This window comes from Musa acuminata, chromosome BXJ1-2, assembly GCF_036884655.1.
Source record: "Musa acuminata AAA Group cultivar baxijiao chromosome BXJ1-2, Cavendish_Baxijiao_AAA, whole genome shotgun sequence".
NCBI lineage: Eukaryota > Viridiplantae > Streptophyta > Magnoliopsida > Zingiberales > Musaceae > Musa > Musa acuminata.
In genome coordinates this window covers 17,069,670-17,200,504 of record NC_088328.1, presented here as the reverse complement: position 1 = coordinate 17,200,504, position 130,835 = coordinate 17,069,670, and the positions used below count along the sequence as shown (strand labels likewise).

The window sequence follows — 130,835 nt, the reverse complement described above, 5'->3', positions numbered from 1 at the left end:
AAAAATCTTAATATAAACCATTGATCTTTTATGTCTAAACTGCTATACTTGAAAATCTGCATTATAAAATTCCAACCGCATAGCACAGATTATTTGATCTTGCTACTATGTTTTCTCTATCCAAACCTCTACCAAATTTTTATGACAGCTTTAACACTTCTTAACAACAGATTTCCCTTTGGTTTTGTCAAATTTTTTTAATATAATCCATTGATCTTTTACGTCTAATCTGCTATACTTGAAAATCTGCACTGTAAAATTCTAGCAGCATAGCACAGTTTATTTGATCTTGCTACTACGTTTTTTTCTATCCAAATCTCTATAAAATTTTTATGATAGCTTTGACACTTCCTAACAGTAGATTTTCCTTTGGTTTTGTTGAAAAATTCTTAATATAAACTACTGATCTTTTACGTCCAATCTGCTACACTTGAAAATCTGTGATGCAGAAAATTTCAGTCGCATATTGTTGCCTTAACCCATCTATTTGTAATCTTTATTGAATGAAATTTCTTATATACTTCATAGATCATCTTGGTTTCCATCTAAGATTGATCTATTATGGAATTCATCTCTAAAAATAATTTTTTGTTGCTGCAAATTTTTGTCCCAAACCGCTAAAATTTTTCGACGAGAATTCTTCTATCGCAGATTGCACCGATTTCCTTGTTGTTATACTACCAAAAATTTCTTGATTAAATTAGACATTCTTGCTGCTATATAAACTATGATTTTTCTGTCAATTCCCTCCTCAAATCTCTCAAGTTTTTGGTGGAAATTTCGTCGAGAAACCGCTGTTTCTTCGACGACAATTCTGCTCTTACAAGACAGCACATACTTGCTGTAATTTTCACTAATTTCTATCAAACCTTTACTGCCATCTACCACAGATCCAAAACTTTCATCCACAATCCTAAAACTCCACCAAACCACACCCTCAAACTGCACCCAAAACAACCACAAAACAAGCCTAAACTGCAGCCTACATCCACCAATCCAGCAACCCTTTCGACCATCACCTCTTTTAACCTATACATGCCTTTAACCCGACAACAAAAGAGAGATCTTAATATCACAGATTTTGCGGCATATACTATGGCATCTAAGGAGGTAATCAATGCTAAATTCAAAGCCTTCGAGGCACGATGGAGGATAAGATTCGGACGCACTTTACCGAACTCAGATTGGGCCGACCACTAAGCCCGAAGAAATCACATCAAGGAGAGAGCTTTAGCGAATTGCACCAAGCCCAAAGGGATGAATTCCAAGGGAGGGGAGGCTCTATGATCGATCCCAACTATCCACGCATGAGGGTGGACTTCCCTAGATGGGAAGATGGAGACCTGATTGGTTAGATCTTGCGCGCGGAGCGATATTTTCGGTACCACAAAACCGCTGACGCATCTATGGTCAAAATTACGGCTATACATCTTGAAGAGGATACCATACAATGGTTTGATTGGTTTGAATATACTCATGGAATCCTCTCATGGCGACAATTCAAAGAAGGACTACTGATCCGCTTCGGACCAACCGATTACGAGAACATTGATGGACAACTAGCAAAGATCTGACAAACCTCCACCATTCAGAAGTACCAAATCAGGTTTGAAAGGTTATCTAATCAAACTCATGATTGGTCTTAAAAATAGCTATTGGGGACCTTCATTGAGGGCTTGAAGCCGAAGATCCAGGGAGAAGTTAAAGCGCGACAATTGTACACGCTTATGGCAGCCATCTCTTTCGCACGACATTAAGAGGAGCGATTGAACCATGAAGCTCGGAAGACTAAGATCACTCCTTGACTTGCAATATTGAAGCCCTCAACGCCCCCTACTATCGACCAAATCCCAGCACCAAAGAGGTTGACAAGAGAAGAGCTTTGGGAGTAATATGCGAAGGGGTTATGTTGGCATTACGACGAGCCATGGAGACGTGAGCATCGTTATAGTAAAGGGAGCCTTTTTTATGATTATACCAGTAGAAGAAGAGGTCATTAAACATCCAAAAGAGAGCCTTGAATATGAAGAAGAAGATGTAGAAGAAGAGCCACAACCGACTGAAGTTATGGTACATGCACTAGCCGGCTACTCAAACCCACAAACAATGAAAGTTGGAGGCCTTCTCAAACAACAACCGATCACTGTTCTCATCGACACAAGCAGTACTAATAACTTTCTAAATAGTAAGGTTGCTATCTGGATGGCCTTACCTATCGAAAATTGCAGCAGGTTTGACGTTAAGGTCGCATACGTATGGATTTTGAAGTATGATCGTAGGCGCCCGCGAGTGAAACTGTTACTACAGGACCAAGAGATAATTGCATATTTCTTCCTCCTCCCTCTTGATGATCATGAGGCCATGCTTAAAATTTAATGGTTGATGACATTAGGTGATATTTTCTGGAATTTTATGAAACTAATTATGAAATTTTACAGTAAGGGGAAACAAGTGATACTGCACGGGAAACGTGGGGGCGATGTAACGATGATTTACACATAACAAATAGAGAAGGTTTTGCATAAAGCATGCAGCGGCTTTTTGGTATAACTTGAGCAGCAAACTAAGGGAGAGTCAATAGAATTTGAAGATCCAAACCTACTTCCTTTACTTGCTGAATTTTCAGATATATTTAACGAACCGCACAACCTACCTCTTACCCATCGGCATAATCATTATATAACGATTCTTCTAGGAAAACCTCCAGCAAATACTTAGTCATATCAGTATCTACATCTCCAGAATGATGAAATAGAAAGGATTATAAAAGAGATGCTCGAAACAGGAGTTATTCAGCCAAGTTGCAGCCTCTACTCTTCACCGGTGCTACTTGTACGCAAGAAGGACGGAACATGGCGAATATGCATTGATTACCGAGCTCTCAATGGCATAACCATCAAGTATAAATACCCTATTCCAGTAGTAGATGAATTGCTAGATGAAAGGGAGCATAAATCTTCACAAAGTTGGACCTTCAATCCGGGTATCATCAAATACAAGTGTGCGAAGAAGACATACCGAAAACCGCCTTTCGAACACACAACGACCACTACAAATTTTTGCTTTCTTCAACAAAAGGTAGAATATCTTAGGCATATCATATCAGAGGAAGTGTGATGGTGGATCCCTCCAAAATAGAAGCAATGTAGAATTGGCCAACCCCGATGAACATAAAATTGCTACGTGGCTTTCTCGGTTTAACAAGCTACAACCGTAAGTTCATGAAAAACTATGGAAAGATCAGTGTACCACTCACTTCTCTACTGAAAAATGATACCTTCCAATAGTCAGACAAAGTCTCCACTGCCTTCGACATACTTAAGGCAGCCATGACGATGATGTTAGTGCTAGCGCTGCCAGATTTCAACTGACCCTTCATCATTGAGGCCGATACATCTGGAGTCAGAATTGAAGATATTTTCATGCAAGATGATCGATCACTCACATATAATAGCAAGGCATTGTCTCCCTCCTATCAAAACATGTTAACATATGATAAGGAGATGCTCGCCATTGTGCACGTAGCAACGATGTGGAGATTGTACTTGATCAGACGATGCTTTCAAATCAAGACCGACCATAAAAGCCTAAAATATCTCTTGGAGTAGAAGATATCTTCCCCCGAGTAGCAAAAATAGGTAACAAAGCTTCTTGGATATGATTATGAAATAACTTACAAAAAGGGGAAAGAGAATATTGTTGCAGATGCGCTTTTACAACTACCTAAGCAAGCTGAATTTTTTATCATTTCACTTTCAACTAGTGACTTCCTTGAGGATATTAAGATGGAATGACAGGAAGATTTGAAGACCAGTAAGATCATTAAAAAATTAGAGGAAGCACAAAGCTCCGTGGCTCATTACAATTGAGACTCAAAAGAATTACGCTATAAGGGACGCATTGTGCTTGTAACAAATTCTACTTGCATCTTCACGAGCAGATTTTGGACAAAGTTATTCCAGATGCAGGGTACTAAATTGAAAAGGAGTATGACATATCACCTACAAACCAATGGCTAGATGGAAGTTGTAAATAGGTGCTTGGCGACAGCCCAAAGCCACCCACCAAATATTACTACCCAAGGAGAACTCCAGACCCAGCCAAGTGCCATTATTGATCGACGGATCGTGACTCGACGATGACGACCCACTACTGAAGTGCTAATACAGTGGGCGAACCTACCAACAGAAGATGCCACTTGGGAGAACTATGACGACTTGAAGATCAAATTCCCAGAATTCATGAATCGTCAGCCTCGAGGACAAGGTTGATTTGAAGAGGGCGGGTCTATTAGGACTCTAGTTAGGAGAGTTTTAATTGAGAGAGACATTCAGGTAAAACCTACCTAAGCCGACCCCTATTAAAGAGGTGAAGATGCCAGCTAGGGTTAGGAGGTTGTTTCTTAGAGAAGAATTAGGAGTTGTAAAAGAATAGGAGTCTTGAGTAGGAGTCCTATTAGGAGTTGGTTCGAAGTAGGAGTCTTAAGTAAGAATCCTATTAGGAGTTAGGGTTTAGAAGCCCTATAAATAATCATGTATTCCTTCTCTTTTGCTAAGCAATATATGAACCTTTTCTACAGCCTATGAGCAGCAACTTGGAGGGAGGAACCCCTATAGAGTTCCAAGGAGGCCGATCCCCTAAAGAGATCAACCCCAAGTTTAGAATCTGCAAGGGTTCTAACAGAAACCTAGACTTACTAGACTTATTTAGCATAGTGTATGCCTTAAAATTCATAGTTAGCACATAATTGGATTAGAATTGGGCCAACTCAATTAGGAGCCAATTGGGCCCAAGTTTAGGCTGTGTTGGGCCAAGTGAAAAAGGCTCAAACAATGACCCAACAGGTGAAACCGTCGTGATGTAGTCTCGGAGACTGTGTCAAGCGGTGGTACCGCTAATCTGGGCGGTGGTACCGCCTATACATGATCTTCTAGGTGGTGATACTACTAGACTAGGCGATGGTACCGCCCAATGCAGGCGATGGTATCGCCCGTACCCCGAAATCTCGAGAATTTGAATTTTGACTCCAAGTTTTGAAGCTATTTGGGGTCTATAAATACCCCAGCTATTCCTACATAGAGCAGGAATAAAGGTGAATAAAAACTCTATATTTCTAAAGTTGAAAACCCTTATAAAGTGTAGAGTCCCTCCTCATAAAATTTAGAGACCATTCTAAGGGAGAGTGTGAGGGAAGCTTTGTAAAAAGGGGTTGTAAAGGTTCTCTCCTGAACCTGTCAAAAGGAGAATCGAGTTATAAGGGTAGTTGATTTTTTTCCCATTGAAGGAAGATCGTTAATGGATACTGGTAGCCTCGATGGAAGGGGAATCAATGGAGTGGATGTAGCTCACAACGACCGAACCACTATAAAAATCTGGTTTGCATTTCTTTTGTGCAATTTATCTTTACTGTAAACAACTTTACTTTCACTATGCTTCCATACACTTTCAAGTTAAACATATTACCTATATGGGTTTTGTCGGATATCGGATTTAATCGAAATAAAATTTCTAAATCGACGTTTTTACCGCTGCACTAATTCACCCCCCTCTTAGTGTCGACTTGATCCTAACATTTATTTGATTTCAATCTTGGCATAAAAGTTTTTTTGCATTACAGATAGCATGATTATAGATTTTATGCTAACAATTAGTATCAGAGCTTAGGTTCTTGAGATCAAATATATTATATTTATTATTTTTGTTTATGATGCATGAATGATTCGTTGGATATTATTGATATGTTTTACTCTATCGCTAATTGTGAACATTGAAAGCCGTTGAAGGGTCGTGTACCACCCCACAGCCGTGCATTACGGCAACTGCACACTGGTAGAGGCAGCGCTGTGGCGTGGCAGCCGTGCACTGGTGGCAGTCGCGCGCAGGTAGGCGGCGGCCACGCGCGGCAGGAACCGCCACAACGATCGCATGCTGGTAGAGGAAGCCCCATGCAGGTAGCGCCGCAACCCTAGTGGCCACGCGAGAGCAGAAGTAGCCCCGTGCCGACCATGCACTAGCAGCAACGTTTGTGTGTGCGGCACTACAGATCAATTTTTAGGCAAAATTATAGTTTTGCCCTAGTGTCACGGACAAACTTCTAAACAAGATGTTTGATGTGATGCTTATGTATGTCCGTGTCTTTTGGCATGTTCATGCCTTGTACAGCATGTAGAGGGATGGCCGAAGGCTTAATAGTCCTATTTTAGTTGGGTTGGTGGCCTCTTTAGGCTTGTAAATAAAGGTTGTGTCATGTGGACACGAGCGAGAGATTCTCGGTCTGTAATGGACCATTTTTCCCTTTGTTGTGCAACTGTTCAGAGCTTGTAAAGTATGTTTATAATTTGCATTGTCTATGAAGTGTTTTTCAAAGATGTTTGCTTGTGGATCCCGATTGAGGCGTTCTCTCTAACCCGTTCTCTCTTTTGTTGGTCCTAAGGGACAATGAGAGGCTTCGGGGAGGCTGACCTTTGCGGATGGACACGCAAGGGCACGACTTAGGCAAAACCAGCTAAGTCCATGACTAATAGTATCAGAGCGGGACAAACACTCATAGAAACACTTAGCATGCAAACATGGGGGACCTAGCGGGGCTGCGTTGAGGGCAATCACCACACGCGCGACCGTTTGGGGGAAAACGGGCATGGAGATGTAGGGAAAAGGAGTCGCACGGAGGAGCGGGCATCTGACATTGGCATTCAGAGGAATGGCCAACCTTTCGCGCAAGAGGCACCACGAGAACAGGCAAGCTTGGAAGAATGCATAGAGCACAAAGGTTGGGATGGCTGAGTTTGAGCTACGGCTCAACGTTGACAACCATACTTGATGGTGCTCAAGACAAGCGAGGCGCTTGGTAAAGAATGAGACCATGCAAGGTGGAATGAGTTGCTCAATGACCAAAAGAGTTATGCAAAGCTCACAGAGGTGAGGGGAATTGTTAACTCGAAGAATTTGGTACTCATGCATGGGCTTGTATGCGGACGATGGAATGTTCGTGGCCATCCCAAGGCGACCGAAACTCAGCGCCATGGAGCATTGAAACTTTCTCTTCGGCATGTGAATGATACGTCCATAGGAGGCTGAAGTGTGCAATGAGTTCAGCATGTTGCTAGGCCTTGAGTGGTGCAGCGGGGGCTGTATTGACGTGGAGTCGCAATCTAGCAAGTGCGTTTGCAGGAGGCAGAACAATGCACAGTTTGTTCAGCAGATCGGAGTAGTCCAAGGGGATGGTGGTCTCCAAAACGAAGAGAGATATTGCTCCAATGGGACAGTTATCAAGGAGGGATAAGTCCCAGCTCTCCAGAGGAAGAATCATGTAGGACGGACCTCACATGTTGAGGAGGAGTACCTCAACAAACAACGGCTCCACGAAGCTCAATAGACTGAGCAAGCGGCGAGGAGTCGTCGCATGATCTCGCTTGAGAGAATGCATTAGTGGATGCATTGCGAGATCAAGTGGGGGAGCGACCCAAAGCAACTTAAATGAAGGCACACTTGGAGTCGATGTGGAGATCGGACTCAAGGGAGGGCTGACCCGTGGAATGGTGGGCGCGAGGGCCACCATCGACTCAATGCAAAAACGAGGAGCGGAGCAACTTGGGTGTAACTTGGCGAAGTACCCAAGCCGCATGAAAGGAGCTAGCATAGAAGTTGGAACATGGAGCGGAGGCACAGTTCTTTCCTTAGACAGAGGTCAAGGATATGAACTCTTGTAGAGGCAAGAGTAGAATCATGTTGTTCCATGGGTTCTTCATTCTGACGGAGCGGACACATCTTGCATGGTGCCAAAGACGAAAGGAGCTTCTGGGCATATGCACCTTATCTCGGAGAAGCATTTGATGGAGGAACTAAGGCGACTCAATTTGCGGAGGCGAAATTAGGTTCATAAGGCCTTAGCACGGGGCAAGAGGACTCAGAGGTGGGTACTCTTGAAGAATATGCCATAGTGTTGCCATTCAAGTTGCCATGAAGGAAGCGGTGCGCAGCGGAGATTGTGCTGATAGGGGCAGAGGCCCAGGATCCAGACAATGGTGCACAAATTACAGTGAAGTCGGTGGACTTCGGGAGCTACTAGGCGACGGACTGCCCTAGAGCGGTGCTTCATCTAGGTGTGACCCAAGAGTGGGTGGATGAAGGTTGATTACCAAAGGAGCGAACAAAATCGAAGGTGGAAGAGACCTTGCGATGTATTGGCAGAGGCCACACATGGAGGGTTCACAATTCGAGTTTATTCCACAAGGATCAGAATGTAATGGAGATGTCACCAGGAGGCGACATGGTGCAATGAATCATGGTGGAACAGTTCGTGGCAATGCGATACACATGACATAGTCCCGTAAGGGACTAGATCATATGGAGGTATGATCAGGAGCTACTGGAAGCTCCACTTCGGTGAACAATATGACGGCAAGAAGGGCTATGGATTCAAGGAGTGAAGGCCATGGTACCGCAGAGACGGGTCTTCCGTGCGTACATCGAATTTTGTATCGGATGAAAGCCTTGGTCATCAGCATATGGGGGCTGGGTTCCACTGAGGGAAAAGTTTGAATGCAAGTACCAATGAGTCCCATGGGAGGGACTTGATCATGCAGAGGTATGATTAAAGCAGCTGGAGAGTTGGACTGCTCCAGAGCTCATATTCGCTTAAGGGGGCCCGACAAGTCAGAGGACTAGGTCGAGTAAGCGAACGTTGCTGCCAAGGAAGCTAAGGAGAACAGAATCGGTGCAAACCCTATAATGCGATGGCAGAGGCCATGCATGGGAGTTGCAGTTTGTCTTTCCATCGACCAAAGGAGAGCTGCTTGGAGAACACAGAGGTGTTGAAGCAAGGGGTCGAAAGGGGCAAGGAAGCAATGACGAGTCCAAAGGGACTTAGCTACCCAAAATTAAGCATCAGTTAGAATGGAGGTGGACTCGGAGGAGTTCCACAAAGCATATCTGCTGATTGTGAAGAAAAGGGATGCAGATGCGAGGCGACAGATAGTAGGGCCATGGGCATGGCAGCGCCATGGTACCGCAGAGGCGGGACTTCCATGAAAGTCATTGATCCCTTGCTCTCATGGAGGGAGAGCGCTTGGTCGTGAAAGGGGCTGAGGAGGTGGAGAATGCAGAGGCAATCTCCAAGTACCGAGACAAGGCTGAAGGGCAGAGGCTGAAGAACTTCGTAAGACCGGTGTCAATGAGCTTCTCATCAAGATAGCCGAAAGTGAAGGACTTCGGGTCATGCAAGAGTGTATAACCAAGGAACGAAGCAAGCAGTACGCGGTGCTGTACCTTTGCTACTCAGTGGAGTAGGCGGCAGGGTTGATGGAGAAGATGGTACAATCCCAGAGGCGATCAAACCTATGAGAGAATTACTCTAAGTTGGGGTGAAAACTTCTTGCATTCTAGAAGTTCGATGGCATTGAGAAGGTGAATCACAGTAACTAACTCAACGCAAGGAGTGCAAACACTTCAAGTGCTTCAGAAGTGTGAGCAAAGAGCAGGCGAAGGCTAGTAACCAGCTCGATGCATGGAGTACAACCTCGAGGAGGCGGGCGAAGTCAAGTAACCTTTGCCTTCTCAACCCTTAAGAGAATGGGCGAAACCGAGTACCCCAATTCTCTTATCTATCCAGCAGAGGAGCTCTGCACAAGTTCAAAGACCCTTCGAAGATAATAGAAGATAATAGTTGTCAAATCCTCACCAACGGTGATCAGTGCTACTGAGAGTAGATTGTCCACTTCATTTCCCAACGAAATGTCAATCGAAAGCGGAAGTGATGCGAACCTACTTGGATGTGACAACTAAGTGAAAGAAGAGTCAATGAGCAAATGTTGTGGAGGAAGGACCCAAAACTTCAGAAGTTTGCGAGACGATGCTCGTTAAAGCTCCGACAAGCATCCACCCAGTTCAAGCAGCATGAGGCATTTGAGAGACTGGCGCAGTAAGGATGGTCTTTTCCTTCATCTGGGGGATCCGCAGGAATCAACAATGATCAACACAACTCAGCCAACCCCACACCAGAGTCAGAGTCATTGGTGAGTTGAAGCAGCATGGCGGATCAAAGGTTCGACTACTCAAAAATAGTAGCGGAGAGCAGCTAGGAGCCAAGAGGTGCATTGTAGCCGGAGCAGAAGATTGAAGACTCAGCAAAGGCGAGGAGTTGCAGTGTCGACAAAGGCTTCAACGAGGACGTCGAAGGAATAAGTGGGGGAAAATGTCACGGACAAACTTCTAAACAAGATGTTTGATGTAATGCTTATGTATGTCCGTATCTTTTGACATGTTCATGCCTTGTACAACATGTAGAGGGGCAGCCGAAGGCTTAATAGTCCTATTTTAGTTGGGTTGGTGGCCTCTTTAGACTTGTAAATAAAGGTTGTGTCATGTTGACACGTGCGAGAGATTCTCGGTCTGTAATGGACCATTTTACCCTTTATTGTGCAACTGTTCAGAGCTTGTAAAGTCTGTTTGTAATTTGCATTGTCTATGAAGTGTTTTTTAGAGATGTTTGCTTGTGGATCCCAATTGAGGCGTTCTCTCTAACCCGTTCTCTCTTTTGTTGGTTCTAAGGGATAATGGGAGGCTTCGGGGAGGCTGACCTTTGCGGACAGACACGCAAGGGTGCCGCATGACTTAGGCAAAACCAGCTAAGTCCGTGACACTAGGGTTGCCCTTTGGTCAAATTATAACTTTGCCCTTCTGGATTTTATTAATATTCTTTAATTTTTTCGATATATTTATAGTTTTGTCGTTATAATTTGCCAAATTATAGTTCTACCCTTTATAAGTTTCAGAATTCTAATTTATGTCCTATCAACATATTTATAGTTTTACCTTTATGAAATTGAGAATTATAATTTATATTATCAATTATAAAATTGATAAATATGATTTATTATAATTGTGATTGAATTTGATTATCATTATATTTTTGGTTGTTTGTTTAGATTTAATTTTTTGATTAATAAAACTATAAATTACGGTTTACTTTTATAGTTTTCTCATATGACTTATTGATTATATCTTTACATGTGATAAATAAAATCTAATTATTATTCTTGGATATTCATTTAGTTATTCACATGTATATATTTTTAAAATTATGAAATAATATTTATTTTTCACATGAATGCATGATTTATATGTTATCATGATTATCATAGGAGTTTTTTTTTGTTGACTAATGTTCAATAATTATTATGATTGTTATTCTATTATTGAACTCCTTTAGTATGAATTAAGATAAAAAAATTTATGAATATTATTTATAATTTATCTCTATAAGTTTTATTTGACTGATAGTTGTCAAAGTAGCTTGGGATGATAGACTTATGAGATATGAATTATAATAAAGACCTTATCATTTATAAGATATTTTAAACTATATACATATATATATATATATATATATATATATATATGCTATGTTGGAACTAAGTCGATACTAAAAGGGAGGGGTGAATTAATGTTTTCGTTAAAAATATCAGTTTGAAAATTTTCGTTCGATAAAGCCTGTATCAGAAATATGCTTGACAAGCATTAAAGAAATGCAAACCAAGTTTTATAGTAGTTCAATTGTCGTGACGTATATTTACTCCGATTCCTCTTTACTCGAGGTCATCGATTTCCACTACCGATCTTCTTTTAATGGGTGAATATCAATTACCTTTCTATACTCTTTCTCCTTTTCATAGATTTAGGAAAGAACATTTACGTCTCTCTTTTAGACCTCACTTCCCCCTTATAAAACTTCTAACTCTAGGAGGAAGAGACTCTAAATCGTAAGAGTTTCTAATTTTTCTCAAGTATTATTTTGCCCATTTCAACTCAATTTCATGTTTTGCCAAGCAGAAATATTTGGGGTATTTATAAACCCAAAAATAGAGCCAATAAAGGTCTCATCCCAAGTTTTTTGAGTCTTGGTGGTACCATCGCCTATATTGAGCGGTACTACCGCTTGCAACACTAACACTAAGTGGTACCATCGCCTAGTCTGGTGGTACCACTACCACTCTCTAACATTAGGCAATACCATTGCTTGACATACTGACAATAGGAGGTACCATTGCCCAGTCTGGCGGTACCACCGCCTAGTCTGGATGGTACCACCACCAGACCCTACTACAGGACATTGAATAGGTTAAACAATAGGCCTAGTTCAGTTCTGATTCAAGCCCAATTGGCCCCTAATTGAGTTAGCATTGTTTCACCCCTACCAACTCAATTAGACCTAAACTAACTCGATATGGACAAATTATCACAAAGTACAAATCATATGTTGTCTAACATGTCATTGGTTCTTCCAGTGCTTCGTTTGATCCTTCGGTGCATTGTCCTCTTCAACGTATTGACATGTTGACTCCCGCAACTTCCGATCTCCTTGGCGCAATATTCGATCTTTTGGCCCAATGCCCGAACTCATGACACAAAGTCCTTTTACCGACACGTCGATCAATCCTCTGGCCCGACGTCTAATCTTCTAACATGTTCAACTTTGACCCAACATTTGATTCATCCTACTACAATGAATTTGCCTCTCCTTGATCGAGCTAGTCTTTCATTACTCAAAATGCAAATTAGATCATAAACTCATCAATTGATTTCATCATCAAAATTTGAGATTCAATAATCTCTCCCTTTTTGGTGATGACAACCAATTGATGATAGAGTTTAACTAAACTCCCACAATCAATATGCTATATTAATAGAACCTCAACATGTCATATTAATCATATGCAACAAGTCATTACATTCATCATTGCATACATCATTTGAAATGACGAGTATTGCATGCATAATACCAATTTATCATATATATTTTCAAAATCATCATTACATACATGATTCCAAATCATCATATATAATTTCAAATCATCATTTTAGGCATAATATGCATGATTAACATCATACCTTCTCCCCTTTTATCATCAACAAAAATGAGAAGTGCAACTAGTAAGATTTTAGATATGCAAGCTAGTAAAATAGTAAGTTTTGAATATGCAAGCTAGCAAGTTTTTTACATATGAAAGTTAGTAAAATTTTATATCTTTTAAGATATGCAAGATAGCCTATTTTTGCATCTTTTTAAAATATGTAAGCTAGCAAACTTTGCTTCTCTTTTGAGAAGAGCAAGTTAGCAATTTTAGCAAGTTTTACATTATGTAAGCTAGCAAATTTTATATCATTTTATAACATGTAAGCTAATAAATTTCACATCATTTTAGAACATGCAAACTAGCAAGTTTTCTTCTCTTTTAAATATGCAAGCTAACAATACTTTCTCTTCCTTTGTTATTGTCAAAAAAGAGGAGAAGAATACAAAGGAATTATACATAATGAAACTCAAGTCATAAAGCTTAAAAACTCAAGTGACATATCATGGTTAATTTGGATAAATATTCTCTTTAGTAAATAACAAAAGAATTGTAGGAGAACAAATAATAAATGATCTCGATTCATGCATAAGAATTCTCAAGTCATCAAGGTCATGTTTCATAAAATAAATTCTCAAGTTAAGATTCCAAGAAATCAAGAAAAATCATGATTCATATAGATAATTCTCCTCTTTAATAAATGGCAAAAAAAAAATATGGGAGAATAGAATGGTAGAATATCTTGATTCATGCATAAGAAATCTCATTATTCATATAGATAAAATATAAGAATCATATGAGAATAAAGAGTAAGAGATCTTGATTTATAAAAAAAATCTTAAGTATCAAATATCTTGATTTATAAAACTCATTCAAATTTAAATCATCAAAATCACTTTCAAGATATTCAAAATGACATAAATAGATTTATCAATTTCTTATTGAAAAATCGATAAGATAAAGATAGAGAAATTTTCAAAATGTATTCCTTTTTTAGTTGTTTCAATTTATATGATTTATTTCATACAAGCATGCCTTTGTCTTTTATGTCGAAAGAGCAAGATTTATTACAAAAATCATCAAGATCAAAAGTATAACATATAATTCCAAAACATAAGATTTCAAATCATCATTACTTCAAATTCTCATGCAAAATATAAAATTATCAAGCATGATTTCATTGAATATAAAGCATCTTCAATTAAAATTATTTGTTACTAATAGTTCTAATTCTAATGATCTTTCCTTTGTTGTTTTGGCTAGTGAGCTTTACAAAGTATTTTGGATCTCCGGTCATAAACTTTGAGCATCTACTATAAAAATATTATTTTTGCTCCTAGCTTTTGATTTTAGAGAACTTTATAAGAAGGGTAGGTTTGTTCTAGGTACCCATTTAGCTTTGGGTCCCTTATAGTTTGATCTATCATTCTTAGCTTGACATTAAGTCATTCATGGTTCCTTTAGGAACCCAAACTAACTTATATGAGCTATACTTTTTTAATGGACATTTATATGCAAAATGACCACATCTACCATAAAAATTACACTTAATCTTAGGGGTAAATGCAATATGGGTCCTTTAATAAAAGTAGTTGACTTTTGTTGAGTGTAATTACTTACAAAGCTGATTCCTTCTTTTGTATGAACATGTCTCTTATTGGTAAGAATCATATTTAAAGATTTGCTATAAATTTTAAATTTATTTAACGTTTGTTGTAAAAATAAAATTTTCTTTTCAAGTGAGTCTCACTCTTTATGCTTAATACAAGGAGTTAAAATATAATTATCATGCTTATTTTTAATTTTTAAATTCACTAGCAAGAGAAGCATGATCCTTTTTTAACAACTTATATTTTTTACTAACTAGCTTATATTCATCAAATAAATCATGGAAAGTATTTAGTAATTCATCGTAAGGTAAAGACATTTCAGTTGAGTTATTACCTCATTGTCGAGAGCCATCAAAGTGAAGTTCGCCACTTCGTCTTCATCGGTTTGCTTCTCGTCTTCGGATGCACTCGTTTCGTCCTAAGTCACATTGAGTGTTTTCTTATTCTTTGACAGCTTTTCTTTTTAAGTTTATTTTTATTCTTTAATTTTTATTTTAAGAACTTTTTAAGCTTTATTGTTAAGAGTTCAAAATCATCATCATTTGAGCTTTTGTTCGAGTGGTCTTCATTTGTTCTAAGTGTCAAATCCTTCCTGTTCTTTGGAAGGTTGTTCTCAAGTTTGTCTTATGTAATACATGTTATTTTATAGGTCATCAAAGACCCGATAATTTCTTCAAGTAGAAAGTTATTTAGGTCTTTTGCTTTTTGTATTGTCATAACTTTAGGATCCCAACTTTTTGGAAGGTATATTAATATCTTGTTAACAAGTTCAAAATTAGAAAAACATTTATCAAGTGCTTTTAGACCATTGATGACATCTGTAAAACAGGTGTACATGTCTCCAATGGTCTCACTTGGTTTCATACGAAACAATTTAAAATCATACATCAAAAGATTAACTTTCGAATTTTTAACCCTATTTATACCTTCATGTGTGACTTCAAGAGTGTGTCAAATGTCATGTACAGTTTTACAAGTCGAAATACGATTAAACTCATTTTTATCCAAAGTGTAAAATAAAGCATTCAAAGCTTTCGCATTTAAAGAAAATAAATTTTTCTCAAAGATATTCCATTTATTCATAGGTTGAGGGGGGGTTTGAAAACTAAGTTCAATGATATTCCATAAATCAAAGTTCAAAGAAAGTAAGAAAACTCTCATATGAGTTTTCCAATAAGTGTAGTCCGTCCCAATGAACATAGGAGGATGAGTGATAGAAAGACCCTCTTGAAAGCTAAAAAAAGATATCTTTCTTAAGTGTTAATCTAAATAGAGAGAAACGTGGCTCTGATAACAATTGTTAGGACCAATTTGGCGTTGGTGGGGTGAATTAGTGCTTTAGATAAAAACGTTGATTTGAAAACTTTTGTTCGATAAAGCCCGTATTAGAAAGATACTTGACTTGAAAGTATGTTTGTAAGCATAGTGAAAGTAATAAGCAAGTAAATCAATTTACAATATAAATGAAACGCATGAAAGAAATACAAATTAAGTTTTATAGTGGTTCGATCGTCGTGATCTACATCCACTCCCAATTCCTCTTTACTCGAGGCTATCGACTTCCACTACTAATCTTCTTTCAATGAGCGAATATCAACTATCATTTTATACTCTTTTTCCTTTTCACAAACTCAGGAGAGAACCTTTACACCTCTCTTTTAGACCTCACTTTTTCCTTAGAAAACTTCTAACTCTAGGAGGAAGAGATTCTAAATCCTAAGAGAGTTTCCAATTTTTCTCCAATATTTTTTCCCCCTTTTCTACTTAATTTCATGCTTTGCCAAGCAAAAATATCTTGTGTATTTATAGACCCTAAATGACTTCAAAAATGGAACTAAAAAAGGTCTTATCTTGGGTTTCCCAGGTCCTGTCGGTACCACCACTTGTGTTGGGTGGTACTACTACCTGCAGCACTAACACTGGGCGATACCACTTCCTAGTCTGACGATACCACCGCCAATACCCTCTAACACTAGGAGGTACCACCGCTTGACACAATTTGGGAGATTGTGTCTGGCGGTACCATTGCCCAGTCTAGCGGTACCACCACTTGACACAGTCTTGAAGATTGTGTCTGGGCGGTACCACTGGTAAACCCTACTATAGGGCACTGAATGAGCTAAACAAAAGGCCCAATTCAGCCATGATTCAAGCCCAATTGGCTCCTAATTGAGTATTGTTTCACCTCAATACCGACTCAGTTAGACCTAAACTAACTCGATCTAGACAAATTATTACAAAGCACGAATCATATGTTATCTGACATGTCATTGGTTCTTCAGGCACTTAGTTCGATCCTTCGGTGCATCGTCCTCTTTGGCGTATTTCCCAATTGGCATGTTGACTCCCATAACTTCTGATCTCCTTAGTGCAATGTTCGATCCTTTGACCCGATACCTGAACTCATAGCACGAAGTTCTTCTGCGAGCATGTCGACCGATCCTTCGGCCCGACATCTAATCTCTTAACATGTTCAACTCCAGCCCAACGTCTGATTCATCATGCTTCAATGAATTTACCTCTCCTTGATTGAAGATAGTCACGTGTTACTAAAAATGTAGATTAGATCACAAACTCATCAAATCAAAATATGAGATTCAACATGCTCTCTCACAATAAACTCCATTATCAATGTTGGTCGACTAGTTCGATTAAACTGAATCCAAAACTAACTTGACTATCATAGGGATATTTGTTGAGAATGCCCCCAACTTAGTTTTGTAGCTTCAATACACTATAAATAGTGACTTGAATTGAGGCTATAGATTTCAGTTGGATCCAAATCACTATCTCGACTTGGATAACCAAAATCTGCACTAACAAATTGGTGCTAGAAGGAGGGCCACCAAAATATCTTAGGAAAATTCAAAGATCGTCTAAGCTAAACCTTGAGGAGTCCAATGGGATGAATGGATGGGGGGGGGGGGGGGATCCAAGCCTGATTGTGTTGAATGCCTCATTGCCCAACCCATCAATCTCAATTCCCCCAAGGTTGGTTTAGCCCAGACCTTCAGTTGTACTTGCTCCCCCACCTAATGGCAAAGTCATATCCCCTTGTGGCCTATCTACCTCAAGAAAATAATTCTCTAATTCACCTCCCTCACAGTTTGCTCAACAATCCTTCTCAATAAGTAGAGGGACTAAAGGAGTCAATCTCTCAATCGATTGAGTTCCTCCTAATGTATAAGTCTAGCTCTAACTTTTCGAGATTGACTAATGGATATATGATATAAAAAAAAGAGATAAGAGAAGGAAAGTAGTCTGAAATTGATTCCTACCTAAGGTCTCCCCTCATTTAAGAGCATTATAGAGGGACAAATCCGAGAGGGATTTAGAATGCCAACCCTAGAGCTTTATGAAGGGAGCTCTAACCCTACTAAGCATATAGTCACTATTACCTTCCAGATGACATTATTCGAGATAATAGATTCCCTCATATGTCATACATTCTTGACAATTCTTAAAGGGGCAATAAAGGAATGATTCTCCAAACTACCTCTAGAATTAGTTCCTCCTTCAAACAACTTGCCAAGGAGTTTAAGTTGACAACCTCTCTTTCGGCCATAAGACAAATGGAGAATGAGTTCACTGATTGATCCACTTATGAAATGCTGGATGGTTGATAATGTCTTATTGTCAGATAACGATTCCGTAGTTCTAGTGGTGTATCTGGTCCTTAGACTTGAGACACCAAGGATGTCCTATATGAGTACTCCATTCTTTGATACTAAACTTATAAGTTTGGAGGTTCCAATTTAATACAACTGGTTATCGGGAGTGGTAGCCAACCTTACAAGGACTATTGAGTGTCGATAGAGGATCATCCACTCTTGGTGTCATGAGAGGAATATCCCATGTGTTCTTGCTTAGATAAATCCTTGGTCATGGTCATTTGGATTAAGAGAGAAAGAGTTCTCCTGGAGAATCCGATTAGAGCGAGACAGAGTCATTCGGATTGAGAGAGAGAGAGTTCTCTTGGAGAATCCGATTAGAGCGAGGCTCGAGTAGAAACCATATGGGTCTGACAACACTATGCCCGATATATGGTCTCTGAAATATTAGATGGATGAGGGACTATAATTACATGGTAACTAAGGACAGACAAGTCCAATGGATTGGATTCCTCTATATCATCTGGGGACTACGACATAGTGGCCTAATACGTCCGTAGTCGATGAGTCGAATGAATTATTATGGAGATAATAATTCACTGAGTCAGACGGGGTTCTGACAGGTATGACTCAAGGCTAACTCGATATTGGGCCTAGAGGGTCACACATATATGGTAGACATTGCGATGAGTAGAGGTTCGGATATGAGATATCCGCCGAATCCCCTATCTTATTGTATATCTAATAAACCCTTGAATTATTAGATCCTATAGATAAGATCCAATAAGAGCCCATGAGAGATTATTGGATATAGATCCACTAATCTAAGAGGCTTGGGTAGTTGGATGGAGATCCAATTCCCAATAGGGCAGGATCCATTATGGTTAAGTTGACAGGGGACCTCTATTAATAGGAGGGAATCCGTGGTTCATAGGCTAAAGCCTTTTTGGTTTGCCTCTCATATTCTCCTCCCCTTCTCCTCCTTAGAGCAGGCCTGAAGTTTTGAGGAGCATCATCGCAGCTCTACTATGTGAATCACCGTTAGAGACGAGGGCACTTGACCTCTTTCACCCTTTCCAAGAGATCTGTAGGGATTCAAGGATATACGATCTCTTTAGGTAACACAATCTATCTTATACACAGTTTTAAGTTTTGCTAATTTTTGCGCACCAATCTTCGCACGACGACAAACACATATTTGAGAATTTGGGAATTTTATTTTTTTTGTTCTTCCACTATGCATGTGATGCTGCCCCCAAGATTTTTCTACAATAGTATCAAAGCCAAGTTGTTCTTGCGAAAGATTGGTTTTGAACTACATGTGTTGTGTTTTGGAAAATCCTTTGACATCAAAATCATTGACACAAAAGGCGAGAGAGGGCAGCAACTGTTGCCGCCCTCACAGGTTCTCTTGCAGCCTTTTGCCACCTGCAACAGGCCACCTACATGTAGGTCTCGGCCTCCTATGTGCAGGGGCCGTAGGCGGCCGGCGGCGGCGGCCGTCCGCCCGTAGACAGGCCATCTGCGGGCGCTGGGCCCATAAGCGAGCCACCCATAGAGGCGTCGCAGGGCAACAACGCTTACGGCCGTTGCGCCTGCGTGTAGCGGCGCTTGCGACCGCTGCTCCCACGGGCTGAGGTGACATAGGGTAGCGGCACCTACGTGTGCTGCACCCGCGGGGGTGCCCACCTGCAAGGGCAGCGCCCCCGGGGGTGCCCACCTGCAAGGGCGGTGCCCCCGTCTCCCACCGTAGAGGGCCACCGCCGGCAGGGTAGCGACGACCGCAGCAAGCAAGGGGAGAAAGAGGGGGTTTTTTTAGGGCAAAAGATTGTTTTGCTGTTCAAAATTTTAAAAATTCCAATTTCTATCCTTTGTCCAAATTATAAAAATATCCCTCATAATTCAAAAAATTCTTTGCATGTCCCTAATTTCAGAAAATATTAATTAATTAAAATATTTAATTGATTATTATTTCTATTATTATCTATTAGTCCTACATGATGATGATTTATACATGTGATATATGATGTGTAGATGGATGATCATGGACTGTGTGGATGGATGATTATGGACTATGTGATGTGTGTACTTGTGATTATTATTATTGGGACCTGCGAGCCTCTATTTTATTTCTCGTTCATTGGCGGGCCTACGTGCCTATGATTAAGTTATAATCACATGAGGAGGCGCAGTAGGATCGTGGATGCGATAGCGAGACCTACGAGATGGACGATCGCGATGCATGGAGATACATCGAGATGTCGACGAAACCGACGAGGACGAGATAGACGATCACAGGGCATGAAAATGCACCACTGCACACATAGATCTTGTTACGAGTGATTAGGCCCATTAGCTCAGGCCTGATCACATTAGACTATAGTCCATGATCATTTGATATAATTGCTTATGTGATGTGTGATTGCTTATACACCTACTAGATATGTATATATTTACATGTGATGTAGATATATATTAAATATGTATGTATGTGACACGTTACATTAGGAGACCAAATCAAAATCCCCTCTCTCGATAATATTAAGTCGGTAAACATGAGACAATTATATTAACCTACGTGGCCTTCCATCGTTATAGGTAGGGACCAATTCTCAGTGTAGGTTGAGTTAGTTGAGTCCCTTGAGGCTCACCTATATCACGATTTGCTATCTTGCCTGTGACATAGAGATGTCACCGGTGATATGAGGACCTGATATACTTATTCGAGTCCCTCGAGGGTATATCATCGAATCAGACTCATCTTGTAACAATGGTGTTGACTTAACCGAACATCATAGTTGGTCGAGTCCCTCGAGACCATGGTGATTCGGAGGTCAAACAAGATGAAAATCATAAGGAGTTATGATCAGCAAGAGTTACCTACTTTTTGGGCTTAGTGTGATTGGTCTAGTCACTTGAGGTTACACTAAGATGCTGATTGGATCCCGATCCCCACTAGAAGTCTGCTAAAGACTTCCATTTCACGTGCTGAGGGTGTCACGTGACTCGCCAGTAAAATAGTGGGAGCATATTAAGATAGAAGTACGTATCTTGATTATTTATTTTTATAAAATCTGCATGTTATTTATTTCTGCTATATCTTTATTTTCAGAAAATATCGTTATCAAATCTCTTATATGGCATACTTGATGTCAACCACATCATTGGTCCAAATTATACGAATTGGCTCTATAACTTGAGAATTATTCTCACGGTGGTGAAGATCATATACGTCCTTGATACAATAATGCCTATACCCGAGGAAAGGGCAAGCGAGAATGAGATTGCTCGCTACATGAAGTACATAGATGACTCCACTCTTACTCAATGTTACATGTTAGACTCCATGACTCCGAAGTTACAGAGATAACATGAAATGATGGATGCCAGATCCATTCTTCTACATGTCCATAAACTGTTTGAGAAATAGGGAAAGACTCAACGATATGAGATATCCAAGAGCCTCTTTTATGCTAGGATGACTGAGGGGACACCAGTTTAGAACCATGTCCTAAAGATGATTGAGTGGATAGAGAAACTCATAGGTCTAGGAATGGTCCTAGAGGATAACATGTGTGTGGATATTATGCTTCAGTCTCTACTAGATTTATTTTCATAGTTCATAATGAATTTTAATATAAACAAGCTTGAGGTGACCCTCGCTAAGCTCCTCAGTATGTTGAGGGAGGTAAAGAACACTATCAATAAAGATAAGCCATTTCTCTACACTGGAGAGACTAGAAAGAAAAGGAAAGCAGAAAAAGTCCCTTAAGAAGGGCAAGGGCAAGGGCAAATTAAGTAAAGTAAAGGTTGCTAAGAAAGATCCGACAAAGGACAAAGTCCAATGCTTCCACTACGGCAAAGATGGACATTGGAAGAGGAACTGCAAAGAGTACCTTATAGGTAAAATAGAAGGTTGGAGAAGCTTCAAGTACATTCATTATTAGTCTCCATTTGTCAAACTCCTATGATAACACATGGGTATTAGATACCGATAGTGCTTATCATATTTTCAATTCATTATAGATTCTAACAAGACAAATGAGATTGGTGAGAGGCAAGATGGATCTCAAGATGAGCAATGGAGTAAAAGTTATTGCAATAGTTGTTGGTGAGGTCGCCCTACATTTGCATGGTAGAGCTATTATTGCATTAGATGCATGCTATTTTGTTCCTTCTATTATCAAAAATATTATTTTTATTTTATATTTGATAGTTAATGGATATAAATTAGTTTTTTAGAATAATGATTGTTCAATATTATTAGATAATGATAGATCATCATGAGAGAAACATTGCATAATGCTTTGTTTATGCTAGACACTACTCCACATATCATGAATATAAGTATGTCTAAGAGAAGATGAGATGAGGTGAATAGTGCATACCTGTGGCATTGTAGGCTAAGTCACATCCCACGAACTTATTTCCTTGGGGTATCCCACGAACTTGCACCACTCCATCCTCGATTCCAACTTATTAGGGTTGTGTCTTTTAGCGAGGGCAGGGTGACCTCAAATCTTAACAATCTTAAAATCGAGCTTCTTCCCTTTTCATATCTCATATGGTGTAGACACTATTAACTTAGTTAGAACTCTATTCAGAAGTAAGCTGTGGTCTCTAGGGCATATCCCAAAATGAGATTGGTAGGTCAGCGAAACTCATCATGGATCGCACCATATCTAACAGTATACGATTCTTCCTTTCATATATACCATTAAGTTGAGGTATATAATGAGGTGTCCATTGGGATAGAATCTCATGGTCCTTGAGGAACTAGGTAAACTCTGTACTCAAGTACTCACTCCTCGATCTGATCGAAGAGTCTTAATACTCTTTCCAATCTGATTCTCCACTTGATTCTTATAATCTCTAAATTTCTCAAAGGCATCAGATTTGTACTTCATTAAGTACACAAGTCCATACCTTGAGAAATCATTAGTAAAGATAATGAAGTAGGAGTAACCACCAATGACATGAGTTGACATGGGTCTATATACATCACTATGAATGAGTTTTAGTAGCTTAGTGGCTCTCTCTACAATTCAATTAAATGGAGAGTTGGTCAGTTTCCCACGAAGGTATAGCTCACAAGGTGCATATGACTCATAGTTGTGGGATACCCCAAGTTTTGTTAAAATTTTTTTTGACAAAACTAAAGGAAAATCCGTTGTTAGGAAGAATCAAAGCTGTTGTAAAAATTTTGTAGAGATTTGGATAGAAAAAACATAGTAGCAAGATGAAATAAATTGTGTTATACAGTTGAAATTCTATAGTGCATCTAGCAGTTTGGACGTAAAAGATCAGCAGTTTATATTGGGAATTTTTTTATGAAACCAAAGGAAAATCCATTGTTAGGAAATATCAAAGCTATCATAAAAAATTCGTAGAGATTTGAATAGAAAAAAATACAATAGCAAGATCAAACAAACTGTGGTATGCGACTGAAATTTTGTAGTGCATCTTTCGTCGTAGAGATAAAAACTCTGCGATGAAAGGTTTATGCAGCAATATAGGAACAATTTTTTTAGATTTTTGAATAAGGATAACTAAATTGTAGCAGCAGTAAGGTAGGAAACCGGAACCTATTGCAATTCACGGGGAGATCAAAGGATGATCCGTGATGGTGGAGATGATGGTGGAATTCAACGATGATTTTTTAAGCAATTATGGAAATTGCTTTAGGCGGCTATGGAGGGTTGATGGATGACTGGACTTTTAAATAAGGATAACTAAATTATAGCAGTAGTAAGGTAGGAAACCAGAACCTATTGCAATTCATGGGGAGATCAAAGTATAATCCGCGATGGTGGAGATGATAGTGGAATTCGACGACGACCTTTTAAGTAACTGTTGGAATTGCTTTAGGCTGTTGTGGAGGGCTGATAGATGGTTATGGAAGGGTAGCAAGATACCAAGAATGCTGCTCTGATACTAAGTGTTAGAACCCTAGTGGATTCTAAGCTTGGGGATGATCGCTTTGAGGGATCGGCCTCCTTAGAACTCTATAGGGTTCCATCCTCCAAGTTGTTGCTCAAAGGCTGCTAAGAGATTCATCTATTACTTATCAAAAAAGGATAAATACATGACTATTTATAGAGCTTCTAAATCCTAACTCCTAATATGACTCCTACTCAAGACTCATACTTCTAACCAACTCCTAATAAGACTCGTACTCTAAGAAGCAACCTCCAAACTAACCCTAATCCTAGCCAATCTATTCACCTCTTTAATAGGGGTTGGCTAGGTAAGTTTTACATGAATGCCCCTTTCAATAAAATTCAATTAGGACTCTCCTAGCTAGAGTCCTAACAGCTTATTGGATATCCAATAAGATAGGGACTCCAACGGATATCTCATATCTGAACCTTTACTCGTCGCAATACCTATAATATGTATATGACCCTCTATGCCTAATATCGAGCTGGGCATGAGTCATGCCTGTTAGAACTCTTTTTCGCTAAGTGAATTATTATCTACATAATAATTCGCTCAATTCATTGACTACGAACGTACTAAGCCACTACGCCGCAGCCCTCAAATGATAAAGGGAAATCTAATCTATTGGACCTATTTGTCCTCAGTTATCGTATATCTATAGTTCCTCATCCATCTACTACCCTAGAGACCGTATACCGGGCATAGTGCTATCAGACTCATATGGTTTCTATTCGAGTATCGCTTTGATAGGATTCTCACGAAGAACTCTTTCTCTCTCAATCTGAATAACCATAGCTAGGGATTTGTTTGAGCAAGAATATATAGGATATTCCTTTTATGATACTGAGAGTGGATGATCCTCTATCGACACTCAATAGCCCTCGTAAGGTTGGCTACCACTCCCGATGACCGGTTGTGTTAGATCTAAAACTTCTAGATCTATAAGCATGATATCAAAGAGTGGAATACTCATACAAGATATCCTTGGTGTCTCAAGTCTAAGGACTAAACACACTACTAAGATGATGGAATCGCTATCTAACAATAAGGTATCATCAATCATCTAGTATTCCATGAGCAGATCAATCAGTGAACTCATTCTCTAATGAGCATATGCACTGTATCTCTAGTGTCCCCATATGAGCAACTATGAGATTAGCCGCCTCTATCATATGGAGGGATATATAGTATACTAGTCTGTCCGGTTATCTCGATATCCTTTTCGAATAATCTATGATTGAGATTATTTAGGACTTGTGTTTAAAGGTGAATCAGTCTCATTTTTATGAACTCATCATGATCCGATTCTCATTACATAGATCCACGAACATCACAATATATCTATACAACAAGCAATATAAAGTAAAAAATTACTATAATAATAATAAGCAAAAACACTATATGTTATGTCACACGTATCATCACTCACGTGATTGGCTTGTAGGACACATATGACTAGCTGGCTATATAAACCATATGCAACATATGATGATTAGATTAGGCAACACGTAACCACCACAAGTGATATATGACTAAATGACCAACCATCCAATCCCTTAATTGGCGTTAGCTAACGTGGGTGTTGGGTTCAGTAGATGTCATACCATGCCTCCACCAGAAACACCTTATGTTCCCTTCCTGCTATCGGTTATTTTGAGCATAACCATCTTAAAAGTTACCTATAAAGGGGACTTCCCAAGAATGCTCTCTCGTAGAAAACTTCATTATTAATGTTGATCGACTAGTTTGATCGGACCGAATCCAAAACTAACTTGATTGTCAAAAAGATATTTATTAAAAATGCCTTTAACTAAATTTTGTAGGTTCGATATTTTGTGAATAGTTACTTGGACCGAGACTAACTTAGAACGAACTTCGATGGGATCCAAATCATTATCTCATATTAGATAACTAGAATATGCACTAACATATTTAAATTTAAAGAAATAAATATAAAACCATATATATATATATATATATATATATATATATAATGTTAACGATAAAAAAGAACTGGACCAAATCAATTCACTTGTCTATACACGAAGCCTTTAGTAAACGCATAGGAAATTGTATGCAACGTCCGCCAGTTGGCGGACACGGACACATATAAATACGTGTGTACGTTGGTTTAGGATCCCTGGAGAAGGCGATATATATTGCCTCAGGGTCTCGATTCGTTTTCGAGGAGAGTGGAGAGGAGAAGGGAGGGGAAAGCGGAGGGTGGAAGAAGGAAGAGAACGAGGAAATTGTGTCGGCCATGACAATTCCAAGATCTTCTCCTCCTCTTCCTCTCCTCCATTTTGCCCTCGTTTTCCTATTCGCCTCCTCTCATCTCAAGGGTTTCGCCGCCGGTGATGCGTCGCAGGGCGGGGAATCCGCCTCCACGTCCCCTGGCTGCAATGTCACCTCCCAAGATGTAAATATTCGTCCCCCCCCATTAGCTTTTTGATGTTTCGTTTCTATGTCTCTGACAATCTGGTGTGAGGATTTGGCAAAACGATGAATCGGTGCCATGTCCAGATCGACGCTTGATGAGTTATTCTAGAATGTGCATTCGTCTTGCTCTTCTCACAACAATCTCGTTGGGAAGTGATGGGTATTGGTTAACTTGTTGATGTTGCCGGGATGCTCTAGCTTAAGCATCATTCAGTCTTTTGATTATGAGGAAAAACACATCATTTTTCTGCATTTGGAATCATAGTGCTTTGTGTCTTGTCTTATAAAGCCCTACAAAATTGCAGCTGACAAGAACAAATATGAAATGCATAGAATATGGTTTAGGGTTTGAAATGCTGCTTAAGGAAAGTCACAGGATGTCCTTACTAATCCATGAATAACTCATTGGCAACTTAGGTACCAAGAATGAGCAATTTCCTTCTTGAAAACTGTCCTTAGTTGTTCATGGCGTGTACAGGAATTTTAACTGAATTCCTGTACACAGTTGGAGGATGATGATGAGGAAAACAGTTAGAAGAGAAGTGGAACAAAGAAAGAAAATAAGTTTTATTTAAATAGTTTAATTTTTTATTATTTATTTTGCATTGCCAACCCTCCAATTTCAATATCTTGATTCATCTGATCTAGTCCAATTTCAGTGCCTATCAGTGTGGTCAATCTTGACCCCATCATATTATCTTAAAGTTCCTATTATCCTCTTATGTATGTATCCTCATAAATAAGTAACTAGAAATAGTAAAAAAAAGAAAACAAAAAAATATATGTTTCCTAAAAAATATTTGGCTGGTAAAAAAAATGAGTTTCAGGAGAATTCAATTAGATGTGAGAATACAAATGCGATATTTGTGGCTTCAATTGGGCCCAATTGCAACCTGTGAAAGAGTTATTGTAAGCTGAAATGTTTTAGATGATATGTCAGAGTGGTTTGCTTTTAGTTTTACCTAGACTTTATTATACTGGTTGACAAGTGCCACAAACCAATATCCATATTTGATTGATCATATCCAGTTGGATTCTTCTGGTAATGAGTTCAACTAATATGTGTTTTAAAGTGGAACTTTCTTGCTCTCAAGCCTTTTATGAGTTTTTTTAATATCCTATATTCTTATAAGATAGAATATCATGTGACGTGTTCTGACATGACTCATTACTTTAGTATCCTTCTAACTTTCCTGTATTTTCTATTGTCGAAATACATCTGAATTTGACTCTTATAGCCATATTCGCATCTGGGGTTAAGGTATCAGTGCATATAATATGTCATGTGCTTGCTGCGCTAGTGTTTTCTGAGTGAAACAATGACAATTGCATAGAGTCAAGACATTTGTATGCGGTTTTCTTGCATGTCACCATAAAGAATGGGAGAAAAGCAAAGTTGAAGAAAGAAGGTGAACAGAAAGAGAGGAAAGGGCACACAAGAAAGTGAAATTGACAGGGGAAGCTTGTTGTAAGCAACTGTAACATATGTCTTGTATGCAGCTCTCTTGGTTAACATAATTGGGAGCTTTAAAATGATGAGTACAATTCCTGATTTTATGAGAAGGGGATAATAGCACACATTTTCATCTATTTATATCATCACCCTCCTAACTCAAAAATGCATCTATTTTGATTTATTAGTGTTGAAAGATTCTACTCTTTACTGCATCTCATGCATGCTAAATATTTTCACTAGAATAAATAATGGCTTCTCTTTGAATCTGAAGAAGCTCTATTAAGTTTTAGAAGCTGAATGTTATTGTAACAAGTTTACAACTAGATGGAATTATACGTATGTATATGTGCATATTCTCTCTAAGCATTTTCAAGCATGTTGTTTAATGGTTATCTGCTACAAGATACAAACTCTTATGTGTAGCAGACCTATATTTTTGTGTTTTCAGGTTAAAATAAAGAATTGGGTGAATGGTGATGAAAGTGCAAGCTTAGATGGACTTAGTGCCAGATTTGGTGCCTCGTTGCCGACCAGTGTTTCTAAAGCATTAAGACTCCCTGCTATTCTTGCAAATCCATTTAACTCCTGCAACAAATTATCTTCCAAGGTCAACATCCTAATTTTATATGCTGATCTTATAATATGTGCTCTAGATGTTTGTTGGATCTTTTTTTCTATTTGAAGCTGCTATGCAAAAAGCAATTGGCATGTTATTTGCAGTAGCATATAGGTTTCTTGTCTGTTGATCTCATTCTGAAATGGCCTCTCCATTTCTTTGAGTTGGTGCTTAATAGGATAAAGATGTAGAGTTTTTGAAGTCAATATCTTGTACAAAATTCCTTTGCTTCATTTTGATGTCAAGCATGATGATTATTATCACAATTCTTGAAAAATTGCTAGTCAGATCTTGCAGTGAGTATTTAAGTTCTTCATTCTTGTTTTTTTCATAATTCTTCATTGCATTTCCAGTTCATTTGCTAAGTCGGTTAATTGAATGCTTCACTATACTATTATTATTTACCATAAGATGCACTGGACTACACACCTTAGACTCTTAGAGTAATAGTCAGATCAAGTAAGAATGATTTTTTGTGGAGGAATTGCTGGCCTCCTGCGTTTTGCAATGCTTTTTGCCCTGTTCACAGTGTCTTTTGCTCTGATGAATAGTGCAGTGGCTGTATCAGACTTCTTGATTGATAGATAGTCTGTTCTGTTTGGAAAAAAAAAAAGATGCACTCGACTATTAGAAGAATAACCAACCATCACCTTGCATCTATTGAACATGATATTTAAGATAGAAGGGAGGCTGCCAATAGGAGAAGCTACTATCTTTCTCAGTATCATATAGGCTATGTCTCATATCCTCTTATGAATCAATAATTAGAGCTTTTTCCTTTCCTTTCTTGCCATAAACAAGCTATGTAGATCATCATGCTCTGTGTTCTGTACCTTGGGTGGCATGACTAAAATATTGTTCTTCGATCCACGCACCATCCATCTATGTCTGAGTAGCAGGAACATAAGATTGGCCGCTCTGACCACCATCATCAGTTGAACCACAATATATTTGTGGACCTTAAGATCAAGCAATCATGAAGCCAAGCCTTTCCCTTGTTGTGATTACCAGATGCATGCACTTGCTGTCTACTATCATAACTCCTAGATGATCGACTACCAGAAGTCTGGCCATGTGTTTCCACCAGGCATTATGCTTCCTCTCCTTGATCCTTTGACCTATGTCATCCCTTTTCCTTTTGCACGACCTCAATATCAAATTGAGAATGATGTGGGGGTCTTCTACCTCATCCAGTCTTTATCATCCTGACAGAGCTATCAGTCTTGGGTTCCTCTATTTCCTTATCAATGTCAACACAGCGAAGCAGACTCAGTGTATGCTGTGATGGATGTAGACTGGCTTCCCCAAGCGTCTATATGCGAGCTGGTTGAGAAGCCTCTAAATTAAGTCTTTAAACAAAGATTAAACTTCAGATTTACCTAATTGAACTTCTTCAGGAATTGAACTTCTTCGACAAATTGAATAGATTTAATAGGAGGAAGGATGTTTGGGAAAAGAGCTGATGGAGGAAGGGTAGAGAAAGAGAAGAGGTTTATGAATGTATTATGCTTGGAGCCTGAAAGCTCAAGAAGCTCAACTGAGCTTCTTATAGAGATCAGCTAACGATCTTTTGAGCTATTTACATAGCATCGGTTGCCTTTATTGCTTTGTTGCTGAAGTTGGTATAGCCAATTGTATAAAGCGAGCAACAACTTTGATTCAGTGGTCATTATATATTGACACACAATATATTATCAATGCACTATAGCATGGTAAAAGGCTGGTTCTGGTCCTTTGGATTGCCACATTTAGTATGTACTAGCATACTGACATTGGTGATATACTTTCTTCGTTCAATCAAAACATAGAAATAAAATTGAATTAGTTTCAGTCTAGAAGACACCAAATATTACACTGAAACATATACGGAATAAGGTTCTTGTCTTGACAATTGGACACTTCTCATATTGATCCACATCCTTTGACCCTTATAATTCCTCTTCTTTGACTTCTTCTGAAATGAAACGAGATGGACATGGAGGATTTCTTGCCTTATCTAGTAGTGGATCCCCTAAGCTCTTTGCTGTTCGAACCCATCAAACATCATATTCGAGTCATCATTATAGAAGTGTGGTGTAATCAATCAAGCATCACATGGTGTCATCTATCAAGCTGCAGATGCAATGTTACCAATGCCTTTTATCATCAAGTTGAAACAGCAGGTCATACACGGTGTCCAAACTTAAAGCTTCCTATAATCCATCAACTGCTCACATATATGACATTATTAATCATATCTTAAAGACATAAGATGATAAGAAGAAGTTCTAAACATGTACAATTAGATATATACAACATCAACTTATTTGAATACAAACAAGTTCAATCATATAGATGAAATAAGATTATAAGCTTTGATAATCACAAGCTAACCACATACAAAATACATGCCTTGCTAAGAACCTATGAAACATTATATGTGTTCAAAGCCTAGGAATGATATTTCTCGTAGGTTCCCTTGTCATATGTTGTTGGTAGCAGAGAAGTCATTGATGGTGGGCTGGTGGGTGATTTCAACTGGATGTGGCCCAAGTGTGCCCAAGACCTTTCTCCGTGCGGCTCAGGACCATGCCTCAATTGATCCTAGTTTGATCATACTATATGAGAATGATATTGGTCAGATCGAACCAGATGACACACATCACTCAACCTTCCCCCTCCCTCACACGCGAGACCGACCCTGATATAAACCTAGGGTGGAGAGCTTCCTTCTTCCACCATGGCAAAGGCAACACTCACATGGTGGCCCTCCGGTAGTGTGTTTTTCTTCTGCTGTTGTCGCCGACTGCTGGGCCTCCTTGATAGCCCCTGCCGAGCCTCCTTAGATCTCCTCCTACCTTATTCCATCTCCCTCTTCTCCTCTCTGCTTCTTCTCTCTCTCCTTCCCCCTCGCTATCCCTCCCTCTTTTTCCTCCTTTATTATCGCCCCTCGATAGTTCCCTTCCAACCAACAACCCCCTCTCCCTCCTCATCCTCTTTCTCCTCTTGCCTGATTCCTTTTCCTTCCTCTTTCTCTTCCTACCTAATTCCTTTTCCTCTAACTGTCCCCTGTCTCTTTTTCCTTCTCCGTCATTGCCCTCATTTCCCCCTCACCCTCCCACCATCACCACCTCCTCTTGGGTATCTCCCCTCACAACTGACAGTTGCCAAGCCTCCTCGGACCTTGACAGTCCCCCTCTCTTTCCTTCTCCTCCTCCTCCCTCTTCTCCTTAATTATATATTTTTTAAAATTTTAATATTTGCGATCGTTTAGTTTCTTGCCTAGGCGAATGCCTAGCACCTTGTGCATTTTGGTACCTTGAGGCATTCTAGTGCCTAGTGCCTTTGACTACACTGGTTGTTAGACATGGTTTGGTCCTGATATTGTGCTCCACCAAATGTGAGATGAAGGTTTAACGGTGCTACAAAACCGGTACTATTACTATGCTGTTCTGGTGGACAGTAAGATCCATCTGATTTTACATGCTGAGATCAATTGTCAAAATTTTACCTTGACCCATGAAATTGATTCTGCAACAGTCGCAAACATCTGAAGCCTAGTTTTTTCATAGATCTAGGTTAGATATGCATATATCCAGCCTCAGTTAACTTTAATCATGAGCTGCTTATTAAAAGTTTGATGTGTAAATGACAACAATTGAAATGAAGCAAGAGAAGTAATACATACAAATGAAGATTAATGAAAAAATTAAGATGTCTATCATCTTGGAGAGTTCTTCCCTTGCTTGAGATCCGAAGCTTGATTGGGGAGAAGAGTAAAAGATGGCAGACAACAGCTTGAATGGTTTTGTTTCTGAAATTTCAGCCCCAGATCTGCTTTGAGTGTTGGGAGGAGAAATGATTTGCATTAGACTTACCACGTTGTACAAATTTATATGGTTCAAACTTCATATACTTGAGTGGTAAGTGCAGTAGTTGCTATGTACCAGACTGTGATCTTGGGTCAAACCAGTGCTGTCCAGTACCTCAGTTTGCGCACAGATAAATAGTTGAACCTGTAAATTCTGGGCAGCTTGTATTGGTTTGACAGGCATTAAATCCTTGATTAGCACAAAATAGATGTTCTTATAAGTTAATCAATTGACGACTCCCTGTCAATCAAGAACATCCCAAATTAAGGGGATTTGTTCAGAAAATTTCTAATGATGAAACTCCATTGTGGGACATGATAATCAAATTTAGTTTATTTCACTATTGCTCCTTTCATCTCTTACTGTCTCCACATAGATATTAAGATACTAAGTATGTCCTTGTTTTATAGATATATTTGTTCCTTTCCCTTTTTTATTTTGGCCTTCCTAAGGTGCTCCTTCTGTTGCAGTTATCAAACTCTTTTGTTGTTGCCGAGCGTGGAAATTGCACTTATGCAACCAAGGCAGAAATTGCAGAGTCCAGTGGTGCAGCAGGTTTGATGGTGATAAATGATGATGAAGGTAATATTTCTCCTCTTTTCCCTTCAAAGTATGTTTCTCCAGTTACAAATTCTTATAGAAACAATCCGTTTCTTGTCATCTAACAATTTATCTGCTACATCTCAGATCTTACTGAAATGGTGTGCACTAAAAATGAAACTCATCTGAGTATTACAATTCCTGTTGTTATGATACCAAAGTCAGCAGGGGACTATCTAAGAAGATCTATGTCTAGTGGTGGCAAGGGTGAGTTTTAAATGTACAAGTGAACTTTCACTTTATATTATGTGTGAGGATTTAGTTGTATGGTTCTGATTTTGATATTTCTTCTTCAAAGGCAGATTAACATCTGCACTAAGTCTGATGGTGTCTGGATATGGATATGGATATGGATTTGGATCGAAAAAAAATGAATACTGATGCAGATGTAAAAACAAGTACATGTTTGCATTCTTTTTCAAGCCATAATTTATCCTAAATGTCTGAGATGGATTAAAGTATTTATTTCTACAAATACATGCCAACCAATTTAAGGAAATATCAAAATCAATCTACAGTAACAACAACAAACCTTTATAAGGCCAATTATTCAATATAAATTATGCTTCTCATGAGTTAAACATGTTACATTTTATTGCCTGTGATATAATAAAATTTCTTATCTTTTTTTAAGTGGCTTCTCGTCAAATACTTGTATTCTAATATTATCAAGGAATATATATATATATTTATCTCCATAAAACAATTATGTACCTTTTGCAATATTTGGTTAAGTCAGATTTCTATCAAGTATCAAAACCAGTTTTAGCAATATTTGGTTTTGTTTTCGTATTTCTCGAAATCTAACATGTATCCATGTCCATGACTCCATAATGTACCCAACACGTTCATATTCATTTTGAACGAAACACACTTAAAATTGAGCACCTTTTAGGCTTTTACTATCCTGATCCTCCATCCTCCTCCCTTGCTGGTTGTCATGTAAGAAACCTACAGAATTGATCCAAACAGCTGATCTTATTTGCATTTTGCAGTATCTTCAAAGTTATGTTTACTTGTTTAGCACAGTTACATGCCCCATATATCAGGCAGTCACAAACAGCAAAATAACAAATAAAGCAAATAAGAATTATATAACCCACTAAATTCAGTTCTCAACCAATACATATTTGAGGAAATTATGTAGCTGGCTCCTTTTTATGCAAAAAGAGCTTGAATAATAATAGTGCCTTATATATGTATATATATAGATCGGAGTCACCAGACAATATTTATTTGTCTTGAATTTCTGTAGGTTGGTTACCATTTGTTTCTTGTTGACCATCAAACAGATAAGGTTGTCTTATCACTTATGATATGTGATTATGTGCAATGTTTTATTATATATTATTTTAAAATGCTTGTAAACGTGGGAATTAAATCCTTATATACATACTGCTTTCCATAATAATTTAGCGATTAGCTGAAACAACTCAAATAAGTGTATGCCTGTAGATGTTCTCTGGATCCTCTTAAATGATCATCTTTTCTTTTGATGAAGGTTATGAATAATTGATATTTTAGGTGGTTGGTCTGGTAATTATTATGATGCTGATACTGACCATAAGTTGAATTATAATCTAAAAGTTTTATTGATAGTTCCTTTTATTTTTTTAATTTTCTTTTCTTTGTGTAGTTTTACGGCATTATTTTATTTGATGATTAAATTCTTTATTTGATTTGGCTGCTTGTTTTTGCCATAATAATTTTTAAAAAATTTAAACTAAGTACATAAAGATAAAAGTTTATGTCATCTGTAGTATTATAGTGTGCATCTTAATTTCTTAAGGAATAATTATTGCTGTACCTAGGTGAAAATGTCCTTCTACAAGAATCCACTATGGATGTGTACTTTATGTATCTATCTAGTATGTTTTGTTGAGTAATTCAACTTTTGCTTTGGCAATATTCTTCCATAATGAGATGGCTTCTCTTCCTTGCAAATCTTCTACAATCATCATATCTGGTAATCATATAGTTATATACAAAGACTTGTTTTCTCAAAGTAATTCAGCAGCAAATTTTCTCCATGTTATTAAAAAATTTCCACCTGGTGGAGATGCAGTTACTGCCTAAAATGCATGGTCGATACCTGATAGCATCTCTTGAATCTTAATGCTTCTGACTGGTTTTTGATTTTTTTGCTTGTTTGGTGTTTGACTACTTTGAGCAAAGACCATTATTTAAATTTAATTTAAACCTTGTTTACCATACATGTTTAATTTTGTTCTTCAGCATTCTCTTACCAAAGGCTATTTTTAAATATCACAGTGGACATCCTACTATACTCACCAACTCGGCCTATTCTGGATATCTCAGTGGTCTTTTTGGTATTAATGGCTGTTGGAACCATTGTCAGTGCCTCTTTTTGGGATGAATTCACAGCACATGAGCAGGTTGGTGAGCATTATAATCAATCCAGATGGAAGTTCTTTCTACTTGCAAATTTTTAATTTTCAAAATGCTAAACTTATTATTTTAGTGTCCTCTTGACTTGTAAGTAGAAATAATTGAGTAAGGACTATTCCTAGTTTTAACTTAAACTCAATTATTTTCTGCTTTTGAAGGAGCATCAAATGGTGATCCTTTGTTTATTGTAATGAAGCTTCTGATAAACTATAAGTTTTCTGCTCTAAAGTTTTTCAAAACATGAGAAAAAAATTATAAGTTGTGGCTAAATCAAGATTTTTGTTCTCCAATTTATTTGTACTTATTTTTATCTGATATGATCTACAATTCTACATATTGTAGCTTGGTTTTCTATGTTCTAGTTTAGTTTGCTACTCTGACATATCTGGTCTTTAGTTACTCATGCTGACTTGTATGAACTTTTTGATTTACTTGACATTCTTTTGCAAATGATAATTTGTCACTTATCTAGCAGCTGGAGGTTATATATGTGTTTGCTCATATGTGCCTAAAAAATGTAAAGGTTGCATATGTATGTGTGCATTAACAAGCTTTGGAGGTTAAGTCAATTTTAAGTTCAACTATGAAAATGGCTCTCAATAATACTGCACATATACCAAACAAGGATTTGTACTTTCCATGATTTAAATCTGTGAATGTGGCCTAGATTAAAACATATTTTGTTGACATCGAAATGAAATTACCTGGAAAATTAAAGAAAGAGACAAGAATCTTGCCAGGACACTAAAATGCTCTCCAGGAGAACTATTGTTACTAATGCACATGTATGAAATACTTCATAAGGACCTGCATTGGCTTGTGTTTTTATCAGAGTATTTTTTATTGAACAACATTTTATGTTAACTAGGCGTAGCAGGTATGTAATTACAGGTCTTCATGGAAGATTACTGATTGGTGCACTAGTAGGCACTACAAGCTCAAAGCAGACCACTATTTTAAAAAATTATGACTTGTATTATCAAAATGAATTAAATTATGTTTTTTTAACAAAGATCTTAAGACCATATGTTGATATAAACAGCACCACACATGATTCATGTAGAGTAGATGCCATGCAATAATACAAACATCAAAATGCCAAATCACGACATGATCAAGGATTTAAATATTGGTTCAATACCAACACGGATTTCATATCAGATGGGTATGGTACCAAGAAGGAGGAAGAAGAGGAGAAGAGGTGAGTGTTGTACGCAAGAAGAGGGCTCGCATTCATGAGCCCTAATTTGTTTTTTTTTTCTTTTCTAATGCTGAGTTGGATGGGACCCACCACTTTTTCTTTTTTTAATATTTTTAACTGGGCTGCTTGAAACGGGGGTGGTCTATGTACCGGCCCATACCATACCATTTCGGGTGGTACAATAGTCCTTGTGTTGAACTACTTGTACCATTAGTGGTTCCTGGTCAGATCGAAAAATTCCTACTGGTTATTACTGGTCCAACCAGTGTTATAAACCATGAACATGATTGTTGATAAGATGTACAATGTAGAAACAAGATATCAAATATAATGTGTGATCAATATACTGAAACATTATCAAACAAGTAAGATATAGTATACTAGAGATTGTTATACATGGAGAGAACACAAAAGTTGAAAAATGAGAATCAATTCGTCGAACAACGATGATACTATTAGGTAGAATCTTTTGAGGATGGGAAAACAAATTAGTCACTGTTTTTTGAGGATGGGGTAATCTGTCTTCTTTTTTTTGCTTTATTGTTTTTATTCAAGTTAAAAACAAACTTTAAAATTCTTTCATATAAACTGCATTGCTAGCCTTGGAGTTAAACCTGATAGCTAAAGGGCTTCATTTTTCTTTAGCATTCTGTGACCAATATCTGTGGATCTTGTTACTAAAATGTGTAATGGACTTGAGTTGGCCACTATTGGCCTATAGCATAGAGGCCTTTACAGCAGCCAATGCCTTGCTACAACTGGCTTAATGCTGTCATATACATATATCTAGCTCCCCAAACGACTATGTAAGGCCATTGTGGCTAGTGACTACTTTCTAGAACTCACTGGGAACTGCAGGTTTTACTATATATAGAAGGTTTGACTACATCTACAAAATACAATATTCAATCACAATTATGTGGGTAAAGTTGCAATATTAGAATGGTCTTGGCTTTGTTCTTTCGTTTTTAGCTAGTTCTTCTGAAGGGATGCATGAGCATGATGCCCAATATTAAGGGCTTTGAAATAATGCCTAGGCACTGAAATAGTTTGCTTACATTTAGGTCTATGTTTGTTAGCTTCACTTTTGCCTGTTGACAAGTAAGCAATGGATATATGCAGTATGCTCAGTGCCAATTATATATGATTTCTTTTTTCATATTGTCAACATGTAGTGCTTGTAAGTGTACAGTTAATTGATAGCTCTACTTTAATGGACAGAATCAACCTAGTGCTGAAACAAATCAAGAAGATTCTGAGAAGAATACTTTAAAAATTAAAGCCGTGGGAGCTATAGCTTTTGTAATAGTAGCATCAGCTTTCTTGGTGGTGCTCTTTTTCTTTATGTCTTCTTCATTTGTCTTTGCACTGAACGTGATATTCTCCTTAGCGGGTTCACAGGTACTGAATACATTGAAGACCTGTCCCTGTAAGAAGTCCATAATTTTATCAATAACAAATATTATATTTTGGATTTGTTAGCCATTTTGTTTGTCTTCTGATGTTTCTTTTGAAGTGTCTTTATATCAGGGAATGCATTTCTGCATAGTATCACTTATTTCAAGGTATGTTTGCATGAACCAGCACTTTAGTTAGTTGCGCACAATTTTTTTAACTTGTTTTCATGATGGTAACTTTTCCTTTTACTTTTTATTAATTTTCCTATTCAATTCTATTATCCAGAGCTTCCAAACGCTGCAGACAAATGAAAATAAACATTCCCATTTTAGGGAAGGTTTCAGTTATTGCCATTGTGGTTCTACCTTTTTGCATTGCATTTTCCATTATTTGGGTTGGAAATCGACATTCACCACATGCATGGATTGGCCAAGATATCCTCGTAAGTTAGTTCAAACTGGTGTTTTACATGTTTCTGTTACTCTGTCATCATCTTGAATCTTTTATGCAGAATTATTCCATTGTTCACAGTTTGGTTGGTTAATATTCAGGATCAAGTACCACAAACTTGCAGTGATTGGCTTAAAGTTATTAGGTTTATTGATTCATAAAACTATAAATACTTAACCAGTTCATATAACATATTCTCATAACAACTTGACATTTTTACAAACATAAAGCAATGACATTCAATCCTAATGTCATGTTTAGGTGACCTCACCTATAATACTTGTGTATAGCTAACTAAACTATTAAAAGCACCAAGTAGCAAGTTTTGAAATCTTAGTTTGGTACCGATACGAGTCATCGACCAAAACCAACAGGTTGTTGAATGCAATTGATAAGGTGTCAAATCGCTCGACTTGATTCTTTCCAACGGTGTGATTGATGTTATTGTCTTCCCCTTTACCTTTGCATGCTAAAATTGTTCAAACGATCAAATTGACCGTTTAAAATAGAGCAATCTGAGCCCTTAATCGGTAACGGTCGGTCGGTATAGACCCTGTATCGCTCAATATGGGGTCATGTAATGGGTACTGCCCGGTAGAGGGTGGTCTGTGTACCAATCTTCTATCGGACCGGTATGTACCACCCATACCGAGTGGTATAGCGAACCCTGATCTCAAATTGGTTTGGACCATAAAGCTCCTACTAGGCCCCCTTTTTTTTGTTTCTTCGCTTCACTAATAAATTGGAACGTGTTTCTAAGACCAATTACAAATTATATATAAAAAAACACATGCATAAAAACTTTTAGAAACACTGAAATTATCACATGATATATGACTTTTGACAGCATACCTACTACATTTAACGGTTCATATGTAATTATTTATCTGTGATTATGTACAGAAATAAAATTTCATTCTTCCAACATTTGGCCAAGAATATGCGCCACATGTTTGAAATTGAATGTAAAAAAGGACCTTTTTTTTCTTCTCATAGAAGATTTTGCATACCTTTCATTCTATGTGCTTCAAGATGGGGCATGCCCATTTTTTCAGGATTAATTTTTTTCTTACTGGAACTGTTCTTTATAATTTATTCAGGGCATCACTTTAATGATAACGGTGTTGCAAGTGCTTGAGTTACCAAATATAAAGGTAATATGAAGAACAAGATCTATGTTGTGATGAGCTGACAAAATTTTATTTATCTAATATTTGCATATATTCAGGTGGCTTCAATTCTTCTTTGCTGCGCATTTTTCTACGACATATTCTGGGTTTTCCTCTCACCCCTTATATTTCATCAAAGCGTCATGATTGCTGTAAGTTCATATCTTTTTTCCCTGGACCTTTTATTATAATTTTTTATGTATGAATGTTCTTATATGTTATTTGATGTCATAGGTGGACACCTTGTAATTGCAAGGAGTATAGCAAAACTGTTTAAGATTCCAGCATTCAGTTTTTGAAATAAATGTCATTTAAATGCTTTTTCTTATCTTGTGACCTTGCTTCACAAACAATCTTTCTGAACTCTTAATGTTTGAACTTTGAAGTATCTGAATGACTGAACCTTCTATGTTATTGGTTTCTTGCATGAACTAACTTAATGATTGTTTTAATGGTGATTTGTTTATTTTTAATCAAGAATCCATTTACACTTACAAGACCTCAATGATTGCTTGTCTACAAACTAACCTGACTTTCCACCTAGATATGGTTGGTATCAAAGTCTTTTGTTTTGCAAATATAATATTATATAATACTTAAAAAAAAAAGTACACATGCGACCCAAAAATGTGGAGTTTAACAGCATACTATGCTCTGATGGCTAAGAAACTGTCCAACAAGACTGACATTTTTCAACCAAAAGAAAATATTTCTGCTTGCATTAACAATGGACAATGGACAATGGAGGAGCATAGGTCCTGTTTAAAATGTTCGCTAACTAACACTTGGGAGTCAGACCCAAACTATGATATACGGAATTCTTTCTTCGTGCACCATCTCGAGCCCTTCTAGAGTTGCAGCAGCTTCACGCTAAAGGCAACTTCTGTTTGTCAGTTATCTGCAACCAGAAAGCAAGCAATTAGGATCCTCATTGAGAATTGAGACCCAATTCTCCCATTTAGATTTGTGGTAGAGGCATCCTCATTGAGAATCTGCAACCAGTTATCCTCCTCTCTTCCTTGTCAAATTCTGACCATGTCCTTTACTTGCTGTTTGATTTGTGGTAGAGGCATCTTTTTATATGTGGCTTGGAATGATTATCAAGGAGATGTTTTTCTAATGTAATTCGAATATCGTTTTGTTTTTTCAATTTTCTTTTTATGGACAACATATTAACTAAATCAAAGATATTTCTTTGTTACAACTCAGGTTAATTTGAGCTCATGGTTAGATAAGTCTCTGTTATAGTGATTAACAACGGGTGCAGGATGTGATTACAGAGGAAAAAACAAGGTGTTGTTTATATTGAAAAACAATAAGGAATGGTATCAAGATAACATATGGGTGAGATTGTCTATAGAACAGGTGAACCATCTTTGGTATCTGAATACCAAAATTCTGAGTAATGATGGAATATCAGAAGATTTCTGATATAAAGGAAATGTATGATATCTGTGATAATAAAGTCATGTGAAATGAGCTCTTTCTCTTTATGTAATTGCCTTTGGTACTATCATTTTGCCTGAAATGCTTGCCCTATCTGCTATAACTAGACCAACTTCCACAGTCTTAAAAGATTCAGTTTCTGGTGTGTGTCCAATCCATGAGATAACGATAAAATTATGTAACAGAGAAATTTTCCTTGGTTTGTAGGTTGCTACTGGTCACAAAGCAGGTGGAGAGTCCATTCCCATGCTTCTGAAAATACCTAGATTTTTTGATCCTTGGGGAGGCTATCAAATGATTGGATTTGGAGACATTATTTTACCTGGCTTGCTTACTGTTTTCAGTCACAGGTACTCTAATAAGTTGTAAATGTTACATCTTTTCAGTGCTTAACTTGCATGATTTTGACTGCTATTTTAGTATTTATCTGGTGCATTTTATTAGTATCAAAATTCAGAATTAGGCATCAGATATCAATGTGGAAGAAGTCTAATCATGGTCTGATTTTCTGCTAGGCAACAGTTAATTATCAGCTTTGGAAGTTTAGAATCTTTAGAGAACTTGAAAATACAGATACTTTAACTGTATGTTAATTAGCTGTGACCTGTGTAAGTTTGTCCATAATTTCCTCATGTGATCTGCCTTGCTTTTCTTAAATAGTAAAACAAAAAGTCATGCTTTGTGATTTATGGTGATGCTTATTTTCTATATTTTGGGCATAATGATAATCGTTTCTCTCAAGAAATGCAACAAGGAAGAAAAAAATAAAAATATTTATTTTTTAAAAACAGATTTAATAAATTGAATTTACATCTCCTTTGAAATGGTCTCTCCTTAATTGTCAAGAAAGGAACCTCTGAATTTCTAGGCTTCTAAGAAAATGGAACACTAAATATTACGTGATATGGAATGGTGTTTTTCTGCAAACTGAATACATTACAACAAAAAGAACCAATTCAAATTATAGGGCAATATCCAAGGAAGATGGAAGTTGACTTTGCCAAGTAGGCTTGGTAATGCTCAAATGTCTAAGGTAGCATACCAAGGCCCATGAAAGCTGTTAAGAGTTTTCTAAAGATCAAGTCATGAAGTTAAACTTGTCAAGGATGAATTCTGAAAAATATCTTGAGTAGGCACACTATTTTGTAGTTATGCTCACTATTTAACAGAAGTTTGATCTTCGAAATTGCTTGAGTGTATTTCCACATGAACCAATTTGTTCCATATGCATCAATATTAATAGGGCTTTTTAGTGGTTCATAAGTTTAGACTTCTCTACATGATTAGGTAAAATTTGGCTATTTGAATGTAAATTTGATTGTTGGACTTGGATGTAGGGTTGCCAATTATGCCAGGACCATGGCATACCTAGTGGTATTTATTGGTTAGGTTTGAACTATGATGCAGACCAGGGCTTTTTGCCCAGTTTGGTCTGGTTTTCTTGAACAAAGCACAGGGACTTAGATAAAAACACGTTCTCATCCTTGCATGCATTTTGCTTGGTGTGCCCCACGCTGCTGTTTGTCCTTCGCCCACTGACCACTGGCCTTGGTTGCTGGCTGCCCAATCTTGTGGTCCTCGTCCTCCTCCTCCTTCCCCTCCCTTCTATTGGTACCGTGTAGCACCTGCTGGCATACCATGTGTATGTATGCTGGTGCAAACCAAATTTGTACAGTTTGGCTGGAGACTGTATGGGTTCGATATTTGAATTTTTGATCCTTGGTTGATCAAAGAGGCTAAAACTATATGATATCTATTTTTAAACATATACTCAGTTTTTTTTGTCTTTGGAATGGTATGCACCGCATGTTATCTTGTAATTGTATAGCATAATGCGTTGCTAGCATAAGATAGAACATCTCTGATGATCTGCTGCGTGGATTTGAGGGATTGATTAGCATAAAAAGAATTAAATGAAAGATTAAAAAACTTAAATCTAGTGGGTCCCAGATCCACCCAGAAATAAAAGGTATGGCATGACCTAGAAACACTTTCTCACAGTTGTACCATGTTCTGATATAAGGAAGGAGTGAGGCAGGCTTGACTGAGACGGGAAGCTGACTGATATACAACAGTAATCACGGTATATGTTAATTCTGATGCTTGACTGATATATGGTACAGACTTGTATGTAAATCCTTGGTGTCCTTTGCTTATCTTGAATGAGATGGGAAGCTGGTGGAATTGACCAAAACATACAGACATGGATGATGCATGCTCTATAAAGCTAAAACTGTCAAAGTCTTGCTTTTATGATTTTAGATCTACTAGATGACAATTTGACTAAATATAGAGCTTCTTATTGCAACACGATTAATGCTGTCTTAAGCTCATCTATGAAATTAATAACACGAAGACAGGCTTGATTCTACAAATCTGTTTGTTTCTTTGTTTCTTATAAAAAATATTCCTACTGTCATTTTCTGATTCTTCTAAAGACAAGGATGTCTTCTAAAGCTTTGCACAATTATAAGGCAAGGATTTTCTGATTCTTCTTGCATCATGCCCTTATGCTAGCTACCATCTGGCTGACTGGTGCAATGTATTGTTGGCATTACATGACATGCATTTGGATTGTATGAGTTTGTGAGGTCATTTGCTTTTGATTCTTTACACCTATCCTTCATCAATTTTCAACTGCATTTTGCTTCTGTAACTATATATGTTTGACAGCTGTTGATGGTTGAATTCTCATATTCTACAGTGAGTAGATCTATCTAATCTCAAAATTGGTTTTGTCCAATAGTTCAAACATTAGTTTAGTGGGGCTTTAAATGCATTCTACCTCTATTTTTGTTATGGTCTAGCTATTCTGATACCAACTGTTATAGCTCAGCTTGATAGAGCTCCTAAGCCAGGAACTTGGAGGACTAGAATTACATGACTCAATAATATTTAAGTCCAATTACATTATTTTAATAGAATTTAGGGAGAATTATTGGTGTGTTACCGATCTCATGAACTTTTAAGATAAGTATTTTCTAGGAAAAGCAAATTCGTTGTCATAATACATATACTTCAATGCTCCTCTGTATCATCACATGCCTACGCATTGTAGCAATGAGTGCTGTGTGGATGGAACCTCAAAATGCGTCTTAATTTCTCATGCAAGGAAGGCATCAATGTGTACCATACTGAGCCACAGGAAAGATGATGACATAGGATCAGGGCAAATTTTTTGGCCTATGCCAACTATCATAGAAATAACAATCCTTGCATTCTGGATGTCTTGGTATGGTGCTATATGACATATGGACCATGTAACACTAAAAGATCATTACCCTTTATTTTGGTTAAACATCATGATTACTTTGTGAACTTGAAGTTTGGTTGGTGAGTTTGTTCCAAACATGCGTTCCATGGTTGCAATCTTAGTACTTCTACTGGCAATGAGAATGTTGTAAATCTTGTCTGCTATGAAAAGTCCAAGTCTGTAGTGATATGTTCACAGTTCACACAGTGAAATCAGTATGGTTTAAGTAGGGACGATAATCTAGTGTGTTGTAATCATCGAATGCTGTTAACGATAATAGAAAAAAAAGATGTAATATCTTCTATGCTTTATGTATCAAAATGTTGAGTGATTATGAAAAAAAACAATATCTAAAATAGTGTCATTGAGCTGAGAATGTTGAGATAAATGTATGGAATTATTAGAAAAAGAATAGAATATTATCTTTTTTCATTTGGTCGAAGATGGAGATATTATTTTTATAATTTATTCAATAAATATTTTATACAGGATTTAGATCTAATGATAAATAATAGTGATAGATTTAATAATCATAGATTTGTTCGTAAAATTAGAACCAGTGAAGTAAAAGATGCATTAAAGAACTTGAAAATATATAAGAGTCTGGGACTTGATTGTATCCTTATTGTGAGGTTTGGAAAAGTTTAGGGGATAAGGGAGTAACTTAGTTAACTTGTTTATTTAACAAAATTATGAGATTCAGAAAGATGCTTGATGAATAGAAAAAGAGTTTTTTAGTGTCAATTTGCAAGAATAAGATAGACATTCAAATTTTTTTAAATTATAGAAGAATTAAAATCATGAGCCATATGTGAAACTTTGGGTAAGAGTTATCGGAAATAGGATAAGGCTTGAAACAAATATCTTTGAAAATCAACTTGGTTTTATGCTCGAAAGAACAACTATAGAAGTTATTTATTTATTAAGACAATTAATAGAAAAGTATAGGGAGAAAAAGAAAGATTTACATATGGTTTTTATTGACTTAGAGGAAGCCTATGATAGGATTCCTAGAGATTTATTATGGTGGATTTTAGAAAAGAAAGTTGTATCCATTAATTATATTGATGTTATTAAAGATGTGTATGATAATGTAGCTACTAGTATTAGAATTATAGGGAGCGTGTCTAGTAAGTTTCCTATTAATATAAGATGCATCAGGGATTCACATTAAGTCTCTATCTTTTCACATTAATAATGAATGAACTTACTAGTCATTTACATGTAGACCTCCCTAATATCTGTTATTTGCTAATAATATTATCTTAGTTGATGAGAGCCTAAGTGGAACTAATTATAAGCTTGAGTTATGGAAGCAATCCTTATAAGCTAAAGGTTTTAGATTAAGTAAGACTAAGCTTAAATATATGAGATACAATTTTAGTAATTCTAGAAATAGAGAGGATAATATAATTAAGTTGAATGAATAAGAGATTCCTTTAAGTAAAAGCTTTAGGTATCTTGGATCAATTATTCAACAAGATGAAGAGATTAATGATGATGTTTTTCATAGAAGAAAAATAGAATGATTAAAATGGAGAGGGGCATCAAGAGTCATGTGTGATCAGTGGATATCTTTGAGATTAAAAGAAAATTTTCATAAGACAATTATGAGACCAACAGTACTTTATGGATCTGAGTGTTGGGCAGCTAAGAAACAACATATACAAAAAGTTTGTGCTGTTGAGATGAATGTGTTGAGTTACTAGGAAAGATAGGAAAAGAAATACCGTTATTCATGAGTAACTAGGTATCACTTCGATAGAGTATAAGAAGAGAAAAAATTGTTTAAGATGGTATGAACATATGCTTAAGAGACCTCTAAGAGAAGTCAAATAATTAATGTTAGTGGTACAAGAAGAGGTAGAGAAAGACCTAAAAAAATTTTAATAGAAACTATAAATAAAGATTTAAGTATTCTAAATTTAACTAAATATATGACTTTTTACATATTTCAATGGTACCAAAAGATCCAGGTAGCCGACCCCAAATAGTTGGGACTTTCAATTTTGTTGTTGATGTTAAACATTCTAGGTGAATCAACTAGGAAAAATCTTAAAATTAGTCTGGGCATGCCTAATCAAGGTCTATTTGTTCAAATTAGTGGTGCAAGGAAGATTAAAAAAATATAGTAAAAACAATTATATGGGTTTTGATGGTGCACTGCTTAGTTTGGTGAATGATGTTTGTGTCAATAAAATTCAATAACTAGAGCGGATCATGCAGTAAAATTCAAATAGTTGGACTTATCACTTAATGTTTCATAGGTATAGTTAAGAAAAAGGATTCAAGTTCCAACATTGTGCTAGCTGATCGTTGGGATGGGATATGGGGCTTGTTAAGTATTCCCCCAACCACCAAGCCATGACTCCAGCATGCTGGCAGCATGGCAAAAAATAAAATGCCATCTAAATGTAGGAAGAGATAAATATCCAAAAAGATGCATTGAAGTTTTTAACAGGTAGATTTAATCTATGTGCATTCCTTCTCAAGGATTCTGAGAGTAAGAAAAAAATCATTAGTTGTTGAGTTAAATTTTATTAACAAACAACTTACCTATTCTGGCAGCAGCTTGTCCCAAGTACCACTTCAGGACACCTTTTATGACAGCAGTCGAAGTTATTGGTCCCCATCTCAGTCTCACCAGAGCTTGGAAATTAAATAACAGGAAACAATAATCTTAATGCAGAACAGGTAATTACGATATAATCTTTCTTTTTCTCTATCATATTTTCTAAACAAACCACCATAAAAGTAACATAATTAATGTATCAATCAAGATAAAAGATACATGTATCAGAAGATATTGTGCCCACATATACCCACATCCTAAATTGAGTATATTTTTAGTCGTGCTTGTATCAACATTATGGCAGATATTCTAACTTAATTCATTTAGTTAGAATATCTGCTTAGATTTAGTGGGTGAACGATGACTAATTTTTCATAACAACTTTCTACAATATTCTTAAAACTTAAAAGTCATATGATATGTTGACATGATATTTTGTTTGTTATGCACTTATTACTATATCTCTGAATGTAGGATAAGGCTTGAAACAAATATCTCCGAAAGTCAATTTGATTTTATGACTAGAAGATCAACCATATAAGCTATTTATATATTAAGATAATTAATCGAAAAGTATAAGGAGAAAAAAAGGATTTGTATATGAATTTTATTAACTTAGAAGAAAGCCTATGACAAGGTTCCTAGAGATTAATTATAGTGGGTTTTAGAAAAGAAAGATGTATTCACAAATTATATTGATATTATTAAAGATATGTATGATAATGTAGCTACTAGTATTAGAACTATAGGGAGTGTGTTTAGTGAGTTTCCTATCAGCATAGAATTATATCAGGGATTCGCATTAAGTCCTTATCCTTTCATATTGATAATGGATGGACTTACTAGTCATTTACATGATAGCCCTCTTTGATGTATATTATTTGCTGATGATATTATCTTAGTTGATGAAAGTTTGAGTAAAATTAATTATAAACTTGAGCTATAGAAACAATCTTTAGAAACTAAATGTTTTAGATTAAGTAGGATTAAGATGAAATATAAGAGATACAATTTTAGTAATTTTGGAAATATATAGGAGAATATATTTAAGTTGGATGGATAAGAGATTCCTTTAAGTAAAAGCCTTAGGTATTTTAAATTAATTTTTCAATAAGATGGAGAGATTGATGAAGATATTATTCATAGAATAAAAATAGGATAGTTAAAATGATGAGGGGCGTCAGGAGTCTTGTGTGATCATCGGATACCTTTGAGATTAAATGAATTTTTTTATAAAATTATAATGAGACTAACAATGCTTTATGGATTTGAGTGTTGGGCAGCTAAGAAATAACATATGCAAAAAGTTTGTATTGCTGAGATAGAAATGTTGAGATGAATATGTAGAGTTATTAGGAAAATAGGAAAAAAAATATTTTTATTCATGAATAACTTGGTATCACTTCGATAGAGGATAAAATGTGATAAAATCATTTAAGATGATATGAACATATGCTTAGGAGATCTCTAGATACGGTAGTCAAAAGAGGTGAAATAATTAATGTTAATGGTGTGAGGAGAGATAGAGGAAAACCTAAAAAGATTTTAATAGAAACTATCAGTGATTGCAAAAGGCGCTCGGGCGAGGCGAGGCGAGGCCCGAGCGCCTCGCTAATGTCCCAGGCGGCGCGCTTCAAACAGGCGCCGCCTGGGCGCTCGCCCGAGCCCAGGCACTGGGCGCTTCGGGCGAGCGCCTGGGTAAACCAAGGCGACCGAACCATAATTTTAGGTCTGGTTTGGTCCTGGTTCGGTTGTTAGTTGGTTCAATCGAACCAACTAAACCGATATAACCCCAACCCTAACCCTAACCCTAACCCAACACTAACCTGCTACCGCTGTCGCTCTCGATCCCGATCCCGATCCCGATCGCGATCTCGTCGCTCGCTGCCGCTGCTCCCGTTACCGCTGTCGCTGCTCGCGCCTCCCGCGAGCCCTCCCGCTGCTCGCGCCTCCCGCGAGCCCTCTCGTTGCTCGCGTCTCCTGCGAGCCCTCCCGCGAGCCTTCCCGCTGCTCGCGCCTCCCTCGAGCCCTCTCGCTGCTCACGCCTCCCGCGAGCCCTCCCGCTGCTCACACCTCCCGCGAGCCCTCTCGCCTCCTGCGAGCCCTCCCGCGAGCCTTCCCGCTGCTCACGCCTCCCTCGAGGCCTCCCGCTGCTCGCGCCTTCCGCTCCCTTTCCCTTTCCCGCTGCCGCTGCCGCTGCCGCCGCTGCTGCCGTCGCTCGCCGCTGCTTCCTCGTTTCTCCATCAGGCTCAGTATACTCTTAATATTAAGTTTATTTGAATTTTGAAATGATTAATTTTCTGTTAATAGATTAATAATATATTATTTTGATTTTAATGTTGTTAATTTTTATTTATTTGAAATTATTGTTATAATTATATTATATATTTTTATAATTTAGATAATTTTAAATAATTATATTATATATTTTTATAATTATATTATATATTTTTATAATTATATTATATATTTTTATAATTTAGCGCCTCGCTTCGCTCGGGCGAGCGCCGAGCGCTTTTTAAATCACTGGAAACTATAAATAAAGACTTAAGTATTCTAAACTTAACTAAACATATGGTTTTTTACATATTCTAATGGCGGTAAAAGATTTATGTAGTTGACTCCAAACAGTTAGGACTCATAGCTTTGTTGTTGTGTTGCATCCATTTATGACCATACAAGATAGTGAGCTTTTGGCACCACAATAAGGTTGATCTTTGTGACCTAGATGGTTATGGTTCAAGTCATGAAAACAGTCTTTCTACTTGCAAGAGTAGGAGATGTACACCTGACTTCAAATCGTAAAGGTACATCTTGAGTTGATACAAATTAATCCTTGCCAGATCCCCATTGTTGTGAGCTTCGTTCATTAGTCCATCCTTTTTTATTACTATATAAAGTGGGCACATGTTTTCGAGACATTTTTCTGTATGCCAATAACACTTGTGACATGATAAGCACTGCTTTTGATTTCTCCATTGTAACTGTCTAGAATGGATATTTTTCATTTTTTTCAGTTAAACAAAAAATGATTCTACTTTATGGTAGAAGTTGAATCAGTGTATATTAGTTCTGTAGCCAAACATCATTACTTAAATTGAAATTTTATTTGGACAAAAATGAGGTTGTTGTTATGTATTTCTTGTATCAGCTTCAATTAGGAGCCATATTGTTATTGACCTTTTCTTTTATCTGCACAGGTTTGATAAATTAACTAAAAAGGGCATCTCAAATGGTTATTTTCTTTGGCTAATATTTGGCTACACTTTTGGTAGGTCCTTTTTCCTTGGATATAATTTTGTTTGTTATTTTTCATTTCAACCTTGATTTTAGATAACAAGATATTTCTGTTTTCTAAATGTTTATATTTCTTTTAACTTTTATATATGTTTCAATTTTTAGTAAAGAACTTACTAGAGGAATGGATTTTCTTTCACTGAGTTGGTTATCAACTAGATTTTAATGTGTTGAATTTTCTGGTAGTTTAGAGTCCCCTGTTGTTGATCAAGTATAGCTGTGAAGGATATATAGTTTAAAAAAATATGCAATTTTGTATATGAATGAGATCCTATTAACTGATGAAAAAAATATATAATAGTTTTATTGAATAATTGATAAATAAATGAAAAGGGAGAAAGAAAAGAGGAGAAAAAATATAAGGGCAGCGACACATACAAGCAAGTATTGTATTCACTTTCTGCCAAGGATTATGTGCATGGACAGAGGGAAGGTGACCAGGTCTCTGCAACCAACACACAATCGGTAACATCTAAGTGGGACCCTCATGTTTATCCAACCAGTGACTACTAGACTCTCATGCTGGTTGCAAAGGATGCATACGCATAGGCCTTTGTATGTAGGCCTTTGCACACTCAAGGGCTAAATTTGTTGAATCTAGATATTGGTGATGATGGACCTAATTGTTGATTGTGCTAATATCTTATCAAGGCTCATATATGGAATAATTACCGAAATTCATATGTGCTTGTCATAGGTTAAAGTATGAGATGATCTGCAACCAGGCCGTAAAGTATGAAAGCTACAATTGAACTAATCACTAACATCCTACAAATATGAATTAGTTCAAGAGCTCAAATCAAGACTGCTCAAGTCATGTAAATCCTTAAATTCAATACGTTAAAACTCAAGAGAGACTGTGTTTTATCTGAAGTGGAGTTGTAAACAGAGCTCCAATGATTCAGTAAAAAATGAATCAATCATTTCTGCCTGCAACTTCATGAGCTCTGATTTGTTTTGCAAATAATAGTTCCATAATTACTACAAGTTGGAGAAATGACCAAGTCTTTGTGCTAAAGCTAATTCCAGTTATGTCAAGGACTGAATTAACAGAAGCTAAAACTAACACATGCATGCCACCGCCATGAGACCTAAAGAACCCTGAACAATCAAATTTTCTTTGACTACACAAAAATCTTTTGAAGATTTTTTACCAACAAATCAAATTTACACAGTCGTGATATGACAGATGTCAGGATAAGTTAGAGAAAAAACTAGAATTTTAAATGATATTTAATAGACTATCTTATTTGCTTTTGATCTCTATAAACAGAGATCACCTGCAAACTTTGAAAATCCATCTCATTGAGCCAAACCTACCACAACTATAAGAGAAAGGAGAGAAACAAAAAGAGAACTTTGCCTGCAAATTCTTGAGAATGCTGCAACTTCCATTTGCAAATTTTTTTGAGCTAAAAGAGTTGTGTTCTTGAGCTAAGGATTTTGCCTCCTCCCACAAATTAGCTTCATACTTGTGAGGTTTGGGTTCCTACTAGGTTCCTTGCTTGTTCAACCCTGTACTTATGGGTGTCACTGTAGTTGAGTGAAACTTTCTTTGTTGGGAAAGGTTAGTCCTTGGGTTGCAACAAAATCTTCCTTGTTATCATGTAGACATGGAATAGGCTCACAAGTTTGGTTGAACTTCTCTTGGGCTCAGAAAGGCACACTAATAGACCCAGATCATCGTGATCATTTTTTTTTTAACAGAAATTGAAGAAAGGAACCTGATGCGAATTGAACCCTAACATCTATGTAGATAAAAAGCATTAACACTTTGCAAGTTTTGTGAGCACACTGGTTTCAAATAGTGTTTTTTTCTCTTAAACTAATCTCTCGTGTCAATCTTTTTATTTCAAACACATAATGAAAGAAAGATCCATATAATCTTGTATATGAAACTTGTGATGATACCATTAGAGTTGTTACAAGCTAATACAAGCCTTTGTTGCCTTTTATTAAGTACTATGCCCCTCTGAATTGAAACATGGGCTATTCCTCTGATTGTATGTACTGTTCTCTTGTTGTCCTATGCCTTGCATTAAATATATTACAACAAACTTAAGGTCACAAGCATCTTGTGACCACAAACAAGGGTTTTGTGGTCACAAGCATCTACATACATACAGAAGGTCAATCTTAAGCTTGTTGATTGATCTCTAATAACTGAAGGTTATGTTTGGCATATTTGTTCTTGGAAACTTCCATTTTGTGGGCAAATGTTAATGTCGCTTTTCTCTCTTTCCTGGGTAAAGCAGAAGTTGAGTCAAATGAGCTTCTTTTCATTTATAAAATTCTGATTTATTCACTCGGTTTATAAATACTTTTACATTTTTAACAAGAATGGCTTTGCAAATAACAGATAAGTTTCATGATTTCTAAATTTTGCCAGAGCTTAACTTACTATCTTTCATGCCAATATATATTTCGTCAGTTCCTTTGTGAAACTTCAAAAAAATTATTGATGCTTTTGCCTTCTCTTTTTTGCTTTTAGCAGATTGATTTTCCTTCAGGTCTATGACTTTTATTTTTAATGCGTACTACAGGTTTTTCTTCAAATGCAGTTATTTATGCTTATTAGATATTGGCAAACTCATGAGGCTAACAACTCATTTGCGAATAGGAATTCATTTATCGCATTGTGTATAGTCACAATTGGAATTTATGCAACTGATTCTATGCTTCAGATCAACACTTTCTTGTCTTGACATGCCTACATTTGATTACCTTGTTGGTGCCGATTATGGCATCACATGCACTTTGGTGCTAGGGCAGCATAGGTGAGCCCACACCTATAATTCTGGGGCATACCCTTGGGCACATAAGGATGTCAAAGAAAGTTATGCTTCATGGAACGAGATAACATACATCACTTGTTTATTAGAAGTAATCTTCAACATAAAATGCAAACACTTGACAATGATGAAGGAAAAAGATGAGAAAAGAGATTATTCTTATCGGTGACAGTGGAGCTTCGCCAGAGAAAAGTTGCATTATGATTCTTCTTATAGGCAGTCTGTGGAATATGGCTAGAGAACTAATCTTGGATAATCTTGGATTATGGCTAGAGAAAAGTTGCCAATTTGTGTGCTGTTGCAAAGGAGTGTAATACAGAGAAATGCCGTTGGCATTAAGTTGGTTTTTTATCTTTCTGAAAACTGCTTACTTCTTTTTGCATTTGGCTTTTAATAATTGATTCCACCATGTTGTTAATTACTGAGTGGTTGGTACTGGTTCCTTGTTTTTGGTCTGACGTATTCTCTATCATTATGTGAGCCTAAGCTCCCAACTGATACGAGGTCCAAAAATCCTAGGAGTTCTCCAGCAGTTCCAAGAGGGGATTTGATTTATAATGGATATCCTAATGTTGCATTAGAATTTTTAAATTCCAACTCCTGGTTCTCCAAATTTCAGGATAGTATTTCATGTTTTTATGCTTGGTTGGTATGGGTATTTATCTTATCCTGGGATTTCCAAGGACCCAAATCTCTGGGCTTCCAATTTACCCCAGAGATATGAATTTTCATAGATTTAGTGGACCTTAATCACAAAACTGTTCAATTCTAACGAGACATGAGAGTGTTTGTATCAAACCTTGATATATCAAGAGAAATCCCCAACCCGATTACGGCCTCAGTCCTTTTGTGTTATTGTTGCATATTCTCATGGTATGAATCCATGCACAAATGTTTTTTGCCATTCTTGTTGTTCCTAAAAAAATGACTCTTTTGCAGGTTTGTCTGTCACATATCTTGTTTTTTACCTGATGAATGGACATGGACAACCTGCTCTGCTCTACTTGGTTCCGTGCACCTTAGGTGATGATTTGGATGTGTTCGACTTTCAATTCATCAGTATTAATCTTCTTGCTAATGTAGAGGAAATTGTGGTTCAAAAAATGCTAATTTTCTGCACTTATCAGGTCTTACTGTTGTACTGGGTGGACTTAGAGGAGAAATTGGAGACCTATGGAACTACGGAGAAACACCATCCAAAGTTGTTCCTGGTGGAGAAACTTAAGCAGTCATTTGCAGAATCTCATTCGAGCCAATGAACCCAGTGCCTGCTCTTTTACCTATCTGGCACATTTGAGATGAGAATGCTTCCCGGGAATATGAACTAACCATCCATTCTTAATATGCGTCCTAATCGATGTAAATCGGCATTCTCTTGTATTGGCGTATCATTGTGCTCTGCCACAGCATCATCCCAGCCTTTGTGAATATCAATGTTTTGCCGCAAAATGGTTATTCATTTTACTCTGCCATTTCCATGAAGAGATGATTGGAACTCTAATCGGTGAAACATGGGGAAGATCCCTTTTTTTGGAATGATTTGAAGGGTATAAATTAGATGAATCCCATCAAATATTCATATCATCAAACCATTTTCTCCTAACCGATAGAGGAAATTATTATAAAAGCCTCATATCATCAAACTCTTTTGTGGAATCCTGATACAGTTTTACAAGAAATTCCAGGACTGTATTGAGTTTCAACGCCAAGGCTAGTGACAAGCTTGGACGTTGCACTTAAATTAACTCTGGATCTCCTTTCGTGTTTCGGTAACCAGAATATGCTTTGACAACAGATGAATTGTTGGAACTCATTTGTAATATGTAAATTGGTCTGATCTATGAATGTAACGCTATTCAAAGATAAATTTGATTGAAACATAGATCACTTCTAAAAGTCCATTGTCTTTGTAAGGTGTAAGGAAGGGGAAAGGAAAGGGAGAAGGCGATGGGCAAGGAAAGGTAGGTAGAGAGGGATAGGTGATGAGAGGAACGATGGGGTAGAGGAAGAAAGGATATTTATAAAATTACAAAAAATAAAGAGTATTATTAAAAGAATAAAAATAAGGGGAACCATTTGAAATAAAAAATAAAAAATATATTTTTTAAATAAATCACTTACAAAAGTGCTATCTTGCCTATCTCAAGAAGCAAAACTTACAACTTGCACATTGCAAAAAGAAGTAAGAATTGCTAGCTTACACTATCTAAAATGATGAATTTTTTTTTAGCTAGCTTGTATGTTGTAGAAAATGCTATCTTAATATCTAAAACTTGATAGCTTGCATGATGTAGCACTTGCTAAATTTGCTAGCTTGTATGATGATAAAACTTGATATTATATTTATAATGCAATAATTTGAATTGTAATATGTCCTAAACACTTGATAGTTGAACTTCTCCTTTTTGTTGATGACAAAGGGGGAGAAGTATGATGATGTTATGCATAAGTTTATAATAACATGTTGCTTAGATTTTTGAATCCAAGAGTTCTATCAATATGACATATTGATGAGGGAGTTTGTTTAAACTCCGTCGTCAATTTGTTGTCATCATCAAAAAGGAAAAGATTGTTAAATCTCATATTTTGATGATGAAACCAATTAATAGTCTTTAATAATTCAATCTACTTTTTGAGTGATGCAGGATGCTTCGATCAGGGAAAGACAATTAAACCAGGAAGAATCATGTTGAGCCGGAGAAAAACATGTCAAAAGATTGGATGTCGCACAGGAGGATCAGTCGACGTATCGACTGAAGGCTACAGGCCATGGTTTTGGGCATCGGGCTAAGAAGAGCAGATTTTGTGTCAAGGTTATTAAAGTTGTGTAGGTCAACTAGCTAATTAGACAATAGGCCGCAAGAGAGGACAATGCGCCGAAGAATTATACGAAGTGTCGTCGATGGACCAATGATATGCCGGACAACATGATTCATGCTTAGTAATAATTGTCTAGATCGAATTATGTTTTATGTCTATAGGATTAATTACGATAGCAAGGCATAAAGTAAAATGAAGTCTTGGAGTCAAAAACGATAATTCGTTGGGAGTTCAAGAGTTTGTCGAAAGTCCGGACGTTCGTCGGAAGTTTTGTCGGAACTAACAAAGAAGTCTAGGAGCTTGCCAAAGAAGTTCGTTGGAACTCGCCAAGAAGATCATCATGAAGTCCAGTAGCTTGCCAGGAGTATGCTGGAACATTGCTGAGAGATCGTCGGTGTTAGGATCAAGAGCGGCACTAAGAGGGGGGGGTGAATTAGTGCATCGAAAAATTCTTCGATTTTCGTATAAAATATTTTGTTCGTTCAATGAAAACCAAATCAGAAGGATAGCAATTTGAAATATATGAGAGCATAAGCAAGATGAGGAGGAGAAACAGTTTGCTATGAAATGATTTGCAGTTAAAGTAAATTGCATTAATGAAAAGCAAACCAGAATTTAGAGTGGTTCGGTCAACATAACCTACATCCACTTTCGGATTCCTCCCTCGATGAGGTCTCCGGCGTCCACTAAAGGCCTTCCTTCAATAGGTGAAGACCAACCACCTTTTACAGTGTTTTCTCCTTTTCATGGGTTTAGGAGAGAACCCTTACAAGTCTCTCACCTCTCTTGAATGATCTCAAAACTTAGAAATGCTAGTCATAGGTGCCCAGCAAGCCAATCACGTGAGTGATGGCATGTGTGACTTGATACAGAATCTTTTTGCTTATTATATTTTGGCATATATCACTTTATAACTATTACATATATGCATATATATATTGTGATGTCCTTGGATTTGTGTAATAGGAATCAGATCGTGATGAGATCACGAAAATGAGATCGATTCACCTTTAAACACATATCCTAAATAATCTCAGTCATAGGTTACTTGAGAGGGACATCGTAATAACTGGACCGACTGGTGTGTTGTATACCCGTCCATATGATGGATGCAACAGGTCTCATAATTGCTCGTGTAGGGACACTAGGGATACAGTGCAGGTGCTCATTGGAGAATGAGTTCACTCATTGATCTCCTTACGGAATGCTGGATGGTTGATGATGCCTTATTATCAGACAGCGATTCTATAGTCCTAGTGGTATATCTGGTCCTTAGACTTGAGACACCAAGGATATCCTATATGAGTGCTCCACTATTTGATACAAGACTTATAGGTTTGGCTGTCCCAGATCTAGTACAGTTGGTCATTGGGAGTGGTAGACGACCTTACGAGGGCTATTGAGTGTCAATAGAGGATCATCCACTCTCGGTGTCATGAGAGGAATATCCCATGTGTTCTTGCTCAAACAAATCCTTGGCCAGGGTCATTCGGGTTGAGAGAGAAAGAGTTCTCCGGGAGAATCCGATCAGAGCGAGGCTCGAGTAGAAACCGTATGGGTCTGACAGCACCATGCTCGATATACAGTCTCTGGGATATTAGATGGATGAGGGACTATAGGTACACAGTAACTGAGGACAGACAGGTCCAATGGATTGGATTCCCCTGTATCGTCTGGGGACTACGGCGTAATGGCCTAGTACGTCCGTAGTCGATGAGTCAAGTGAATTATTACAAAGATAATAATTCACTGAGTTAGAAGGAGTTATGACAAGTATGACTCACGACCAGCTCGATATTGGGCCTAGAGGGTCACACATATATGGTAGGCATTGCAATGAGTAGAGGTTCAGATATGAGATATCCGACGGAGCCCTTGTCTTATTGGATATCCAATAAGCCCCTGAATTATTGGATATCCAATAAGCCCCTGAATTATTGGATATCCAATAAGTTCCTAAATTATTGGATCTCATGAACGAGATCCAATAAGAGCCAATGAGAGATTATTGGATAGAGATCCACTGATCTAAACGGCTTGGGTTATTGGATGCAGATCCAATACCCACTAGGTGAGGATCCATTAGGGTTTGACAGGGGACCTTTATAAATAGAAGGGATTCAGAGCCTTATAGGCTAGAGCCTTTGCTTGCCTCTCCTATTCTCCTTCCCCTCTCCACCTCAGAGCAAGCCTGGAGTTTTGAGGAGCATCGTCGTAGCCCTGTTGTGTGGATCACCGCTAAAGAGGAGGATGCTTATCCTCTTTCACCCTCTCCTAAGGATCTGCAAGGAAACAAGGATATACGATCTCCCTAGGTAACACAATCTATTATATATGCAGTTTTTTCAGTTTCACGGATTTTGCGTACCAATCTTCGTACGATGACGAACATCTCTTTGGGAATCGGGGATTTTGTTTTCTTGTTCTTCCGTTGTGCATGTGATATCGCCCCCAAAGATTTTCCCAACAAGAAAGGGAGGAGGAGGACTCTAGCACTTGTTTACAACACTTTTACACCCCAACAACTCAAGATTATCTCAATGCTTTCGTGCCCTTTCATGCAGAAAAGGATAAGATTTTTATAGGCCCCAATGGCTTAAAAAATGGAGCCAAAAAGTATCTAATCCCGGGTTCCAAGGTCCTGGCGGTACCACCACCATTATTGGACGATACCACCACTTGACACCTAACACTAGGCGGTACTATCGCTCAATCTTGGCGGTACCACCACCTGACAGAGCTCGGAGACCGAGCTCTGGCGGTACCACCGCCTAACAGGGATAGTACCACCATTGGCAGTAATAACTGTTGACGGTTCCACTGCCTAGTCTGGGCAATACCACCACCCAATCTAGGCGGTACCACCGCCTAAACCACCTGGGAGACTAGGTCTTCTGGACGGTGCCACTACCGGCCTTGGCGGTACCACCGTTGGCCATGTTTTCAAGGGCTAATTGGGCTATTCAATCCGGCCCAAATCAGCCCTGTTAAGGGTCCAGTTGTCCCCTAATTAAGTTAGTGGGATTACCTCCCAATCCTAACTTAATTTATACTCTAACTATGATAATTAAGACATGTTTACTACACTTCTTATTTCGGTGCGTCAATTGCTCTTCCGGCAAGCTTCCAACGAACATCCGACGAACTCTCGGCAATGCTCTAGCGGACTTTATGACAATCTTCTTGGCAAGTTCCGACGAGTTTCTTTGGCAAGCTCCTGGACTTCTCGGTTGGTTCTAGTAGAACTTCTGACGAACGTCCGGACTTCCGACGAACTCTCGAACTCCCAACGTGTTCTCGATCTTGACTCTGACATAGCACTTGCTTTATGTCTTACTGCTATCATAGTTAATCCTGCACACTTTTCTCAACATATAGATTAGATCAAACAAATTATAATTGACTTCATCATCAAAATTCGAGATTCAACAATCTCTCCCTTTTTGATGATGATAATCAATTGATGACGGAGTTAACCTTAACTCCCCCTATTTATATGCCATACTTGAGAAAAGACACTCTTGAATTCTAGGCCTTTGAATTCAAGAAACAAATTAATAAGTTAAGTTTATTTAAACTTATCAATATACACATCATGATTCCTATCATGATCTAACATTCTCAAAATGATGTCAAGGCATGACATCCATTTTCAAGTATGATATTTCAAATATGAAAATGATAAAGATAGCAATTCATCATTCTATTGCAAGATATCAATTGTAAAATAGCAAGTTAAGCTCTAGATATCTTATCATAATGAAGAAAAATTATCAAGCAAATATTTCAAGTATATATGATGAAATACATTACATACATTTGTCATCAATTTATCACATTTTGGTATTATTTCTCCCCCTTTGTCATCGACAAAAAGGAGAACGATTCAACAATGCAAGTGTGGTAAAAATTCATGCCATATTTCAACATGTAAAAATTTATACCAATTATATTTCAAGCATTCATGGTATCATTCAAAAGTTCTCAACATTTAAAAGTTATAAACATTTAAAGAGATGGCTTCCATCACCTTCTCCCTTTTTATTTTTCATCAAAACTTCACATGAAGAAGGAAAGTAGGGAGGAAAATACATTGAGAACCAACTTTATGAAATGATTTGAATAAGTCAAAAATGATAAAAGAGTTTCATTAAATCATTGCTTCAATTTTCATAAGGATCAAGATATTTATGTGAAATCAAATCCTCACTCTAGCAAGTGTTATCTCATACTAAAAAATTCATAAAAATTCTTCCTTCATTAAGAAAGAATTCATGTGAAAGAATCATCATATGAGAGGAGCATCATATCAAATTCATTTCTCATTAAAATTTCACAAGAGATAAATCCATGAGAGATGCATTTGTCAATGAAATCCATGGGGTGATTGAGTGTATAAAAAATCATTAAGTGATGGAGTAAGGGTATAAAATAAACTTGATACCAAGGAAGATAAAAATAAAATAAGTTCATGAAAGCTCCATTTATGAGATACAAAAAGATAGTCCGGAAAAGATATACATCAAATTTATGCATTCAGACAAATTAACATTCCTAACTCTACAAATGATCATAATACATCAAATCATAGATACCAACAGTTAAATGTATCAAGGAATTTATCCATTCAAAAGATATATCAAGTCTAATTCTTAGAGTGATATATTCATTAAAGTAAGCTCAGAATTTAGCCATCAAGGTAGTTAGCACAGAATTTTACTATCAAAGTAAGTAGCATTTTAGGCATCAAAGTATAGTATTACGATCATCAAAGTAAGTAGCATTTTAAGTTTACAACATTAAGGTAAACAACATATGATTACAATATAACAAAGAGGAATTGTGTTTACTTCTCCTCAAATACATACACAGCTTATTCAGGTGGTGGAAAGTTCAAATGTCTAAATAAAGTATTAAAATGTTGATGAATTTGCTGCAACTCAATTAAGATTTGATCTTAGCATTATTCAAGTTGATATTGTCGTTATTTAAAATGATCCATCCGAGTCCTTATGTCGTCGATAGATGAGGGAGGTGCTTGCTCTACTAGAGGTGATTCCTCAAAGGGACCAGTTAGAGGAGATAGATTACCCCTAAAAATTGGTATTTCAGGTTCTGGTTTAGGTTGAAGGGGATTAGTCCTTCTAGGCAGTCTAGTCTATATACCATTTCTGAATATATATCTCATCCATCGAAGTAGATTTTTATTTATGATACTAAATCTGTCTAATTTTATAACTTCTTCATCGGATGGAATGACAATATCATAAGCATGGAGTAGTCTTGTGATTAAGCCACCATATGGAAGCAACATGTTCTTTTTTGATATTTCAATCATGTTTTGTTGGATTAGGTAACCAAAACAATTGTTGTGTCCCTTCATAATCTAATACATAGTGCCTAGTTCTATTTGACTTACTTCATTATGATGATATTACTTTGGGAGAATGATATTTATCAAGATGTGATGAAGTATTTTGATGCTTAAAGGTAGTAAATGTTCACGGTTTTTTGGAAGAATCATTAAGTTAGGATTGCCAAAAATTATTCCTAAAGCATCAACGTAAGTAGTCCCAACTATTTCATCAACTCATTACCCTCTAAAATAACACCCTCTTTCTTTTACCGGAATTCCTATGATGTTACAAATGGTTCTATCCGTAATGGATATATGATGTCCTAATAGATAGGTAGATACCCTTTCATCTTCATCTACATGTAAATTATTGTAAAATAGCCTAACAAGTCTAGGGTAGATAGGTTCACTCATTTGAAGGATTGGGAGAATGTCTAGATTAGCAAGCTATTGAATATGTTCCAAATCACTTAATTCGTCTAAATCAATATATTTTCCCTTATGAATATGTCTAGACTCTATGGATGAAAATTTTAGGGCATATTGATTAGAATCGAAAAGTATGGAGTCATAATTTTCATCTAATCTCCTCTTCCATTTGTCTCTAGAGAATCTTCTAGAACCCATTAAGACTACAATAATGAAGGCAAATAAGGAGCAAGAACAAGTAATACAAAGGAAAATCAATTTGGTGTGGAGATTACCTTAGTAGTTCTCCTTTCTAGTGATCTTTAAAAGAATGTCGGAGATTGATCCTTGATCTAGTGGGAAGTGAGGATTTTTGGGTTGCTAGAGGGAGAGCAATGGGTTTGGAGCTGTTTAGAGGAGTGCAAAATGAGTTGGGGTTGGTTCTACCACCAGCCCTAACTTGGGGTTTATAAGGGGCAGGTTGCGGGTGGTGCTATCGCTTGCCACCTGTGACAACTAGCGGTGCCTCCGCCTATAGGCAGTGAGCACTGCTCACATAGTTGTGTGGGGGAAGGGGGGTGACATCAACCTTATCATGCAGTGAGCACTACTTACATGTAACCACACAACCTTATCATGAAAGATTTTTATTGTTATAAACCACACAACCTTATCATGTGAAATTCGTATTATAAGAAAAGAAAATTCGTATTGAAGACTCTATGTTTATGATTCATCATATAAAATGCACACCATGCTCAAACGTTATATTGAACTCGTATTATAAAATGGCTACCATAAGGTCATGATTCATCATTTGCAAACATCGTAAAAACTCGTATAGAAAAAAAAATGCATATGGCTCATTACGCACACTATAAGATCATGATTCATGTGAGTGATCAAGAAGGTCCAAAAATAAAAATTTAACAAATTCATGATCTTGTTAGATAGAATTCGATCCGAAAAAATTTTGGGAGGGAATGTATCCTAGAAATTTAGAATTATGGAAGAAGTTAGAAAGGAAACTTGTGCATAAGAATTTTCAGGTTTGAGAGATCAAGATCAAGTGTTTATCACACAAGATTTCAAATAATTATTGCATCATGATCTTATAAGTATCATTTTGAAACTAACAGTTTTAATTCTTATGATCCCCTTTTTATTATTTTGGCTAGAGAGCTTTATGGGTTATTTTGGATCTTTGGTCATAAGCCTTGAGCATCCAAAATCAAAGTATCATCTCTTGCTTTTAGCTTGTGATGGTACATTTTTTACAAAAAGAGATGATTTTTAGGTATCCATTTGACCTTTAGTGCTTAAAAAATCGATCTACATAGTTTATCATATTGCATTGAGTCATTTGAGGTTCTTTTAGGAACCCAAATTAATTTATGTGGACATATTTCTTAAATAGACAATGATAAGCTACAAGCCCAAATTTGTAATAAAAGTTGTTTCGGGATGAAACATGCAAAGTAGGGTTTTTAACAAAGGTGGTTGGATTTTGGTGAGAGCTACTCACAAATCTAATTCCACATTTTTTATGAATGTGACCCTTCTTGGCAAGGATCATATTCAAGGACTTGCTATCAATCTCAAATTTTCTTAAGGTTTCCTTTAGTAGCAAGTTTTCTTTTTGAAGTATTTCTAGTTCATCACATTTCGTACGTGGAGTTAAACTATCATTGTGCTTAATTTTTAATCTATCGAAATTACTAACAAGAGAAGCATGCTCCTTTTCTAATAATTTATATTTTTTACTAATTAATTTGCATTCATCAAAAAGATCATTAAAAGTATTTAATAGTTCATTAAATGATAAATTTACGTCAAATGAACTTGTTATCTCATCTCCAATGGCCATTAGTGCATAGTGAGCAACTTTCTCGGTGATGGTAAGCTCCTCTTCTTCAGATGCACTTGAGTCGTCCCACGTAGCTTTGAGAGTCTTCTTCTTTGGTTGCCTTCTCTTTGCTTAAGGACATTCACTCTTGAAGTGTCTTGACTTCTTGCATTCGTTCAAATTTATTTTTAGTATTATTTTTTAATTTATTTCTTTTTATGAATCTTTTGAATTTCTTTGTTAAGAGTGACACGTCATCATCAAAGTCCTCATCACTTGAGTTTTCTTTCAAGTGATCTTCTTGTATTCTCAGTGGTATATCCTTTCTGTTCTTTGGAAGGGTGTCCTCAAGCTCTTCATGAGCTTTACATGTCATTTCATAGGTCATTAGTGACCCAATTAGTTCTTCAAGAGAAAAATTATTTAGATCTTTGGCCTCTTGAATGATCGTTACTTTAGGGTCCCAACCCTTTGGAAGGGATCTTAAAATTTTATTAACAAGTTCAAAATCCGAGAAACCTTTACCAAGTCCTTTTAGACCATTGACGACATCTGTAAATCGAGTGTATATGTCTCCAATGGTCTCACTCGGTTTCATTCGAAACAACTCATAAGAAAGCACTAAAAGATTAATTTTTCACTCCTTCACTCTACTAATGCCTTCATGAGTCACTTCGAGTGTGTGCCAAATGTCAAAAGCCATTTCACAAATCGATACTCGATTAAACTCATTTTTATCTAATGCACAAAATAAGGCATCCATAGCCTTAGCATTGAAAGTAAAAGTCTTCTTCTCCAACTCATTCCAATCGTTCATTAGAAGAGAAGACTTTTGAAAACTATTTTTGATAACGTTCCAAAGCTCAAAATTCATTGAAATTAGGAAGATCCTCATTTTAGTCTTCCAATATGTGTAATCCGTCTCATTGAACATAGGCGGATGTGTAATTGAATGACCCTCTTGGTTGCCAATAAATATCATCTCTTTTGGGTTTTAAACCAAACGAGAGTGAACCTTGCTCTGATACCAATTGTTAGGATCAAGAGCGGCAATAAGAGTGAGGGGGGGGGGTGGTGGTGAATTAGTGCAGAAGAAATTTTTTTAATTTTCATATAAAATATTTCGTACGTTCAATGAAAACCGAATCGGAAGGATAACAACTTGAAACATATGAGAGTGTAAGCAAGATGAGGAGAAGCAGTTTGCTATGAAATGATTTACAGTTAAAGTAAATTACACTAATGAAAAGCAAACCATAATTTAGAGTGGTTCGGTCAACGTGACCTACATCCACTTTCGGATTCCTCCTCCAACAAGGTCTCCGGCATCTACTAAAGGCCTTCCTTCAATAGGTGAAGACCAACCATCTTTTACAACACTTTCTCCTTTTCACGGGTTTAGGAGAGAACCCTTACAAGTCTCACACCTCTCTTGAATGATCTCAAAACTTAGAAAGAGAGGAGGATGACTCTAGCACTTGTTTACAACACTTTTACACCCCAACAACTCGAGATTATCTTAATGCTTTCATGCCCTTTCATGCAAAAAAGAGTGGGGTTTTTATAGGCTCCAATGACTTCAAAAATGGAGCCAAAAAGTGTATAATCCCAAGTTTCCGAGTCTTGGTGGTACTATTGCCATTACTGGGCGGTACCACCACCTGACACTAGGCGATACTATCGCTCAGTCTGGGTGGTACCACCTTCTAATAGAGCTCGGAGACCGAGCTTTGATGGTATCACCGTTGGCAGCAATAACTGCCGATGGTTCCACCACCCAATTTGGGTGGTACCACCACCTAGACCACCTGGGAGACTGGGTCTTCTAGGCGGTGCCATCGCCGACCATGTTTTTAGTGGTTGATTGGGCCGTTTAATCCGGCTCAAATCAGCCCTGTTAAGGGCCCAATTGGCCCCTAATTAAGTTAGTAGGATTACTCCCAATCCTAACTTAATTTACTCTCTAACTAAGATAATTAAGACATGTTTACTGCACTTCTTGTTCCAGTGTGTCAATTGCTCTTCCGGCGAGCTTTCGGCATACTTCCGGCGAACATCCGACGAACTCTCGGCAATACTCCGGTGGACTCCCGGCAAGCTCCTGGACTTTACGACAATCTTCTTGGCAAGTTTCGACGAACTTTTTTGGCAAGCTCCTAGACTTCTCGGTTAGTTCCGGCAGAACTTCCGACGAACATCCGGACTTCCGTCGAACTCTCGAACTCCCAACGTAATCTCGATCTTGACCTTGGCACAACACCTGCTTTATGTTTTACTACTATCGTAGTTAATCCTGTACATTTTTCTCAACATATAGATTAGATCAAACAAATTATAATTGACTTCATCATCAAAATCTGAGATTCAACAATCAGAAATTCGTCGGAAGATCGCTGGAAGCTCACCGGAAGAAACCTTGACTCGTCAGACTTATTTAGCTTAGTGTATGCATTAGAATTCATAGTTAGCACATAATTGGGATTGAAATTGGGCCAACCCAATTAGGGGCCAGTTAGGCCCATATAAGGACTGTGTTGGGCCAAGTGAAAAGGTCCAAATAGTAATCCAATTGGGCCCATGTAAGGACTGTGTTGGGTCAAGTGAAAAGATCCAAATAGTAACCTAGTTGGGCCCATGTAAGGACTGTGTTGGGCCAAGTGAAAAGGTCCAAATAGTAACCCAGTTGGGCCCATGTAAGAACTGTGTTGGGCCCATGTAAAGATCCAAATAGTAACCCAGTTGGGCCCATGTAAAAATCTAAATAGTAACCCAATTGGGCCCATGTAAGGACTATGTTGGGCTAAGTGAAAAGGTCCAAATAGTAACCCAGTTGGGCCTATATAAGGACTGTGTTGGGCCAAGTGAAAAGGTCCAAATAGTAACCCAAGAGGTGCAATCGTCATGACACTGTCTCCGAGACTATGTTAAGAGGTTATACCGCCCAGACACAACCTTCGAGAGGATATTAGGTGGTGGTACCGCCAGTCTAGACAGTGGTATCGCCCAGTGTCAGGTATCAGGCGATGATACCGCCAGACTAGGCGGTGGTACCACCCAATGCAGTGTCAGTGTTAGACTGACACTATCGGTGGTACCGCCCAACACAGGCGATGGTACTACCCATACCCAGGAAACCCGGGATGAGACATTTTTAGGCTCCAAGTTTGAATCAACTTGAGGCCTATAAATACTCATCTCATCCCTGGTTAAAAGATGCAAGCACAAAGAGTTTTAAAATGAGAAAACACTATTGCAATCACTGAGAAATCCTCCCTTCTAGATCTAACTTTAGAATTTTGTTTATAGAAGAGTGAGTGCTTGTAAAGGTTGTCTCATAAACCTATGCAAAAGGAGAAAAGGGGTGTAAGAAGGAGGTTGATCTTTGCTTATTAAAGAAAGATCGTTAGTGGATGTGATATTAAGTTTATACTAAAAGTTAGTACAATTTTATGTAAAACAAGTTTAACTCATATTTCCTTTAACAAAATGACATAATGCCCTCCCTATATATTCCAACATGTATTTCACATCTATTTCTTATTTTGGATATGCTTCTTCTTAAAGTATGCAAGCTAGCAAAATTTGCTCCCCCTATGTCATTGTCAAATGGAAGGGAAGAATACAATGTTGTAATTCTTTTCCCTTTTTATCAATCTTCACATCATGATATAGGTAAATTTGTTTTGATACCAACTGTTAGGAATGAGTCGGCACTAGGGGGGGGATGAATTAGTGCAGCGGTAAAAATTATGTCAGTTCAAAATTTCTCATTCGATTAAAGCCGATTTCGGAAAGATACTTAAAATTGAAAGTGTATGGAAGAGCGTAGTGGATATAAAGCAAGTAAGTTTATAGTAAAGGTAAATTGCACAAATAGAAATGCAAACCGAGTTTATAGTGGTTCGGTTGTTGTGACCTACATCCACTCCACCGATTTATCTTCAATCGAGGCCACCGGCATCCACTAACGATCTTCTTTTAATAGACAAAGATCAACCTCCTTCTTACACCTCTCTTCTCCTTTTCTCAGGTTTAGGAGACAACCTTTACAAGCACTCACTCCTCTCAAAATAGAATTCTAAAGTTATCTAGAGGAGGGGATTTCTCAAGTAATTGCAACAGCGTTTTCTTATTTTAAAACTCTCTGTGCTTGTATCTTTTAACTAGGGATGAGAGGGGTATTTATAGGCCTCAAGTTGATTCAAACTTTGAGCATAAAAATGTCTCATCTCGAGTTTCCTAGGTACAGGCGGTACCACCACTTGTGTCAGTATGACACTAACACTGCACTAGGTGGTACCACCGCCTAGTCTAGCAGTACCACTGCTTGATACTTGACACTAGGTAGTACCACCGCCCATACTGGCAGTACCACTGCCCAAACTAGCGGTACCATCACCTAACAGCCTATCAGAGGCTGTGTTTGGGCGGTACCGTTACCCAAACCGACGGTACTATTGCTTGACACAGTCTCGGAGACTATGCCACGACGGTGCCACCTCTTGGGTCACTGTTTGAGCCTTTTCACTTGGCCCAACATAGTCCTTATATTGGCCCAACTAGCCCCTAATTGGGTTAGCCCAATTCCAATCCTAATTATGTGCTAACTATGAATTCTTAGGCATACACTAAGCTAAATAAGTCTGATGAGTCAAGGTTTCTTCCGGTGATCATCCGATGAACTTCTGACGATCTCTCAGCAATGTTCCAGCGGACTCCTAGTAAGCTCTTGAACTTCACGACGATCTTCTTAGCGAGTTCTGACAAGCTTCTTTGGCAAGCTCTTGGACTTCTCGATTGGTTCCGGTAAAACTTCCGATGAACGTTCGGACTTCCGACAAACTCTCGAACTCCCAACGAAATCTCGTTCTCGACTCCGAGACTTCATTTTGCTTTATGCCTTGCTATCGTAGTTAATCCTGCATATATAAAACACACTTCGATCTAGACAATTATTACTAAGCATGATTCATGTTGTCCGGCATGTCATTGGTCCATCGACGCTTCGTCCGATTCTTCGGCGCATCGTCCTCTCTTATGGCCTATTGCTCAATTGGTCATTTGACCTCCGCAACTCCGATATCCTTGGCGCAATATCTACTCTTCTTGGCCCGATGCCCGAAACCATGGCCTGAAGACTTCTGTCAATACGTCGACCGATCCTCCGGCACGACGTCTAATCTTCTGACATGTTTTTCTCCGGCCCAATATGATTCTTCCTGCTTTAATTGTCTCTCACTGATCGAAGCATCTTGCGTCACTCAAAACACAGATTAAATTATTAAATACTATTAATTGGTTTCATCATCAAAATCCGAGATTCAACAGTACGATGCTGGTAAGGTAAAAGTATTATGCTTTCGATATGCCATCTATATAGAAACTAAGGTCGAGAGAGACTTTCTGACCATATCCCTTCGATGCTTAATCCGAGATATGTAAATATGAGTTCGAGTAATTTCAAAAAGGAAAGAAGTAGTCTTTTTTTTTTCTATTTAGGATATATTTTTATAAAAATAGGAAGAAAATTTATAATTATTTTTTTTTCATAAAGAAAAAGAAAGAGTTTTGGATTGTCTTTTCTGCCACATAGGAAGTGGAGAAAATTTATGATTGCTATAAAGTTTATGTTTCAGTTTTTTAAATATTTATGATGGGTGAAAGGTTATTTGGATCTCATATGACAATCTTATCAGCTGACTATAGATTTCATATCAAGATGAGTGTTCCCCTCGTATTTTCCTTCATAATTGACTCAAAAGAATATAAGACTCTCCTCTGTACATTAACAAGGTGATACTGTTATTGATTCTTTTTCAGCATGAATTGTATTAAAAGTTACTTGTGAATAGTAACAAATTTGTGGACTTAATAGTTAAGCCATTCTAAATAGCTTCACATTCTTGTTAAAAATAAGAATAATACTTCGTTTTACAAGTTCTAATTTGGTTTCTTATTTTTTATTTTGAATAAAATTACATCTATTTCACTCTTATTTGACACTTTTCTAACATCAATTATATCAAAAATGAGCCCAATTACAAATTTATTTTATATATATATATATATATACAAAAATTTTGGGTTAAATGACACTTCCGACGTTTTGTTTTCTGCCGTACAAACGAACTCCGACAAGTAACGAAAAGTATTTAAGTTTCCAAGCGTCGGAGTGCATCTTTCTAAATTTAAGGGTGAGGATAACAAATTTGACCGCGTTAATTTCTCTGGCCACAGCTCCATTACGCATGCGACACCGAATTAGACAATGCCACGCTTACTGTTTCTGACATCCCCGCGGAACAACGTACCCGTCCTTCCTTCCTCGTCCCGCCTTCCCGACCCCCCCCCCCCGCCTCCTCACTCTCTCTCTCTCTCTCTCTCTCTCCGAGAAGCGAGCTGTCATCTTTCCTTCTTTTCCCTCGCTAATTTTGGCAACGAAACCACTCGTTAACCGAGAATTCGTAACGACGTACTGTTCCATCGATCTTTTCCTTCTCCTCCGATCGGTCTATTAGGCATTCGAATCCCTAATCAATTACTAACTTATATAAGTAGACGACTCGTTTGTACTCCTTGCGAAAACCCCCCTCGATTCCTTATATATTCGGTTCCCAGGCCTGTAGTGAAGAGCGCGTGTGGAGGAAGACGGCCACCTCCGAAGTTTGGGTTTTGGCTGGCGCCATGGCCGCTCTAGGCTTTCGTCTTCTCTTCCTCCTCTCTGCTGTGGGCTCTGCTGCCGCCGCCACCGCCAGTGGCTGCTCCTCCATGGCGTTCTCCTCCAACCGCGTGTACGCCGCGTGCATCGACCTGCCCCGCCTCTCCTCCTCGCTCCACTGGTCCTACGACAACGCGTCCGCCACGCTGTCCCTCGCGTTCGTGGCGCCGCCGGCGGGGCCGGAGGGGTGGGTGTCGTGGGCGATCAACCCCAGCGGTGGTGGCATGATCGGGTGCCAGACCCTGATCGCGTTCCGCCAGCCCAACGGCGTGATGGGTATCAAGACGTGCAACATCACCAGGTACGGCCCCGTCGCGGAGGGGCCGATCGAGTTCGAGACGTCGGACATGGCGGCGGAGCAGTCCGGGGGGGTGATGCGGCTCTTCGCGAAGATGAAGCTGCCGGCGGGGATGACGGAGGTGAAACAGGTGTGGCAGGTGGGGTCGGCGGTGGTGAATGGCGTCCCCCAAAAGCACGACTTCAAGCCGGAAAATCTGCAGTCGCTGGGACAGTTGGATCTCATCAAGGGGTCGATCTCGGCATCCGGCGGAGGCACCGCACCCAGAAGAAACAAATATGTAAGTGGAATTTATGCATTTCCTGCCTTGATTTCCCTTCCCTTAAAAATCATTCCTTTTTGGCGGTGAATGTTTTGGTTTCTTTCCAAAGTTGATATTTTTGGCTGATTTGGGGTATATGGTGACAAAAGGTTTACTTTTTTTTAGAAGCAAATTGGAGGAGAATAATTTAAAAACATGTTGGAAAAATTGACCCAATATGAAGTAATGAATTCTCAAAAAATTCATATGATGAGACACCTAAAACATTGGTCCAATATGCAGTTGAAATAACTTATTACAGACTACTACTACTCTCCAAATGCATGGCTTATATGTTTCTATCAGTCTACATAGACTTCCTAATATTAATCATAGTAGAAGTGCTATAAATTGCAAATATAGGAATAGTTAAAGACTTTCAAGCAATATTTTGATTTCGCAAACCAATTTATAGCCAGCAAACAATTAGAATTTACTGTGTTAGTCCACCCGAAATCCTTTTTTCTTAATTTTACTCAGCATGCATATTGGAGGCTCTTACAGGATTCAACCTCCTAACTTGTCTCCTATACAGGTACATGGAATTCTGAATGCTGTGAGTTGGGGGATTTTGCTTCCAATTGGCCAACTCTTCGCTCGATATCTGAAAACATTCAGATCTGCAGACCCTGCATGGTTTTATCTTCATGTATCGTGCCAAATTATTGGATACGCTGTTGGAGTCGGTGGCTGGGCTACTGGTCTCGTTCTTGGCTCCAGATCTAAGGGAATCCAGTACACCACTCATCGCAATATCGGCATCTCCCTTTTCACTCTTTGCACCATACAGGTAACTAACAAAGCATCACCCTCTGTTCTTTGTATTATTCGGAGAAGGAAGGAAATCTGCCATGTTCTTCAAATGAGATATGCTAAACTTGTCGATGAGTTATGGAGTAATTGACTTCATCAAACACATTCTATTATTTGAATGAATTACTCGGAGAAAGAAGTCACTCAAGAGTTTGTTGACAACTATGTTCTTCATATGCCATATGCTAAAGTAGTTCTCATCTGTGTTCATTAAACCTGTTGTTGATGGCTTGACTCGTGTGATCCACAGGTTTCTGCTCTGCTCCTGAGGCCAAATAAGGATCACAAGTACAGATTGTACTGGAACATGTACCATCACTCTGTGGGATACACCGTGATTGTGTTGGGGATCGTCAATGTCTTCAAAGGCCTGCAGATACTGAACATCGATCATAAATGGACAGTGTATTTTATCATCATAATTTGCATTTTGGGTGGTATTGCCTTGTTCTTGGAGATTGTTACTTGGATTATAGTTATCAAGAGGAGGTCTGATGACTCCAGAAAGTCTTACGACGGATCGACTTCTAGCGGTGTGCAGCGGTCAATATCTTTATGACAACCTTTTCATTTCCAAGAAACTTGGTCATATTTATAAATGTTCTATCTATCATTATCATCCTTTGTACACTGACTGGATTTCCTTTGATAATTACCATCACAATGTGAATTGGTCATGCTTTCTATCTGTGTTTTCTCTATGAATCTATGAATGTAGGGTTTGACATAAATTTGTTACTTGTCCGACCATTACATAAGAATTATGTTTTCCTGTGCTTGAGGATTGAACTATAACGAAATGTGACGTTCTTCAACCCAAATAAAGTCTAACAGCTCTCATTCCGCGAGGCTTTAGGTCATAGTTGTAAAATAAAGTCTAAGCAGATCATTTAAGTTTTTTTTTTTTTCCAAAAGAATATTTATAGTGAATCTTTTTTTTTTAATCTATTTCCTTATTCATGTGTTCACAAATTTTATCCATTTGACTTTTTTTTATCCTATATGATTTAACTCAAAAATTTATGATAAAAATTAAAATATATCTTTTGAAAGATGTTAAATTATTATCTTATCTTTTAAATAAGTTGATTAAATAGAGTCGAGTCGTAGGGATAAGAGACTCTTAGTTTAATTAACTTATATTTCACTATGACATCTATACGTACATAGATCCATCCAAATCTCAAGTATTCGAACTTATAAGACTAAGATTCGAGAATAGTTTAAGTTCTTCGTAAGTTTTTTCTTTTTGAAAAGTTTAATACATGTATTACTATCCGATATAATAAGGAGTAAGGATAGTTTGAAAACTAATTATCTTTTATTTTCCTATCGATATTATCGATAGTATCAGGCTAAAACGGTTCATGCCTTGGGTGATCATCAATATAATTGCAGCTAACCTGCTACACTCTTTTGGAACTCATTAACATTGTCAGAGGAGGAGAAATTGGTTTCATCCAAATGAAACTTTTGCTCACTCCAATTAACCCTGGAGAATTTTCTAAACCAACTGCATAAAAGTAATTGCTCATATTTATCACAGAATTTATATGCTTCCTCATTATAATTATCGACATCAACAAATTTTATGAAGTGGAATGAAAGACAAATGAATGAAAATGCCAAAAGAAATTAGAAGAAAATACAGGTAGAGAATAGATGAACAGAAAACCACGGTAAAATTAATGTAAGTTGGAACGATACAGAGAGGTAACCCTCGAAATTCAGATACCACTGCAAATTAATCTCAAAATAACTCATAATGCTGGAAATAAATAAGAGTTTCAACAAATGGATTCTGCAAATCACATATTGATTTTGACATGCTGCTGATAGTGTTAATGCTCCTCAGTTTGTCAAACTCGCGTATTTGCAAGTTCCGTAACCTGCAGAGATCATCAAAAAATCACTCCAGCCAGCAATTTCAATCAAGACAACAAACATAGAAAGAGAGCACACAAATAAAAAGGAGAATCATTAGATCGAAATTTTTTTGTGTGACTGTAAAGCCACATTATTTCATGAATCTGTAAGCCCATGAAGAAAGCATTGCATCCGACACAAATTCTCCATAACTGTGCTTTCACAAACAATCTTCCCATATCGTTATAAACGGTAATCTACTGAAGCATGAAGAACAGTTTCAACAATTAAGAGTGTATTACAGAAATGAAGAGTGACAATAGTTCCCCAAAATATATCATGATCATGATACGAACCATGAAGAAATCAACTAAAAAATGGCATACATGTTAGAGAATTTTGCTAAACATTTACATTTTAAACTTCAAAGCATAAGTTAATAGGCGACTAAATTGTCAAAGTCTCCCTTATCTGAAAACAATGAGTTGTTTCTTAGTATCAAAATGAATGTTTGATTGCCCAATCCTTCAAATCATTTTGTGACAAATTTCCCCTATGTGTGAAAGATGTTTTTTCTTAGTGTCAAGTTGAATGGGAATGTCACTTTAGGTTGAATGCTTCTTTCTCTAACCTGTCATACCATTTTGCGAGCAAGTCAAAGAACATTCCTTTGTTCAATATTATGCCATATACAAGGCTCCATATGCTATCAACTATTGACAATCAAATACAACATCACCATTAATTCGAATGTTTGTTTATCTAATCTTTCAGAATAATAGCAAAGATAATATTAGTAAAAAAACACATTACTTTGTTCTATGTTTTGCTCTATGCTAGGCACTATATGTTACTGAGGTATTCACAACCAGATACATGTCTAATAAATCAGAAACAACTAATTGTTAGCCTCATCCATATCATCTGTTATAATATACTTCATAACTAGGAAATCTCTTAACAACAATGACTCAAGCTACCTCTTCTCGGTGGCCAAAATGCCAACCTCAGCAAGTACCTCTAGAGGAAAGATATGTTTTATGATATATTTTACGACTTGAACAATATCATAAACATTTCATTTCCATTGATATCAAGCCTGAGCAGTTTATTGTTTTCGGAAGTCCAATCATTACCATTACCGACCCATCTCAAATCAACTCCAATTTGTTGTCATTGCAATATGGTATGTATCACATTCATCTTAATTTTCACATAAAGAAGTTGCTATCATTTTAGTTCTGACTTCTCCATTTAAACACTGCATTCTTTACATTGATCTACAATTAATTTTAGTCATCACACAATTCTAAACCTTAAACCATATTCTATGTTTCAGTTCTTTGTGAATCCTAGTAGTTGCCATAATCTAATCCTACCTGCCATATCACACACTGGACCATGCAATACTTGCGTCAGTTTGAACTTTCAGCGAACAGGTTATGGACAATAAAGACTGGCTTCTACTTCCGTAGGAAGCCACCGTAAAGAGAAAGGAAGTGGGCCTTTACTTGGGTCGGTTTTGGTCTGCACGGCGAGCCCGTCGAAGAAGCACGTCCCGCCCGCCTGCCGAAACTGCTGCCAGTAGGAGTTGAACGCGTAGCTCGCGTGCGCCACGAGCGTGTTCGGCTTGTAGCATGGCCCCCCTGGGCGGATCGCGTCGCACGTGCCGTTCCCCTGCCCGCACGCGTACGCCAGGGCCGCCCCTACCGTCGTCGCGTTCGCCGCCGCCTTCCGGTCGCCGCCGAACACGCACCAGATCTTCCCCTTGTACGGCTCGTTGTTATCCGGGGGCGGCAGCGGCGGGTACGAGTCCAGCGGCCGCCGCCCGCTGAGGTCCACCTCGTACACCTTGCTCCCGTTGGGGTACAGCAGCCCCCAGTGGCGCTCCGTCCCCGGCCCAGGCTTCTGATTCTCGTTGTAGAGAGAGAAAACGAACACCGGCATCACCGCCCCTGGCCGCGCTGGCGTTCCTACGGCCGGACGCGCCGCCAGCCGCCGCGCGAGGTTCCGGTTGTAGATGGCCGCGTTGTGTACGTTGGCCCCGATCTGGTCCAGGTCGCCGGCGTTCGGCCAACCCGTCTCCGCCACCGCGATCCGGACGTCGCCGGACCCTAGCCGGCCCATCGCCGCCGCCACCGCGTCGAGCATCTGGTCGAACAGATTGGTGTAGGTCAACTTGCTCCCTGGGTCGAAGTAGTTGAAGCTCGCGTTGGAGGTAAAGAGGGCGTAGTCGAGGCGAATGGAGGAGGGATTCGAGGCCCAGGCGAAGTAAGGGTAGGCGTCCACGAAGTAGTAGGAGCGGGTCTTGTGGAGGAAACGGAGTAGAGGGCGCATCACCGGCTCAGCGATGTCAGAGCGGAAGGCGCCTGCAGAGGGCGGGAAGGAGGTCACGAGGGCGTCCATGGCAAGGGTCGTGCCGACCTTGACGTCGCGGATGGAGCGGGCGCTGAGGGCGCGGTGGATGTTGACCATGGCGGGGACGAGGAAGGGCCAGGTGGAGTTGGCGAGGGAGGTGTAGGAGAGAATCTCGTTGCCGACGAGGAGGTAGCGGACGCGGACGGCGGGGTAGAAGGGGCCGAGGTTGGTGCCGACCCAGGCGTCGGCGGCGGAGGCGTTGACGCCCAGGGAGGGGATGATTTCGTTGGGCACCATGATGGAGACGCGGAAGCGGGTGCCAGCGAGTGCGCGGAGGATGGCCGGGTTGGCGTCATAGATCTTGACTGCGCCGGCGCCAATAGAGTGGAGGAGGTGCACAGAGCGAGCGGCGGAGGGGAGATCGTCGCCGAGGGTGCCATAGTTGATGCCCAGCCTCGCAAAGCGCCCACCTTTAGCTGCCACAGACGACGACAGCGCGTTAAAGAGCACCGAGAAGAGGTAAAAAGAGGATCTTGCGGCGTCAAAATCCAAACTTGGGCAGCGCAAGAGAAGAATACTCGGCGGAGAGCATCGAGGAAAGAAAACAAAGCATCACCTGTGGCAGAGAAGAAGCAGAGTAGAAGAAGAAAAAGGAAGGTCGCCTCTGTGTGCGGCGGCATGGTCAGTTGCAGAGATGGCTGCTGCGCTTCTCTTCAGTTTCCAGAGCTCACAGCCTGCAGAGTTAATAGCTCAGCAGCTTGCAAGAAACGCTGGGAGGGAGGGAGGCGGCGACCTTCGCAGGAAATTACACGGAAGAAAAGCGAAAAGCATTCAAGGCAAGTCGAACTACTTCAGCTACCAGAGAAAAGAGATACGCTTGGTAGCAGAGCAAAAGAACTGCTCTTTATCTCTCCGCTCCCTTTGAATGCGTGCGCTTCGCCGCTTTTGTTCGTGCATCACAAAGCGCGGGGAATAAAGAAAAGGAAGAGAACTGTCGGGCCTTGTTGTTGGTCTCCTCAGTGGGAAGGGGGAGCGAGGCCCCCTCCATGGACTCCGTTGTGCTCACGGTTGTCGCAGGCAGTGGCCGCGCACTTGGGACCTGTGCCTCGCGACAGGGGCGAGGCTTCTCCACCACTCCGCTGCTTGACTGCAGCACGGGAGCCATCCGGCGCGGCGCGTCCGTTGGGGAGTCATTTTCTAGTGCAACAAGCCAAAGATTCCGAGGTTCACATTGCCGAGGAAGTCAACGGAATTAGGTGAGTAAATCGACATGAAAACTAGATATATGATTCAAATGATTCAACAGGGAAATAGGGAACTTCACTGATCGACATGAATACTGTTCATGGAGGTTGACCTTGCACCTCCCCTGCATGAGAAGACATGGGAGATCAAAATCACTTTTTATTCTTTTAGATTCATTTGAATGTTATTTCCATCTTCTCAAGCATTCATGTCTACTCCAAATACGGATATGATGAAGCTAACAATGATTCTGCTAGCTGCCATTCCTAGTCGTACCTACTCCATCTTGTGCTTTCCCTGCTTTAGCAAGCAATCTGTTGATTATGAGTCGAAATCAGCGACATGCAATTTGATATGCTTTGAGAGCTGCCTGAATTATGTGCTAAACCTATGTGAGAGGTTGATGCAAGGCTTGCCTAAAGTTCCAACTTATGCCATGGCTACTCAATTTTGGCCAAGTAAGCCTCCTACCTCATTTTCTTTGTTCTTCCTTTTGATTGTGTTGCTTTCTGCGACTGACTACTTGTTTAGATTGTATGCTGGAATTCCTTGTCATTTCACGGCACCATGAATCATGCCTGTGTGCCTTTGCAATGAGCTACTACTGTACAGGACATGATCTTGCATGGTAAGGAACATCACATGACCATTAAAAGAATAATAAATCCTGGATTACTACTGTACAAGACATTATCTTGCATGCCTCGGAACATCACATGACCATTAAAATAAAAGAATCAGAAGTCTCCTCTTTGGATTCTCATGGCGAAATGTTCAGCAGCAACAGGTTTCATGGTCGGTAGCTTCTTTCCCCAACATGTTCCAGCGATGCTTTGCTAACGCAGTGGGCAGATGATGAAGGGAAGCAAAAACTATATACAGAACGCAGGTGTTCTTCTACCATTACACTCTATCTGAATTCGTTGGCTGTTCTTTGACCAACAACTCCTCAGCAAACTATTCTCGTACGAACCTTTGGATTCATTTTAGGGCGAATTTTTAGAAAAATATTTTTTTGAACTTTTCTCAAGAGACGTATTTTTTTTATTTTTTAATTAATACCCTTTTTGTTATATTCTCCAAAATACTCATGGCAATACATAGTAATAACTCGAACTGATCCGCTGATTTGGATCGGTCGATGTGATTATAATATTTTTTAATAGACTTATATTATCTTATAAAAATATTTTAAAAATTATGATAAATAGAAATGATCTTTAAAAAATATATAATATTGATAAATACCTAAAAAAAGGAATTTTTCCGAGATTCGCCCTTCGTTATGGTCCATTCTGATGGTACACAATCACAATAAAATCAATCAAAATCATCCCAGATGATGACAAAGGATGATGATTAAGGTGCTGCCAGAGCTCTCTTTCACCTCAGTGTTGCAGTGAGATGTCACAGGTTAATAATGATTGATGCTTATTCACAGCAGCTGCAGCCGACACTGAATCCAACCTGCTTTCTTTCCACTGCCTTATTGATCACATGAGATACGGGTTCATGCATCTTGAAACATGGACAGACCACAGTCGGTGTGGTCTGCAGAGAAATACGACTAATATATATATATATATATAATACCAACAAGTTGTCCATAAATTAGAAAGGTTCTAATTCGAACGTGAAAGGAGAATTCAACCGAACACATCTTTCACGGTCAACTCGTTGTAGATCAATTTTCTTCGGCTTGGAGAAGTGGACTCGATCAATTTGGATGTTCTTCTTCGGATTGAGATCACTCTCAAATATATATATATATATATATATATATATATATATATATATATATATATATATATATATATATATATATTATCAAGTTAATGACTTAGGGTTTGCGTGGCCTGTGTGTAGCACCTTGGAGGCATGTCAATGGTGTTAATTGTGGCGAAGTTTTTAGTCTCCTCTGACCCAGTCATCCCTCTGACCTAAACTTATAATAATAACAATTATTAACCTAATAATTCTTTGCATAAAACAACTCTCTTTCATCCAGAATGTTAGAGTGTGATGTTTCTGATGCTCCACCAGCTACAGGATGGAGACCAAGAATGTGCCACGGCACGAATCACGGAGCGCTCTCCTTCCATCCCAACCGTCAGATTTGTAGTGCACGGCCTGATGGCTCCTCCCTAACTCTTACAGCGACACCGTCTCTCTCTTTTTCTCGATCGATGATGACGATGGTGATGATTTGACCACGGAAAGAGTGATTGCTGCCTGAACGATGCGGACGCTGCAATAAAACAAACGATACAAGTTTCAACGTGCAGCTCCTCGCCTCAGTCTCTTCCTCGTGCGGAGGCCTTCGTTGATCCCGACGACAATGGCGCTTGCATCCCTCAAACTGGTGCTCGATGGCTTCCTCTCACTGGTGGACGTGGCGTCTCTTGTGCTCTTCAAGGGAACAGCCGTTCTTCTTCTCCTCCTCCTTTGGGTCCTCAGACTGCCCGGCCTCGTCATATACTCCTTCCTTCGTCACGTCAGGCACAGCGTCACCGAGCTGCTTGAGTTCGCACTCAGCCTCATCAAGGATGTGCTCGTGTCCATCGTCAGGGTAGACGGAACGACGACGACCGCGGCAGCGGCGGCCTTCAATTCCACCGTTGCGCAGGTCAAGGATGTGTCGGCGAAGGTGGGAGGAGTGTTTGGCTCGGCGGCGGAGGCTTTCCCCGGTCTTCTCGCCGGAGGGACGAAGACGGTCGCCAAGGTGGTCGTCAACATCGCTAAAAACGTTGTAGAAGCTGTCAAGTACTTAAGCCAAAACGTCAGATGAATTCTTGGAGCCTTAGTGTGGGATTGGTAGAGATATCGGATTCCCTTCGATCTTTAGCAAACGTCATCATCATGTTTCTTTTGATTTTTTAATATATTTGTTTATGCAAATGACTATGAGCAGTCATGAGATGATACAGTGATAAATTGGTTCTCTTCTTTGTTTGCTCACTCTACTTCATCTAATCCTCTTCGCTTTCGTCTCCTTTCTCTTCCGTTCGATATGATTAAATCCCAGAGGGGTAAGGATTGAAAGCCTTACATAATATATACAAAACGACTTAACATCTTCATTTAAAATAGTATGACCAAATCAGATGGATAAAGTTTTGAGTGGAAAAGAAACAAAGAACCAAAAAAAAAGAGTGCTAATAATAAATCATTTGTGAAGTTCAGATATGAATAGAACATGTGATAACTGCAAATTTTGATTCGAATATGTTTCAAAAGAATGAAAAGAAACTACAGCATATTACTGATGAAGCAACAAATTCTTGTTGCTTCTAATTAAAAAGAGACTACAACACCAACTATTTTCATGAAAAAAATACTAAACAGTAATTGTGTCAAATCTGAGAAAATGAGGATAGCAAAGTAGGGCAGAGGTACAAAAGAAGTTGCACAATCCTTGATGTAAAGGGTTGGGAGAAAATTGCATGTACAGTGTAATTCCATGATGAACAAGGCAAACACTATTACAAAATCAAGCTGAATCCACAAACAATATCATAGAACACACGGTTGAAAAGAATTGCAGGATATCAAAGGTTACAACTCGACACTGAAGGAATTAAATGATTTAAGAATGCCGAAAGTTACACAGGATAACATAGTACAGTTTCCGAACTCCAACCACATCTTGTCGTTAGAAAACAAAATAGGTTCTGACAATATCTCGAAACAAAAGACATTTAAATGGAATTGATATAGGACATGTCTTGAACATCATTTACAATTGTTATGCAACAAACACAAATTTAGACTAGGAAAAAAAAAACGTAAAGACTACACTGGAAAAAATTGTATAGCTACTTGGTATCTTTGCTGTATTTTCCTAGTAGTGGCTTCAATACGCAAGATCATCTATCTCGATAGCTACTTGAGCATCCACCATATGAAAAATTGTCTAAGATGCAAAGTGATTTCAGCTAGTGCAACCAAAAAAAAATGTCATTGCACTTTCAGAACTCATGCTAACGGAGCCTCTATTATATCAACCTCTCCCTAAATAAAAACAAAGTCAGCCTATGATAAGATATCAATGAATGACAACATTATCTCTAGTTTTCTTCTCTCCCCCTTCTACTGTACATTTAAAGTTATGAAAAGCTTTACATGAAATTGTGCAATAGTGTAGCAGGAAAACCCTTTTGTATCCATGATAGGGGTGATCATTTCGAACCAATTCAAATGATATATAATAAGCCAAGATCTCTGCTCTATTTTATGGACCCGAAAATTTTCAGCAAACAAGCTCATTTCGACTTGATATGATACAGATATGAGCATATCTTGACACATCCTCCAAATCCTGCAAGCTCAGAGCCATTCCACATCTCGAGCATCACAAGTGAGTGAAGATCCAACTTAAAACGGTCCAGGGCATTGTAAGTGGCATGTAATACTGATGCAACAAGTCAGAACTTGCACCTGAAAGAACAGGCTTTTAAAACGAAAGGCAGCGACAAGGAACAAAGTGGCGTATCTTGATCCTGCTACCGCATCTTCAGAAGGAATCAGGCAGTTCAGGTATAATGAGTGTCCGTTATCAAAATGGAATGACATAGGGCAAAGCAACAACATTTTCGGACCCAATTCTTATTGCCTTGGCCCACACTCGGGGTCTTTCATCAGCCTCAAGCTTTGTCCTTGGGTTTGAATGAAGGTGACTTCTGCAAAATAACCAATCCTGGTCATCATATTCTGGATAATCATCCATTTTGGGAACAGAGTACATTTCATCAAGATACTTGGAGTCTGGATGAGGAGGTTTCATGTGCATAACAGCCGGATGCCTCAAGCCATCTGATGATGGTTGCGCTGCTTTTATGTCTTTTGTAATGTGTTCTTTTTTATCTACAGGGTGCTTTCCTGCCTTGCTGTTGTTTAAGGCCCCAGAACTCATGGAAGAACAAGCATTATGGGATAAGTTCACTATTTTCCCATTTGCTAAAAGGTCGGATGCAGTTGTTCTCTGGAACTTGTTAGGAAGCAAATTGTTCTCTGAAATGACAAAGCAAGCATGGTAATTCAAACCAATAACCAGAGAAAAAAGATACCTAGGATATCATAAAATAAATGGCGCTTGTAGAATCAAAGAAAAGCAGTTAAATTGAACCACTAAAAAGGATTACGCACCATGCACAAGGCCATTCATCTCAAGTTCCTTTCTTTTCTTATTTTCATGAGTATTGCTACTCTTCTGGTCTTCTGCAGAAGCTATCAGTTCTGCATTTGGAATATCCATATGAACCTTTTTACCCATGTCTGTTATCTCATCATATTCTTTATGTTTTCGCTCACAGTTCTGACTACTTTTTTCCTGATCTTTTCCTTTCACTTCAAGTTTGCTCTTGTCCTTATCCCAATCTCTGTCCTTGTGTCTTTCTACTTTTCTACCATAAGCTTCCTCCTCCGTGTTCTTTTCTTTCCTTCCAATTCTTTTGTCAGCATCCTTCTCCACTTCTTGGCTGATCCCATCTTGTTCTCTCTGCTCTATTAAAATGTTGTTTGGAACAAATTTCTTTGTTTCTCCTCTATCCTCTAGTGTCTTTGTGAGGCCAATGCCATCAACTTTCTCATTAGCTAAAATGGCAGTGCTTTCTGCTGATCGACTCAAACCATTAAATGATCTTTGCATTGTGCTACTGGGATCTGTAAGGGCTTTGTTCTGTTTGCAGTTTTCCTTTTTTCCCACAGCAGCAACATATGGACCATCAGTTTTTTGTTGAATAGAAACCCTAGAGTTATTTACTGGTTGACCCTTACCAGCATCTCCTGTTTGCTCAAGATGAGTGAGGTTTGAAACCAACTTGTTAGCTGCATTTCTTTCTCTTTGAATTGCGTTTGCAGATCGAAGGACCTCAGCCTGACTTTGAATTGAATTTAGGACTCTGTCTGCTGGTCTTCCCATCCCATTAATTCTGCTTGTCAAGGAATCCATGGAAGCAGGAATAACTTTATTACTTGCAACTCTTTCAATAACCTTTGCAGCTTTAGTACCCGATACATCAGAGCTTCTTTGAACTGAACTAGTGAAGTTATCGACCACTCTGTTTGCTGAGACCTTTTCTTCCATTTTGATCTGACGGTCCAACCCATCACTAAGTTTACAATGGTTGGTTTCTATAGTTTTCCATCTGCCCCCAAGCCTGTCTTCATGGTGAGATTGAATCGGTTTTTCAGTCCCATCTTCAGATGTCCTGCTTACACCCTTGTCCTTTTTCTTGTCCTTATGCTTTTCTTTTTTATTGTTCTTCTCTTTGTGTTTATCTTGACTTAGTTCTTTGTCCTTCCTCCTTTTATCTTTGCTTTTTTCTTCATCCGTTCTCTCCTTTTTATGCTTTTTCTCTTTTTGCTTCGCCTGAAAATGATAGCCCACTTCTTGGTTAACAAAAAGTCAGCCACAAGAAAAGGTAAATCATCATTCTAAATTCTCACATCAACAAAAAATATAGGACAAAAGACGCCATTACAATTAATTAAAAACTGAAAACAGTCTCATAAACGAAGGGAATTATCAATGCATGTCTTCACAATTTCTAAGATTGAAGCTCTCTCAGTTATTAAAGCATGAAAAAACATGTAACAAGATCATTTTACCAACGGGGCTAAATATCATGTTAATAGTCTCTCTTTTCTCTTCTTAAGTGAGAAAACATAACATCACCCAGAAAATCATGGTAGATAAATCAAGATGCTTTTATGTTAGAAGCAAAATGCACAAGCTGTCATTCAAAGCCTTGCAGATCTCCCTCAGGTAAATCTGAAATAACTACTCTCACATATAAACTTAAACCTGTTAGATTCAACACAGAAATCTTTCTTTAACAAAACACATATAAATTACCATGATCTGAACGGATTTGTGTAAGGACATGAGCCCATTTATGGGTGCATCTTGCTGGCAGAGTGCATAGCAATCCAATGACAACTTTTCGGTTACAAATATGGTCGACATATCAAGCAAGACATATTAGTCAAACAAGAAGTTGACACTGGTATCCTAATATGTCAAAATTTTGAACTCTTTGCTTATTTCAAATCAGACGAGCAAAATGGTCAACATTAAGTGGTTCAATAGGTTTACTTCCTAAACTGATCTGTGAATTTGTAATTTTAACCAGATCAAAAGTATTAGAAAGAATTTACAGGTCCTCTCCATTAAACTTTGTCTCACAGCTGAAGCAGCAACTTCACTAGTCTAATAAAGATGTGTAATCCTAATTTCTTCTGTGACTGGTAGCTACAAGAGAACATCTAGTGACAAAAGTCAACGACAGGATGTACACATTCTTATCATTGTTATTATTATGATAACGGCAGATGTAGGTTAGATTGTTGTGAGAATCAGACTTTTCCAACACTCACCCCTCTGTCATTCCATCAGAATGAGAGATCTCAATTGTCCATAATATTACCAATGTTTTTGATAGAGATGCAAGCAGAACAAGGGTATTCAGTTACTGTGCAACCAGGGAAACATTTCTCATCTTGAATCCACAAGAGCCTCAAAAGCAGGCCAACAATAATACATGCAGATGTGAGAGCCACCGTAAGTGAAATCTTCTTGAACAGTTTATTAATAGACTATCATTTGCATTATAAAATAATGGATCTATGATTATATATATATATATATATATATATATATATATATAAAGCGCAACTGAATTTTCTCAACCTATTGTAAGTGGTCGCAACTTGTTGAATCAGAACACAGAATCAACTAAAAACCAAGACAGCATATCGAACAATGCAATTGGCAGGCAAACAAAACCATGCCCACACCTATTAATCGGCTTCCTAACATACACTATCAAATACCAAGAGCGAAGTAATATGTGCTTGGCAGGCAAACAAAATAAGACCTATGAGATGAGGGCTAATAGATTCAACAAGATTAGATAAACATATCGAAGAAGCACCTTTGCCAGTGAGTCCACATGGTCACGCCTTGCATCATTCCTCGCCTTCTTTACATATCCTGGTGGTGGATAAGGAAAGCAGCGAGACATCGTAAAATGACCCTTCGTTGACCAGAAATGGTTGACCAGAAAGTCTTAGTTTTCGGTTCAGCTGTTCTGGTAAGGGAATGGATCACCGCCGTGCTCCCCCACGATTATGTTGTCCACACGCCCAATGAAATATCGGGAAAGTTATGTTCTAATAAGGCAAAAGACCAACCTAAAGCATCCGAGTGAAGTTGTCACATAAATCCTGCTACTTATTTTCTTTCTGCAAAAGAAAAAAAATCACATTTTGATGGCACCTCAAGAACGCTAATTATGCCCAGTGAGTAGCGATCACAGGCAAGAACTGAAATCCCTTTTCGCAGCAGAGCTCATCTAAAGCAACTAATTTGACTCGACTGCAAAGTCCAGAAAGATTTCCAAGTGCAGCCCTGCATTTTCTAAACCATGATCAATCCCGGGGCTCGAGAAACCACAACCGAAGAACTAGAAAGGCGCCTCCTCCTTTACTCGAGCAAAGCCAGCAGCCGAGGTATCCGATCTCAAGACCGCACCTGAACCCTCAACCACCAACCGAAACCCCCGGTCGTCTCGATCGAAAAACCGGGTCCGGCGTCCCGCGGAGAGAGAAAGGAGGCGGGGCCCCAGATCGAGGAAAGGGTCCGGAAATGGGACGGCAAAGAAAAGGTTCTGAGCTTTGAAGTGATCTTTCGGAAAGGGGAATAGGAGGAGGAATCAAAGACTCGAGAGCTTTGTTCGATAGATGAAATCTGGGGTCTGCTCCGCTGTGTTGTTGTTGGCGGCTTCGTTGCAGACCGTCGTGCCGTCTCCTTCCTTGCGGTTTCCTTCGATGTAATCTCGGGAACGAAGCGTGGAAAGGGGCTGAGGGAAGGGTATATATATAGAGAGTCAAGCGGAGATGGAAAAAAGCCAAAAACATATTTCAATTACGGTACCTATTTGCGCGAATTTCCCTTTTATTTATCTCTAAAGAACAAATAATTTTCGTTTTTTTGATTCCGTAAAATACCTTATTTTTAACTCTTTAATTTTACCCCTCAAAAGATGAGGGGATCTTTTCTGCCTTTTCCATCTTTTTGTCATTTTCTTATTTTGTTCAGTTCGGATTTGGTTCAATGAATCGGTTGAATCGATTCTAAAATTTAAACTAAACAAATTTATTCTTTTAAAATAATTTAAAAATAAATTAGAGCACATATTAAAGTAAATTTTAGAAATTTATATTTCAAAATAATTTAGTATATTAAGATAGATAATCATAAGAAAAATGATACTATTTATAATTCTTTTTAAAGTCAGTAAATTAATTTTAATGTTCTAAAGGTCTCTGAAAAGTCGATTACACTTTTTCTAGAAGAAAGTGTACAGAACTCAATCGTGTGTCTTTTACACTCGAATTGACAGTTACACTATTTCCAAAAAATAATATAAATATATCATTTCTTAATTAAATTAAATTAAATTAAATATAAATATGCTCAGATTCTACATAGTGATAATGAGGCTCGGTGGGTGGGTATATTTTAGGCAAAACAAAAAAAAAGATTGGTTTATTTACATTGTTTCCCAAAAATAGTGCAGTTGACTAAATTTGAAGTCATTTAAACTTAATATTATCCACAAAATAATGTCATCCAAAAATAAAAATTTGGATTATACATTTTATATACCTGAAAAGATTCTTATTTTTATGATTACAAAAGAACAAAAATATTGTTTTTCAATATTTATATGTACTTAAATATTAATTTAAAATAAGAACTTGGATTATAATCCTTACTATTTTTACACACTTCCATTTATTTTATCTTTTGGTTTAGTTTTTGATGAATCAGACAAATAAAAAAGGAAAAAAAATCGAAAAGTATTAAATTATTATTATTTGTTGAATCAAACTATAACTTAGATCACATATATTTTATGAATGTCTTTCCAAAAATGATAAAATTTATTTTCAATGATATAATTAGAATTGACAACCAATCATAACTCAAGAGGTGCATCCAATTTACTTTGCTTCAGCCAGTAATGATGTGGCACCATTTAGCTACTTGGATATAATGAAAAAAAGCATCTCTAAATATGCACACACCTCTAAACTCTTTGAATTTGACTGGCTTCCTTGATTGAGCCTATTAATTAATGTAGCTTCTACTTGTTTGAGGTGTTGGGTTACATAGCCAATCTTGGATTCCATCCCAGTTTAGTGTAAGTTTGATGCTTAGAGATGTGGTGTCACACAAGTATTCATAATCAACATGACATTAAAAGTATTCATATTCTTATCCATATGTATCTAAGAAAAGAAGGCATCTCTACATATGCACACACCTTTGAACTCTTTGAATTTGACTGACTTATTTGAGCTTATTAATGTAAATTCTACTTGTTTGAGGTATTGGGTTAAATAGGCAATCTTGGATTCGAACAAGTTTATTATAAATTTGATGTTGAGAGATGAATGGGTTTGGGAAAGTATCCTACAAAATTAGATTTAGAAGTGTGTCTGATAAAAACCTTTTGGAATTGTTTTAATGAATCAATCCAAATAAATTCAAATTGGTTCTAAAATTTTAATTAAATTATATTAAAATATGATAAATAAGATTTAATTTTTAACATAAAATATTTTCAAATATAATTTAGTACAGTATATTAATAAAATATATCAACATATAATATTTTAAAATATTAAGATAAATCATGAAGTAAACTAAAAAAGTTTTAAAAATGATATCATTTTATAATCCTTTTAAAATTAGTATAATAATTTTAAGCTGTGTAATCAATTGAATCATGAATTCTTTAGATAATCTTACATTTTCTACACTAAATAACTGAGTCTCTTGTAGTTAGAAGACACTAAATATATTTAAAATAGCTGAAGAATGGAAAAGTGATACTATTTCTAAATACATGATATAGGTGGTCAAAATTAATTAAATTATATCTAAATCTTTTCATCTCCATGTCTCATCTTTCCTAATTAGATAAATCATATGGTCATACTATAACGTTTTAATATGTCTCATCTCAAACTTTTTTAATTAGATAAATCATATAGTAATGCTTTGTTGTTGTAATTCGTCTCCCCCATGCTCGATGTGTCCTAGTCGAGCAAAGAGCATGACACAACCTCCATAGTCAATGCATTTTCTTGCAGTTGGTGTGCACTAACTAGGCAAAACTTGAGATATGCTTGACACGATCATCGAGGCTAAAGCACCTCTAGATACTCAATGTGCCTGATACAACTCTTATAACTGAGGCATCTCCAACCTCTAACACATCCACTTTAAGTAAAAGCTATTGAGACTCTCTTTAATTGATTTTTAATGTATACAATAACTATCGAATTCCTAAGGCATACACTTTGGCATGAATTTGTCTTTTTGAAACATAATAATGGATAAATAATATGACTAACATTTTGGGCCAATTAGGATTTGACGTAGAACCCAATCGATCCTATCCATCACATCAACATGAGCTAGAGTGGAGTCTTTTCAAAATATCCTTATTCTAAGAATAGTTCCCTCCATTCTATAAATAATATCTATGTCATGTAAGATTGAAGATATGAAATTATATTTTTTAACACCTGTATAAAATTTTGAACTAACTTGAACATTAGTTTGACTATGCCAAGCATACTCCAATGCTAGTTTTGAGATGACACTTATGATGCGAGGGATTCATCTTGAGGAAATCATCTAAAATGCATCTAGTTTTGAAATGACACGTAGTTTTTATGGCCAACATGTTTTGACATCTTATGCTTCATAATCATGTAAATCATATGGGCACACTTCAATGCTCGAGTGCATCTCCTCATGTGTCATGCTCCCTAATTGGGTTTGCCATATGAGCATGAATCGATGCTTCATTGTGTCTCCCCATTCCTAAGTACCCTATTATAATAAAGCATGTGACACAATTGACATAGTCAATATAGAAAAAGTGTCTCCCCCTGCTCATTACGACCTAATTAAATAAACTATATAATGCAAAGCCCTTATAACCAAAGTATTTCCCTGCACTTTGATGCATCCTAACTATGCATAGCATGCAATGTGCTTAACATAGCTCTCCTGGCAAAGCATCTCCTTAGCACTCAACATGCCCCAATTGGGTAAGGCATTCGATGCCCCTGATGTGGCTCTTACTGCCAAGGCAATTTCCAACATTTCATACATTTGCTTTAAGCAAAGGTACATAAGATACTCTTTTATCGATTTCTAATACAGGCTATAGGTATGGAGTTCTTATTATGTGCATTACATTCTCACATGAATAAATATTTTTAAAATATAATAGAGGCAAATAATATGGTTAATATTTTGAACTAATCAAGACTCGCCAGAGCCCAATTAGTTAGACCTACCATATCAACATGAGTTAGAGGAGAGAATATTCTTTAGAACATTTCTTATTTTAGAAATATACCCCTTCACTCTATAAATACGAGTATCTTAGGTATGGTTTAGAATCCAAAATTCGATTGTAAATCCTCAAATAAGACTTCAAATTGACATGAGCATTTAAGTGATCATAGACATACTCATGTTGATGATCGTAACACAAAGGACTTTTTGACAGAGATGATCCCAAGGAAACATCTACCTCCTCAATGATATGATTATGAATATGTAATAGCCTTCAAGAAGTGAGATCAATCAACTCAACCCTATGATGCAGACCAACAATAAATTCTAATACTAATGGACAGAATTTATTTTATGAATGTCTTTCCCAAAATTATAGAATTCATTAAAACTAATAAAATGATATTACTAGAACCAATAACCAATCAAAATTTACACATACCATCCAATTAAATTGTAAGTAACTATTTAAGACTCAACATGTGTCATCCAAGCCATGAGAGCCTACTTTAATTAGCGATGATGTGGCACCACCTACACCAATCAAGCCGATCAAATAATGATGTGTCACTTGCAAGCATCCCTAGTCAACATAACACAAAAAAAAGGAGAATATTTTTTTATTGATGTGGACCTACAAAAGGAGGGCTCATGGTATCGAGAGATGAGTGGAATCGATAAAGAATTCTATAAAACTATGCCTTACAAAAAGATCTTTGATACTTACATTAATAGAGTTAGAAAAGTCATAAAGGTCTTTAGAATTCAATAAGAAAATCATGCTCTAAGCTAGTATACTTAAAGTGTAATACTCCTAATTAGTCTCACATCGGAAGTGGGCATGATTAAGATTGGCTTATAAGGGTCTGATGAATATATTATTATCAACTTTAGTTTAAGCATTTTGACTAATAGTTTAGGTTAAACGAAGTTGATAGATCAATTAAGTTGATTTATATGGGTCGTGATATAAAGCTTATTATAGATGACTTTGATAACCATTTTAGAAAAGTTAATATATGAGAATGATTTTTTAAGATTATAGAGCATTACTCGAATAGGAGGAGTCATCTAAATTATTGAATATTACAATTGTGTTGTCTTGTTAATCAACCAACCTACTCAGCTGACATATTGGATTATCTAGAAAGTTGAATAGATATTAGGCGGATGGTGATATGATGTTTAGTTACCCAATTATCAAATTCACATAGGGTTTCAATTAACCTATCAAATTAGGCTAGGATTTAACCCATATTCATTATGATTTATTTATTTTCTAAAGTACATCTTATTTTAATTTTTTCTTAAAAAATACTCATTTTTAAATTTTTAATTTTATTTCTCAAAATATGAGCGATCTTTTATGGTATTTTTCAACTTTTTGTTCCTTATGTGATCAACTCATGTTTACTCATGTTTCTTTCAACAAATTGATTCAAATAAATTTGAATCTATTCTAATTGTACAAGTATTAAATTTATTTAAAAATTTAAGAAATAAGTTTCAAATTTTAACATAGAATATTTTTTTAAAGAATAACTTAGTATAATATATCAACATATAGTATTTTAAAAATATTAATATTATTTATAAAATAAACTAAACAAGTAAAAAATGATATTATTTTATAACCCTTTTAAGATTAGATAATAATTTTGAGGTCCTAAAGGTTCCTAAAAAGCTATGACACTATTTATAAAAAAGTGTATTTAACTGAATCATGAGTTTTTTATATTCAAATCTTGAGTTTTCTTAAAAAAATTATTAATTATCTATAATGAGAGTCTTTATAGCAAGAAGATATTTTAAGTATATTTTAAATATATATAACTTGAGAAAAAAAAAATATTATTACAAAAAAAGAATATAATTGATCAAAGCTTAATTAAGTTATGGTGATTTTCCTAGAAAATATCAATATTTCTCAACCTCCTTTAATTTTTTTTTCCTGATTCAAAGAAAATATCCAAACTATCCTTCATCCTTTGCCATTACCATTGCTTCTATTACGATTGCTGTCTTTGTCATTGTTATTGTTTGCTCTTACCATGACACCTCGTTGGTGAAAAGGAAGGAGAGGAGAGGAGGGAAGGGGGAAGGGCGAGTGGCAATGAACGAGGAGGAGGAGAGGGTGAGGCTGAGGGCAGATGATGGGGGAAGGAGAGGAAAGGAGGAGGAGAGAGTGGGCAATAAGGAAGGAAGAGAGAGGAGGAGAGGGTAGGCGGGGATGAAGAGGAGAGGAGAACAGGATGAGTGACAAGGAAGGAGGGGAGAGGAGGAGGAGGAAATTAACAAGGAATGAGGGCAACTAATGGAGAAGGAAGGGATAGGAGGAGTAAGAGGTGAAGTGAATGGTAAGGAAAAGAGAAGGGTGGGCAATGATGGAGGCAACTGAAGTGACGATAATTGCAAAGGAAGAGGGGGAGTTTGGGTATGTTTTAATTTATGGAACACTTGTTTAAAAAATACTTAAAATATAATTTTTTTAAAATTATTCATTAAATTTAATTTATTTTTACTAAGATTCAATAGAGTAAGTGTTCATGATAACAAGGCTCTATATGTATATTTTTATAAAAAAATAAAACAAATATTATGTATAAATTTAATTATAAAAAATTTTAAAATATGAGTATTTTTTAAAAATATTCATTAAATCAAATTTAATTTTATTAAGATTCAACAAAGTAAGTGTTGGTGATAACAAGCCTCTTGAATATTTTTAGAAAAAAATAAAGCAAACATTATGCACAAAATTAAGATTATTTAATTTAAATATTTATATATAGTTAACATCATTAAAAAAATAAAGACCTAGATTACAGATGTTTATGACTTCAAAATATTTTCCCAATTTTATAATATTAAAAGAATGGAAATATTATTTTTAATATATCTATTTAACCTATTATTTCAAACATAAGAACTTGCAATATACATTTTTATACATTCCAAAATCTTATTCTAGTTTTAATTAGTTTTAATAGTATCTTAAATTTATTTTTTAATTATTAATTGGGATCGGTTTAATCCGTTGGTTTAGCAAAGGAAGGGTGATAAATAACCGGGCCAAAAAATGGAGTGCTGTAAAGACAATGGAGGGAAAATAAAGGAAGGATAATATTCTAATATTAAAAATAACGAAACTATGTTAAAAAAAAAAAGAAATCAGAGTTCTATTTGAGAAAAAACAAAAACGAGCTCTTTTTATTTTTCCGAGAATTCATCCTACTAATTTACCCCTAAAATCATAATTTTAATTAATTAATTAATTAATTTTTTGAATCAAACTAGAACTCAGTCATATATACATATAATAAAATTATATTGATTGAACATGACACGAGGGTTTCAAACTCATCATAAAAGAGCATCCAATTCCTCAAAAATTCGACTCATAATATTTTTTTTTTAAAATAGAGTCTGATCAATTAGATTCTATTTTAATAAAACAGCTTAAATGCTAGTTCTTTACTTACTCACTTTAAATGGCTTAGGTGAGTCGAGTGACTCCTGACTTGACCCTCGGCACTGTTTACCAAGTCAGGTAAGCTGCTTATATATATATATATATATATATATATATATATATATATATATATATATATATATATATATATATATATATATATATATATATATATATATATATATATATATATATATATATATATATATGATATGGCAAAAAATGGTAAGCCCCACTCCCGGCGACGCCCCCCGCACGTGGACAGGTGCGGCGCCCCAGTGAGAGCAACGAGGGCAACGGTCTGCGTCCGGACGTCAGCCTCACTGAGCCCACAGTCCCTCAGTTGATCCAGCACAGTAGGACGAGACAGGAGTAGGTAGCGGTTGAAGCTCGCCCATACCCTGCGATTCCCCGTTCCCATACGCAAGGTCCTCGGCGATGTCGGACGCCATCAGAGATACGGCCCCGACCGACGGGAGGGCGCGCCCGATAGTGCCGAGTTCCCCCTATAAACGTCCTCGAGCCAGAGGGAAGAGATCAGGCTGAACCCCCCGAACAACCGCGACCGCATCTCTCTAACTTGATCGTCGGAGGGGTCGGGTCAAGCCGACCCGACCATTGTGCAGGTATCAAGCCGAGGATTCCCGTTCGGGGCGCGCAGGCGAGGAGTCCCCGCCCGGAGGAAGTCGCTGTATCGCCCCGAGTCCGAGGCCGCACCCGACCGCCCCGGTGGAGACGAGCATCGCCCCAGGGAGATCCCCGCCATTCGGACCCCCGAACGAGCCGAGACGACCTCTCGGGTCACGGCTAAGAAAAAAATGTGTTTACACCAACATAATGGCGCTAGAAGGAGGGTCGGTCTGAATGTCAAGCGATCCACAGGCTCACTCCGACGAACCCCCAGCCATCCGGTCGCACACGACCGACGCGACGGAAGAGCACCCCCAACAGGAGGGAATTCGGGACGAGCGCCCCGCTGCGATCTCGGAGCGCTATTGGCGATTATTCAACGATCCGGGTCTATCGCCCCCCGTCGCCAATCCCGGTGGCCCGTCACCCGTGCCACCCGAAGCCTTCTACGACCTCACGCACCAGGTTCGGGCCCTTACGGGAGTAATGCAGACCATCATCCCGCTGGTCTCTCCCCCGACGTCTTCACACTCAACCTTACCTCCACCGCGGCAACGGCCCGCCGCTCAAAACCCCGCACCGCTCCCCGAGTCTCCCGCTTCGCCTCCGGGCCAATCGACCCAACCCGGGAGCCGAGGAGCGGAGGAACCAGTGGCGCACCCGACGCCCGTAGCCCCACTTTCAGACTCGGCGGAGGGCCTGTGGGCCCAGCTACGCCTCGTAGGCCGCCGGCTAGACGAGGTGCAGCGTGAGGTTCGCCAGACCAGGGGAGACCCGGGGGCCGAACAACACCAGGGGTCCCCCTTCATCCCCGAGATTCAAGAGTAGGCAATCCCGCCGCATTTTCGGCTCCCGCCATTAGATGCTTATGAAGGCGCCGCCGATCTGGCAGACCACGTGGCTGCTTTCCGCGCCCAAATGGCGCTATACGGGACGTCCGATGCCCTGATGTGCAGGGCGTTCCCGACAACCCTGCGGGGCCCAGCCCGAGCGTGGTACAGCAATCTGAAGACCGCGACCATCGCCTCTTTCGACCAGTTGGCCAGGGACTTTGAGCTTAACTTCCTGGCTCATGCCAAGCCGAAACCGTCGGTGGCGATGCTCCTCGGGCTCAACCAGAGGGAGGATGAGCCCCTTTCTCACTTTGTGAACCGCTTCACCACACAAATCCGCGGGCTATCTGATGCTCACCCTTCTTTGATGATGCAGGCATTCATGATGGGCCTGCGCCCCACCCGATTCTTTTGGTCTCTGGTGGAGCGACCCCCTACTTCGGTTCCCGAAATGTTGCAGCGTGCGAACCAGTACATCGCTGCCGAGGCATGGATGGTCGGGAAGCGTGACGAGCGCAAGAGGGTCAAGCCAGAGCAGTCCCAACAGCAACAGCCCGCTACCTCTCGGCGCAGGGCCGGCGGCCTCAACGATGCGGTACCTAGGTCCCCTCCCCCGGGCCTGAACTCCTCTCGGACCGAAATATTTCTCCATATTAAGGAGAAAGGCCTTCTCAAAGACCCCTACCCAATGAGGAGTCCGCGCGAGCTCGCGGACCGCTCTAAATACTGCCGTTTCCACCGGCAGCCCGGTCACGACACCGAGGAGTGTCGAGAATTAAAAAGGCAAATTGAGGAGCTCATCCGCCGAGGGCACCTCGGCTCATACCTCCGACCAGACAAGGAGCTCTCGCCACGCCCGGAGGGCCCCATCGAGCGACACATAGATGTCATAACCGGCGGCCCGGTGTCCGGAGGGAGTTCCATGGCGGGCGGAAGGGCATATGTCAGGGCCTCCCGGGCTGAAGATTCCAAACCTGAAAAAGGCCCCGAAGTCACCTTCCCGACCGGGGGACCTGAACTAGCCGAGCATGACGACGCGTTGGTGATATCAGCCAGAATCGCCAACGCACAAGTGAGAAGGATCATGGTCGACACTGGAAGCTCGGCCGATATACTTTATTGGGACGCCTTCCAAAAGCTCGGCCTGGTAAAGGAGAACATGAAGCCGGTATGCTCAACGCTCACGGGGTTCACCGGCGCCTCAATCTCGTCACTAGGGGTCATCACCCTGCCCCTAACTTTGGGAGCCTTCCCGAAGGCGAAAACTGTGATGACCTCCTTTCTGGTGGTCGACCTCCCCACGGCATACAACGCCATCCTAGGACGGCCAACCCTCAACAAGACCCGAGCCGTCATCTCAACTTACTATCAAACCATCAAGTTCCCGACCCACGATTGGGTCGGGGAAGTGGCGGGGAACTCCTAGGAGTCCAGGCGCTGCTACTTGGCCGCTGTGTCATTAAACAAGAGAGCAAGGATCCAATCCCCGCTGGAAGACCCCCGGGAGGGAAAAAAACCAACCCCCCGCCCCGAGCCGAAGGAATCCACCATCGACTTACCACTGGTCGAAGGAAGGCCCGATCAAACAGTCAAAATCGGGTCGGGACTCCCCGAACAAGAACAACGGCAGCTCGTCGGCCTTCTGCGAGCCAACGCCGACATCTTCGCTTGGACGCCAGCCGACCTAGCGGGAGTCCACCCGGAAGTCGCGCTGCACCGCCTGAACATCTCGTCCGACGCCCGCCCGGTGAAACAGAGGCCCAGGCGGCAGGCCCCGGATCGACAACTGGCCATCCGAGAAGAAGTAAACCGGCTTCTGGCGGCCGGTTTCATAGAAGAGGCAAGGTACCCACAGTGGCTCTCCAATGTAGTCCTTGTCAAAAAACCTAATGGAAGCTGGCGGATGTGCGTTGACTACACCAGTCTCAACAATGCTTGCCCAAAAGATTGCTACCCCCTGTTGAAGATCGACCAGCTGGTCGACGCCACGGTCGGCCACGCCCGACTCTCGTTTATGGACGCCTTCTCCGGGTACAACCAGATCAGGATGGCACCCGAAGATCAAGAACATACAGCCTTCCTCACCGAGCAAGGGATATATTTTTACAAAGTTATGCCGTTCGGGTTGAAAAATGCCGGGGCAACCTACCAGAGGACGGTGAACAGGATGTTCGCCCACCAGATCGGACGAAACATGGAGGTGTACGTCGACGACATGATCGTAAAGAGCCGAACGGTGGAGGCTCATCCTTCCGACCTGGCAGAAACATTCGACACTCTGCGGAGGTTCGGCCTGCGCCTCAACCCCGCCAAATGCGCCTTCGGCGTGACCTCGGGAAAATTCCTCGGATTCATCATACACGAGAGAGGGATCGACGCCAACCCGGAAAAGATACAGGCAATCATTGACATGCAGCCTCCTCGGACGATCAGAGACCTGCAGCGCCTTAACGGGAGGCTAGTCGCTTTATCGCGTTTCCTCTCCCGATCGGGAGATCGCTGCCACTCTTTCTTCCAGGCCCTGAAGGATCCGAAGAACTTCCGATGGACGGCGGAATGCGAGAGGGCCTTCGAGCAGATGAAGCTACACCTGGCCAGCCTCCCTCGACTCGCTTCGGTCTCCCCGGGGGAGAAGTTGAGCCTCTACCTTGCCGTCTCCCGGCATGCGGTGAGTTCGGTTCTAGTCAAAGAAATCTCCGGCGATCAACTGCCGGTCTACTACGTCAGCCACATGCTGAGCGGGCCAGAAGAACGCTACCCGCCGATCGAAAAGCTGGCGCTGGCGCTCGTCCTGTCGGCACGGAAGCTCCGCCCTTACTTCCAGGCCCACCCGATAGAGGTAATAACTGATCAGCCGCTTCGGCTTGTTCTGTCCAAATTCGACGTTGCAGGGCGTCTCCTCAAATGGGCAGTGGAGCTCGGCGAGCATGACATACAGTACGTACCTCGGACCGCCATCAAAGCCCAGTCCGTGGCAGACTTCATTGCGGAGCTGACCCCGAATACAGGCGAAGAACTCGAGCCACCGCGTGACACGTGGACCCTCCACGTAGATGGCTCGGCCAACGCAAAAGGCGCCGGCGCGGGGCTGGTACTGGTAACGCCTGACGGCCGCTCGATTGAGCGCTCCTTCCGCTTCGGGTTCAGGGCCACCAACAACGAGGCAGAATACGAGGCTCTCCTAGCGGGGCTCCAGTTGGCACTAGAAATGCGGGTGACCGACATACGCGTCATCACCGACTCACAGCTGGTGGCTAGGCAGCTTGACGGCGAATACGAGGCCCGGGACCCGACTATGGCGAAATACCTAGCACAGGTAAGAAGCCTTGCCGCCAGGTTCGCCCATTTTGAATTGTCGAATGTTCCCAGGAGCGAGAACCAGCGAGCCGACACCCTGGCTAAACTGGCGTCCGGCCCGGCTCCCTGGGCTCGGCCCGAGACCGAAGAACTCCCCCGCCGAGCCATAGAGGTCGTAGCCACCGTCGCTCACGGCGCGCCGGCCACTTGGGTACAGGAGATGTTACGCTTCAAGCAGGACGGGACCCTGCCCGACAATACAACTACAGCTCGGCGCTTGCGTCGGACGCAGGCGTGGTACACCAAGGAAGGAGGACGGCTGTACAAGCGGTCCTTCTCGCGCCCCCTGTTGCGCTGCCTGGAGCCGAGCGAAGCCTGGACGGTTCTGTCCGACATGCACGAAGGGGCCTGTGGGGAACACATAGGCGAACGAGCCCTGGCGCACAAGGTACTCCGACAGGGGTACTACTGGCCGACCATGCGCCAGGACGCATAAGCTCTCGTGCGGCGGTGCAGCTCATGCCAGGAGCACGCCCGCACCGCCCGACGGCCGGCGGTCCTATTCACCCCCGTCGACTGTGCCTGGCTATTCGCGCAATGGGGACTGGACATACTCGGGCCTCTCCCGCCCGCCTCCGGCCAGCGGAAGTACATCATCGTGGGAGTGGACTACTTTACCAGATGGGTCGAAGCCGAGCCCCTAGCAACCATCACGGAGTCTCAAGTGGAAAGGTTCGTGTGGAGAAACCTCATAACTCGTTTCGGCCTGCCCCAGTCCATCGTCACCGACAATGGACCTCAGTTCGCCGGCAGGAAATTCCAGGAGTTTTGCGCCAAGCACAAAATTCAGCTGAGGTTCTGCTCGGTGGCTTACCCCCAGGCGAACGGGCTAGCTGAAGTAACCAACCGGTCCATCGTCGACGGACTCAAGAGAAGGGTATCCGCTACCCGATCGACTTGGATCGACGAGCTCCCGAGCGTCCTGTGGGCGCTTCGCACTACCCCCAAGACCCCGACCGGGGAGTCTCCCTATAGCCTCGCGTTCGGGACCGAGGCCGTGTTGCCACCCGAGGTAGCCGTCCCGACTCCGCGGACGGCAGACTACAACGAAGAAGCCTCGGGCGAAGGGCTCCGATCAAACCTGGACCTACTCGAGGAAAGACGGGCCGACGCACACCAGAGAGCCCTTTCTTACAAAAGAGCCGTAGCGAGGGTCTACAACCGGAGCGTGCGACCCCGATCGATAAGGTTAGAGGACTTGGTCCTGCGCAAAATCGAGGTCAGCCACCCCACCCAAGTAAGGGGGAAACTGGCCCCAAAGTGGGAGGGACCCTATCGGGTCATCGGAGTATCCCGACCGGGGACGTTCCGACTCGCAACAATGGATGGCGACCCCGTGCCCCGGACTTGGAACATACAAAACCTTAGGAAATATTTTGTCTGAAGACACAGACACTGCGCAAACACAGAAATCGGAAGAAAAGATCATCTTATTAAGAAGGAGGGGATACAGAAGCCAAAACCCATACAGAAACCCCTCACACCCTCGACCCCGACATACAAAAACGACCCTCACAACTCCCCCGGAGTCTTCGGGCGGTCGTCGAACGGCACGTCCTCCGGCATGTCCACCTCCAGATCCACGGGGTGAGAGGCGAACGGATCCCTTTCCACCTCGGAGCCGGGAGGGCACGAGCCGAAGCGACCCAAGGCGATTCTGTATCCGTATTCGTAGGATACTCGTCCCATTCGGATCAGTCCGAGCTCAAAGTTCTCGGACTTCTTGTAGGCTTCGATCGCCTCCTTGTCCTTTGACGGGCGAAGGCGAACCTCCTCAACCAGCGCCTCGGAAGCAGCGCGGGCTTCAGCCTCGGCCTCCTCCGCCCTCTTGGAGAGACCAAGCGCCTCTGACTTCGACAGGCGGAGCTCGGCCCGAGCCAAACGGAGGAACTCCTGGAGCTCCTTGACTGAATCGCCCGACCGCTCGAGCTCTGCTCGTAGGCGCGCCACCTCTTCCTCGGAATCGGTCGCGCGTTTTTCCGCAGCCGCTACCGCCTCGGGGCCCGACCCAGCCCGAACTTCCTCTAGCTGGCGGCACAACTCGGAGTTGCGCTCGCTGAAGTCCCAGATTATCTGGCCAGCATCGCGCACTCGGTCCATCAGCGCCGTCGAATAATGGAGGCCCTGCCACAGCAAAATAAGGGTCAGCACACGGTCACGAGGACGCCCGGAGTTGACAAAACACTTACCAGTGTCAGAAACCGCCCCGCCTTGCTAAGCATGGCCTCCGAGGGCAGGGTGTACAGGTCCCGAGCCAGGTCGGGGTGGAGCATTCCTCGGAGAAAGGCGGCCGAGGGATCTCCCCCGGCCCACACTTTGTCCCCTCGGGACAGCCCCTTCCAGCGGGCGACTAGCGGGTCGGAAGCCTCCCCCGGTGGAAGCTCGCCCATCACCAGCGACCATAGGGGCTCGTCGGCCCCCGTGCGTAGCCCGCACAGGTCATCCGCCGTAGGCAAGCTCGACCTCTTCCCGGCCGCCCCTTGGCGAGGCACATCCTCTCGGGAAGGCCCTTCGTCCCAAGCGGTCCGCTTCGCGCCAACGGTTGTCGAAGGAGCGGCCCCCGCCTTGGCTTTCCCGGTACCAGTTGTTTTCGCCCTTTTTGACGGGCGCCCCTCCGGAACCTCTAATGGAGCATCCGCCGAGCCGGGCAACGGGTCGGCTGAGGGGCGCGAAGGGAATGCAGCGGGCGAACGTGGGGAAGAGGCCGACGATGAGCGACCGCCGCGGAGTGACAGAAGCTTCATTCCTACAAAGGAAACGAACAAACCGTCACAAACTGTGTAAACATACAAGACGCGAAGAACACCCGCTATAAACATACCCCCGAAAGCCGGACTGAGACCCGCCTCGGCCAGCCACTCCTCGGTCATAGCTCGGAGGGCCTGAGAACCAGGAAGGACTGCCCGAAGCTTCTTCAGGTCCCGACGCTCCTCGCCATTCAAGTCCGGGACGGTGTTATCTATCGCCCTCACCGCCCACCGAACTCCGAAGCCCCAATCCTTCGACCAGCTAACGTAGAAAAACCGCCCCTTCCACCCTTTGTTGTTCGAAGGGGCTCCCCCGACGCGAAAGCCGGCCCGGGCTGACACGAAGTAGCCCCCCGGCCCCTTGAGAAGGCGAAAACAAGAGAGGAAGAGGTTTCGCGTAGGGGTGATGTTAGCATAGTAACATTCCCCTAAGAACGCTACTAGGTAACGCCATGAGTTAGGCACCACCTGGGAAGGCGAAATCCTCCACAAAGAAAGACAGGAAACAATAATAGGGTGAAGGGGAAGGCGCAGCCCGGCCTCTAGGGCATCTTGGGTCAGCGCGAAACCGCGAGGGATCGGGTCGTATGACCGCTGCCCCGGATCAGGGGCAACCAGGACAAACTCCTCCGGGATGTAATAACGCTCCCGGAGCTTTTCCAGCGACGACCCGCTCACCACCGAGTCGAGGTCGTGCGGCCACATTAGAGCCTCAAGGGCTCGCGCCGCCTCCTCGTCTAGGGAAGACGGAGGCATGCTCTCCCGGACTCTGTCGAGGGACGAAGGTGAAGAGACAGGTGAGAAGGACATCCTTACCGGCTTTTGGAACGAACAAGAGAAACGACGAGGTCCAAAACTCAGCAACAAGAATCGTAAAACGGGCAGAGTACGCCATTTATGTAAGAAAAATCCCGCCGAAAGAGACGTCCCTTCGTCTCCCCCTAGCGGCCGACAGCTCATCCGCACACCCACTCGCATCAGGGAAGACCAACGAACACCCCATCATAAATGCAGACCCAAAGCCGCTGCAGGAGACGACGTGGAGAACGGCCACTGCGACTTCTCAACGCCTAAAAAGAACGACGACCTCGGCCGCATGTTCCCGAGACCACCTCCTCGGCGCGGTCAGCCCGCCCGAGACGTGCTCCTCGGCCGCATGTTTCCCGAGACCACCTCCTCGGCGCGGCCAGCTCGCCCGAGACGTGCTCCTCGGCCGCATGTCCCCGAGACCACCTCCTCGGCGCGGCCAGCCCGCCCGAGACGTGCTCCTCGGCCGCATGTTTCCCGAGACCACCTCTTCGGCGCGGCCAGCTCGCCCGAGACGTGCTCCTCGACCGCATGTCCCCGAGACCACCTCCTCGGCGCGGCCAGCTCGCCCGAGACGTGCTCCTCGGCCGCATGCCCCCGAGACCACCTCCTCGGTGCGGCCAGCCCGCCCGAGACGTGCTCCTCGGCAACATAATTCCCGAGACCACCTCCTCGGCGCGGCCAGCCCGCCCGAGACGTGCTCCTCGGCCGCATGTTTCCCGAGACCACCTCCTCGGCGCGGCCAGCCCGCCCGACCAGAATGCGGAAGAGGAATATAACAAAAGGAATGCGGAAGGAATAACAAGCATAGAGAACAGGAATAAAGCTTAAATTGCTTACAAAAGATTGGTCTGATTGCTGAAAGGCTTACAGATTGGTTTCTACTCAAGTAGGACTCTGGTGTTTCGACCGATGCCCTGCAAGAGCATGAGCGAGGGTTTATATAGAAAGGAAGGATAGAGCCGGGTGCTCATTGGGCCCCATCGCACTTATATCCGTTCCCTTTTATATTCCTTCGTCCAGCTGTTGCCAGCTTTCGAGCGGCTCCCCGGGGCTCAGCTCGTTCTTACTTAGTTACTAAGAAAAGTAAGTACATCCAGCTGTTGCCAGCTGGTAGACACTACGAGCGGCTCCCCGAGGCTCAGCTCTTTCTTACTTAGACACTAAGGAAAGTAAATACATCCAGCTGTTGCCAGCTGGTGGACACTACAAGTGGTTCCAGGAAGCTTCACTTGTCTTTATTTGGCGGCGAAGAGAAAGTAGATTCCTTCAGCTGATTGTAGGGGTCCGCCATTCCCTAAAGGCTGAAGCTAGTCGTTCTTTGTGAGACGTCTTTTACCAGAGATAGGGCCTCCTCCAGTTGTCATTGTTGTTGAAGAACGACTGGTAACCAGTCTCTGTACCAGTTGTCTTTTCCACCGCTCCTTCTCTGATATTCTTTAGTCTTGATTAAGTGGATGTCGAAGAACTGTTGCAATGCCTCCAGTGCTTGTCTGGAGGCTTCCTTTTGAATTGCTCCGAGCCTCCTTTCAGATAATCCCATTTTGCTGAAAGAGAGTCCTCCACGTGTTCCGGATGTGAGTCTATCCATCTCTTGTTGGTATTGTAGGAGGAGGTCACTTGATTCATTAGTTGATTCAAATGAGTAACGGCCTTGGGTTTGGGTTTGGCTTGAACTTCCTGTGTCGCTTCTAGAAGTAGGCAGAGTGATTCGTTTGGCCATCCTGCAATCAAAATATTTATTAGTCGAGATAAGGAGTCAGCTAGAACGTTACTCTCTCCTTCAATGTGCTCGAATTTGATTTCAACGCCGCTTCCTGTTATGTAGTCTACGAAGGCCATCCACCTCACCCTAGATGGTTTGTTCTGAGAGGATTTGTTGAAGAAGCTTATGATTGCCTGGCAGTCAGTTCTTATGATAATTTCCTTTTTATCCAGGAAGTAAATTTTTAATGCTTCAAGGGTCTTCATAACCGCATGCATTTCGGCATCTATGGTGGACTTGATTGGGTTGTACCTTCCACTGGCGTATGCGCATATTTTTTCTGTATTTCTGGGGTCGTATTTCTGTTTCTTCCATTTGCAAATTCCTCCCCATCCTTCCATACATCCATCTGTTTCCAGGATTATGAAACATTCCTCAGGGGGTACTTCCAGGTCAGGAAGGTTCTGCACCAAGCTTTTGATCTTTCTGACTAGCTTCCAGTCCTGTTCATTCATTCTTTTCTCACCAGTTGGGCTCGTCTTTGAATACAGTGGGCCTAGAAGTTTGCCTAGGTTGGGTATATAGCTTCTTGCATAATTCAGAATTCCCAACCATGATCTAAGACCCTTCTTTGTCATGAGGTCCTTTTCTTGATACTCAGCAATCCTTTTGATGATATGGGGTTGTAGCTTGATTTTTGAATTCCCTAGGACTGCTCCAAGAAACTCGATTTCTCTTACTGCAATCTTCATTTTTGTTGGGCTTAGAATAAGACCGTTTCCTTGACATATTTCCAACATTTTGGTGAGATGTTGCCCATGCTCCCTCTCATTTTCTGAGAACACAAGTATATCATCTATGTACACAGCAATAAATTGTTCCGTACCTCTGAAACAGTTGTCCATTTTCCTTTGGAATATAGCAGGGGCATTCTTAAGACCAAATGGCATTGCAAGCCATTCATATAATCCTTCAGGGACCCAGAATGCGGTCCATTCGATTGAATCTGGGTGCATTGCGACTTGATGGAAACCAGATTTTAAGTCAAATTTTGAATAAATTTTGCTGTTACTAACCTTCTTGAGTATTGTATTGATACCGGGAAGGCTGTATTGGTCCTTTTCGGTGATGTCGTTAAGTCTCTTGTAGTTGAAGACCATCCTTTCCTTCCCCTTTCTTTCTGTTCCTGTTATAGGGTCCACTGTGGTTCCCGAGTTGACAATTATAGCCGTAGTTCTGTGCTTGCTTTTACTTGGTCTAATGATCCCGATTTCTAGCAGTGCTTTCACATGTTTGGAAAAAGCTTCTTTTGCTTGTGGTGTCAGATGTCTAAGAGGCTTATCTTCTACCACAAAGTCTTGATTCTTAATTTCCAGCTTGCATGTTATTTTGTTCTTTTTCCAGTATTTGAGGGGATCTTCTCCAATATAACCTTGGGCCTTTAATTGATCCAATAAGCTTCCAAACTTGGCCTTTATGCTTTTATTACTTTGTTGAGTTTCTGCTGAATATAGTACTGATTCCTGGATCTGGATATAATCATCTTCTTCCAGATCTAGCTCCTCTATTGCTGCGGCTGTTGAGATGTAGGGCAGAGTGTTAATAGTTGTCAAGTTTTTATAGAATGTGACAGTGTTACCTTCAATCCTTACTCCTCCCTGCATTGCCCTTATGAAATTACAGCCTATTATCATTTGAATGTCATCCCCGAGCTTCATTGGAAATGCATAAGTGTATGGTATCCTGAAGCTGTTATTTCCAATAGTCATCCTTCCTCCCCTTAACTTCTTGTTTGCTGTTGTTTTAGAGGTAATCCCACTGAAGTGCACTACATAGGGATTCTCCTCTATTGCAGCTTTTGGTACAGCCTTTTCGTCTATACAGCAAGTTGTAGCTCCTGTATCCAATATAGCGTTAATTTCAAAGGGGGGAATATTTAGGATTTCCATGTGTACCTTTAAGTTGAAGAGCATGTTCTTAGATTTCCTTGATCCTCCAGTCTCTTTTGTCTCCATAGAAAGAATTTTTTGAGTTTCTTCCTCTAGAAGAACAAGAGCCTCTTCATCTTCTTCACTTTCTTCAATTTTTACTTTTCCGAGCCTTTGTATTTCTCTTAGGAGGTCTGCCTTTTCTAGTCTCAACCTGTCTACTTCCAGGATTTCTTTTTCCAATTTACTGTATTTTTCTTTTAGTTCTGATAGTTCATTTCTGAGGTTGAGATTTTCTTGTGCTATGGCTATGGATTGAGCATGCGCTTCTTCTAATTCCTTGGCCTTTTGTTGCTCGAATTCCACGGTCATTTTGAGCCTCCGTATTTCTGCTTCACAATGATTAATAAAATCTTGTTGTGTTTGAAGCAAGTTTCTGGGTTCATACCTTGGAGGTTCTTCCATCATGACAGGTGTTCTTTTGTCAAAGTAGTATATACTGCACATTCCGCAAGAGGTGATTTTGCATAGGGGGCAATGCCTCCTATGTCTCCTTTGTGATTTTCTTTTACAGCATTTGCATTCTTCTAATACTGATGGTAGCTCTGTGTTGATTTCCCATATATGCCTGCATTCCGCTTGTTCTTGGGAAACTCGTATCCTTGCCCTGTATCCTGTCTCAGGACCTATCCACCAAGTTCTACTATCTTCTACTAGAGCAAAAATTTTATGGGTGAAGGAGTGAGTACCGTGTTGTAGGTCTTCTGCATCTTCTCCTTCAGATATTGAGTAGATAGCATCGCTTTGGTTTTCTCCTTCCTGGACAGATAGTATTTCATATTCTTCAGGGATATCTAATTGTTCAAATATAGCTACCCTTTTGATATTTTTTTTGTCATTAGGACATTCTCTTGCAAAGTGTCCCTCTTCTCCGCAGAGATAGCATTTGCATTTTTTATTTCTTATCAAATGCTTTCTCTTTTCGATTCTTGCATGAGATGAGTGGGGTTTGCCTTTGTATGTTGTAGATCTTCTTACCCCGTATTTCCTCTCAGGTTTACTGTAATATCCCGGGATAGGAATTTCACTGCAAAAGGATAAATCCTTTAATGCTCTTCTAAATGCAGCATCCTTGCATTCTGATTCCAAGTATTTATAGGAGAAAAGGATCCTTGGGATTACTCCTATAGTATTTCCTCTGTATTTTGCTTCGAATGCAGCTTTAATTCTTTTTCCCAATTCTCCTGGCATTTTGGACCATAGTTTTTCTGATAATTCAGGTCCTAAAAACATCCTTCCGGTTTTGGATGCTAACCTCATATAGTCATTTAGAAATTGAATAATATGCTTGAGGTTAGTACAGGATAACCTTTCAAGATCTCTGTAGGCCTCTTCCTGTGCTGTAGTTGATCCTTGAAATGGGTCTTCCAGTATAAAGATGGTCCTTAGTTGCGAGAGAATGTTTTGTGTTCCTCCTGTTCCATCTGCATTGGCAAGAAGCAGTTGGTATTCATCTGGGTAGGCCATTCGCCATTGAATCCACGCCAGTTTTTCTGCTTCTCCAAGTAAATTTTCAATAAACTCCATTTTTGCCAATGGGTCAGTAAATCCTTGTAAAGACACTAGATTTTTTGTTATTGATTCCCACCTCATAAATACCTCATCAAACATTCCTAATTGAGATGGAATGATAAATATTGCCCCCTGTTGTTGAAATGCTGAAGGAAGGTTCCAGGCTTCAGAAAGGTTTTTCGCTTTATACTTCGGTTGTTGCCTTGAGTATCCTTCATACTCTGGCCTTTGACTTGTGGATTCTATGTTTACTGCTGGGGGGTAGTTTACTGGCCCCATAGTTGAGTCCGAAGGAGGCCTGTAATTTGAAATAGCAGATGATGAATATACCTGATGGGATAATTTTGCTAATTGGGGGTATTCCATCACCAATTCTTCTTCTAATCCTGCTGCGATTAGTTCTTGTCGAGGCTTTTGAGGATATGGCATTTCTACTTCGTCCCTTGAGTCATTAATATTTTGGAAGTAAAAGTTTAGATCTTCTTGCAGTTCTTCTGCCTCGTTTTCTTCATCACTAGAAAGTTGAATGTTGACGGCTATCGTGTGACTTCGTATCTCTTCTTCGTCACTGAATGTTTCATCGTCAGCGTTGTTGTACTGGATCCTACTGGATGTTGATGCAGCTTTGTAATTTTCAAAACTGATCGAGATTCTCCCATCGATCAGGTTTCGGCTTCTGAGCTCAGCAGGTTGCATGGGGATCGAGACCTGCGTAGGCCTGATCATCCAGTCTCTTCCCCGAATTTCTGCCGAGACGTGCTCCTCGGCCGCATGTCCCTGATACCACCTCCTCGGCGCGGCCAGCTCGCCCGAGACGTGCTCCTCGGCCGCATGTCCCCGAGACCACCTCCTCGGCGCCGCCAGCCCGCCCGAGACGTGCTCCTCGGCTGCATGCCCCTGAGACCACCTCCTCGGTGCGGCCAGCCCGCCCGAGACGTGCTCCTCGTCCACATGTTCCCGAGACCACATCCTCGGCGCGGCCCGCACACCCGAAACGTATTCCCCGGCCTCATGCCGCGCTAAAGCGCCTATGCAGCGCGGCCTACTTACCCCGGACCTGTACCTCAATTGTGAACCTCGAAGAACACCGCTGCTTACCGATCAAAGCCACGCCTCGAATCCCCACCGCCCGATGCCGAGCCATGGCTTCCTTTGGGGGGGGGATATGATATGGCAAAAAATGGTAAGCCCCACTCCCGGCGACGCCCCCCGCACGTGGACAGGCGCGGCGCCCCAGGGAGAGCAACGAGGGCAACGGTCTGCGTCCAGACGTCAGCCTCACTGAGCCCACAGTCCCTCAGTTGACCCAGCACAGTAGGACGAGACAGGAGTAGGTAGCGGTTGAAGCTCGCCCATACCCTGCGATTCCCCGTTCCCATACGCAAGGTCCTCGGCGATGTCGGACGCCATCAGAGATACGGCCCCGACCGACGGGAGGGCGCGCCCGATAGTGCCGAGTTCCCCCTATAAACGTCCTCGAGCCAGAGGGAAGAGATCAGGCTGAACCCCCCGAACAACCGCGACCGCATCTCTCTAACTTGATCGTCGGAGGGGTCGGGTCAAGTCGACCCAACCTTTGTGCAGGTATCAAGCCGAGGATTCCCGTTCGGGGCGCGCAGGCGAGGAGTCCCCGCCCGGAGGAAGTCGCTGTATCGCCCCGAGTCCGAGGCCGCACCCGACCGCCCCGGTGGAGACGAGCATCGCCCCAGGGAGATCCACGCCATTCGGACCCTCGAACGAGCCGAGACGACCTCTCGGGTCACGGCTAAGAAAAAAAGGTGTTTACACCAATAATATATATATATATATCTTTTTTCAGTCGACATCAAGATTTAATCGTTAGTATCACCGCATGCCACCTCGATCCATACTCCACGTTGCCTTCAAGCACGTGCACCAAGACATCCTTTCTGGTAGCATCTACAGTAGATTTGAGTAACTGGTGCCACCACCAAGCTTGACCAAGTCGGCCAGCTAAGTTGAAGGCGCGCGAGAAGGACGACCGCGGGATGCGTGAGATGGCCGGCTTGACGGTGCAGTCATCTTGAAGGCGCAACTAATTTGATGGCACGCCCATTTTGAACGAGGAGCCGACGGTGGACGATTGACTTGAGAGCACGGATGAGTCGAGGGTTTTCGTGTCAATGTGAGAACGCAGTCGACTTGATGTATGACCAACTAAATGACATGGCCAACTCGATGTCATCTTGAGGAAGCGATCGCGTTGACAGCGTGACTGACTCGAGGGTGCAGCCTACACCGTTAGGTCGGGAGCTCCCCAGCGTGATAAAGACAGGAACAAGTCCGTGTCAATTCGGGAGCTCCTCGACTTCGACATCTTCCCCGCAGCCGCCTTGTCTTCTCTATTGTGAGACCCAATTATGCAAGTTAGGCACCCTGCTGATTTGCATAGATCGCAAGATGTCCGATTCGACGACGATCACCTAGACGATGACAATCTTGATAATGTGACCAACTCTAATCGATCTCTAATCGAGACAAGTTAGGCACTGTTAGCTGAGGCATTTCCAACCTCCGATGCATCTGCTTCAGGCAAAGGCACCTGAGATGCCCTTTTTCTCATTTTCTAATGGTTAATGTAGGTTACAGCTGTAACTTCCCGATACTTCAGTTGTACCATAAAGTGGACTAGTCAAGCAGTGCTTCCCTTCGATTCGACAATGACATCTCTTGTAGCAAGCTATCATCGTTCCTGCCCATGGCCCAATCGACGCCTGTGCCCTGCCCTTCCCATCACCGCTCGTACCATGCAGCCGTCGTGATTCTGGGCAGCATTAACTGTTCTCTTCTCCTTTTATGATAAGTAATTAGGTCCTATTTATATAAAGATCAGACTAGAACAAATGATTTAAGATAATTAATTAAGAGATTTTTTCTAACAAAGAACATCTTTTAAGGATCCTCAAAATCTAGAATTCAACATGTGGTGTCTAGGTAGCACATATCTTCTTCTCCAAAGATGATCCTAGGCCCTTCTTTCACTATGTCTTTCTTGAGGTGGCATGGGAGTAGGCTTCCGACTTAAGAAGATTTTGCCTCCGAAAGTATGCCTCCCAAAGATAATGTCAATTTATTTTTCCATGGATCCTCATAGGCAAGGCGAACGCTCCCAAGGCTGGCCCAGGTGACTTGTCAAGTGACCCTTTTTGATTGTTGGGAAATCTGGAGCAATATCATATGGGCAGCGGAAGAACAGAAAATAAAATCTCAGATTTTCATATAAAAATTAGTCTCTTATTGTCATGCAAAAATTGATACGCAAAAATCCATAAAATTGAAAAACTATACATATAAGAAGATTGTGTTACCTAAGGAGATCGTATATCCCTGAATTCTTATAGATCTATGGGAGAGGATGAATGAGGTCAACTGTCCTCTTTAGTGGTGATCCACATGGTAGAAGCTATGAAGATGCTCCTCAAATCGTTGCACAATCCTCCTCACTATGCGCACCACAAAATCAAGAAAGGTTTGCCCTTCTTGCTATCCATATGCCCAAACAGGGGTTGTAGGTTGAGGAGGAGAGGGAGAGAGGAGAACAGGAGATGGTAGCTAGAAGAGGTATAGCCTATACCTTTTGGTTTCCTCCTATTTATAGAGGTCTCTATTAACTTAATCATAATGAATTAGGTACTGAATCTCCATCCAACTACCAAAGTCTTTTATATTAGTGGATCTCTACCTAATAATCTCTCATTGACTCATATTAGATCTCCTCTATATTATCCAATAATTCATGGGCTTATTGGATATTCAATAAGATAAGGGCTCAAGCGAATATCTCATATTTGAACCTTTACTCGTCGCAACATCTACAATATGTGTGTGATTATTTAGGCCTAATATCGAGCTGACCATGAGTCATACCTATCATAGCTCATTCTAGCTCAATGAATTATTCTTTTCATAATAATTCACTTGGCTCATAGATTGTGGACATACTAGATCACTACACTATAGTCCCCAAACGATATAGGAGAATCCAATCCCTTGGACCTATCTATCCTCAATTACCATGTATTTATAGTCTCTCATCCATTTAGTATCCTAGAGATTGTATAACATGCATAGTGTTATCAGGCCCATACGGTTTATACTTAAGTCTTGCTCTAATCGGATTCTTCCGGAGAATTCTTTCTCTCTCAATCCAAATGACCCTAGCCAAGGATTTGTTTGAGCAAAAACACATGAGAAATTCCTCTCATAACACCAAGAGTGGATGATCCTCTATCGACACTCAATAGCCCTCGTAAGGTTGGCTGCCACTCCCGATGATCAATTATGTTAAATTTTGAACATCTAGGTCTATAAGTCTGGTAGCAAAGAGTGAAGTACTCATATAGGACATCTTAGGTGTCTTAAGTCTAAGGACCATATACACCATTAGGACAATGGAATCACTACTTGACAATGAGGTATCATCAACTATCCAACACTTCGTGAGCGGATCAATCAGTAAATTCATTCTCTAATGACTACATGAGTGGTATCCCTAATGTCCCCACATGAGTAGCTATTAGATCAGTTGCCCTCATCATATAGAAATGTGTATAGTACACCAGTCTATCCAATCATCTCAATGTCCCTTTTGAGTAACCTATGACCGGGATTATATAGGGTCTATGTTTAAAGGTGAATCGGTCTCATTATCGTGATCTCATCACGATCCAATTCTCATTGCACAAATCCACGGATATCACAATATATGCAGCATGTAAGATAAAGTGATAAAATATCAAATAATATAATAAGCAAAAAGAATGTGTATCATGTCACACGTGTCATCACTCACGTGATTGGCTTGCAAGGCACCTATAACTAGCATTGATGAGCTCCTCAATCTAGCACTTTAGATCCTAGCACTCTTTTGTGTCATGTCTATAGTCACGGTGGAAACGATAGTACTTGGATTTGTTTCTCTACCTTGGAGACCCTCTCATGGGTATGGGCTCCCTTTAGTAGGCCCTTCTCCTTTATTTGGAGAAAAATTTCCATCCTCGTATACTGTGGGAGAGTAGCCCCGTTCTTTCCCATCGATCATCTGTTCGGTGATGCCTTTTCCGAGGCCGAGACCCGAGGTTCATAGCGCGTCCTCCTGTTACCCTCCTCTCGACGTCCCAAGATCATGGCTTCAACTAATGTGCACTAGTTGGCCCTTTATAGCATCTCTAGGACGATTATGGGAGGTCTCTTAACTAATAACCAGAAAAAGCGGGCAGGCCTCAAGCCCATCATAAAGGCTTGGATTATTAACAAGAGGTGGCTAAATCCCTTGGATCTCCCCGGTGAATCAGGTGATGAAGCCGAACAAGGGCTCATCCTTCCTTTGCTTAAGCAAGACAATGGTTGAGGGCTTTGGTCGCATGTTGGCAAGGAAGTGGAACTCGAATTCTTTGGCGACTACGAAAAAGAAGTAATTGAAAGGGGCTTGAGGCAATTGTACCATTCCTAGGTCGGCCCCCATAGTGTCGTCGGGAATGTCCGACATATCAGAGCATCTAAAGTGCCAAACAGAGACATCTAGGCCCAAAACACGATGGTGTGTTCTATGGGGTTAGAGCTTCCATCGAAGGTTTCCAGGTAGGGGAGGCGGAAGCTGGCAAGGATGGGCTCCTCCTAGATGCTCTAAATTAAGGGGGATATTTGGGGCATGTTGGGTTCGTCGCGGGGGTACCAGAGTTCCTACTGAACTTTGTCTAGCCTTTGGTTCATGGCTTAGAGTTGTACCTTCATCGAGTGTTCCCAGGAATTGACAAACTGGGCCTTGGATTTTAGCAGGGTTTAGGTGCGGCTTGGTGGAATGCTGCATTCTACCATCAGAGGGTGTAGTATGGCACCGCTCATCCCTTTCGGTAGAGGAGGTTCACCGGCGAGCTTCAAGTGAAGATGTGCAATCGACAGTTGAGGGGGGGGAGTGTGGCCATTGTGCTAGAATCATCAGCTGCGTCAACTAAGGGAGGAGTGGGGTGATAGCTTGTATTGCGTTGGTAAGAGTCTGGATTTGTTGAGCAAGCCCCAAGATCATCATTGACGAGACAAGTAAAGAGCTTGTTCCTAGCCCTGGAGGGGAAAGTCTTGGGTTATTGAGAAGACGCCAGTAGTGTAACATCCCATTAGTCCTACATCGGAAGTGGGCAATGTGTATGATTAGCTTATAAGGGCCTGATGAGTGTACTATGTTAACTCCCGCTTAAGCATTTTGGTTCGTGGTTGAAGGACCAAAATGGAGTTATTGGCCAGTTAGCTCATCAGACTCGGATCGTGACATTTGGTATTAGAGCCGACCTAGCATTTGAGCAGGGTGAGAGGGCTCGAGTAGGAAAGGGCTACCCGTGGATGGAGTCACATGCACTAAGCTAGGGTTCGATCTGGGATATGTTGGGCCTTGACAAGGATGTCAAGCTAATTGAGTTTGGGATATTGTAACATCCCATTAGTCTCACATCGGAAGTGGGCAATGTGTATGATTAGCTTATAAGGGCCTGATGAGTGTATTACGTTAACTCCCGCTTAAGCATTTTGGTCCGTGATTGAAGGACCAAAATGGAGTTATTGGCCAGTTAGCTCATCAGACTCGGGTCATGATAAGTAGGGCCCTAGCATCTAGGCCGAGTTGGATGTGTTGTTCTGTTGGAAGGGAGGCACGTGCCCTCTTTGCTCAAAGGGGCTAGGGGCTGTAAGTAGCGTCTCATCACTAGAGTGCTCATTAGGAGTGGTAGAAGGACGTTCCTACGATATTCCCTTGGTGAGTCAGCTTGGTTGGTCCCCTACCGAAACTATAGGTCCCTTTTGATGGCTCTTCTTAGCTGATGTGGAAAGCATGTGTTGTAGGCAGGATGAAAAAAGTTGTAGGAAGAGGCGATGTGCAAGGAGTGACTCGGTCTTCGAGAAGTGAAGCTTGGTTTAGGAGCTAAGTGATCTCCTATGTTGGGTAGCCTATGCCGAGGGTGTCTCAGCTTGACCCCTCCGATGCTTAACTCAGGAAAGCAGAGGATGAAGAGAACAATATCAATAATGAATTAAGAGAGTATAGAGTCTCTTCTGCCTCCTTACCCAGCCTAGCCCGAGACATGACTTTTATACCTAGGCATTGGATGGAGCGAATAGGCCTTCGTCAAGGCTCCTCTTACCCGACGTGATGAAAATATTTAATGCGGCCAGCTTGCCAACGCGTGCTCCAAGGGACAACGTTTTGACACGGACTTAGCTGGTTTTGCCTAAGTCGTGCGGCACCCATGCGTGTCCGTCCGCAAAGGTCAGCCTCCCCGAAGCCTCCCATTGTCCCTTAGGACCAACAAAAGAGAGAACGGGTTAAAGAGAACGCCTCAATCGGGATCCACAAGCAAACATGTCCGAAAAACACTTCATAGACAATGCAAATTACAAACAGACTTTACAAGCTCTGAACAGTGGCACAACAAAGGGTAAAATGGTCCATTACAGACCGAAAAGCTCTCGCACGTGTCCACATGACACAACCTTTATTTACAAGCCTAAAGAGGCCACCAACCCAACTAAAATGGGACTATTAAGCCTTCGGCCGCCCCTTTACATTCTGTACAAGGCATGAACATGCCAAAAGACACGGACATACATAACCATTACATCAAACACCCTGTTTCAAAGTTTGTCCGTGACATTCTCCCCCACTTATCCCTTCGACGTCCTCGTCGAAGCCTTTGTGAACACTGCAACTCTTCGCCTTTGCTGAGTCTTCAATCTTCCGCTCCAGCTGCAATGCGCCTCCTGGCTCCCAGCTGCTCTCCGCTGCTGTTTTTGAGTAGTCGAACCTTTGATCCGCCATGCTGCTTCAACTCACCAATGACTCTGACTCTGGTGTGGGGTTGGCTGAGTTGTGTTGATCCTCGTTGATTCCTGCGGATCCACCTAATAAGGAAAAGACCATTCTTACTGCGCCAGTTTCTCAAAATTTCCACATGCTGCTTGAACTGGGTGGATGCTTGTTGGAGCTTTAACGAGCATCGCCTCGCAAACTTCTGAAGTTTTAGGGTCCTTCCTCCACAAAATCTGCTCATTGACTCTTCTTTCAGTTAGTTGTCACATCCAAGTAGGTTCGCATCACTTCCGCTTTCGATTGGCATTTCGTTGGGAAATGAAGCGGACAATCTACTCTCAGTAGCACTGATCACCATTGGTGAGGATTTGACAACTATTGTCTTCCATTATCTTCGAAGGGTCTTTGAACTTGTGCAGAGCTCCTCTGCTGGATAGATAAGAGAACTGGGGTACTCGGTTTCGCCCATTCTCTTAAGAGTTGAGAAGGCAAAGGTTACTTGACTTCGCCCGCCTCCTCGAGGTTGTACTTCATGCATCGAGCTGGTTACTGGCCTTCTCCTGCTCTTTGCTCACACTTCTGAAGCACTTGAAGTGTTTGCACTCCTTGCATTGAGTTAGTTACTGTGATTCACCTTCTCAAAGCCATTGAACATCTGGAATGCAGGAAGTTTCCACCCCAACTTGGAGTAATTCTCTGATAGATGAGGTCGCCTCTGGGATTGTACCGTCTTCTCCATCAACCCTGCCGCCTACTCCACTGAGTAGCAAAGGTACAGCACCGCGTACTGCCTGCTTCGTTCCTTGGTCGTGCACTCTTGCATGACCCGAAGTCCTTCACTTACGGCTATCTTGATGAGAAACTTGTAGACACCGGTCTTACGAAGTTTCTTGGCCTCTGCCCTTCAGCCTTGTCTCGGTACTTGGGGATTGCCTCTGCATGCTCCACCTCCTCGGCCCCTTTCACGACCAAGCGCTCTCCCTCCGTGAGAGCAAGGGATCAATGACTTTGACGGAAGTCCCGCCTCTGCGGTACCATGGCGCTGCCATGCCCATGGCCCTACTATCCGTCGCCTCGCATCTGAATCCCTTTTCTTCACGATCAGTAAAGATGTCTCCATAGCACTCCTCTGAGTCCACCTCCATTCTAACTGATTGCTTGACTTTGGGTAGCTAAGTCCCTCTGGACTCATCGTCGCTTCCTCGCCCCTTTCGACCCCCTGCTTCAACACCTCTGTGTTCTCCAAGTAGTCTGTTTGGTCGATGGAAAGACAGACTGCAACTCCCATGCATGGCCTCTGCCATCGCGTTGTAGGGTTTGCACCAATTCTGTTCTCCTTAGCTTCCTTGGTAGCAACGTTCGCTTACTCGACCTTGTCCTCTGACTTGTCGGGCTCCCTTAAGCGAATATGAGCTCTGGAGCAGTCCAACTCTCCAGCTGCTTCGATCATACCTCTGCATGATCAAGTCCCTCCCATGGGACTCCCTGGTACTTGCATACGAACTTTTCCCTTGGTGGAACCCAGCCCCCATATGCTGATGACCAAGGTTTTCATCCGATGCAAAATTCGGTGCACGCCCGGAAGACCCGCCTCTGCGGTACCATGGCCTTCACTCCTTGAATCCATAGCCCTTCTTGCCGTCGTGTTGTTCACCAAAGCGGAGCTCCCAGTAGCTCTCGATCATACCTCCATATGATCTCATCCCTCACGGGACCAGATTGTGTGTATCGCATTGCCACGAACTGTTCCACCACGATCCGCTGCACCATGTCGCCTCCTGGTGACATCTCCATTGCATTCTGATCCTTGTGGAATAAACTCAAATTGTGAACCCTCCATGTGTGGCCTCTGCCAATACATCGCAGGGTCTCCTCCACCTTCGATTTTGTTCGCTCCTTTGGCAATCGACCTTCATCCACCTACTCCTGGGTCACACCTAGATGAAGCACCGCTCTAGGACAGTCCGTCGCCTAGTAGCTCCCGAAGTCCACCGACTTCACTGTAATTTATGCACCGTTGTCTGGATCCTGGGCCTCTGCCCCTACCAGCACAATCTCCGCTGCGCACCGCTTCCTTCCTAGCAACTCGAATGGCAACACTGTGGCATATTCTTCAAGAGTACCCGCCTCTACGTCCTCTTGCCCCGTGCTAAGGTCTTCTGAACTCAACTTCGCCTCTGCAAATTGAGCCGCCTTAGTTCCTCCCCCAAATGCTTCTCCGAGATAAGGTGCATGTGCCACGAAGCTCCCTTCGTCTTTGGCACTATGCAAGATGAGTCCGCTCCGTCAGAAAGAAGGACCCATGGAACAACATGATCCTACTCTTGCCTCTACAAGAGTTCATGTCCTTGACCTCTGTCTAAGGAAAGCACTGTGCCTCTGATCCACGTTCCAACTTCTATGCTGGCTCCCTTCATGCGGCTTGGGTACTTCGCCAAGTTACACCCAAGTTGCTCCGCTCCTCGTTTTTGCATTGAGTCGATGGTGGCCCTCGTGCCCACCATTCCACGGGTCAACCCTCCCTTGAGTCCGATCTCCACATCGACTCCAAGTGTGCTTTCATTTGTGTTGCTCCAGATCGCTCCCCCACTTGATCTCGCAATGCATCCACCAATGCATTCTCTCGAGCGAGATCATGCGGCAACTCCTCGCTGCTTGCTCGGTCCATTGAGCTTCGTGGAGTTGTTGTTTGTGAGGTACTCCTCCTCAACATGTGAAGTCCGTCTTACATGATTCTCCCTCTGGAGTGCCGAGACTTATCCCTCCTGGATAACTATCCCGTTGGAGCAACATCTCTCTTCGTTTCGGAGACCACCATCCCCTTGGACTACTCCGATCTGCTGAACAAACTGTGCATTGTTCTGCCTCTTGCAAACGCACTTGCTAGATTGCGCCTCCACGTCAATACAGCCACCGCTGCACCCCTCAAGGCCTAGCAACATGCTGAACTCATTGCACACTTCAGTCTCCTACGGACGTATCCTTCACATGCCAAAGAGAAAGTTTTAATGCTCCATGGCGCCGAGTCTCGGCCGCCTTGGGATGGCCACGAACATTCCGTCGTCCGCATACAAGCCCATGCATGAGTACCAAATTCTTCGAGTTAGCAATTCCCCTCACCTCTGTGAGCTTTGCATAACTCTTTTGGTCGTTGAACAACTCATTCCACCTTGCATGGTCTCATTCTTGCCAAGCGCCTCGCTTGCCTAGAGCACCATCAAGTATAGTTGTCAACGTTGAGCCGTAGCTCAAACTCAGCCATCCCAACCTTTGTGCGCTCCACATTCTTCCAAGCTTGCCTGTTCTCGTGGTGCCTCTTGCGCGAAGGGTTGGCCATTCCTCTAAATGCCAATCTCAGATGCCCGCTCCTCTGAGCGACTCTTTTCCCTACATCTCCATGTCCGTTTTTCCCCCAAACGGTCGCGCGTGTGCAGACTGCCCTCGACACAGCCCCGCTAGGTCCCCCACGTTTGCATGCTAAGTGTTTCTATGAGTGCTTGTCCCGCTCTGATACCATGTGACACGGACTTAGCTGGTTTTGCCTAAGTCGTGCGGCACCCATGCATGTCCGTCCGCAAAGGTCAGCCTCCCCGAAGCCTCCCATTGTCCCTTATGACCAACAAAAGAGAGAACGGGTTAAAGAGAACGCCTCAATCGGGATCCACAAGCAAACATGTCCGAAAAACACTTCATAGACAATGCAAATTACAAACAGACTTTACAAGCTCTGAACAGTGGCACAACAAAGGGTAAAATGGTCCATTACAGACCGAAAAGCTCTCGCACGTGTCCACATGACACAACCTTTATTTACAAGCCTAAAGAGGCCACCAACCCAACTAAAATGGGACTATTAAGCCTTCGGCCGCCCCTTTACATTCTGTACAAGGCATGAATATGCCAAAAGACACGGACATACATAACCATTACATCAAACACCCTGTTTCAAAGTTTGTCCGTGACAGTTTGGGGATTGCCGCAATAACGCCTACGGTCAAACTTTCTTTGTTTCTTTGGGTCAAGCAAGGCGTGATTCCCTTGTCGCCAAGAAGAGAAGGCTAGTGAAGCCAAGCCATGCCACCGATCATTAATGCGAAGTCAAGTTTATTTTTTCGAATGTGGGATCAGTGACGAGTGGTTTCTACCGGCTCATTTCGAAAAGTCGAGGCACATGACGTGACCTCCCATTGGTGGTCGTAGAGAGTAGGTGGCTTAAGCCTTCGTTTAGATATTGCTTATACGGCGAGAGAAGCTCAAAGATGTCGGGATTCATCCCTATCTAGTAACATGATCTGATGAAGAAATCTTGGAAAACCATTACAATGCAAGATGTCTTTAAAGATGTAATTATATGACCATTTTTTGCAGCAATTATATGACCTGATGTAGAAAGATATAATGATAATGTAACCAATGGGATCACATAAAAACATAACGATAATACAATTCCACCACATATCTACATCATACAAATGCAAGATAATAATAACACTGAGGTGTATACATTTATGATTCATACATCCAAGATGAAGGCATGCCTGAAACTTTGATTTCAAACTTCTGTTGGTGGCTTTATGAAGTTCATTAAGTTGATATTAGATTAGAATTGCATTAGCAAAAAAATATTTTACCTCGAAAAATGACACAAAGACAAGCAATCTAACTTAAACCATAAGGAATTTTTTTCTTATTCAAGTGTACAAATTGCACAGTATTATTTATAATAGTATAACATATAGATGATGGAATTTGTGCCCTCTTTGTTGTGGACATTGTGGTGTAAGTAGTAAGAGGAACTGAACAAAACCATTACAATCAGAGCTACACTCAAATGTGGACTCCAACACTGGCAGTTCAGCTACTTAAAAAGAGTCTTTTGCAAACACTGGTCAGTCCAACTCTGCTAGACCAGAAGTATGAATGCATTTATGGATTCCATGTGTCATGGGCTGAAAGCAACAAATATATCATGACAACATTCTATAACATGCTATTTTTGCTAGGAGTTGCTTGATTAATTGGCATTACTTGTTGTTAGACAAGAACTATAAACATATAGAGCCGATAAGGTGACACTTCATATGAGAATTGATGCATTAAACATCAACAAGGTTTTAGTTTTCATTTAGATAAGTTTAGATGCAGCAATTGGAAGGTGTACTGAACGAATGTATATTAAATGTTTCCTAAAACCAAGCATCAAAGAAATTACTAACAAGACTTAGAGGCATACAGATGATTATCATTGGCACATTCTGAGTGAAAGACTTGTAGAACTGTGTTCTGGATATTAAACAATAGAAAAAAAATTAAAGGTAAAAATAAAAATCAAACCCAGCCCATTTCTGTGATCTGCCAGAATGGTCAACCAATTATATGGTGATATTAGGACCAGGAAATGCTTATCTTATACATATATAAACACATGACTAATCAACTGAAGCTAGATGCAAAGATAGATGTATCATGGGGTGAGCTGAAGACGATATTAATAGAAGATAGAAAATATTAAGCAGTTACATAGTGGAAGTCTTGACTGGTATCTACTGATCAAGAACAGACATAAAATTATTGACTGCTCACTAATTGATTTCTATAAAATTACAATACAAGACATAGGAAGATTTCAAACCCAATGACTTGCCATATTTCTGCTCCCTTTCACTGCTAAAATGCTGCTCACTAATTGTACTCTTCAATGATTTGTGTAGTAAGAATCATAAGATCCACAAATGCACTAAATGATGCACGCAGAAACCTAGCCTCCACTGCTTCAAAGTGCCTGTATTGACAGGGGAAAATGAAGAAGTACGATAAACAGGGATCTTCAAACAAAAAAGGCGTGAACTTACACTTTGAGCTTGCCATCAGAAATGGACATCTGCCTCTTAACCTTGTCTGGCTGCAGCTGCAAATAGAATCAAAAGAGACAAGTTCAACAAAGTTACCAGTATACTGGTCTCAGTCTACCATATATTATATTATATTTATATAAATATATTATCTTCCACCTTTAAGGATACAATTATTGACAGGGAATTGACAAAGAGTTCTGCAAACCTCTTTATCACCGGTTAATGTACCATATTATATATATATATATATATATATATATATATATATATATATATATATATATATATATATATATATATATATATATATATATATAGATATATAATCTTCCACCTTTAAGGATACAATTATTGACAGGGAATTGACAGAAAGTTCTGCAAACCTCTTTATCAACGGTTAATGTAGCATATACAATTTTTGCATGCTCCTCTGATCCATAATCAACTTCAAAGTCACTGCAAACCAAAATGTAGGTATGGTAATTTCTGGATGTGGCACCATTTACAATAAAAATGAAATTGATGTGCAAGTATATACATCAAGTTCAAGTTAAAAGAAAAGGCAAAGCCTGAAATAACCAAAACTATTAAACTTCATTCACATATTCCCAGAAACTCTTGGGTGAAATGAGGTGGTGAAATTTTCTACTGCCATTTCAATTAAAGAAACTTTCAAATTTTGGATCAAACAATTAACAAGGCTGTAAATATGTTATTATGTATGGGTCAAAAATTGTAATAAAAATCCAACAAAAACAAATGATGCATGTACTGAAGGAATGCTGAAGCAGGTTGAGAATATCAAGCATGCTTCGTTCGTGCTAATTTCCTAACTGAATGTTTTATTTTTATAGCATCTACAATATTTACTCCAATCCACAAGCAAGGGTTTTGCTCAAGAAAATTTTCATTTGTGAGAGGGAATTACTAACGCATCAGTTGTCATGCAAGCCTTGCATCAATGCTTCTTTGGTTTTCTCTACGATTAACAACTTTTGGTATGGTCTACTAAAAACACTTATTGAAATATAATGTAACAAAACAATGCAACTCCATATTTGTTGTGCTTGATTCTTCCCGACGGTAGCAACCCATAGTAGGTTCTTATGATCCACGGTGGTACTATTAACAACATTCACCTCACCTTGCTCATTGGTAACCAAAACCACTTTAGCAGGCTGAAAAAAGACATATTTTTCCAATCCAAATAATAAAAGCAAAATTATCTGGCATCTACCATCTGTTCCTCCACCTAATCATTCTCGTTTCCACTCTTATGGGATCAGCCACCGAGATACTCCTATATCACTCATAAATGCCAATTTGTAACCTTTTAGCATTAGTTAAATACCATCCACTATCTAAATACTAAAATGAGCCGTCGCTGAAAAATCACAAAATCTGAAGCCGAAAACCCCAAGCGATGAAATTATACATGTATGAGCAGGCAAAGACGCCAAGAACAAACTAACGGAAAATGTCACACATCGAGAGACGCAGAACAGAGAGGAAAAGATCACAATTTGAGACGAAACCGAGCCGCCGTACGGCATCACGAAGAAGAATACAGCATCCGATCAAACCAATTTTGTCTCCCAGCCGGTACGAGCAGAGAGGGGATGAAGAACCTACCATACAAATTCCCACCCAGAAGACGCAGGTAACCGGTCACCGACGTCAAAGCCGGCGTCAGAAGCCATGGGATCCATCAACGACGGTCACCAGATGGGGAGCGGATACGCGACTAGGGTTTAAGAGCGCGATATCAATGGGGACGTGAGAAAGCGGGTCAGAATTCATAGATTCGAAACCGACCCAGCGGGTTAGCGGGTGATCCGACCCGACGATCCTTTCCCTCTATGTTTAGTACACAGATATTGGATGCTACTTTAATAAGTTCCGAGTATATTTAATCGGGTTTAAAATGGAATCGGATAGAAATCCATTTTCCTGCTAAAGGTTTCACTGATAGCATTGCTTTAACATATTGGATCAGCAACATAATGTCGAGAGAGCGCAGTCCAACCTTGTGCTTTGGCCATGCAGCGACACAACGCTTCCAATTCCAACGGTTGCCATTGAGGCATTTCATCGTACACCACGTAGCGTTTCGCCTCGGGCTACTGCTCACCTAACAATCATTGAGCATCAACTGTTTCATCGATTAGAACATGGACGGTAGAGTTGACTTCTACATCATGCTTGTTGCTTTAGGTATAAAGGGCTGTTCCAAAGTGTGCAGCAATATGATCTCTAGATGATGTGCGACAGTGTCATTTTCTCAAACACATGGTAAACGGTAGTGAAGTACTCCAAGCGCTCTTTGGACCGAAAGATTGGGATTCTCCCCAGTGGTATTGGCTCCCCGGAGATGGCCATGAGCTCAGTTGGCGCAGTAGCTATGCATGTGGTGACTGAAGTCTACTCCACTGCCCATGTGATAGGGAAAATAATGGTCGGATGATGCGCCGTGACGACAGCCCCCAGAAAGGCAATAACGCTGACCAGACCCGCCCTGACAACGCCTGCTGTTGAACGGCGACCTCCGACCCCGCATGGTTGACCACGGCGAGGCAGGACAATGACTTGACCCCCGCCCATACCCTGCTACGAACCGCTCCACCACGCGACCCCAGCGGCTGCGTCAGACGCCATCAGAGGTACCCCCTCACTCCAGCAGGTGGTCAAGTCAGGTAACGCTAAATCCATCTATAAATACACCCGAACTCATAAGAGATAGGGACACTCTCAACACACTAAAGAGAGGGAGGGCTTTTCCTCCTCCTTCACCCCCTCCACATCTTTCTAACTTGATCGTCGGAGGGGTCGGGCCGAGCACCCCGACCCGACCTTTGTGCAGGTGAGAAGCCTTCGGGGATCAACGCCTTCGGAGATCCAGCGGGCTCGAGGAGCTCCCCCACCCGTTGACCACCGCCTTCCGGACCTGGACCAAGCCGTGACGGCCCCAAGGCTACGGCTGAACAGTTACTGACCGTAACATTTTGGCGCTAGAAGGAGGTCCCCTGGAATGTCGACTGGTCAACAAACCCACCTCGATGATCCCTCAGCTGCAAGGACCCACCCGGTTGGGACCTCGGGAGATCATCCCCTGCGGGAGGAACCCCAAGGCGGACGTCTCGCCGCGACTTCGGAGCAATACTGGCGCCTGTTCAATGACCCGGGCTTGTCGCCGCCCGACGCCACCGTCATCCCCCCGTCAATCTCCCCCGAGGTCTTTCATGATCTTGCCCACCAAGTAAGGGCATTGGCGGGCGTGGTGCAAGCCATTGTTCCGCTCGTCCCCCAACCAGCGCCCCCGCGTGTGGACCAGCCCTCGCATCGACGGGAGTCCGCTCCTCGGGAGCACGCGCCGCCCCCCGGGGCTCCTTCGTCGCCCCGAAACCAAGCGACCCGGCTCAGTGACCGGGAGACCGTGGGGACGACGAGCCGCCCCGAACCCGAGTGGCCACCCGCGAACCCGACCAACACCCTGCAAGCGCAGCTACATCTCTTCAATCGACGCCTTAATGAGGTACAACAAGAAGTTCGCAGGTCGAAAGGCGAGCCCGGAACGGATGGATACCAAGGATCCCCGTTCGCGCCTGAAATACAGGATCAGGCCATCCCGCCGCACTTTCGGCTTCCATCCCTGGACACCTACAACGGCGCTACTGACCCCGCGGATCACGTCGCGTTTCGCGCCCAAATGGCGCTGTACGGAACCTCTGACGCCCTAATGTGCAGGGCGTTCCCGACAACTTTGAGGGGGCAGGCCCGCGTATGGTACTGCAGCCTCAAGGCCGGAACCATCTCTTCCTTCGACCAGCTCGCCCGGGACTTTGAGCTCAACTTCCTCGCCTATGCCCGCCCGAAGCCATCCGCGGCGCTACTCCTCGGACTCAACCAAGGGGAAGATGAGTCCCTTTCCCACTTTTTGGACCGTTTCACGACGCAGATCCGAGGGCTCTCAGATGCTCATCCTTCCCTACTGATGCAGGCATTTATGATAGGCTTACGGCCCTCCAGGTTCTTCTGGTCCCTGGTAGAGCGACCCCCCACAACGGTACCAGAGATGCTTCAACGGGCGAGCCAATTTGTCGCTGCAGAGACGTGGATGGCCGGAAGACCCAGGGGACACAGGGGGACCAAATCGGAGCCGCCTTGACAGCAACAGCCACCAACGTCTCGGCGCAGGTCGGACAGATCTGACCCGCCGGCTCCAGGGCTGCCCCTTCCCGCTTTGAATTCTTCTCGAACAGACATATTCCTTCATATTAGGGAAAAGGGTTTGCTCAAAGAACCCTACCCGATGAGTAGCTCCTGGGCGTTGGCAGATCGATCGAAGTACTGTCGCTTCCACCGGCAACGCGGGCACGACACTGAACAATGCCGGGAACTGAAAAGACAGATCGAGGAACTCATCCGCAGGGGGCACCTCGATCAGTATATCCGCCCGAACAAAGAATCTTCTCCACGACAAGAAGGGCCCGTCGAGCGACGGATCGACGTGATATCGGGCGGCCCCGCGTCCGGTGGAGACTCCATGACCCGCAAGAAGGCATACGCCCGAGCCGCCTCAGCTGAGGCTCCCAGACACGCACCCGGGCCCAGTGTCGCCTTCCCGGCCGGGACGTATGAACAGGCTGAGCACGACGATGCACTCGTGATATCAGCCAGGATCGCCAACGCGCAAGTACAAAGGATCATGGTCGATACCGGGAGCTCGGCCGACATACTTTACCTCGACGCCTACCGGAAGCTCGGCCTACCCAGAGATAGCATGAAGCCGGTGTCCTCGGCGCTCACCGGCTTCACCGGTGATTCAGTCTCGCCGCTGGGGGCGGTTACCTTGCCCCTGACCCTGGGAGTCCCGCCAAAGTCAAAGACAACGATGACCACCTTCTTGGTCATCGACCTCCCCGCCGCTTACAACGCCATCCTTGGCCGGCCGACACTCAACAAAGTTAGAGCTGTCGTCTCGACCTACTATCAGATCGTGAAGTTCCCGACCTCCGCAGGGACCGGTGAAACTGCGGGAAGCCCTCGAGAATCCCGACGCTGTTACTTGACCGCCGTCTCGCTACCTAAGAAGCCCAGAGTCGAACCACCACTGACGGACCCCCGAGAAGCACAGAGGTCGGCTCCTCATGTCGAGCCGAAGGGAACCACAGTTGCCATACCGCTGCAAGAAGATCACCCGGAACGGGCGATTAGGGTCGGGTCAGAGCTACCCGAGCACGAACGAGAACAACTTGTCGGCCTCCTACAAGAAAACGTTGATGTCTTCGCTTGGTCACCCTCGGACATGACGGGCGTCGACCCAGGGGTCGCCCTACATCGCCTCAGTATCTCCACCGACGCCCGCCCAGTGAAACAAAAGCTGAGGCAGCAAGCCCCGGAGCGGCAGACAGCCATACAAGAAGAAGTGACTCGCCTCTTGAAGGCGGGCTTCATAAAAGAAGCTGGGTACCCGCAATGGCTGTCCAATGTAGTTCTTGTCAAAAAAGCAAATGGAAGCTGGAGGATGTGCGTTGACTACACTAGCCTTAACAAGGCATGTCCGAAAGACTGCTATCCCCTACCAAGGGTCGACCAGCTGGTTGACGCTACGGCAGGTCACGCCCGCCTATCATTCATGGACGCCTTCTCAGGCTATAACCAGATCGGGATGGCACCTGAAGAATGCCGGCGCGACATATCAAAGGGCAGTAAACAAGATATTCGCCCGCCAGATCGGCCACAACATGGAGGTGTACGTCGACGACATGATCGTAAAAAGCCAAGAAGCCGGGACTCACTTGGCTGATCTGGCCGAAGCTTTCGCTACACTCCGCCAGGTCGGCATGCGGCTCAATCCCGCGAAATGCGCCTTCGGTGTCGCATCAGGAAAATTCCTCGGATTCATCGTGCATGAAAGAGGGATCGACGCCGACCCCGAGAAGCTCCAGGCAATCATCAACATGCAATCGCCCCGGACTACCAAGGATTTGCAGCGCCTCAACGGGAAACTCGTCGCCATGTCCCGATTCCTCGCTCGGTCAGGATATCGCTGTTTCCCCTTCTTCAAGGCACTACAAAATCCGAGGGGCTTCCAATGGACGACAGAATGTGAGGAAGCCTTCCAGCAAGTAAAACGACACCTGGCCAGCCTCCCGCGGCTCGCCTCGGTCACTCCCGGCGAAAAACTGAGTGTCTATCTGGCCGCCTCCCCACGCGCAGTAAGCTCCGTCCTGGTTAAAGAAAGCTCCAACGGCCAACTCCCGGTCTACTACACAAGCCACGTCCTCAGCGGCCCGGAGGAACGATACCCTCCGATCGAGAAGCTGGCGCTCGCCCTTGTGCTGTCCGCCCGGAAGCTGCGTCCCTATTTCCAGGCTCACCTCGTGGAGGTAGTTACCGACCAACCACTTCGGTTGGTCCTGTCTAAATTTGATGTGGCAGGACGACTCCTCAAATGGGCAGTAGAGCTCGGCGAACATGACATACAATACGTACCCCGGACGGCCATCAAAGCCCAGTCCGTCGCCGACTTCATCGCGGAGTTAACCCAAGACGAGGACGGGAGCCTCGGACGACCTCCCGAGGCCTGGGTCCTGCACGTCGACGGATCGGCCAACTCAAAGGGGGCGGGCGCAGGGTTGGTGCTCCGAGCCCCCGACGGGCGGTCATTCGAGCGTTCCCTCCGCTTCGGGTTCCGCGCCACTAATAACGAAGCGGAGTATGAAGCACTCCTAGCGGGACTCAGGTTGGCGCTCGAGATGCAGGTGGACTCCCTCCGTGTCCACACAGATTCCCAGCTGGTGGCCGAGCAACTCCGTGGAGGATATGAGGCTCGCGACCAGACCATGGCAAGATACCTGGCACAGGTAAGGAACTTAGCCACGAAGTTCCATCATTTTACATTATCTAATGTCCCAAGGGCGGAGAACGAGCGCGCTGACGCGCTGGCTAAGCTGGCCTCGAAACCTGCCCCCGAAGTCGGGCCGGAGGTCGAGGAGCTACCCGCCCGTGCCTTTGAAATCGTGACCGCGGCTACCAGCAGCGCGTCCTCCTGGGTACAAGAACTGCTGCGCTACAAACGGGACGGAATTCTTCCGCCCGACAAAGCAACAGCCCGGCGCCTGCTTCGCACGCACGCATGGTATATTGAGGCGGGCGGGCGGCTCTACAAGCGATCCTTCTCGTACCCCCTCCTGCGGTGCTTGGAGTCCGACGAGGCGCAAACCGTCATGGCAGAGATACATGAGGGTGCCTGCGGAGAACACATCGGCGGGCGGACCTTAGCGCATAAAATACTCCGCCAAGGCTACTATTGGCCGACCATGCGCCGGGATGCAAGAACACACGTGCAGCGGTGTATCTCATGCCAAGAGCACGCCCGCACACCTCGGCTCCCGGCAGTCCCGCTAGCCCCTATCGACTGCGCTTGGCCGTTTGCGCAATGGGGGTTAGACATCCTCGGGCCCTTTCCCTTAGCCGCAGGACAGCGGAGATTCCTCATCGTCAGCGTGGATTACTTCACGAAGTGGGTCGAGGCCGAACCACTGGCAAAAATCACGGCGCAGCAAGTGGAGAAGTTCATCTGGAAAAACTTGATTACCCGTTTCGGCCTGCCCAAAACCATTATTACGGATAATGGGCCCCAGTTCTCCAGCCAGAGGTTTCGAGAGTTCTGCGCAAGACACGGAGTCCAACTGAAGTACAGTTCGGTCGCTCACCCCCAAACGAACGGGCTCACGGAAGTGACCAACCGGTCCATCCTAGACGGGCTCAAGAGAAGAGTATCCGCGGCTCGGACGACCTGGACGGACGAGCTCCCAAGTGTACTATGGGCGCTGCGCACCACACCAAAAACAGCAACGGGAGAATCCCCGTACAGCCTCGCATTCGGAACCGAGGCGGTACTTCCCCCCGAGATAGCCATTGCCACCCTCCGGACGAAAGGCTACGATGAGGAAACCTCGGATGAAGGACTCCGAGCCGCCCTTGACTTACTGGAAGAGCGACGTGCCGACGCACATGTAAGAGCCCTCTCCTACAAGAGGGCGGTCGCAAGGGTCTACAACCGAAAGGTAAGACCTCGACCTATCAGATTGGGCGACCTGGTCCTGCGGCGGGCTGAGGTCAGTGACCCGAGCCGACAAAGAGGCAAGCTAGCGCCCAGTTGGGAAGGCCCCTATCGGGTAACCGAAGTCATCGGAACCGGCGCATTCCGGCTCACCACAATGGAAGGCCAGTCCCTGCCGAGGACCTGGAATGCACAAAATCTCAAAAAGTTCTTTCCATAAGGCTCGGCCGGTTATAAACCATTGAGAAAGAAGATAGATCATATTCATTCGAAAGCAAAGGGGGTGTTACAAAAAAAAAAAAAAAAAGGAAAAAATACAAAGGACATCAGTCCTCAGGGGCGTCGGGGCTATCATCAAAAGGAACATCTGCCGGCATGTCGACGCCCAGATCTTCAGGGAAGGAGCCGAAGGGATCCTCCACGACCTCCGAGTCGGGGTTGCGTGCCTTGAAGCGGGCAAGGGCAACCCGATATCCATACTCATACGAGACCCGCCCGGTCCGGACAAGGCCTAGCTGAAAGCCCGAGGAAGCCTTGTAGTCCTCGACCAGCTTCTTGTCCTTTGCCGGCCGTTGGCGGATCTCGGCCTCCAGGGCCTCGGTAGCCCCCGACGCCTCGGCCCGCGCCTCCTCCAGGCGTCGAATCAGCTCGACGGAGTCGGACCTCGCCGAGCGGGACTCCACCATTGCCGCCCTCAGGTGAGCCTGCGACTCCGCGTTGCATGCCTCGGACGCCTCCAGCTGCGTCTGCAACTCCGCGAGTCGCTCGGAGGATGCCTGGAGCTCCGAAGTCAGCCGCGCCACCTCGGCCTCCAAGCCCAAGGCACGTTGCTCAGCAGCGGCCACTGCCTCGGGGCCAGCCCCGGCCCGGGCCTCGTCCGCTTGCCGCCGAAGCTCGACGTTGCGGCAGCTCAAGGCGGCGATGACTTGTCCCGCGTCTCGAACGCGGTCCATCAAAGCGGCGGCATAGTGGTTGCCCTGAGGGAAGGACGAGGTCAAAGTTAGAATTAAGCCCTTCCAAACAGCCAAGCCCAGAGGCGAAAGGACGCTTACCCACAACAAGGACTTCGCTGCCTTGCTGAGCAGAGCGCCGGATGGCAGGGAGTACAGGTCCCGGGCTATGTCAGGATGGAGCCCGCCACGGATGAACCTGCCCGCGCTATCTCCGTCGGCCCACACCCGGGTGCCCCGGGTAAAGCCATCCCACCGGGCCACTAGAGGATCGGTGGCCATACCGCGGGGGAGAGCACCCACCTCCCGCATCAGGTACGGCTCATCCTCCCTTAGCGGAAGGCAGAGAAGCTCACGGACAGAAGGTTGGCGAGCCGCCTCCGCCGCCGTGCCTCCGCTCGGACCGGCCTCGCCCCCTCCGAGGCCTCCAGCGGCACTCTCCACTGCCGGCGCCACCGCGGCTTCCGTTGCCGGAGTGGCAACCACCTCGAGAGCCCCGCTTGACGGCGTCCGCGCCCTCTTCCGAGACCGGCTCGCCTCGACGTCCACGGGAGCCTCCCTCGTGCCCACCTTGGCGACGGAAGGCGAGCGGCCCGACGCGGCAGCAGTCTTCCCCCCACGCAAAGCCTCGAGACGCACCATGTCTGTCAAGAAGAATTAGAAGGACTGTCAGTCAAGCGACAACACGCCAGGATAAGGAAAGGAAACCCCCAAGGGAACCGCTCCTCGGAGCGTACCTAGAGGTGCCGGGCTAAGTCCCGCCTCCACTAACCACCGCTCCGACATGCTCCGGATGGCTTGGGAGGACGGGAGGATTTCTCTGAGCCGCCGAAGCCCCAGGCGCTCATTGTCATCTAAAACCGGGGTGGTGTTGTCTATCACACGCGCCCCCCAACGGACGCCGAACCCCCAGTCTTCCGAGCGACTGACGAAAAAGAAGCGCTCTTTCCACCCCTTATTGCTGGAAGGGGCCCCGCTCACCCTGAAACCCGCTCGGGCGGACAGATAGTAACCCCCCGACCCCTTGGAGAGACGAAAGCAGGAGAGGAAGAGGGCACGAGTCGGGGGTATGTCGGCATAATGGCACTCGCCTAAAAACGCCACCAGATAGCGCCACGAGTTCGGCGCCATCTGAGACTAGGAGATACGCCACCAGGAAAGGCAGGAAACTATGACAGGGTGTAGAGGGAGGCGTAGCCCGGCCTCGAAAGCGTCAAGGGTAAGGGCAAAACCCCTAGGGATTGGGTCGTATGCACGTTGGCCAGGCTCGGGAGCTTGAAGAACGAACTCCTCCGGAACACCATAGCAATCCCGGAGGAGACTCAGCGTTGACTCACCCACGGTGGAGTCATGATCGTGGGGCCACATCAAGGCCTCAAGGGCCTTGGTCCCCTTCTCGTCCGACGACGACGTATGATCGGATGAAGCCGCCGCCCCGCCGGCTTTTGATGAAGAAGAAGATGAGCAGGAAGAAGAGGACGCCATTCTTACTGACCTTCGGCAAGGAGAGGAAGGACAGTAGGCACGGACAGGGCGAGGAGACACAAGACAGTACGACGCGCTCGGAGGAAAAGATGTTTCCCCTACAGCCTGCCTCACGCTTCTTATAAGCCGGCCGCATCCCTCCGAAGGCGGCGACCCTTCGTCTCCCGAAGACCGCTGCAGGGGGAAAAAAGGGTGCCTCCTCGCAATAAATGCGGCCTGACATAGCAGAGGGCTA

At 41.7% G+C, this 130,835-nt stretch overlaps 6 protein-coding genes across 10 annotated transcripts in view; 2 read left to right on the top strand and 4 right to left on the bottom strand.

Annotated features, from left to right (window-relative positions):
* Positions 1-26,166: 26,166 nt before the first annotated feature.
* On the top strand, positions 26,167-54,428 carry LOC135596078 (signal peptide peptidase-like 2). The gene is made up of 14 exons (XM_065087784.1): positions 26,167-26,431; positions 28,356-28,514; positions 32,845-32,956; positions 33,062-33,181; positions 35,246-35,370; positions 37,806-37,985; positions 38,115-38,149; positions 38,268-38,424; positions 39,533-39,586; positions 39,661-39,753; positions 41,255-41,397; positions 50,073-50,143; positions 53,901-53,984; positions 54,089-54,428. The coding sequence occupies exons 1-14, from the start codon at positions 26,273-26,275 to the stop codon at positions 54,184-54,186; spliced, it is 1,590 nt and encodes a 529-aa protein (XP_064943856.1). The 5' UTR covers positions 26,167-26,272; the 3' UTR covers positions 54,187-54,428.
* A 15,370-nt stretch (positions 54,429-69,798) lies between these two features.
* LOC103972860 (cytochrome b561 and DOMON domain-containing protein At4g12980-like) lies at positions 69,799-72,170 on the top strand. The gene is made up of 3 exons (XM_009387239.3): positions 69,799-70,687; positions 71,244-71,498; positions 71,772-72,170. The coding sequence occupies exons 1-3, from the start codon at positions 70,076-70,078 to the stop codon at positions 72,078-72,080; spliced, it is 1,176 nt and encodes a 391-aa protein (XP_009385514.2). The 5' UTR covers positions 69,799-70,075; the 3' UTR covers positions 72,081-72,170.
* Positions 72,171-73,184: 1,014 nt separating this feature from the next.
* LOC103972828 (probable glucan endo-1,3-beta-glucosidase A6) lies at positions 73,185-76,923 on the bottom strand. Of its 3 annotated transcripts, none has more exons than XM_018821153.2 (4): positions 76,539-76,923; positions 76,362-76,479; positions 74,899-76,221; positions 73,185-73,410 (listed from the first exon to the last, which is right to left on the bottom strand). In XM_018821153.2, exons 2-4 carry the CDS (start codon positions 76,423-76,425, stop codon positions 73,373-73,375), a joined length of 1,425 nt encoding a protein of 474 aa, XP_018676698.2. In that variant the 5' UTR covers positions 76,426-76,479; positions 76,539-76,923; the 3' UTR covers positions 73,185-73,372. The 3 variants fall into 3 exon arrangements, with proteins under 3 accessions (XP_018676698.2, XP_018676699.2, XP_009385473.2); XM_018821154.2 differs by having other exon boundaries at positions 76,555-76,923; XM_009387198.3 differs by having other exon boundaries at positions 76,605-76,923.
* Positions 76,924-80,932: 4,009 nt separating this feature from the next.
* On the bottom strand, positions 80,933-85,824 carry LOC135596065 (uncharacterized). Its single transcript, XM_065087758.1, has 4 exons — positions 85,269-85,824; positions 84,925-85,183; positions 82,136-83,360; positions 80,933-82,000 (listed from the first exon to the last, which is right to left on the bottom strand). Exons 2-4 carry the CDS (start codon positions 85,012-85,014, stop codon positions 81,546-81,548), a joined length of 1,770 nt encoding a protein of 589 aa, XP_064943830.1. The 5' UTR covers positions 85,015-85,183; positions 85,269-85,824; the 3' UTR covers positions 80,933-81,545.
* A 33,890-nt stretch (positions 85,825-119,714) lies between these two features.
* LOC103972831 (uncharacterized) lies at positions 119,715-121,886 on the bottom strand. Its single transcript, XM_009387201.3, has 4 exons — positions 121,730-121,886; positions 120,481-120,553; positions 120,095-120,150; positions 119,715-120,024 (listed from the first exon to the last, which is right to left on the bottom strand). The coding sequence occupies exons 1-4, from the start codon at positions 121,804-121,806 to the stop codon at positions 119,925-119,927; spliced, it is 306 nt and encodes a 101-aa protein (XP_009385476.1). The 5' UTR covers positions 121,807-121,886; the 3' UTR covers positions 119,715-119,924.
* Positions 121,887-128,318: 6,432 nt separating this feature from the next.
* Positions 128,319-130,835, bottom strand: part of LOC135596044 (uncharacterized) — a 6,607-nt gene continuing 4,090 nt past the window's right edge. For all 3 annotated transcript variants that reach the window (XM_065087726.1, XM_065087733.1, XM_065087740.1), the window contains 2 exons: positions 129,218-130,835; positions 128,319-129,142 (listed from right to left, as the gene is read on the bottom strand). The exon at positions 129,218-130,835 is cut by the window's right edge and continues 2,343 nt beyond it. In XM_065087726.1, the coding sequence (XP_064943798.1) occupies positions 128,492-129,142; positions 129,218-129,757 (1,191 nt within the window). In that variant the 5' untranslated portion in view covers positions 129,758-130,835 and the 3' untranslated portion in view covers positions 128,319-128,491. The remainder of the gene's footprint in view (positions 129,143-129,217) is intronic.

Bases quoted from the DNA above. Each gene is read 5' to 3' on its own strand.
- LOC135596078 (XM_065087784.1), top strand. From the start codon at position 26,273: ATGACAATTCCAAGATCTTCTCCTCCTCTTCCTCTCCTCCATTTTGCC. The intron at 28,515-32,844 runs GTCAACATCCTA...CTTCTGTTGCAG, and splicing joins GCAACAAATTATCTTCCAAG to TTATCAAACTCTTTTGTTGT. The intron at 39,587-39,660 runs GTAATATGAAGA...GCATATATTCAG, and splicing joins TTGAGTTACCAAATATAAAG to GTGGCTTCAATTCTTCTTTG.
- LOC103972860 (XM_009387239.3), top strand. From the start codon at position 70,076: ATGGCCGCTCTAGGCTTTCGTCTTCTCTTCCTCCTCTCTGCTGTGGGC. The intron at 70,688-71,243 runs GTAAGTGGAATT...TCTCCTATACAG, and splicing joins CACCCAGAAGAAACAAATAT to GTACATGGAATTCTGAATGC. The intron at 71,499-71,771 runs GTAACTAACAAA...TGTGATCCACAG, and splicing joins TCACTCTTTGCACCATACAG to GTTTCTGCTCTGCTCCTGAG.
- LOC103972828 (XM_018821153.2), bottom strand. From the start codon at position 76,425: ATGCCGCCGCACACAGAGGCGACCTTCCTTTTTCTTCTTCTACTCTGC. The intron at 76,222-76,361 runs GTGATGCTTTGT...CGTCTGTGGCAG, and splicing joins CTGCTTCTTCTCTGCCACAG to CTAAAGGTGGGCGCTTTGCG. The intron at 73,411-74,898 runs GTAAAGGCCCAC...TGATCTCTGCAG, and splicing joins GCAGACCAAAACCGACCCAA to GTTACGGAACTTGCAAATAC.
- LOC135596065 (XM_065087758.1), bottom strand. From the start codon at position 85,014: ATGTCTCGCTGCTTTCCTTATCCACCACCAGGATATGTAAAGAAGGCG. The intron at 83,361-84,924 runs GTGCTTCTTCGA...TATCATTTTCAG, and splicing joins ATGTGGACTCACTGGCAAAG to GCGAAGCAAAAAGAGAAAAA. The intron at 82,001-82,135 runs GTGCGTAATCCT...TTGTCATTTCAG, and splicing joins GATGAATGGCCTTGTGCATG to AGAACAATTTGCTTCCTAAC.
- LOC103972831 (XM_009387201.3), bottom strand. From the start codon at position 121,806: ATGGATCCCATGGCTTCTGACGCCGGCTTTGACGTCGGTGACCGGTTA. The intron at 120,151-120,480 runs GTTTGCAGAACT...TTCTATTTGCAG, and splicing joins CATTAACCGTTGATAAAGAG to CTGCAGCCAGACAAGGTTAA. The intron at 120,025-120,094 runs GTAAGTTCACGC...CTGTCAATACAG, and splicing joins TCTGATGGCAAGCTCAAAGT to GCACTTTGAAGCAGTGGAGG.